Raw genomic sequence first — 144,179 nt, forward strand, 5'->3', positions numbered from 1 at the left:
TGTTACTGTACACATCTATTTCTACAGTTAGATGTACTGTTGATCCAACTAGCTTTTGTTTATGATATCAAATATCGCACTAAACTTTTGAAGTGGTCTTAGCTCACTATATATATCTAGGCCACATGCATAAGCAAAGAAAAGAATCACTCTACTAGTTGTGTTTTAAGGGAGTTGTATAACAGGATGCTATGTTCTCATTATGCATATCAGTTCATGTTGTTATCAGTGAAAGTACGTTATATACCTAAAATCGTGCAAAATTAGAAAGTGGGGCAATGAAGTAGCAGATTAGCATCTGAAGATAATGCGGCTTTATGTGCTAGAAAATGCCGTTAAGTCCCTATATTCCATGTCATTACCAACACAGGAATGTGGAAAGTAACTCCAAGGGCCCATCCTGTTTTGATTTCATGAATATTAGTCACGTTTTACTGAAGACGAGGACGCACAGCACACAAGTTATGTTGTTCCAACTGTTCACATATATATAGCTGGTTATATAGCTGGTTGTTATTAAAAGAGAGTGGGAGGTGTGTGTGCATGGTTTAAGAGTTTCGCCCACTGCATTGGTGTGTCACTTAGCTGATTAGTGTAATATTGAATGGCAGCATGGTTTAGGGCGAGCTTATCTGTGGCAGACTGAGGAGGAGACATGGCAAGGACTGCTGCTGAAATGAGTCACGCCAGAGATAAACGATGTCTGCTGTGTTTATGGTGTCAAAGGGCATTATGACAGATGAGATGTCAAAAATAGAATAGAGATTTTGCTGCCCCACAAACAAAGGCTGTAACTGAAAGAAAGATGAGGGCAGCCATAATAAAATCATTACAGACTTGACTGAAACTGCATGTTGGATATTAGATGACACGCAATGTTGGTTTTGGAAAAACTTCTCATTAAGCTTTGCAGACACAACAATACAGAAAAACATGCATTGCAGGTTCGAACACTGCTCAGCTCACGCCCCCATGTCTTAACCTGAATACATCCGTTTGTGTGAGCACTCACTTACAGACGTTTTTGACACAGATTCTGTGCAGCTTGGCATCAGTTTCACAATTTCCCAGACCGTTTTTCCCCCCGAGCTGAGCCACACTGTTTGTACTCTCATACACGCACACACAAGCATCTGTGCATGTACACCTACACACATCAGAAAGCTTATCTCCACCATCGGCTGTGAAATAGTGGGAGCCCCGGTCTGCTGCTTTCAGTTCAGAGCCACGACTGTGTACGAGAGAGAGAGAGAGCCTTTGTGATATCAGAGCCTGAGACAGAAAGAGCTGTCGAGAGTTTGCCAGGATTAATGGACATTAGCACATGAAGTCGTGAAGAAAGCAGGAAACGCCACAGGAAATGCCTCAGAGGGTGTGTAATGCTATCTCTGATCACTGCCCATGTGGCACCCGCATTATGTATGCTGATGTGGTGGGAAAATAGTGGGGGCTTTTGTACATTTGGCGCACCCGTGAGATGCTAAATATACCGAGATGTTTTAGAGAAAGTGATTGTATCGTTTCTGTCACAAGACACAGAGAGTGCCAGCAGAAATAACAGTCACAAAACTCAAGTGGAAAGACAATTTATATACACTGATTACATTTTCAACACAATTTGCTCAAAATCAAAGTTCAAAGTGTTTTATTGTCAAATGTAAAACAATTACAAGAGCAGTCTTTGCCGCTGAAAATCTATTGACTCAGGCTCCCTCTGACAATGCAGCTAAATATAAAAAAGAAAATCACAAGAATAGGAACACAAAGAGAACTGAAGACATAAAGTAATGCAAATAAAAGGGATAAATTAGAACACAAATACAATATGAAATAAAGTTATATAAATATTTGATAGCCCTAACCTGCAAAATGCCACTCAGATTAACATGTACTGACCAGTGATTCAAAATGACAACAAAGAGATTCAAAGAAACTACAGAAAAAGGAAAAACAACCACAAAGAGACACAAAATGACCAAAAAAGACACTAAATTACCTCAAAGAGACACAACACAACCACAAAGTATTATACAAAAACATGCATTATGACTTATACTAGCCTACGGTCTCCTATTTTTATAAGCTGAAACCATTTCCCTCAGTGGAAACAAAGCTTTTCTACTTTAATTTCACAGATAAGAAACAATAAATTATGAAGACAATAAAGCCTCAACTAAAATAGCATTTTAAGTCCTGTGTGTGATTTATCCTGGCTTCATATGAGCAGAGGAAATCTCTGCTCGTTGCTAGGCTAATTTATACAATGTAAAATGCCGTAAGCTTGTGCTAATCACGTTAGCATGTTGTATTTGTTCAGGAAACATGTTTAGTATAAGACAGTTGTTTTGTCGCTGCACCTTGTGAGTTGTAATGGAGCCAAATTTTGTGACGTTACCTTTGTTAAATGTTGCTGTTGTCCCTGGCTTCATATGAGTAGAGGAAACATCCACTAGCTGCTAGGCTAATTTATACAATGTAAAATGCCATAGGCTTGTGCTAGTAATGCTAGCATGTTATATTTGTGGGGAAAATGTGTCCAGCAAAAGATAAATGCTTTATTTGTGAATGCTGCGAGTTATAGTGAAGCTGATTTGTGTACTTGCGTTTGAAATTGTCTCTATTAAGCCATGTTTAATGTGTGTTTAATGTGTTTTTTAAATTAACTAAACTGTACAGCACTTCACAGAAACCCCACTGCCAACTAGTGTTGTGGAGGTGTAACTGCAGAGTGACACAGACACACCACCACACAAGTATAAATGTGTAGGCTACAGCATAGGCTCTGCATAGAGCTGACTCACAAGTATAAGTCCTGCTTAAACAACTAAGAAATGTGTGTGTGTGTGTGTAATAGTAATATACACAGTAATATGCAAAACGATAGGTATAAATAAATGTTTGATACTGGTTTAAACCATTTCATAGCTTATACAAAATATATAGACAACTGATATAGTAAAAGTAAATTATCATTATGCAAGAATATACAGCTGTTTATATTTTAATCTGAAATAATACTATTTAAATTTGAAAACCAGAAAAGAGAGCATTTATCAACTTTATATTACCCCATACAACTTTTTTCTCCAACATCAAAATTGTACATTCTTCTAGAGTGATTTTACTTTTAGCTTCTCCTAGCTTTATTTTTACAATACATTTACAAAATAGGAAGTCCATGTTGAAAAATGTTTGATATCTCCAGGTATGTGAGCCCAGTCTCGTCCCCCATGTGTATATTTCACACTCAATGAAACGGAGAGATGGCGAGCTGCTATCTAATCAGCACAGGAAGAAACTACGTGCATCTGTCATCTCTGTCATCAGGCTCGTACAGAATCCTCAGGAAACACGAGTTCACACTTTGTTATTCTTCTGGGTTCACTGAGTAACAATGAAACTTTTTTCTTTTTTAGCTCAGCCGTCGTGAGAGGATTAAATTTATCAAGGTGGATGTACGGGCAGCTGGTTGGAAGGTGCCAGCATGAACTGCATCTCATGATCAGATCATGTTTTATGAATTCACATTTTAATGTTCATCCTCCATGGGCCAATGATGCCCGCATGTACGCTATATACGCCAACAAGGGTACAACATTGGATGATAAATTTAAGGTCCCTGTGTAGGAATATGACAAGAGATGTTATGTAAGAGACATCAGTGTAAAAGGAGCACAGACCCGGAGCCACACAATCCTTTAGTGTTTGACCTTCAGTAGAGAACGTTTCTATTCATCATGTCTGGAGCCTCTGCCCTTTTCTTTTATTTTTAACATATTATTTGTTACATCACTACCTGGTGTCAGGTTGTCCGGAGATGATGATGTCATCTGGGTGACTGGCTGCAGTGAAAGGATGATCCTGGGAACTCCTTCACACATATCTTCTTGAACTTGACTCCAGATTCTGTTGTTCAGTCTATTCAATGAGTGAAATGAATCATCAAAAACTAATAAATGCTCGGCCTAAATGATGGTGAATGATTCAGACTTATCTGACACAAACAGCATGTTAGCACAAGAGGTGATTTCTTTCCTTTCTCAGTTTACAGCCTCCCACATTCACTTTGTATATTGTTGATATTGGCTTTATTTGCTCAGTGTTTGGGGTCCCACAGACTCAGACTACATTATGTGTACTACTACTACTACTACTACTACTACTACTAAGTACTCCAGGGTGTACCCGCCTCTTGCCCAATGTCAGCTGGGATAGGCTCCAGCCCTGGACAGGTCACCAGACTATCACAGGGCTGACACATAGAGACAGACAACCATTCACACTCACATTCACACCTACGGACAATTTAGAGTCACCAATTAAGCTGCATGTCTTTGGATTGTGGGAGGAAGCCGGAGTACCTGGAGAAAACCCACGCTGACACAGGGAGAACGTGCAATTTGCCGGGTAGCCCACTGAACATTTTCTGTTTCACAATGGAAATCAACTCATTCCAACTGGCATGTTTTTTTGGCACTATGAATGTTAATAACATACCAGAGTGCATTAAAAAAAAACACTAAAAATGATTAATGTATTTTTTTAAAAAAAACCAAAACAACCAGCGGAGGATTCCCTGGACCTCCCCCAAGTCCAGGCTATGTCCTCAAATCCTAGAAGGGCCCCTGCATACACCTGACCCAGTGGGGCTGCTGCAACTGGTTTTGTCTCTCCGCAAAGATCAGTATGGTATAATAAAGCCAAAAGCCGAAAGAATAATTAAAAAAATAAAATAAAATGAGTGAGGACAGCAAATTTTGAAGGTTGAAAACAGGCAATTTATTTATTTATAGACAAGATAAGATAAATATTATTAAAGTTTGTTTATTCAAAATTGCTGCAATCTGGGCTCACACATTTGATGATGGTGACAAAGTACAGAGAGCAGCGAGGAGTGGGTCTGACTCAGAGCCTGAGGTGACGCCTCGCAGACAGCCTGTCATTTAAAGCAGCCACAGCTTTAATTATGTGTAACTGTAAGCCTTAATGAAGCTTACGTTATATAAAACTTCATCCTCCGCACAGTTGTTAATAATGGGGAAATTAGTTAAGGAGACCAAAACTATTTTTGTACCAGACTGTAAACATGTTAGTCTCTACTGTAAAGTTGATTTTAATATGGGTGTCTATGAGGATTGACTTGCTTCTCTCCTTTCTCACTGTGGATCACTATACAGCAGCAGCAACACACACCCTGACCTCTGATCTCACATTATACCTTTCACGAGGATTTCACTTTGCACCTGGACCGGACATTTCTAAACCAGGTGCAACTTTACCACCACCTCCTGTGAGTGATATGTTTACATGTTCACTTTAACAAGTAAGTTAGACGTTAAGTCCCACTGGTGCCCCATCTCCTCTGTAGCCACCTCTGTACGACCCTGCAGCTCAGTTTCCCAGAAACCTGATACGCTGCTACCTACAAACCTTGACTTTAAATCCTCCCATCGTAACTCTGCATCGTCTTTCTTGTACTGTCATCTATTGTGTGTTGGTTGTGTTACATATCATATTTGAGTCTCATCCACCCAACTTCAACTGCAGGAAGGCGAGTGACAGGTGGGGGGTCTGTTGGAAGTGGGCGTCTGTTTTCTTCATCAAGAGAAGTCTAGGTCATCAAACCACAAGAGCCTCTGGCTCACCTCAGACAAACTTTGGTTTCATCTGCCACAAAGGGAGCGGTGTTTAACGAGCTTTAAACAAGGGCCATTATTATCAAGCTGCGAATGTGAGAACGTGTGTGAAATCTTTCAAACTGAAGACTTGGTGACAGTGCAAAGTTTTTTATTGCCTGTAAAAGTGTGCAATCTTATAAGTAGCGATTATGGCGAGTCTACGCAGTCAGAAAAAAATACTAGAAAACATCATAACACATCAGAGCAAAGACATGGTTTTAGGAGAAGACTTTAAAGGGTTCACTTACTTTTATTTGCCCAGGTTTTCAGATCATCTGCCTCACTCACAGCAATGAAAACGTGTTGAATCTGTAGAATTTCAAGTGAAAATTGCTTATAACAAGGTGTGTGAATACTCAGGGAGTGTCTATTTGCACCTGGGTGAGAGTAGTTACGCTGCAGGTTTCATTTACACTAGTCCCCACAACATATTGTTATGGATTCCACTATGTGCTGTGATTGGCTTGTACTCGTCACATTGACAAGCAGTATTAGGGCAAAGAGGTCATGGTCAGGGCTAGTACCAGCCAATCTCGGATATACTCTGAAAAAGTGGTACATTTATAAGAAAGAACTCACACATGTACTGCTATAAGATCAGGTGATTTAGTATAAATAGTGACACAGTCCACAGAGATAGAGGGATGTGAGGTGTGTGAGGGTATCACACAGTAGACTTGGGTTTTAGTCCTGTGAGGACCGTGTTCATTTTTAGACTTAGCTGACTTATTATTTTTAGTTTGTGTAATGTATGAAGTTGCTGAATGCACTCTGTGTACCTTAACTTTAGCAGAGTAGCTGAATAGACCCGTTTGTCCTAATGTCATTTCAACATTGCCATGACGCCCAGGAATATACATACACCAGGGGTGAATAGCCACATTGGTTATTCCACCATGGCTGCAAATAGCAATGTTGGCTGTGGCTCACTTTACCACCAAATAGCATCTGCCTTAATGTAATTTTACAATGCTATGAGCACAATAAAACATTTTCATTCTCCCACATTGTACTGGGATGGAGGCAGGAATGTCAGAGAAACTATCTGACTATCTGCTTGGATAAATACCACTGAAAGGTAGAACAGAAGATATGTTTCCTTTGCAATTTGAGTGAACTGAACCTTTAAGGTGTCACAATACACATGTAAAGTAGTGTATGTGTAGCTCAGTGGCGGCTGTTTGTCTTTCAAACAGGGGAAGCTGACTTTAAGTTTATATCATAAAATTTGTCATTGTAGCAAGGTAGTAACTTATAAAAGGAACATTTAATTGATTGAATTTACTGAACCACACTCATAGCTGCTTCAAAGGGAAACACATTTGGGGTTATACAGCTCTTATGTTTGTACATCATGTATGAATCCAGAGCCAGCAGGCAATTAGCTTAGCTTCGCATGAAGACTGACATCAAATAAGGGGAAAACACCTATTTGCAGTGGTGTAGTAATGGCTGATGATGTGGGTGTATCACTAGGTAGACTGGTAGGTTACAGAGGAGTATGAGGGTACAGAGTGGTCTGGAGATGACTCTGTAGGCCGACATGGAAGTTAGCATCCCATTGGGTCCCTCATCAAAAAGCCTGAGGTCACTTTGTTACTCAGGTGAAACTTGATGGCAGGAGAGGAATGATCCTGAACACGGAACAGACAGGGTATCAACATGGAAAAAAACACACAAGGAATAAAGTTACTTAGAATATCTTACATGGCTGTGAGGTTCTCTACCACTTCTAGCAGTGAGTGGTTGAAAAGCCGGAGAGGACATACTGCAACTTGATGAGATGAGCTGATGAGGCAGGTGAGTATGGTGAGCAAAGCAGGGAAACCAAGGAGGGGGACCAAGCTCACGCCACCACAAAGACAAATCTAAACACGGGAGGGAAGACAGACAGGAACACAGAGAAGGGGAAATACTAGGAAAAACACAGGTTACAGCAGATTTTGTCATTGGATTTTGGATTATTGCAGAAAATAAGCTCTGTGGCAAACAAACATTTAGGATATTTACACCTTTTGTTCAAAAAAATAGTCTCCACTTTACACAACTTCCATGGTTACTGAAGTCTACGTGCAATCACCAGAAGTGAAAGGTCAACGTTAGGCTACAAACTAACTACACTTTGGTCACATGACCTAATGTCACCACCGTAACAAGACTGTAAAGCTGTGTTTGTCCCAGCTCGGTGTGATGATGTTCTGTGGTCTCTTTTAGCCACTTATTAGCAACCACCTTTTATGACACACATAGTAGCTTCAAAGTTCATGAGTGGGGTATTTAATGCTGTATTTTATGCCGTAGAACAAAACATGAAAGTCTCTTAAGCTTGTGTTAACCACAGACCTTATTTCAGGTCAACCAAAAACCCATTCAAAAAATCCTTAGACTTTAAGACAAGTGCTAAAATGCTAAGTCATTTACAAGTTTTAGGACTCATTTGAGGGGCACTCCATTTCAGTGGCTTTTTGGCTGATAGGTGGGTATATTGAAATCTGCTAGAAAAAGAGATGGGTATACCTCATACACCTGCATATTAACCGTCACTAAATCACTGACTATTTGGCTGGGAGAAGTGGCTTTCCAAATTTGCCATTACCATGAGGTTGACGGAACCAAGACAGCTGTTTTACCACTTTCTTTATGCTAAGCTGGCTGCTGGTCAGCTCCATATTTAAACATGAGATTGGTGTTCATTGTCTCATCTAACTCTGGTTGAGAAACAGAATAAGAATATTTCCATTCGAGGTCCGACAGTCTAATAGATGCTCAGAGCAGCTGTGTTTCAACAGCTTTAGTTTGTCCATGCTCCAAGACACAACACCATGTTTGGAAAGTCTCAGTAAACCGGATGCATAACTGTGGTCAATTGCAAAAGGTCTCAGTGTCCTTTAGTGTTCTGCCAAACTGACAAAAGATCATCCGAACCAGGCTGGACCAGCTCGCAGGCTCCCAAGACAAAAGTTCTTGCTAGAATATTCTAAAAGGAGCCTGGATGTCAGCAGCAGGCTCTACTCCATCTCCCTCCCTACTTTATAGATAGCGGACAGATGGAACTAGGCTGTCGCTTTGCTAAAGTTAGCAATGCAATTAGTTCACACGCTAATTAGCTGTGAGAGGAGCAGAGGCGCACCAGATTTCCCCGGTGTCTCAAACCTGTTTCCCAGCCCTGAATAAGAGTAAATGAGGTCCTGGCAGCAGCAGCGGGAAATGTCCAAAAAGAAAAAGATGACATGAAAGGTTTATTGAAGAGTTTATGTACGTGTGGTTTAGTTATGGGACATGTTTTATTCTTCAATGCTGCATGACAGGGACAAACATTTCACATTGCCTCATCGGTGCTAATTGAGAACAAGTTTCTCCATTTTATAGAGCAGTGGTTTCCAACCACAGGAGGGCAGATCATCTCTCTAACCCCACACCCGCAGATTCTTTACATTTTTAAACTTGAAGTCGTCAGCCTCAACCATCACTGACCCAAGTGACATCACTTGAGGCAGTTTATCAGACAGTCTTTATACAGCTCTGTTTATATACGCAGTAGTAGTCCCCAGGGCCTGTCAACAAACTATGATGTAATGTTGGGAACTGCTGTTATAGAAGAGCAAACGGTTCATTTAATGTATTACAGTTTTTCTCAATTGCTAAGACATGCTTAATGAAAATGGGATCTCCTTGATCATCATCATCACCTTCTTAACACAGCGGAAGTCCTTTCTTGCAAATGTGTTGACACAGCTCAACTTAGTTTTTCTGTATTATACACACACAAAAAATGAAACTATGCACACAGTTCGCTCAGTGACGCTCATGTATCAACAGCAAAACTCCAGACTGATGAACTCAAAGCACAACTTGAACAACACACCTTGTTCACCTGATAAACACCAGCCTTCAAAATGACACATCCTAATTACCAATCGGTCTCGCTTACGCCTACTTTCAGTTTGTTGAAACTCTATTGGCAAAGCAGTCCAATCATGTGTCAGAGCATAGAGGAGGCCTCAGGTGACCTCTGCTGTGTTGGGGGGAAATGGAGCAGCATGGAAAACAGAGGAAGAGCTACCAAAATAAAAAATATTTACTTTGTAGTCAGTTTGGTCAGCTGAACAAACAAATGAATTGCTCTATTACCTTTTGTACTTGTGCGCTGATTTCGTCATAACAGAAAGACAGTCTCAACATTTTCTTAGTGTAGGGTTTCTAATTTTAGAAACAACACAGTTTTATACATTTGAATGTGTAAAATTCATTCATTCCTTTTCCGTAACTGCTTCTCCTGGTACAGGGTCGCGAACGTCTGTAGACTCTTCCATCTGACATTGGGCGAGAGGTGAGGTACACCCTGGACAGGTCACCAGACTATCACAGGGTGACTGCTACCATGGCCTCATGAAACCAGAACATATATAAACAATATCTCCATGGTAGAGTTCTAAAGCTCGGACATCCAGAGGGAGCTCGGAGTAGAGCCGCTGCTCCTTCGCGTCGAAAGGGGTCAGTTGAGGTGGTTCGGGCATCTGATCAGGATGCCTCCTGGGCGCCTCCCACAAGAGGTGTTTCAGGCACGTCCAACTGTTAGGAGGCCCCAGGGCAAACCCAGAACATGCTGCAGGCATTACATATCTCATCTGGCCTGGGAACGCCTCAGGGTCCCCCAGGAGGAGCTGGAAAGCGTTGCTGGGGAGAGGGACGTCTGGGGTGCCTTGCTCAGCCTGCTGCCCGCGCGACCCGGCCCTGGGTAAGCGGTTGAAAATGGATGGATGTTTTAAATTCATCACCCAAGTCTTTAATTTATGCTCTGTAAGAGATATTCATATGATAGCTTTGGTGGTAAGAATCAGTTTTGTGTTTACAGTTTTGAGATACCGAGCTGCAGTGTCAGGAAATGTGTTTAAATGCTTGGGAAAAACTGTAATTTTCTGTGAGTAGAGTATTTTGCAAACAAAATGTGTCATGTTGGACAGTAACTTTCAGTTTAGGCCTGTGTGTGTGAGCTGTTTTGAAAATGTTACTCCTGCATGGACAAATGTGTTCAAGCAACTGATGAAAATGTGTCGACACATTTGCCAGAGAAGGTGACGATGAAAAACAAGTGGATTCCAGTTTCATTAAGCGTGTCTTAGCAAACTGAAAACATCTTTCATACTTGTCTGTCTCTCTTTACTCAACCCAGCTTGGATAAAATGTGGTTTCACTTTGGAACGAGTCATTCCTGCGAAGGCCACATTCCCGTATGCTTGTATTTGTTAGTACTGCTGGTCAGGCGTAGCACTTCACTGGAAAGGAAAAATAGCGTCTGATGAGTGTTGCCTCAATCTGATTGTATGACCACATGTGTGTGAGTGTGTGCTGAGGTGAAACGGCGAGCCCAAGAATGTGGAAGGGGATATAAAACAATTAAAGCTCTGTTAAAGGAGCGCGGCGCTGGCAGGCATCGCACATCAGGTGCAACAGGGACCGCACAATGGAGCGCTCTGGGCTGGTGGGCAGATCAATGTCATGTGTATCGCTTATCATCAACGAGGCCAAATGCTTCACTTGACTGACACTCTGGACACATTAGACATTCATAATGGACACAAGTCACCAGAAGGTCAACTTGATGCAGCCCGCCTTAAATTACAAGCCTGTAATTTGAAAAGGATCCTCCTGGTTATCTCCCGCGGTCTTCGATCGGGGTCACTACTGTTTGCACTGATTTTTTCTGGCCTCCTCCACTGATCAGGTCACATGTTGAAGGACAGCTTTATAGGCCTTACTTATGTTAAAGCATCCCACCGATACAGCTGATACTGTAAGATAAGTCATCTCTAGTTTCTCTCAACATGTGCCAATAAAAACATAAATCTCACATTTTCCCTAATCTTGGGGTTTTCTTCAAAACAAATCAGAAAGGAAATATTTAAACATCCCGTCTGACTCAGGCACCTATAGTTTCGAGACGACACATTGCTGCTCCTCTGACAGTGAAGAAGAAATTCTCTGGCACCAAATGAAAGCGAGGGAGGTCTCGCTGGAACATTAGCTATTCATGCACTTGTATTCCCCTGGAGGGACGGGATCAGGAATCCCACCCATTTACGAGAAAAAGGCAACGTCTCAGGGAAACTGATCCAGATCTGAGGGCCCGGGGTGGAGCGCTGCTTAGCTGTTTTTCTTTCTTTTCCTTTAAGACTAAATCTTGCTTTTCTACATTGCTTTTCAACATTATCTCAAAAGGTATTGACTCTTTCTTTTGTGAGGATTTAACTGTTGCTCACAGTCAGAGTGAGTGGCATTTGAAAGAAACTGTGAAGGACAGTTTAAATCAAAATATTTCAAATATTCAAGGAAAAAAAGCTCCCTGTCTGAAGGTCAGCTTGTTTTTGTTACATCACTTTCCTCCACAAAACATTTCTCAGATTGCTTCACACTGCATCTTCATCATTCTTTAGATAGACAGGGAATACCAGCAAAAGTTGGTCCTTGATCCAAAACATGAGATGGTATGTGAAGGCCTACATATACAAGAGGCATGTCATAGCGGTGGTGTGTGTCCCTCATCAGGAATATGAGCACATAGATGGTGTTCTTGCACTATAAAGTGACTTATTGAGGTGCAGTCAGATGATGAAGATGCTAGTGAGGGTCAATGGTGTACATGATGCTTTTTCCCTCTGTTTTTATCATTCTAAATTTATTCATTTTTAAAATAATGTTACTATTTTTTAACATAAAATCTGTGATATCAGTTTTTATGGAAGCCCATTTGTGCCAGTGTGATGAAAATGATAATGAGGAATGTTCTCAAAATAATGATTTACTTATCTCAAAATAATGATTTACTAACCCCACTATAATGACATAGTATATCAATTTAATGAGAAAGAATACATAGTCATTTTGAGACACTAAATGAAGTTTTAGCACTAAATTCGGGAACAAAGACTACGCCTCAATCTCATCCATTTCCACACTTTTTAAGCACACCTGTTTCATTTCCCTCCCCTTTGATTCCGTTCTTACATCATTTCCCCCAAAACCCCTTTTCTTTTTTTTTCTTTTTGCTGTTGTCTCTCCCTTTTCTCACCAGGGGGTTCTATCCATAGTAGAACAGGTGAAGAGACAACCCCTGACTCTGTCTTAACTTCCCTGGTTCAGTTGCGCCCTCCTCCCTTCAGCCGACACTGGACCGCCATCAGATTCCACCCTCCAACTGTCTGCGACCCTAATTTCTCCCATCATCCCCCACTGCCTTCCCTGTCTCTACATCCCCTCAGCCCTCCATCTCTTCGACCCTCATCCCTCGACCTCATCCCCATCATCCATTATATGTAATTAAAGAATTGCAAACTATAACTGTATTGGTATAGTCTTTGTTAGTGAAGTTATTGTTTTGAGAAAGTTATGATTGTAATGACTTCCAGCAGTAGTTCCCAACATACTTTATTTTGAAGTACAGTGAATTTCCAGCACAGAACTTTTATTTTGAAGTGTCGTTTTTTGCTGTAGAGTGAGTGAATAACAGAAAGCTACCTAACAGAAGCACCAAACTAGCTCGATGACAAGCAAGTATGACGCTAAATATTTCAAACTGTGTGGACGTTGATCTAATGACTAGGGAGAAATCTGGACCCTGTGGCTGGACCAGTCGGGAACCGCTGACTTACAGGATCTTATTTCATTACACTGGTGGAAATAGGCTTCCATAGTTTGGTGTCTTATGTGTATGTGTACTATATCCACTTCTTTGCTGTTGTTTTTAAGCCCTGTTTACTTAAATTGGCAGTAGTTGATTTTTTGGCCACTTGGGGGCAGCACAACATACTGTCAACACAAACAGGCATATTATCACCTTATAAAGACAATATGAGGAACATATTGGCAAACTATTTTATATTTGTGCATCAAGCAGGCACAGAGCAAAATTAGTGTTTGTTTGCATTTGTGTTTCGAGCAACCTGGCAGTGAAACAAAACAGTAAAAAAAGAAGAAAAGAAGAATTAGCTGAAAGATGCTGAAATACTCCAAAGAGCTGAGGGGAACTGTAGAGTTGGGTGATAGTCATTGGGGGTCCATCAGTAGGAAGGACCCCTTTCACATTGCAGACATTGCAGATAGTAATTTGATACAGTTTTGACATAAATATTCTTATAAGTGCAGCTTTAACGTTTTTAATGCATTAAAGCAAAGGCAACAAACGTATCAACAACATTTTTAGTATTTTTTTTTTTTTTTAATTGTCTATAAAGACAATTAAAATACAAAAACATTTACCTCCTCAGGCTTATTTTTCCTCACGCCTTTCAGTCTCATGTAAACTGATTGACAAATGTCCACACAGCAGTTTAAAAGGAGAGTTAATGTGATTAAGGGAGCCTAATGTTCAATCAGAATTACAACACAGCTACCAACATGCGGAATATAGAAGTTCAGCATAAGTTCAACATATAGATTATCTTTTACCTGAGATGGACATGAAGATACTATATCTCAAATGAAAGTTTTCAGCCCCACCTGATCGTTTTATCTGTCACGCTGAGTCATGTCTGTGTTAATTTACGAAGCCCCAAATCACAGATTTGTCTTAAAGGGCTTCATGTTTCAGAGGACACTTCTGTTTGGGTTTCCTATATGTCTTTTCAAGCTGGTCTGTGTCTTCAGCCTTTACCAACATTTTTAAACCTACTCTTTATTACCCAACAGCTCAAACCACCCCATTTACCTCCTTCAACCACACACTGATCCACACATTTCCAGCCACTCCATCTTTAACTCCGCGTCCCAAGTATTGACAACAATGTCCCCGCGGCACCAGATTGAGAGCCATAAATCACTGGCACATGCACACCCAGGAGAGTCCATAAATAGTGTAACAGTTCTGAGGCTAAAGACATCGTGGTGAGCCTCCTGGTCCCCCAAGGGTCCAGAGGGGCTCAGGCAGCATGTGAGCCACTGGCCCATAACTCTCCCACTCTCTCAGCGACACAGAGTCTTTTTATGCTCTCATTTACTTGTGAGTAAATCATAGAGGGGAAACACTGTGCACGTTTTCTTCAGCTACGAGCAGTGATGATGGTGGGTTGCCTGGAAGCGTTCTGCAGAGACAAACCAGATGTCTGGGTGGAGACTGTGAGAGACAAAGAAAGACAGAGATTAGGAAGAAGACATGGACGGGAGGGTAACTTGAGACAAGTTATTTAAATTCGTAGGATTGTTTGGTTGAGTTTTGCCCCTCAGTTTGACGGACGAAGTTTTAGACAGCACCAAAGTTTAGAAACCCAAACCAATGACTGACATGTTACTATCTGCGCTACCTTGATTTGATAAACCTCAACCACCTGATGTTCAAATAAGCAAAAACAATCAGTAGGAAGTTTTATTTCAGACCAAACTTAACACATTTTCCATATATTTTCTTGTCTGTTCCTTGGTAATCAACGCACTGTAACACCAGTCAGATATAACCCGGCACATACAGATGCCAGAGCACGAGAATTGATACATGTAATCCCTTCACTATCATAAAAGGGGTCCGAGCATGCTCATAATCTGAGGGGTCAGGTGGTTGCTGCAAGTGTGTTTCTGTTAAACCCCTGTGAGTGAATCTATTTTCCGAGGCACCTATGACACTCATCTGGACCACAACAATGCCGCCTTTCTCCTCTCCGCCTCACGCTCGGCTGGCTCCTCTGAATACGACCCAGGGTGAAATAATCCATACCCCTGAACCCCCCACACAGCACTCGCATACATAGAAACACACACATGAATAAACATGTTGGCACGTAAATGGTCACGCGTGTTGGGGCTCATTGAAAAGTAAAGTCTCGCTTGTTGTGGAATTTACAAGCACACACCTGAGACTGAGCTTAAGCAAACACCTACATATGATGCACTATTCACACTGAGGAGCAAATAAAACAGGCAGACAACACACTTAACACATGGAGGAACTCTCAGCAAGAGCAAAAACAGAACTCAGAATAACAACACTGCCCTCATGTGGACACAATGAAGAAATACAAAGGCTTTACTGAGTCCATTTCTACTTCACACTTAAGCTCAATTCAATAGAGCTTAAGTTATCCCACAATTAACTCTTGTGCCAGAGAATGCTTCAGTTATGGTAACACCACATTATAAACGCATACACACAAACATACATACATACATATACATACAGACAGTACATAGACAAAAGTTACATGATCAAAGTAAACAAAAACTCTTGGCATACAAACAGATTTGAATCTATGGACCAATTTCTGTTTGTGTCTTCAGCTGTGAACATTTAAAGGTGACTATGTTTGGGCACTGATGAATTTAGTGTGTGAAATAATTCTGCAAGCATTATTCATCGGATTCAGTTGACCTTAGAAAGTCTGCACATGCCTTTGGGATGCAGGAATTACACAGATGCCGCCCCTTAACACTCACACAACTTAAGTTTCTCTCTGAATTGCTGATAATCAGCGCTCAGTGTGAAGTCTAAAATAGCAACATTACATAGGGAGTGAATGTAGTTGCTGAGGAGTGGGCAGGATCCATGCTTGACACACTATCTAATCTGCAGCCTGCATGTTGAAACATCCTGGATGCTCACAGCACATAACCACAGAAGCAAGTAAGTGATGAGTTCAATTTCTCATTTCATCCTTGTAAATAATTTTATTTGCTAAAATCTGTCTTTTTGTTCAGTCCTGTGTCTTTGTTATACTCAATGTTTCCTTGAACTTGCGCTGTTGTGTTGATTGTGTGTCTATCTGAAGCCTCTTAATGCCTCACTTTCTTCTACAGTTGTCATGTATTGTTATTTGTGTCAGTTTTGACGAGCTAAAGCTTTGATGAAGACATCCAAGAGTTAATGTTAATGTTATGCGGAGATACTGTAATAATCAACCTATTTTCACAAGAAAACAAAAGGTTGTTTCCTCTTATTACTTAAAAAGTTCACCAGAGATCAGGTGTCCCATGGCAGCATGCATAGATGGCGTCGTGATAACTGTTGCAACTGATTTAGGATGAAAATGTAGTAATACCCATTACTGATCAATGCATCCGACTGTATTTTATTCAAAGTTTAACACAGGCAGAAATTACTAGCTTGTTGTTAGAGAAAACGTTCAGATCAGTCCTCGTATTTAGAGAAGACTAGCCTTCCGGCAACAAAATTCATTTTCTTGCTATAAGTGATCTTGTTATCTCGAGAAATTAGCATTTTGTTTCATTGTGAATTACATAAATTAGCCCATTGTTAGAAGTAAATTAGATTTGTTATCTTGAAATAAACACAATTAAAAAAAAAATAACACATTACCTAGAGATAACAGTATTAAAAAATAATTGCAAACAGCACCATTTTTGGCTTCCGTACTTTTCCCTGTTTTACCTATAAAACTAATATAAGCTCCTCTGCCTTTCATGGTTTCTTTGCATTGATCTAAGATGCAACTAAACAACTGAGCTCTTGTTTTGTGTTGTTTTTAACTGTTAGCTTTCGGGGTGCTAAGGTCTAAAAATTTTTTTACAATACTTGATACTGTTGCAAGTATTTAACTGGTTCTCTGGGTGTTTTTATGGTTAATAATCCAAAGTCAGTGCCAAATGAATAACTAGTTAATGTTCTTCTGACACAGCTGATGTTTACATTGCTGTATTTACCTCTCAGTAGTGGCGTAATCTTCCCTCGACACTGGCCTCCCTGCAACAAGTTGGTCTGTTGTGATAAGAGACTGAAGGTGGTGAGGTCACCATTTAGAGTCCTTATCTTTACAGCCATTTAAAGGGCTGGTGCCTTTGCTGGCTCTTTAACTTGTTTTCAAACACGTGGAGTTTTTTCAGGACTTTGGTGTATTTCTCAGCTCTATGAGGTGACTGAAGGGAAAGATGTTGTAATATGCTTTTGGAAAATGCCGCTGTCAGATATATTAGAGAATATGCTCATCAATGTTATGACTTTTATCTTCTAAAATATAAAAGTAATGGACACCAAGAATTATAATGAGGTGCTGATCACTGGCAATAGACTTGATTAAAGGAAACAAGTGTCACACACTCTGGCTCCATATGCATTTATTTTATTATGATGATGTTTCCACCTTTGGGCCATTTTCAAGATATGTTTGTTGATCTTGAAGAAGGCCCAGGGGAAGAAACATCATCAAAATAAAAGCAATGCATATGGAGCCAGAGTGTGTGACACTTGTTTTCTACAATCATCACTTCTATCTTTTACAAAAAAGCTAACAAAACAAACAGTCAGTGGTATTATTTGAACATCAGTACAGTTTTATCAAATTCAGACAAAGGAGCCATGATGACATTTTCAACTGTGAAACATATTATATCCAAACACCTGAAACACAATAGATTTAATTCATGTAATTTAATATGTAAATATTATATGTATATATGTATATTATATAATATGTATAGGTTTGATGGCTTGTGAACTTACAATCTGACTTGTACTAACTTGTACTGTAAATTACTTAAAGGTTTGGTGTGTGCAATTTGTGGTGATCTAGATCTAGTGGTGAGGACTGAAGATTGCAATGAGCTAAAACTTCTCCCACTTAGAATTTCTTCAGTGTTCAGTGCTGTTTTTTACCAGGAGCCAAATTATCCACAGAAATCTCCTCCTCTCCAAAACAAACAGATCAGGTGATTAAAACTGGTTAAAACACTGAATAAAACAGTTTCACGTTATAAATCATTGTTTGTCCTATGCTGTTCAACATGTGTGAGACTGGCCGCTAGCCCAGCACCTACTAATGTGGGCTCATCTTTTATCTCTGATAACTTAAAATCCAGATATTCCGGAAGTTTTTACTATGAGCTGAATTATCTGCAGACGTCTCTTCCTCTCCAAAACAAACAGACCCTGTGATTTAAACCGATAAAACATTGAATAAAGCAGTTTCACATTAGTGTTGTTCCAACACTCTTGTCATAGAGGGGCTACTTACTGTGGTGGCCAATGCAAAAAAGCAGAAATGCAAATGGCACTATCTAGAGCCAGTGTTTGGTTTGTCCATTCTGGGCTACTGTAGAAACATGGTGATCTCCGTACACAAGGACCTGCTTCCTATTGTTATCTCTCTCTCGGTGACAGCTTAATTTTAGCTTTGCTTGTTATTAGCTGGGAACTAGCTTCTAGCACTCCGGACCACTCTGCAGAAGGAAGGACGGCGAGGCGTTTGGGTGCCATTCACTCACAATGGCTTTATTGCAGTCTTCATCACAAAACAATACACAAGGCCTTCTCATGAGGGTGAACAGTAGCCCTGAGCTTATCTAGACACTTAATTCTCCTGCTATCATCACTACCTGTGCATGCATCTTCACCATGACACCCCAAGAGAGCTACTTCCCTCCACAAGTACACGTCACACTCTCACACAGGTTATCCACAAGGCCGTCGCCCTTAAAGGGACAAAAGGGTGAGCTGGTAACACTATGCAGACATTAACAATTCATTTTAAAGTAACAACAACACAATGATTCTTATTTTCAGGTGCTTATACACTAAAGAAAACATACTGATTATATTATACTTCATTTCTGCCAATTTGTCCCCCTAAATCCTACACACTGAACTTTTAAATCTCAACATATTTCACATTTCACACATTTTTATTTTAACATTTGAAACGTTTTTCTTGTTTAGTTTCACAGTTGGACACATTTCTGTCTTAAAATGCTTCTTAACATAGTCCCATATGTTGCTGTATGATGTGTAGCTCTACTATTCCTTCTCGGTGAAGCATCCTGTACCAAATGAGCCATCAGAGGGCGTCATTTCACTATCGTCTTCCTCTAAAAGTCATTCCATATTGAGAATCCAGGGTAAATATTAGTATAAAACGGACACTCTCACACCCACCTTTTATTTTAAGGATTACCTAATTTACTTTCAAACATGTGTATGCTATTGATAGAAGAGTTTTAAATATGTAGGGTATACATAGCAGCACTGCGGAACAGTAGTGTTAAAATTACAGAACTGTGATAGATTTGGTTTGTGATGTAGTAAATAAAGATATATCTGTTTCACTGCTGCTGCGCTTTGCATCAGTTTTGTGTCCTCTAAATAGCCATGTCTTAAAACTGACTACTGTAATCACTCCACACATCAGTTTGGCCCAAACACACACAGTGAGACGTCCATTATCGGAGCAATACCTGCAGGAAAGGGAGGCAGACACACAGGGGGATAGGAGAGAACAGAAAAGAGATTATATTGTGCGTATGAGTGTGTGCATGTGAGTGTCAAGGCCACCCACAGATGAGTTCACGAGGACGAGGGGTTAATCTGTCTACTCAGACGGCCGTTGCAGTGAAAAGGCTGGGAGGAGGAAGAACCACATAATCTGATGTCCCGCCTGCCGCTCACTTGAGCCAGCAATAGTCTGGGCTGGGGAGGGTGTTGCTCAGCATAGCCTCCCTAAATGGATTACAGGACAGCACATGCCAGTGAAAGGGCACCTGGATGCACATACACAATCATGCATGCACACACACACTGTACATGCAGGTGCACAAGCAGAGGGGATTAGTTGGGAGTGCATTTTTCAACCTCTGCGAGGAGCTTAAAGTCATTACCAGCTGAGACAGACAAGAGGTGGTGGAGCTGCTCTGCATCTTTGACATTTCTCAACCTTTTCTCTCAGTGTTTGAATTCTTCCTACACTTTGACCTTCACTGGCTGCCAGCTAAATGATTCCCCTTTCTTCCAGATATCTGTTTCACTGAAGTCTGACTTGAGTATCAGGTGCCTGAGAGCTGCCAGAACAGGAGGATGGAGGCAAAGTCAAACCCAGAGTCCGAGGCCCAGGGCACGTCTCTGGACACATCGGGGTTCGAGGTAACCGCCGACCGGCTGGAGCAGCTGATGAAGAGCATGGAGGTACTGTTGTCGGATGTGGAGCAGCTGCGGGGACACTGCAGCCACCAGGCCACTGAGCTGATGCGTGCGGCGGTGGAGCTGAGGCAGCAGCAAGACGAGCTAAAGGAGGGTTACAGTGAGCTGTCCAGAGAGATGCAGCAGATCATGGATTCCGTGGACGACCTGTTCAGCACCAAGAGTGCCTTCGAAGCCAAAGAGAAGCAAGCACAGAAACTGAACCGGCAGCTCTGAGGGACAGAAAGTGACTGACGGACTTTGTTTCTCATCGAGGAGACAACTGTGAGGGGTGTGGTTTTGGATTTGGATGTGTGGGTCTGAATTTGGACGGGATGGGTTTGGAGGTGGGGTGATATGCTGGGGTTTGCTTTAATGAGATTCTAAATGGCATTATATAACATTTTTGTTGTACCTTGTACTTTTTAGGTCTATATCTGACAGCCACGGTCACTAAAAATAAGTTTGTATATTGCAGGAATCTGTATCAGTACACTTAGTCCATTAACTATATCACAATGCATACAGCCTCAAAAATAACCAGGAAGTTGAATCAACACTCTCTGTTGTAGTTTTAATAAAACGTGAACATTATGAACAAAGGTACAATTTGTTGCATTGCTTTCATACTAGATTGCTATGTGGTGCTTTATTAAATCATTAACAAGACCATACAGACCTGCGCTGCATATCAACAAATGATTTACTATAAGCCCTTTTACACTGCCTCTTCAAGATGGGAATTTCGGGCCATTAAGCCGCCAAGCTGCCTCGCCGATCTGTATAAACGGTTTAATCACGGAATGGAGGGATAAAGTTGTCTCGCCTTTAAGTCAGCATTGGAGGTATTAACAGCGCCAAAAAGACATCTGTATAAAAGGCATGGCCAGCAGGACGGTATCATGGGTGGCACGGATGTGATGTATTGCAACGTCTAATGTGTACCAGGAGATTTAAAAAATAGCAGGTAGCAGCCAGCAGACAACTCAAAGAAGTAGAACAGTGGCTGAAAATGTCTGCAATTTGGGAAACAATGAGGTCTGGGTGGTCCTTACCCTCAAAGCAGAGGACAAGATCAACAACCATATAACAGGGATGATAAATGCCATGTTAATGTCATTGTTATTGTTTATAAAGCGCTGCCTGGCGCATATGTTGTATGTCACAACATACAGTGACACAGTTGTGTTAAACGTCACACCAGTAATGCCTCTTTTGCTTAGGATAGGATGGATGGCACGGGTGTGACATTTTGACAATGTCTTATGCGTGCAACCCACCACGGGAGATTTAAAAAGCAGCTAGAAACAGTTAGCAGCTAACTCAAAGAAAAAGAACAGTGGCCAAAAATGTCTGCAAATTGGGATACAATGAGATTTGCCCTCCAATCAGAGGATGAAATCAGCCGCCATAAAACAGGGATGGTAAATGATTGTTATTGCCATGTCAGTGTCATTGTTATTGTTCAGAAAGCACTGCTGATGCACGTGTTATATGTCACACTACATGATGCTGATATGCAGTCTAAAATCATACACTAGAGCGATGCTGCCGTTGTTTGGTTCTGTATAAAAATGGCATAAATAAGGGGCTTTGTGGCGGCCCTATAGTACAATCTCTGCGTTAAAAGGGCTACTGCGTGTTCAAGGCGAGAATTTCCTGCTGGGGGACAGAGTTGTTTCGCCTTTAAGCTGGCATCAGAGGTAGTAACAGTGCCAAAACGACAGCTGTATATAAGGGAAAGCCAGCAGGATGGGTTCATGGATGGCACGGGTGTGACGTTTTGATGATGTCTTATTTGTGCAACCCACCAGCTATCAGCAGTTAGCAGCTAACTCAAAGAAGAAGAACAGCTGCCAAAAATGTCTGCTAAAATAAGGAGATTCAGGAGCTCCTTACCCTCTGAGCAGAGGACCAGATTAGCCAACATATAACAGGAATGGTAGATGATTGTTTTGACTTGTTATGCTATTGTTGTCAGCGGCTCTATAGCGTGATCCATATGTTAAATGGGCTCATGACTTCTGCTATCACCATTTCTTTTCCTTCCCACCCACTAACAAACATATACATCACAGCTATTATCTCCCTCTAACAAGGCATTCTGCGCTGACAGTTAAAGTATACATCCACACCAAAGTATACATTATACGTTGCTCTCGTCAGCCTTTATGGCTCCTGCAGCTTTTTCTCTGCTGAATTTATGGCACAGGAATGTTGCTCCTCACCGATGACTGCTAGTACATCTTCCATATTCTCTTCCCATCCACTCTTCCCTCCACTGTGGCTTCTCACTAAAATAAACCTAAATGGAGCCTTAAGGCAATGTTTACCTCCCAGAGGCTGTGTGCTGTGACTTACTGGTCTGTACTTAGTGGTTCTGGGACGTGTGAAGGGGACAATCAGTGGCCAGTGTCCTGAAAAAAATCAATCAGCGGGTAACATCAAGAGTTTTGACCCTCAATCATATTCTGGTGGGTTTCTTATGTAATATATATGCAACAATTCATAGGTGTGGATTCTGAAGGGGGTGCAAGGGACAAGTCCCCTTCAATCTTTAGAACATGTAGAACATTTTGTCCCCCTGATAAAAAAATGAAAGTAGCAGAGGACGTTTTTGGACATAAATAAAGAGGTTTACACCATAAATTGATGCAGAAAAAGCACAAATTGATGCAGAAAAAAATTAACCAGACGGCAGGATATTAAGTGTTTGATGCTCAAAATTTTCTGGTGCAGGACCCCTGAAACCCCCCGTTTCATATGTCCTCTCCAAAGTTGAAGCAAAGCCTACACCCTTCCAACTATTAAATGCTGCACATCAAAATATTCTCTTCCTTTTCTTCTGTGTTGGAACAATTATTTAAATCAGCTGCTGCAGAAAAGCGGATTTTTGTTTTTGATCATTTCTCTAACTAAAACCCACGAGTGCTAATGAGAGGACTCAACATAAAACTATAACATCAGTAGTCCCACAGCCCCGAGGGTCGTAAGTGGAAAAACCCCTGTTCCAAATCCAAGCTTATATTCAGCGTTAAAAAAAGAAGTCAACATTTTGTGGCTGAAACCTGACACTTTATGGGCTGTGGTGTTGGTGAGCAAAGAGGGTGAGGAGATAGAAAGCCAGGCGTCAGTGCCTACCTTCACTGCTGAGGTGCACATCCCTCTGGACTGCTGGTCGACCAGCTGGGAATTCACTTCAAGAAGGTAAGACGAATCTGATGATGATATTAGCTGTTTAATATCTGTTGCCTTGGCACATTAAATGCACGTGTGAAACATTAGCGAAGACATCACCAAGGATATCAAGAAATGTGGATACTGTTTGAAAAATATGTATTACTGCACTCATCATTCATAATAAATATAATAGTTGCATTTATTTTTTGTTATTTAGCTTCTATCCTCATCAGTAGTTCTGCAGTATCTTCTGGTGAAAATGAGCATCCTACAAGTTCTGGGTCTCCTGCAGCTGCTGGCTGTACCTACCTTCACTGTGAGTCTCTCTTTTACCAATACTAATAATACTGTACCATTTGAATGTCCATGTCAGTAATAAGTACGCAGGAAATTGCAAAGAACACAATGTCCTAAATATCTGCAGAAAAAAGCAACGTATGTTCTTTCTGACACATGTGTTTATGTCACACAGCGGGTTTATGCAAAGTGCATACTATAGGGGACTGTTTGTGGCTAAATGTTCCAGCATCTATATTTGGTGTCTCTAGCATGCTCTTAGTGTGTGTTAGTGGTTCGTGGTGGGCTCTGATATGGTGTGTCAGAGTACTATGTGTTCCAGAGGCTGAGCAAGAGGGAGTTTTACTGCTTTTTTGTTTTTTTTCAGCTGACACGTCCGACCGCTGACTACTGGGGAGAGTTTGGCGCCTATGGGCCCTGCAGCCGCACCTGTGGCACGGGAGTGGCTATGAGAACCAGGAAATGTATCACTTCGAGGTAAAGAAGCAGGGTGATAGGATTGTTAAATATTTTGAATTAGGGATTTGATTTTTAATAAAAGTAGCACAATAATTCTTATGTTTTAAATATATCTGTGCACAATAGACTCTATAAGGTGTGTTATCACTCTTATCATGACATAAATGTTTTTATTTACTAATATCAAAAAGCAATTGACAACCAACTATTACTCATGATATATTTAACAAAATAATTCAAAAATTAACTTTAAAATTAGGTTCTCCGTGAAGGTTTTTTAAATTAAATTAAATTAAATTAAATTAAGTTAAATTAAATTAAATTAAATTAAATTAAATTGAATTTAATTGAATTAAATTACATTTTTTGGTAGAGTTTGCCTCCTTATTAGAAATGGGTGTGCACAATATACTAATACAGTAAATTAAAAATTCTTTCATAACTTTTTGTACAGGCCCAGTTGAATACTGCATTCCAATAAAATGTATCACAAAATCCCATGGCACACCGGGATTTGCATCACGGCACACCGTTTGAGAACCAATGTTTTATATCATAATCAATCATCAATTATATTGCATTGCTTTTTTATTTTTAGTTACTACTTGACTCTATAGAAAACACCATAAGATGATGTTCAAAGTTATGTTCATGATCTGCATTTAAAAGTGTAAGACAAGACCAACACAGCCAAATGTACTTCACAATAAAGAGAAATATTTGGTTTGCAAGTACAGTAAATATCATTCTTTCCTCTCTCTTACAGGACAGACGGAGGACATAACTGCTTAGGGTCTTCCAAGTCCTTCCGTATCTGTAACACACAGGTAATTATCCTTAAACTTTATATATTTTAATTGCCTTTATATAAATTGCATCCACCCTCAACCTGCACTAGTGGTAAAAGATGCCAATAATCCAACACTGTGTCACTGCAGGAATGTCCGGCTGGATCCAGAGACTTCAGGGAGGAGCAGTGCTCCCAGTTTGACAGAGTAGACTTCCAGAGCAAACGCCAGACATGGGTGCCTTATTATGGAGGTATGGGACCTGTTATGCACTGTACATCTACACTACTCGAGTCTAAGTGGAGTAATACTTTCAGTTAATTCCTGGTGCTTAATTTAACCTCCTTAGATTTTCACTTACATTAAAAGTGTATGTACAAGATAGACATACATACTGTGATTGTCTTATTTTCCTGACTTCCTGTCTGTATTGTCCTATAGTATATAGAAAGCCCTGGTTCATAGCAGTCAAAACATATCAAAAGTTTGTGCAGATACCATTTAATCTATTCATTTATCTACTGTTTGTTCTGTAGCAACCAATCCATGTGAGCTGACCTGTGTCCCAAGAGGAGAGAACTTCTTCTACAGACACAGACCTGCAGTGGTGGATGGGACAAAGTGCTACGTGGGCCGCACTGATATCTGTGTGGATGGTGTCTGCAGGGTGGGAACACTATAATGACAGACTCTCAGAGCTCTTTATTTTCCTTAATCAGTCACTTTTGTTTATATTCACAAGTGCACAAGTATTGTAATTGAAAGTAGTTTATCTCTCTCCAGATACTGACCCAGGGAGACTTTATGGGCCTGGATGAAGACACTAATTCCGTACACGCTGCTGCCTCTGTTGCTGTCGCTCCCCACCCAAGAGAGACGCTCACATATGTCTACAAGACTGGTGTCTTTGGCCAGTGCTCTGCCTCCTGCAATGGAGGCATGCAGTACCGCACCGTGCAGTGTTGGGTTCAGGACCCAGCGAACCCCCGTGTGGTGGAAGAGACTTACTGCATCACCCAGCGCCTGCAGAGGCCACAGAGCCAGCAGGCCTGCAACATGCATGCGTGTGCTGGTTCTGCTGGTGCTGCTATTTCTTCTGCTCCTGCTGCTGAGTACAGCGTCTCCAGCTTCAGTGTGGTGTGTATCTTACAGTAGAGAACTTTACATTTTGACTCTTATACAGACAGACAATGACATATTGTCTCTGGCAAAGGAATAGGAAAAAGTTAAAGACCTAACAAAAACATACCTCTGGTGGAATTACAACATAAGTGTACCAATCAGTGTGCACTTTTGCTGCATTTGTGCACCGTCCATTGATTGATTTTATTTGATAAATTAAGAAACAGCACACAGATATGCATGAAGTACTAAAATTCAATGGGATATCACAATAAAGTCTCATGACTTATTTCCACTAATACACCTATAATGAAAATAAAATAAAATAAAACAAAATGAAATAAAATGAAATTAAAATAAAATAAAATAAAACAAAACAAAACAAAATAAATAAAATTAAATAAAATAGAATAAGATAAAATAAAGTAAGAATCATAAGTATTATACAGTCAAGAGAATAAAAAAAACAATCCAAAACTCACAGTGGTCCAAGACAGGACGTTTTACTATACTAACCCATTTTTGTCTGCTGTTTTTTAAAACTTGTCAGAGAATGGGCAGAGAAATGTCCTGCTACCTACTTTGCTTTTTAGAAGGGGGTTGTTTCAGGTTAGACGGACTGGCTCTTGTATTTAATCTATGAGTCCCAATTCCGAACATATTGAAAATACCCAGTAAAATAATTTTCACTAGGTATTTTATCATGGATGGATTACTGAACAGGCCTACAGGGCACAGGCCAAGGGGCACAAGGTGTCAGAGCCCACAAAAAGTGACAGAGAGCAAGTACAAAAAGATTAAAGATGACTACAAAGAGACACAAAACAGTAACAAAAACTGGCAACACAACCACAGACACAGAAAAATTTTGACATTGGGGAGCCCTCTGCATGTCTATGCTTAGGCCTTTTGTCTGATAATCCGCCCATGGTAGAAAGAAAAAGTAATAATATAGTCACTGAAACACTGAGGTTTATAGTCATTATTATAACATTTTGTTGTATCTAGTTTGACATGGGGACTACAAACTGTCTTGACTATGGTCCTGTATCTATGATCATTATGTTGAGGTATCAAAATTTATTTTGTCATGACATGATGTTTATTTTCTTGTGGGACTGACAAAAATCTTTGTCGCATGTGACGGTCAGTGCTCTGTGACTTGTGGGGAAGGCCAGCAGACGAGGGAGGTGACCTGCGTGGGTGCGAGAGGTGAACACCTGCCTGAGCGCGCCTGCAGTGGACTGGCAAGACCCGCTTCTGTCCAGACCTGCCGACGACCTGCCTGCCACACATACATCACCTGGCATGTGACTGACTACGGACTGGTGGGTGAAATGAAGCAAAAGGGGAGAAAAGTGTTTGACTAGGTGTCTCTCCTTATGTATTATTGACCCTGACCCTATTTATCCTGTCTTGTCTCTACAGTGCACTAGGAGCTGCGGTGGTGGTGTGAGGGAGAGGAGAGTGGGCTGCTTCGACACCGATCTGAACCCTTACCCAGAGGACCAGTGTGGCCCAGCTAGCAAACCCGTCTCTGTGGAGACATGCAACGCTCAGCCATGCCCCAGGGCACAATGTGAGCCTAAATCTGAACACACACTCTTTCAGTTTAATTGTCTGTGCTTGCTTGTATTTAACCAGTGTACTTTATGTCAGTGGTCCCAAGTGTGCAGGACCCCAGGGCACATGAAAACATCATAAGAGGATTTGTACCTCATGTTCCAGCAGACCCTTCAGGTATGTAGAGTGTGTGGAGGATGGTAAATGTTATTCTCTCTCTATGCATGGTTGAATGTACATATTATGTTCAGGTGAACGCATCCTCAGGCAGTAAAGAAAATGTGCAATTACGTTGTAATTGTTGCTGTCTAGACCTTGATTGCACTGCTTTCTCATCGTCTCCCTTTCACAAACCTAAAGCCCAGAGTGCTTCTTTTCCTGCCTCACCGCTGAAAGTCATATTTACATTCTAAAGAAAATATCCATCCAAACTTAACTGCAGCCAGATTTAATCTGGTACAGTGTGTTTGTTTGACCATGTCTGCGTCTGTGTTTACTTGCTTTATAGCTTCCAGGCCACAAACAAACATTGTATATGATCCCTATCCTGCTGCGGTCGGTCCTCACTGCACACAGTCATATTATGGCTGCTGTCCTGACGGCTACACCTCTGCCACGGGGCCCAGGAACGAGGGCTGCTACCAGAATGACTGTGTTCGCACCAGGTAATGCTGCTGCCTGGATCCAATTCTTGTAACCAATGTGACGTCAATGAAACTGATAAATAATGAACTGGCTCAATATAAAGTGTGTCCAACATAAAACAAAAACCTCTCTTCTTTAGGTTTGGCTGTTGTCTGGATGGGGTGACTCCAGCTCAAGGATTTGGAAGGATTGGATGTCCTGAGTTCCTGACAACTGTGGTAGGAATCACATCCACTTCTTGACTTTTTGCAGTTATCTCACAATGCAGATTCATTAAAGGGACACTCCACTGATTTTACAAGCCAAAGTTACTCTACTCTTCATGGAAGGTGCAACTCATCCTGTAAAAGTAGTTGTCTTTTTTGGCTGTGGAGAAGCTTTGGCAAGTCTGAGAAAATAACCTGATTGATATCATTATGACATCACTGAGGTTATCTTAGCTTTAAGTAACAAGCGGGAAATTATTCATTTAACCGTTTTTAAGTTTAAGCTGCGCATATTATATTCTGAACTAGTCAGCATGAAACTTGTCTTTGGACTGCTGCTTTATCTTAGTAACATTATGGCCCAGACACTCCAAACTGACATCAGAGTTCTAGTGGTGATGAAGGCTGACTGTTGCCGCCCCTCTTAATGCCTGTGTCTTGGTCAAAAAGTTGCACTGTGACTAACTAGCATGAATGCTCTGTGCCTGCATGAAAGGGAATTACTCAAGACTGCAACAGGTAGCAGTCTGTGTTCGTCATTCAAAAAGGGAAACTGGAAGACCGAAAGGAAGGATTCAAGAAGCTAGTTAGCCAGTTAGCACATTAACAACACACCCTGATTTTAAAAGAACAAAGGACATTTATCGTGCGTTAGTGAACAATAATGCAAACAATTCCGAACCATTTCTGCTAAAGAGCTCAATGGCTAAAGTGTGTTTCAGTCTCACTCCCTTTTGACTTCAGTTGTTTGTTTACCTTCCTCAATTCCATTTCTCTTCTTATCCACCGAGCCGAACTGCCAATCAGAGTGATTATATTCATTGACGAGCTCCGCTGTCTCTAACACTGATTCGACATGCTGAATCGCTGGAAGAAAAGCCAACAAGGGCAACAAGGGACACACCACAAAAACTAGGGTGACAAATGCTCACCGCCAGCCCAACGTCACCTTAATGTGTCAGGGCCCTTACTGTTACGTGTTAAAGGATGCTGGGGATTACTGTTAACGCTGACATCACTAGAAATGCCATTTGTACTAGTCTTTTCAGGCTCCATCAGTAGTCCATCATGTTTGCATGCCTTCAACTTTACATTATTGAAACTTGTCTGTGTATAGCAAGTGATGCTGCAACAGCAAAGGGGGCTCATATATAGAGGGAAAGAGAGTGTGCCAGGTGTGTTGTCCAGGGGGCTGATGCAGCGTTTCAGTCTGTCCTCCAGTGCTGAAATTTATTAGACATCACTATAGATGTGTGCAGGAGGCGAACAAACAAGTACAGGTGCAAAGGGCTTCATTTAAATATTTAAACAAAATGGTTTTAAAATCCAGAATATAACTTCTATAGAAAGATTTATTTATTTTTAGTTTTTTTTCTTGCTTTTTTGGTCTTTCTTTCTGTTATTTTTGCTGTTGCTGTTCTTTTAAGTTGTAATATTATGAGCTCCAGTACTGTAGGTGGCAGCATGCACCTTTAATGTTGGTCTGTAGCCTGCCAGTAAAACCAAAGAAGAGGAAGAAGAACGATAAACGTGCAGGAATTTCATTATAAGCATTATAAGCGCTTAACTTGTGGTAATCTGTGAAATTACTTGCAATCCTGCACAGAAATGTAGGCCCTGTTTAAGTACAAATTGAGAACAGACAGCCTGGGGGTGTCACGGGTCACAAAACTCAAATTAACCCTCTAAATAGTCCCTGTCATATACAGCATGTGAAATTTACTGGCCATACAGGATGATTTGCCATCTCTCTTCCTGTCCTTTAAGCAAAACCCACCACCTCCAGCCCCTCCATCCACCGGTGACGTATGCTCCTTGCCTCGTGACGAAGGCCCCTGTGATACCTGGAAGGTCCGCTTCTACTACGACTCAGGCACTAGCAAATGTACCGAGTTCTGGTATGGAAGCTGCCACGGCAATGCTAATAACTTCATGACCCTGGAGGCATGCCAGAGAGAGTGTGGGGGTGCAGTGAGGGAGACCTCACCTGCACCTCGCAGAGCGACCCCAAGGAGAGGGTCATCCAGCAGTGCTTCAAGGGCGAGGGCATAACCATGCTCCCCATTAATACCTCCAAATCAGTGCTATCTCTATGAAGCTAGCCACACATTGTACACGTAGTATTTACATACAGTATATAAAGTCACACACAGACGTGTATTGTAAAACTTACCACACCCTACCTTTCAGTTAAACATCAGAGTCTACATCATCTCGGTAGTCTCACGCTATAACTTACATGATTTCAGATTATGGTTCTGATTGTTACCTTTTAAATCTTTGGTATTTTATTTGTGATGCTCACTATATTCACTTATATAGTTTGCCTTTTAGATCAGGACTATAATAAAATGATGTCAGTGTGATTACCCATGTGAAATAATACACCTGATCAATAAATCCTCAGCTATCTGGTAACCTTGAAATAAAATGGCGTGGTTAATCTTTGTCTCCATCTGCTCTAGCAATGTTACCAAAAATGCATTTCACCTTAATTTGACAATCATTTGTATTAAACTATTGGTCTGTTTTAATAAACAAAACACAGTGGTGTGAGGTAACTCGCTGCATTTACTCAAGCAATGTAGTTAAATACAGTTAGAGGTGATAGTGTGCAAAAGATCCTTATTTTCTGTTAGGTCTATTTTACTTCTACATTATGCTTTTACTCCATTACATTTCATTGTTACTACAATAACAGTGATGTAATGGTAGTTGAGGAGGTGAGGATACTACTAGTAGACGGGTAGGTTACTGAGGAGGAGTGGGTGAGAATGGAATGTGGTCCATTGATGTCTATAATTAACATTCTGACTAATGCAATTTTGACTAGGAGAAATGCTATTATGGATATCTAAAATATAATTACAGATAGGAGTGTGGTTCGATTAAATGTCAAAAGGACTTGCCATAGTATGTCATCATAATGTCAATCATAATATGGTAATAACAATACATGTTGCAATATAAAACTGACAGAAGCCATTACGGTACATAACATGTTCTTTTACTTTTTTATTTCTGATAATCAACTTAGGTAAGATCTTAATAAAAGACTTTTATGGGATTGCCTCTTTTAATTAAGTACAAGCATATCATTTTTTTCAACCGCAGACAAAATGTTTCTATACATTACAAATAAGATTTGAGCCTGTATTTTTAAGGCCAGACTTTTATTTTGAAACCAAAACTTTATTTTGAAGGCACCTCACTTTACAACCGGAAGAGACTTTATTCACATCCCCCAAATATTTTCCCTCAAACGGCTAGCTGCACCGCAAGGGGAATTAAGTAGCAGTAAATATCGTTTTTTCGCAGCTTCGCATTCCCAGTAGATAGACAGGGTCTGCAGTCACCACCAACATGGTAAGAGCTTTTAGTTTGACGGTTCAAGCGGAAAAAACACGGTGTATTTGCTGTATTAGCTCCTGTTAATCCGTCGTAGCTAAGCTAACAAGCTAAGAGGCTAACGTGTACATTACGCTGTCAAAGGTGTATTTTGACCTACTTATCTGTTGCTACTGTGTCCTAGTTGTAATTTTTAGTCAGCTCTTCTCCGTTTGTTATCGTAAATATTATTAAAGTAATTTATACGGGACGTTTTTTTTGAAGATTAGCTTTTATGCTAGCGTTACAGTTAGTGAGCTGTTGCTAAATAACCATCTGTTTGAACACTTCAGGGAGAAGGTAACGCTACTCGTAATGTTTGCTGTATCAGGGTAAAACATGAAACTGTGCATCAGTAATTCAGGGGGTGTGGTGTAATATAACGAGCTGGCATTGTTGTTTGTATTTAACAATATTAATCATCTTTACAGTCGCACACAATTTTGCTTGTCCAGCCGACCAAGAGACCTGAGGGCCGCACATATGCTGACTATGAGTCAGTGAATGAATGTATGGAAGGTGAGTCTGCAGCTGTTTCTTAATAATTTTGACTAATAAATCACATTTTGTCTTTAGTTTTGGTGTACTGAGTGTAGTCAAAACCTTTATTCTGTTATTAGCATTATTACATTTTTATTTTACCTATATCCTTCAATGAAGCCACTGAAATAACTGAATTTGGCTTTAAGCATAGTGATGGCTCCCAGTTATCGTTTGGAGGGTAGGCTCATTTAATATCTTAAGCATAAAACATTATTTAAGACTATTTGCAGGTTACAATCTGCCTGAGACGTATATAAAAATAATCAGCTCATTTGTTCTTAGATTTATTTTAGGTGTATGTGTGGTGAATGTACAGTAGACTTTTTATTAATCCTTTGATATTCCTTTTTTGCTCCCCTTTTAGTGAAGTGTTATTTATTTTACAGTCTTTGCAGTGAACGCTATTACATTGTTGTGAATGCTGTGATATAGTCTAAATTAATGGTTCCCAACTAGTCCAGCCATGGGGTCCAGATTTCTCCTGTGTCAATAGTTTAAGGTCCACGCAGTTTAACACATTCAGCGTCATACTTGCATTTGGCCATGTCGTTGAGCTAGTTTGCTGTCTCTGTTAAGTAGCTGTCTGTCATTCCCTCACTCTATAGTAGGAAACGGCATCTCTATCGTACGTCAAAATAAAGGGGGATTTTACAGCCTTGACATGTATGTGAGTCACTTGCGATCCATTCAGAATGGACCTGTGACCCACTTTTGGACAGTGACCCACCAGTTGGGAACCACTGGTCTAAATTGTTTGTCATCTGTGCAATTTAGCTGTAGCTGTTTTTGTGCACACTTTTAGAAATGTTTTTGCTTTTACTCATGTCCCGTGCCTCTCTTCCAGGTGTATGCAAAATGTATGAAGAGCATCTTAAGAGGATGAATCCAAACAGCCCCTCTATCACGTATGACATAAGTCAGTTGTTTGACTTTATTGACGACTTGGCAGATCTGAGCTGTCTTGTGTAAGTATGAGTCAGCTGGTAAATACCTGTTGATTTGAATCATGTGATCGCCCTTGCATTGAATGTGTTGATCGCTTCCAGTAAACAGTATCATTACATTTTTATACAGGTACAGAGCTGACACTCAAACATACCAACCATACAACAAAGACTGGATCAAGGAGAAGATATATGTCCTGCTGCGGCGTCAGGCTCAGCAAGCATCAAAGTAAAGGCACCAGTGAGGAGTTGTCCCGCTACACACATTTTGAAGGAGTTTATGCTGCACTACATTTCCACAGTGTCTTGAAGATCTGTGTACGAGGACAACAATGTCAGTTTGGCGAGGAAAGGGTTTACATACTATAGTGTACATGGGGAAAGGAGGGGGTTTGAAAACTGGAGAAAATCAGATGTTTGGGGATTTATATAGAAATGGGGTTCATGCTCGGCAGCATACCTGTGTTTGTAATTTGTTACATTAAGATCAGAGTCACGCTACAAGGACTAACTTATTGATGGGGAGGGATCTGGAGGAATGCTGCACGGGTTTGACTTTTTTTTTTTTGGTTGGGTCAAATTTTTAGTTGTGTGCTCTCGGTTTCCCTAAACGTTACATGACATTTTTTATATACCTCCACTGCAGTTGGATTTGAATGTGCTGTGGATGTTTGAATGCAGGTGCTTTATTTTTGAATGAGATAAATGTCTGCAGACTAACCCATCATTTTTCATTGATTATTGTTATTGTTGTTACTATATCCCATCATGTGATGTGAAATGCTCTTTTTTGTAATTATTTTGTTTTACATAGAATCTGATTTCAGCTACCCCCGTTTCTGTTTTCTGTGATTTAAACAAAATAAACAGTTGTTTTCTGACTGGTCTCCACTCTTGAATATACAAGTGTTGTCACAGTGAGGACTAGATTTTCCTGCTTATTCAGTCTCAGTATTGAAACTGCTGGTTTACAAGGATCTACATTTGGATCCATGTATTTGTCAAACTGTTATTCTACCAGTTAAATATGGTGTAGAGTGGCTTGATGGTAAATGAAATGAAAGATAAATGGCAGAATGATGTTGGATGTTGCTGGAGCCCATTTGTGCTGATGACCCTAAGAAATTGAGTTTCTGTGCATGTTACTGTCTCTTTAAATGTGGCGGGCTGCCCTGTTGTTGCTGTGCTGGAAACCCCGTACTGACTCTGAAGGGACCCAAGATGGCTGAATACTCACGGGGGGACAGTTAGCAATTATCTGAGCAAGACGTCGGGAATGAATGGCAAATAGCACTATAATGTAAAGCGTAACCTTGGAGTAACTACACGACTGCAGTTTGTTGGTTTGCATAATTTTTGGGATGCATGAATACCAGTAAGGAGAGAGTGGTCTCTCCGCGGCCCCGAGCCAGAACATGGCGGAACACTTGGGGAAGAAATAGCAGCTAACGCTAGCTAGCTGTCGTATTATTGAGATACCATTGGAAACATTGGTCCGGGGTAAACACGGTGTCTGCGGTCCGCACGTTTGAAATAATGTTATCGGTGCACAGCTCTGGTCATTTCTCTTCAACGACTTTAACACTGAATATGTGGAGCGTAGGCAGTTAGCGTACTAGCTAGCGAGTTAACTCGTTAGGTTTTCTAGCTAACGCAACTGGCTAACGTTGCCCGCAAGCGTACAAACTGTACTAATAAGCAGGCAGATTGTTTTGAGGGGCAGAGATCGTAACATTGATGCTTATTCTGAATACTCCTCTCTCAGTTGTATGCTGGGGCTTCCCAATGTATTGTCAGCCCTTGTTTTGTCGATTAACACGTTAGCTAAAGTCATTGCCCTCCGCACTGTAAATTGTTAGCTTGCTACAATGGTCTGTAAGCTGATTTTGTGTGGCGCTTTGCCTACAACACTGGCGAGATAAGTTTTGAGGCAGCTTGTTAAAAAACTCAGATATTGTAGTTGTAACTGCATAATCGATAAGGGGAATCTTCCTGGGTACCCGTCCAGGTGTTCCGCTTTTAAGCTCCTTCAAAGACGTGTTAGCCTGGTTGACCCCTGACACTAGATAAGTTAGTGCTGCATTGTAGAAGTGATCAGGTGGAGAATAAAAGTGAACTGAAGTTGTGGCGTTACTAGGTGAAGTCCTGTAAAAGCCAAGAAGGTCCGGAAGGGGGAACTGGTTACAACTACCTGCCAGGATGACGGACACTCGTCGACGAGTCAAAGTCTATACCCTCAATGAGGACAGACAGTGGGATGACCGTGGGACCGGACACGTCTCCTCAGGCTATGTGGACCGTTTGAAAGGCACGTCTCTACTAGTGCGGGCAGAGAGTGATGGTGAGTAACCACCTAAGGCAGGAGGAATGACATATACCAACTTAGAGATGACTTGCAGTGTATTGTAGGTGCTCAGGTATTACTATATGTAAACAATACCTCACACACACTTATTTGTGTATGTAACCATTGCTTGTGTGTAGCATGACAGCCACTTATGGACCTCGTTTCCTGACAGGTTCCCTACTGTTGGAGTCCAAAATCAACCCAAACACAGCCTACCAGAAACAACAGGTCAGTACATAGCATGGTGCACTACACTCTTGAATATGTATTTATTTTAATTTCTCTGTGCTGATTGTAAGTTGGCTTTGTTTTTCTTTTGGAAAGGACACATTGATAGTATGGTCCGAGGCTGAAAATTATGATCTGGCACTCAGCTTCCAGGAGAAGGCTGGCTGTGATGAAATCTGGGAGAAAATATGCCAGGTAGCTGCACTTTTCTGTGTGTGGGTGTGTGTTTGTCTGTTCCATCTGTATACGCGTTTGATGTTGAGTGTGTTTGGGTCTTCCTGGCTGTAGTTTCTGTAGCTAGTCACATCCTTCATCAATCATATGTTTGTGTCGTTGTTTAGGTGCAGGGAAAGGACCCGTCTGTGGACATTACCCAGGATGTGGTGGACGAGTCCGAGGAGGAACGCTTTGACGACATGTCGTCGCCAGGTCTGGAGTTACCGCCATGTGAACTGAACCGCTTGGAAGACCTGGCTGAGCTGGTGGCCTCCTCACTCCCGTCTCCTCTGCGGCGTGAGAAACTGGCACTGGCTGTGGAGAATGAGGGCTACATTCGCAAACTCCTGGAACTCTTCCGTGTGTGTGAGGATTTGGAGAACAGAGAGGGACTGCACCACCTGTATGAAATAATTAAAGGCATCTTCCTGCTCAATCGTACTGCACTCTTTGAGGTTATGTTCTCCGAGGAGTGCATAATGGACGTCATTGGTTGTTTGGAGTTTGATCCAGCACTCCCGCAGCCACGGCGGCATCGGGAGTTTCTAACAAAGACAGCCCGCTTTAAGGAAGTGATCCCCATCTCTGATCCTGAACTGCGTCAGAAAATACACCAGACGTATCGGGTGCAGTATATTCAGGACATGGTGCTGCCCACGCCCTCTGTTTTTGAGGAAAACATGCTGTCCACCCTGCACTCCTTCATCTTCTTCAACAAGGTGGAGATTGTGGGCATGCTTCAGGTGAGAAAGGCAGACATGTATTTAAAGGTCTGCTGGTGAAAGGTATTCTTTATTGTTTTCAAATTACGTGTGTACACCACCTTTTCATTTTAAAAAGGTTTTCTCTTGCCAGAAGCAAAAGATAAAAATGTATATGTTGTACAAGGATTAGAAACACAGTCCTGCCATAGCTTCAAAAGGCACACATAAGAGAATACTTTTAAAAATAGTGTTTATGCAGTGAGGACTGGAAATTACAGTAATTGTAGGATAGTACAAAGGTTTTATTTTGGCTGATTGTGCTTTACCCAGTCTGAGTTTGTCTGCTAGTCTTTTATGGTCATGTGACCTTTGTGTTTTTGTACTGTGTCAACTCAGCAGTGTTTATGTATGGCTGTCTCCATAGAGATGGGGAAGTGTTGTGTAAATCAGTTATGCTGCGGTAGAGGAAAACTGAAACTGGCCCGCTGTTGACTGTGGTACACTGTGATATGTGGAGTTCTGGAGTCAAACACTACTGATATGGGCCTTTCCTTCCTCACTTACCCTGAGACAGTTTTTACATATGAACAGTGTTTTATTTATCTAAACAAGCACTTTATATACTGGATTGCAGATTTAATTAAACAGAACCGAGCTGTTGGTTTAAACAATCTTATGTAAGTAACCCTTCAGGAGAATCCACCAAAATTTTATGTGTTAGTTTTTGAAGACGTTTTTGCATGCCATAGATTTTTTAGTGCAATCTGCAATTGTTAGATTTAGAATAAAATTGTGCTGACAAAGGAATAAAAACATTGTCATATGATAACTTCAAAATCAGTCACTGGTAAATACGATGGTTGTCATGTTTGTTTCCTGTTTATTTGTATCTGACTCACACCATTGCAAACTAACAACAACTTTGCTATGATAGATAAAGTGGAGTGCACAATCGGCCCTGGATAATCTGGGTCAAGTGTGATTTTTCCATATCCTTACTTGTTCACCCTCTCTTTGATACTCACACCCTTTCATCTCCCCTCCTTCTTGACGTCAGGACGATGAGAAGTTCCTGACAGACCTCTTTGCACAGCTAACAGACGAGGCCACAGACGATGACAAAAGACACGAACTGGTATGCTAGACCTTTTATCAGAGATTATTTATCAAATATTGCCCTCATTTTTCTCCTTGTCCCTTGTTTCATTGAGCCCTTCTTTGTTTCTTCTTTATAGGTGAACTTCCTAAAAGAATTCTGTGCATTCTCACAAACGTTACAACCTCAAAACAGAGACGCCTTCTTCAAGACATTGTCAAACATGGGCATTCTACCTGCACTAGAGGTCATACTGGTGAGTGCAGCAACCTCAACATAAATCTGAATCAAGTCCATAGGGCAAGTTTATGCAGACAGTTTTATAGCTTCAAATTATTCAGTATAGCCCTAAATTAAAAATTGATTGAAGTGACTTCCCACTAGCAGAAAGATATGAAGCAAAACACAGGGTTCCCACGGTCATGGAATTACTAAAAAATCATTGGAAGTTTTGGAAAAGTCATGGAAATTAGTTGTGCATAATGAAATTGTTACAGTCAATTTATTGTCTGAAGCTGTTGACGTAATGTAGCTCTAATATGTGTCTGTGTGATATTTGTTAACCGTCACGTATGTTTCTTTATTTTCACCCTGTCTTCCACCTCTCCCTTCATGTATGCCAGTGAGCGGAAATTCTGTTTGAATCTGATGTTTGAAAAATGCTGGGCAAATAGGGCAAGAAAAAAAAATATTATGGGTCCTTTAAAAGTCATGGTTAAGTTTTAAAATTTTGTCCATGAAAATGTGTGGGAACCCTGAAGATGATATTAGTGTATTGACAGTATGTTGTTACAACTGTGCATCTATTCCACACAATGCAGTTTGGTTACCAGGGATTGCGCACACCATAATAACACCTTGTTGACTGTAACTGTGGTATTAAGTTACATTATGTTGTAACTGAGGAGCCAGTTTTATGATTTGTGTTTTTTTGTGTGCAGCTCTTGTTTGAAATGAATGACAAAAAGAGTGTAGAGTGTTAGTCTCAAGTTTAAGGTTATTTAAGTACTTCTCATTATGACCATGACACCGCATTTTTTATGAACAAGCAAATTAACTCGTAGTGCAATTAAACAAACCAAATATTAGTTTTGTCTGAACCTTGAGGCTTGCCAGACATTGAATATACATAGTTCAGCACACATACACACAAAACAATCAGGGCTGTTGCTGCAGGTTGTCATGTTATTATATAGTCTGAAGATGAAAGCGTAGAAAGGAGCATCTACTGGTTTTGAGTTTTGTCAAAGCTGATCTCCCCCCCCCCCCCCCCCCCCCCCCCAAGTCGTCTTGGATGTTTATTGAATTGGTGCATTTAATAATATCTGGTTGTATTACCTGTCCAGAGAGTACTATCTGAAGTCGGCTCTTGGCCACACTGCAATCCTGTTTCAGATGTGTACATTTAGAGGTGGCAAGGTCACATTCCTGATCAGTTATGTGTGCTTATAAATCTGACCAGAATGTAGATATTGCAGAAATCCCAAGCTCTACAGATGCAAAAGAAAAAGAATTATGGACCCTCTTACCGTTTTTTAAACGATGACAGACGTAAGTGTGTGCATGCAGTTTGGCAATAAAAGTATGGCAGAGTGCAATAGCTTGTCAAGCTATGCAAGGGACTTTGACAAATGATGAACAACTTCCAGATCCGTTTGCTATCATTGAGTGAGTAGAAGACATGAGCAAGTGACCAGATAATGACAGTATTCAGTGGCCAAATACACGTATTCGTTGGAGAAACCAAGCATAATAGAAGTCACTAGATGCATACGGCTACGGATACGGCCTAGCAAAAGACAGGACACAAGATCATTATGTATGAGGCTTGGATTATAGTTAAACCAGGAATCTACGTCCTAACGCAGCCTTGTAACATTACCTACATTATTGGTTTGCAAACTGGCATAGTTCAGAGCTCGATGATATAATTATGTAACCAAGAATTCTGCTTCTGTTTTACCGTAAGGTGAGAATTTTTGATTGTGTCCTCCGTCCAGTGGTAGTCAACTTGTTTTATAACTTGCAGCCGTAGACGCCGGTGTTTTGATCTAATGCATCTCTCTGTTAACTGGTGACTTTCAGCCAAATGCATCTGTGGTTGCTTGTTGTAACTTGCGCAAATGGTTGGTGTAGATAATATACACAGATGCGTATTTATTTAGAATGATTTTAAGGTAAAATTGAAGGTTTTTACAAGGACAGCTACATGTTCTGTTCATGTTTTCAACAGCTGCCAGTGCTATGAGCAGCAATAATGCATTTGACTGAGTCACCAGTTAATTTGATCATTTGTTAAACACCACACGCTGTTGCTCTGAAATGGTTGTGATCAAGTCCAAATTCTGTATAACGTGTGTCCGCTGTTTGAATACTGATTCTGAGAGTCGAACATGCAACAAGCAGAGACTTTGAATACTCATAACACTTTTAATTTAATGTTTAAAGCTTGCTAACATGCCTGGATGGCTGATGCAAAATGCTGTTTACGTTGCCAATATGCACGCACATATTTTTGATGACCTCGGCTGTAAAAGTGTCTATAAATAGACTGTGGTGTGTGTAGTGGTAGCGTGTATGTGGCGATAGGGAGTTCACATCCTCAAAGAAGGGAATGCTCATGTATTTTTTTAATTAATTCAAGGGTGATTTACTAATTAGTACGGCGATCAGGTCATGGATCAGTAGAGATCTCTCTGATTTGTCACGTGGACAGTTTGTGTCACCTGGTGAACACACAGAGGGCTGACTTGATTTACAGCTGATTCAGTTTTGACTCAAAGAGCTGAGTTTAGGACCTCTCAAAACACAAGCCAACAATTTATCAGAACACCCAAACGATACAAGTTCCTCGCAACTGTTATGGTTAGCGTGTTTACTCAGAAACTTGCCCTCACACCTCCTTCTCTGTCATGTTCAAGTGAACAGTTTTTGTTTTCACATTTCCAGTCACCAGATTTTTTTTGTTGATGGTTGGAGCAGTAACTTTACCAACACACCAGTGACTGCAGAAAACTGAGAAAGAATAATGGATCTGTTACAAGAGGACAGACTTTGTTCTTAGACAGAATGAACTAGCAGGTTTTTCTGCTCCTAGCCAGCCACTGAGCATGCAGTCCGTTATGGTCTTGTTTTTGTACCTTCCAGTGCGAACCACTGTCTGTTTTTATTCGGTTTTGTGAAGAGTTTAACCTTGGAATGCACAACACTAGCACTTGGGAGGAAAAAATGTCTGAACAATTAAAGTAGATTAAAGCATCAAGCAGTAGGCCGATCACAAACACATGCTCATATGTAGAGGAACATGTGTTACATGTGACATATGATTGTCCTTATGTCACATGTAGCATATGTACTCTCTGACACATACAGACATTTGTGAGAGTGATCGTCGCCTCCTCCGTTCCGTCTGTCAGCACACACACCTTTATGAGTAAACCAGGAAGAAAGGAAAACTAGTCAGTGTAGGTGAATTTAAATGCAGTTGGGGGTCCATTTGTTTTCATGTTGTATTTAAGCTGTATTTGAGTTTATTGATCCTTAAGAGGAAATTGTTATTCCACTGACAAATCTAATTTATGCCCATGAAACAGGGAATGGATGACGTTCAGGTGCGTGGGGCAGCCACAGATATCTTCTCTTATCTGGTGGAGTACAACCCCTCCATGGTACGAGAGTTCGTCATGCAGGAGTCTCAGCAGAATGATGATGTAAGTATATGAGCAAAGTCAATCAGAAATATCACAGAACAATACTCTTCATTTCACTACTCGGGAAGATATAAACAAGTATTGTGTTCCTAATGATTATCCATTGGCCTCCCAGGACATCCTCCTGATCAACCTGATCATAGAACACATGATCTGTGATACAGACCCAGAGCTAGGTGGAGCGGTGCAGCTGATGGGCCTGCTACGGACTCTGGTGGACCCTGAGAACATGCTGGCTACTGCAAATGTGAGTTTGTGTGCTACTCCTAAACATGACAGTTTGTATTGACAAAAACTTGATGTCACTAGATACGTAGATCAAGCTTGTTGAGTGGTAATTTTGAATGTTGCTGTTGTGAGGAGTAGAGGCATTCCTTGCTCAAATCAGTTAAGTCAAACTGAATCAAAGAAAAACACCTTCATTGTCCTTCAGTTTCCTTATAAAAGATGCAAGAGTAACAATACAGACTGAGTTCACCACTCTTTAGCCACCTTTAGGCTCATTACTACTCCCTTTATTTATGAAAACAGATACATCCATTACAAACCTGACCCACATACCTCCATGTGTCCTTATGGTGGCATAGATAAAGCAAAAAGATGGCATGAAACGGTGGCGGTTTCTGACAACAACAAACATGCAACAGTGCAGGACGTCGTGATTTTAAAGGAGGCAGCATTATAGAAGGCGGTGGACTGTGTGACCATTAAATGCATCGCAACACATGGATGGAGACCTCTTTTCACTATGACTGTGGTCTTAGTAAAAAGAGGTAGAGCGAGTTGTCCACTAATGGCAAGATTGGCGGACCAATTCTCAGCTCCTACAGTCCGCATGTTGACGTATCCTCGGGCAAGATACTGAACCCCAAATTGCTCCCAATGGCTGTTCAATCAGCGTATGAGTGGTGAGTGCGTGTGAATGGATACTGAGTAGCAGGTGGCACCGTGTATGGAAGCCTCGGCCACCAATGTGTGACTGTGTATGTGTGTGAATGGGTGAATGTGACATGTAGAGTTAAAGTGCAGTCCATTTACCATTCACTATGATTCTGTTTCAGTCTGTCCTGCCGTTTTTTTGTCTACGTCGTGTCCTACAGTCATATCTCCCTTGAAATATGCTACACTGCCCCCACGATTGCCGGTGGTATTACTCTGTTTTATCCATATCCATAAGCTTACAGAAAACCTGTAGACTATGAACAGAAGGCTCCGTCCGTGTCCGTATATGTGTCTTATGTTGAGCATTAAAGAGCCATTAGGCAGCACTGCAATGTTGAGGTTATTTTAAGGGAGCAAAGAGAGGTGGTGTTCTTAATATGGAAGTACCTCATTCATTTCTGTACATGCAAAACCCAAAAACGTGATCCATATGTGGATATAAGCTGTTAGAACAGAGCACAGATACAATAGTTATAGCAGAAAAAATGAAATGTCTGTACTGGATAGCTGGATTTTCCTCCTAGTGTTACTGAGAAGTTACTCTCCAGTCACTGAAAAAGTTGGTGGCAGGTTGGGCCAGAGCTTACCGTTGTTTTAAAGGGTAGCACATTGTAAAACATGTCATCGTAGTATATCAAAGTTGTGTTACTCAGTAAAAAAAAATATACTCTGTGTTTTTTCTCCTTCCAGAAAACAGAGAAGACAGAGTTCCTGAGCTTCTTCTACAAGCACTGTATGCACGTCCTCTCAGCTCCACTACTGGCCAACACCACAGAGGAAAAACCTAGCAAAGGTATTGCACACCTGCGAGTGTGTGTGTGTACATGTGTGTTGGTTTTGAAAATAAAACTGTGAGATCAATGCCATGAGTATTTTATGTCACTTAACACCTTACTACTTCTACCTAGATGATTTCCAAACATCCCAGTTGCTGGCCTTGATCCTGGAGCTGCTGACATTCTGCGTTGAGCACCACACCTATCACATAAAGAACTACATCATCAACAAGGACATTCTCAGGAGGGTACTGGTGCTCACTGCCTCTCAGCACGCCTTCCTGGCACTATGTGAGTGACATACAATCACTTAAATTCCTAGTGCCTGCCAACTCTTGACACTTTGCAACATGAAACTTAAGCCAAGTTTGAATATGAATTATTTTTTGAGCACAGAATTCATGTTTATCTGTCTGTGCCCAGGTGCCCTGCGCTTCATGCGGAGGATCATCGGTCTGAAGGATGAATTCTACAATCGCTACATCATGAGAAACTTTCTCTTCGAGCCTGTCATCAAGGCCTTCCTCAACAACGGCTCACGCTACAATCTCATGAACTCAGCCATCATTGAGATGTTCGAGTATGTCCGTGTGGTGAGTATTTATTTTGATATTCATCTGATCATGTCTACACTGCTTAGAAATTATGAGTTGATGTGAAAGGTTTCAGTTTCTGGATCAAATTTGAAGTGAAAACTTGCACATACAACATTTCATCAGTTCAATTTTAACTCGTTTGGTGTGTTCTCTCCTCTCTGTTTCTCTCTCCGGTCATTTTCTTCACACTCCTCCTCTGCTCTGCCTCTGTCCCAAACCCTCAACTACTCATCCCACCTTTCCAAACTCTTTCCCTCATTGTCCCCTACTACTCTTTCTGTACTTTCCTCTTTCTCTCTCCTCCCATTGCCCCTAGGAGGACGTGAAGTCTCTCACAGCTCATATAGTAGAAAACTACTGGAAAGCTCTGGAGGATGTCGACTACGTTCAGACGTTCAAGGGCCTGAAGCTGCGGTATGAGCAGCAGCGAGAGAGGCAAGACAACCCCAAACTGGATAGGTGAGAAAAGCAAGACTGCATTACTACTGCTACTACAACTATTAAATGAGTGATGCAATCCTTTGCCTGTGAGTGTGTCTCACACTAAATCAGGAGAACAATGTCAGTGTGACATTACAGTCAGATAACTCGCACTGATAAGCTGTTAAAATAAGCAATATATTGTTTATTGTGTGCATTATGTGCTTTTTGGAGTCAGGTGTTTTCTGCCAGTGCCTTTTTTTTTTTATATAGTTTTTTATCACCTGTTTGTGCTACAGTGACTGTTGTGACTTGCTGAGATTGCACAATGTACCACTATCTCTGACTCTGACTAAAGGACAGACAGTCAAATCAGAAAGTGAAACTGCGCAGAGCACGTCATTTATTTTGCTGCAACTTAAACTCAGCATACTTGCCAACACCAACAGGTGTTTCCTTTTTTAAAACTTTACTGTGATTTCCTGTGATTTTTTTTTTTTGTGTGTGTTGTTAATTAACTACTGCACACTGCAGTCACTCAGGAGCAGTTCATGCTTATTGTGTCGCCCTTTGTCATACCAGAGCAAGAGTTTTAACCCTTCATATGCTTGTGGTTTACAGTTGAAACACAAACTGCTGCACTATATCAAACCTCTGTTTAGTCACGTCATGTAAGACAACAGTGAGAGCAGACTGAATGAATGGTTTGTCCATACATGTGTGTAGATAACATGTACTCTTCGAAGTAACTCCTCCTTTAAACTGTCTAATAACAGTAGTTCCCAACTGATCCAGCCACGGGGTCTAGATTTCTCCATAGCCATTAGATCAAGGTCCACATTCAGTGTCAAACTTGTGGTCAGCCATGTCATCAAGCTAGTTTGCTGTCTCTGTCAAGTAGCTGTCAGTTAGTCACTCACTCTACAGCCAGAAACTGCACCTTAAAATGAAAGCACTGTGCCAGATGATTGTTCATAAAAATTGCTAAATGTAGAGCTAACAGATGGCCCCAGTGGTCATATTTGCTTCCTGAGACTTGCTCACAGAATTAATTGGACATTACCAAATGAAGCAATATGAGTTAAGAGTTGTCACCCCCATTAAGAGCAGAATGCTCTTTCGGGGGAAAGCTAGTTGAAGAAACAGACGTTATATATGAAAGTATGTATATTTTGGTTTTTGACGACTAAGTGGTGCATAATCCTCTCCAGCATGCGTTCCATCCTGAGGAACCACCGCTTCCGTCGTGACGCACGCACGCTGGAGGATGAAGAGGAGATGTGGTTCAACACCGATGAGGATGACCTCGAGGATGGCAAGGCTGTGGTTTCTCCCTCTGACAAGATGAAGAGTGAGGAAGACCTCATGGAACCAATAAGCAAGTTCATGGAGAGAAAGAAATGTAAGTACGGAAACACAGGGTTTTCCACACTTTTGGGTGAAAGTGTGCAGTTTGGAAGAAATGATATGCACTTTTATGATGGTTATATACGGGTGGAGTAGGGTTGCAACGATGTAAGGTTTACGATAACCATCTCAAAATATCATGGTTTCAGGGATCACAATATTGCAGAATTATTATTACTACCAGTCAGAATTAAACTTCAAGGAATTAAAATTAAATTTTATTACTATAATTGAAACTTCACACCATTTTTTAAAGGAAGTATGTATAAAAGTCTCCCCTTTCAAAATGACTCAATGTGAGATCCTTCACTCAGTTGCTTTTTTTTGCAATTCAATGGAGGGTTGTGGCCGTATATTCTGCACGGAGCCTCTAGAGAACGACTGAGGAGGAGTTGCTATCGGGAAAACCCTTGTACTTTTGCATTCCCTGGCGAGGGAAACCAAACAAAGTAATGAGGATGTGAATAAAGCCAAAGTTATATAAAATCAAACTGGGTACATTTCACAGGCAAAAAAGCAGATTTGTAACCATAACAACGTCATTAAATTGCCTCAATGTGCCAGGTTGCTGGCAGATTTTGTTGAAATCTGCAATTAGTCTAAATGCCATTTTGTTAGATTAACTTTTTACATTTTATATACCAGATACTTTGTGAAACATCACAGTTTTAGCGCTGTGTTTCATGCATTCATGATAAATGTTCAGTGCATATTGTCATTACATTTTGCTGATCAGTAAATCTACCTGCCCTGTTTACCTACATAAGTCCAGGCACTTAAAGTTGTTAGTCTGCATTTTAGAGATTCATTGCGGAAAACTGTAGCTGCTGTTGTTTAACATACAGGTTGGGTCTGTTCAAAATAGTGATTAGTGGAACAATCACTTTTTGGGTGAAACCCACAGTATATTTCTATAATAAGGGAAATGTTTCTTTGTTAAAGCATGTTGTGGTTATAGAAGATAAAGTTTGTTCACCTATATAATGGTATAAACACTGAAATTGGGGGAGAATGACCATTTCTTATCCACCTCTCCTCAGTGAAAGACACAGAAGACAAAGAAGTCCTGGGGAAGTCGAGCCTATCAGGCAGGCAGAACCCCAGCTTCAAGCTCTCCTTCTCCGGCTCCACTAAGACCAGCCTGTCCAGCCCTCCTTCATCTGCCTCATTGAACCCAGGTTCTCCAGGATCGCCAGGTTCTCCGGGCTCAGGGGCACGGAGTTCACCCTCCACCACAACTGTAACCACAAAGGTACCTGTCAGCATGCTAATGATTAAGGTGTGGGACAAAGTTTAAGAACAAAGCTGAAAATGATTTTGCACCATGTCTAGTCCGCATCAAACTAAAAGTAAAAAAGAATTTGTTGAAAATTGAGCTTTAACTATGAATCTTCACACTTAGACTGTCAGTTTTCACACAACTCCCACCATCCTTGTTGTGGATTACAAAGAATGGTCATCGCCACCAGCGTGCAGTTGGACTGTACAGATTTTGTACTTGTTAGCTTTATTTAGACAGGAGGGAGGGAGACTAAGAACAGTACATGAACAAATCCATGTGATTTACAAGTCAAGTTTTAAAAAGTGTTTAACAAAGTTTACATTACCATACAAAAAGAGCAAAGTTGACATGAAATGAGAATGATGAGCTAGGAAAAGAAACAACACTAACAAGTCTAGAGATGAGACAAAATCCCTTGATACAATTTGGGACAGTTTGGTGTTTTGGATGTTGAAATTTTTCCCAGAATTGATAGATTGAAAAGGCACGAAAGAACACTGTTTATTATAGTTACCCATCTCCTAAATTTGCAGGTAGTAGAGACGAAATTGGTGACCCATTTATGTGTTTTTTGTGCTGCCTGCTGATAGTGACAGTTAGCTGGTGACTTTCAGCTGAATGCGTCCATGGTTTCTTTTAGTAACTTTGAAATATGGTGAGTGTAGATCAGTGTTTGTCAAATGGGGATGTGGGTACCCCTCTAAGTACTTTTGAGTACAGCAGGGGGTGCCTAAGATTTTCTTTTTATGTTCATTTAAAAAACTTCAGTCACACGTAATCCTTAAAATAATTATACTGTAATAAGTTCAATAAAAAATTGTAAATCTAAGCTAATAAACCACATTGAAGTCCAAGCCCTTTTTTCTCACACAATTGTGTTTTCTATAAAGACACAGTTCAATGCAGCTACACTGTCGGCTTAGTGTTATTGCACGATGTCAAAGAATTGGTTTGCCATGAATTTTGTGATGGATTCTAAACATTTGAAATGTAGCATTTGGATGTTTTTTTGGTTTGTTAAAGTGTATTTTTCAGTAAATCAGACACTGATAAAGGCATTTTTTCCTACCAGAAGTGGTTTGTGCCGGTCAGAGGGCACATGGCTGAAAAAATATCTCAAATGAGAGTTTGAGAACTACTGATGTAGACAACAACGGATGAATATGTATTGAAAATTGATTAAAGCAAAAGAAAATTATGAGGACACCTAAATGTCCTGTTTGTGTTTTCAACAGCTACTGTCACAACCACAATGCGTTTAGCTGAGAGTCACTGGTTAAACCAAAACACCAGACACTATTGTGCGTGTTCTTCTTTGTGATGCAGACCAAAAATGTTTACTTTGTGGTCACTAGGTTGCCCAAGTTAGAGTGACTTATGTTATGTTTCACACTAACACCGCAGTTAGTTGAGATAGTTTATTCTGTGGAGCCACCGCAGCCCCTAGAACTACGCAGTTTTTCTTTTCCTTTTTTTCCCCTGAAATTGTAGTTTGTTACCACTGTTGGAGCAACTGAGAACTGCACAAGTTCTTCCTGAACTCCTTCACATTGTTGTGAAATGCAGTGTCACAGAAAGCTGAAAGAGTAACATTGGACACTTCAGTGCAGCTTGCATTTAAACACATGTTTAGACTAGGGAGATGGTATCACAGTAATGATGACTTGTTTACTTGCAGTGCCTCCCCAGATTTGTCTATAGCCTAGCAAGCCCAAAACAAGGTTTACCAGGTGGCCTGTAGTAGAGGAGTGCTTTGGGATTGCATTCCCGCAGGACCCAATAAAAATCTTGTTGGAGTGAGCTGTTTTAACTGTGTTGCGGGTGGGAGTGGGCTGTCAAAAAATAAACGGCAGGTCCCAGAATTGTTTAAATACAAAGGAAATTGGGAACACTACTCCTGATCAGTGCCTCAAAAATCTTGTAATGCGCCCTCTCTGTACGCCTGCATGACAGTATGCTGCATGTGTGTTGTCACAACCTAGCTTCTGATGTCATAGGCCCTATCGTAGCCTACTCCGTTGCTATTGTGGTGGCTGTAAAACAGTGTATAAATTGAGATGGGCTGCGATAAATGTATAATCTGTGCATATGTACGTGACCCCCACCGGGTAGGAGCAAGATTAATAAAACTGTCAGGAAGTCTCATTCATTGGTCAGGATTTTTAATGTGTGTCTCCTGTCTTCTTCAGGGAGGTTTAGTGGGACTGGTGGACTATCCCGACGATGACGAGGAGGAGGAGGAGGAAGAGGAGGAGGATGGGGAGAGTAAAGAGGACCCTCTGCCACCTTCGAAGAAGTCCAAACTGAGCTCCTAAAGAAGCTTCACTGTCTCAGCGTGTGCTCTGCTCGGACAGTTTCAGCGCATAGACTCAACGCAGGAATGATCAAACTTGTAAACAAATTGAATGAATGAGCGCCACCCCTCGCTGTCAGCGGGTGGCCCAACGAGGAGCAGACTGTGAAAGGATACGAAGCCTCCTCAGACTAGCCCACTTCATACAAGTGCCAATCAGGAAACCAGGAGTGAAGACCCGTCTGAAACGTGGAACAGACGCGTGAACGCTGGGGGAGAAAAGATCACACTGAGTAGATGGTCAGCAGACAGTAGGAGACAGTTTGGTTATTTAGCAACTGGAGGAAAAGACCACATACAAACACACATGTACACACAGACTGAAATCCCAGAGAGCTCGCAGGCTCGGACCATAACCCACTGCCCCCCGCCCCCACCCACTCAGGGAAGGACATCACAGCGGCCCAAACGGGTCGGCCAATTCAGACCCAGAACCACCACTCGCACCCCCACCCCCCCCTCCTCAGAATTCTCCTTCCTCCTTGTTTCTTTCTACTTCTTTTTCTCCTCTGCTCTTTCTCCCTCTCTTTGTCTGTTGCTTTTCTTCCCTTCTTTTTTTTTTTTTTTTTAAGTTAGTAAATAGGACCAGACGGGAGGCAGCATGTGGCAAAGAGCTGTCCTTGTTGTCGTTTGATGATGTCATCAGTGTCGTCGTTCCTCAGCGGATGTTTCTTTCTCTGAAGAGAAAAAAAAAAGCCAGCAGTTTCTTCATGATTTTCTTTTTGTTCTCTATTTGTCTCTCAATCTTTCTCCTGTTTTTTGTAAATGACAACAAAAAAGACCTGCCTTTAAATGTTCAGGACGTTTTCAGTCACACTTGAACAGGTTTTTTAAAGACCTCAGTAGGTGAGATAGTTTTACCCTTTTTGCCCTTTGAAACTGCAGATTTTTTGGAGAATTTGTAATCCCGTCTTGATTAAAGATTGAGTGGAATTCTAGATGTGATGAATTTTGTCATATCTTTTCTTTTTTTTTCCTTTTACATGAGTGTACACTTAGTTGTTCAGAATATTTGGGACCATTAAAATGATCTTTGCTGTAAGATGTCCTATCACCCTTTGTCCTTATAACTCAAGTGTTTGCTTGCTGCATTGTGCTGTTATTGATCAGTCTGGGTCTCCTGGGCACCGCAAGAGCTTGACTTTACACTTGTAGCACAGACAGTGACGTTGAGTTCCACAGACTGTATTGAACAAACATTTATACGCAACACTTGTGTTTTTGCTCCCATTTTTCACCGGTTTAAGTTAAAGGTCTCTGACTTTTTTATGCACACAGTAGATATACGTCTCTTAAATTGTGGTCACAGATTTGTTCAAATCCTGTGTTAGTATGCACTTCTCCTTTTCTAAGGTAATCCATCAAGTTGCTGATTAAACAGTGTCATTCCTCCACAGGTGTGCCTTGGGATGGTCACAAAGGTCACTCTAAAATGTGCAGTTTGATCACACAACACAATCCCACAGATACATATATATATATATATATATATATATATATAAGGACCGAATCATTACCCTGGAACTTGATGTTCATTTCACTACCATAAGCCGTCTCCAATGTCGTTACATGAATTTGGCAGAACATCCAACCAGCCTCACAACTGCGGACCACATATAACCACACCAGCTCAGGACCTCCACATCCAGATTGTCTGACACCTAAGATCTTCTGCACCATCTAAAGAGTAGTTAATCTGCATGCTCATTGTCCTCACTAGTGATTTGACCAGACAGCAGCTTGTCATCGTAACCGACTTGTGCGGTTGAGAGGTTTCTTGGATGTACTGCCAAATTCACAATTCACAGGCAACAGCTCTGGTGCACATAACTGCAGTAAGCATGCCAACTTTGGGACATCTGTGGCATTGTGTTGTGTGGTCATACTGTACATTTTTAGAGTGACCTTTAATGGTGACTGTCCCAAGGAACACCTGTGTAGTAATGAAACTGTTTAATCAGCATCTTAATATGCCACACCTGGCAGGTGGATGGATGGATTATCTTGAGAAGAGAGGTGCTCAAAACGTGGATTTAAACAACTTTGTGACCAAAATTTGAGAAGTATCTCTTGAGTACCTGAAAGAAATCTCAGATCTTTAACTTCAACCTGTGAAAAATGGGAGCCAAAACAAAAGTGCTGAGTATAACTTTTTGTTCAGTATATCATCGGACCACTTAACTACACTAATCCAACACTAAATTAATTTTGTTGAAGTTTTGTGGTCAAGTTTTGTTGCGCTAAGACAAACACCAGTGTGTCTGCGGGTCCTTAAAAAGTCTGTTGTTCTTTTTTTCTGAAGGAGTCAGGCTCTTCTGTTTAAAAGACCAAATTTCTAGAGTCACACATCTTTAAACCTACCTCTGGACCCAAAAGTGTGTCTTTTTACTTTGTACTTGCACTTTCCTGTTGGCAAAATGTAGATGAACCTAACCCTAACAAACATATTCCTACATGGAGCATACCACTGCATGAAACCACTTAAGAAAAGGATAATTTGTCCAACACTTAAATTTAATGCTTTTTAAGACCTCTTAAGGATAATTATAAGTGTCTGATACCTGTGAACACCTTAAACATGATTGGACTTTCAGGATTTATTTTTATATTGTGAAAATCAGACATTTACATTTACTTCTTTAGTTGCTGATATCTGCATGAGCCAGCAGGTGGCAGCCTAAGTCCATAAAAGAATTATCCAGCTGTTGCCTATCCTCACGGGTCATGTTGAGTAATTCGTACAGTCACTGTGTTTGGGATGGTGACATGTTGCACAGCCCAGGTAAACACTGTCTGAAAATGATCTGAGCATTTGATTCTATTGCCCATAGCTTTGGTTCAGTGTTTTCCTTACAGTACTATTATATAACAAGTCTTCCTACGCTGCTTTAGCAAAGACTGAAGGGCATCTTTTGATCAGTGGGGAATTTAAGTGGCAGACGTGTTACTTTCATCAGGATAAAGTGTTCAAGAAAAGGCACTGCATATGCTGCATTTCTATAAACTTAAATATAATGTTCAGGTTGACTGTTTAACCATAAGTTTAAAGTTTTCCAAACCAGTTAAGACCCAGGCCAAGACTGTGGTGATGTGAAGGTTATCTTACAAGTGTGCCCTTTATTTAGATCATTGTTGAAAGTTTTCGTCATTTGAGTTTGATGAATTTTACCTACATTTTTTTGGTCCTAATTACTGAAAGGTAGAGTCGACATACTCTCAGTACTGTAACTAAAGGAGTAAATCTAGTTTATGAAAGATGTCAGCACCTCCCAGCTTAAGTGGTCACCTCAGTGGGAGTTTGAGCACGCCTCAAAAACAAACAGCATCAAGGCCACCAAGGAGTCACTGTGCTGTCCCTCCAAGTGCATTGTGGCCTTCAAACGTTGCTTATTAATTAAATAAGCCGACAGAAGAGGATCACTCGGCGCCCAGCGTGTGGCGAGAGCCGTCACACAACGCCTATTAAGGCTCCCATTCACATGAAAGCCATCAACAGACAACGGCGGCTTTTCAGGAGCGGCCCTCCCCGCCAGCCTCTGTTTGCTCCTCAGCAGGAGTGTGGCAGAGTGTGTGTGTGATCTCCCTCTTTGCCACTGGAGAGGCCAGCCTGCTCCTGGTGCCAGCCGCTGCTCCACCAGAATGCCGGCTCCACTTCCAGTGCCAAGGCGCTCACCCGGCTCTGCCCGCCTGTATGTCTGCCAGACTGAAGAGTCCCCATCGGTGTCACTGCTGTCCAGCTTCCTGCTGGGGCCAATGAAAAGCCTCTTTGACAGCTCTCTTGATTGGCTCGGCTCCCTGAGCGTCCAGGCTGCCAGTTATCAACTGTCTCTGGATTGATCACATCAGTATATATCTGTGCAGATACTAACACTCATACAGCAGTGTGTGATGATGCAAACAATACTGCGCTGTGTTGTTTTCATCAGACACAGCCATAATTGCATATTGGAGGCAAGGTTGAAACTAGAAATTATCCTGCTGCCATCCTCCCCAACACACACACACACACACACACACACACACACCTCCAAATATTTCAGACTCTACCCTGACACCTCTGAGTGTTTTAAGCAGCAGTCACTTGTTTAAAGTGTTCCTAGGACGGACAATCGATTTTTATGTTGCGTAAGAAATAGTGAGCTATATTCTTTTGCAAAAGCCTTACCCTGCAAACAGCAGTTTACAAAAACAATCCTAACTCAAAAGTCTACTTCCTCGCTTGTTCTGGAGCTTTTGAGCTTTTCTTGAGCTCAGTCTGCTCCTGTGGTCTGCGAGTAACATTTCTAGTTTTGTACATTTTTACCACATCCTGTTTGAAAGATAAAAGTATACAAAGTTTGTAATGTCCAGTACCTAAAGGCTGCAGATTGCAACCAACTGAAACTTCTCCAGTGTGCCAAGTGCGCCGGAGAACTATGGTGACCTATGCCGTAAATGCAAAAATACAAACGGCCCTATTTAGATCAATGCGTAAACAGTGCATAGGATCCATGCTAAAAATGTAGGTACGAACAATAGCCACAAATGGCACGCGCCAAGAAATATTTACATCTCACCATCTGCGTCACCAATTTCCTGTCTCCAATATCTTAATAAGCATGGGTCAAAGTTTCTCCCATCAAGTCTGTTTTTATACATCACAACTTTTTTTATGGGAAGTGGTGTACGCCTCTTTCAGGCCTTGTTTTTTATGTACGCAGTGTTAATAAATGTCACCCAGTGTTTGGTTTGTCTATTCTGGGCTACTGTAGAAACAACATGGTGGACTCTGTGGAAGAGGACCTGCTCAGTGAATAGTTCATGATTGATCCAGTGGTTCCTAACTTTTTTGGCTTGTGGCCCCTTTCAAGAAAACCAATGTCCTGTTGTGGCTGTTGTCATGATTCACACATCTATGAGTTGTTAATTCATTCATTTTCTGTAACCGCTTATGCTCTTGAGGGTTACGGCCGGATAGGAGCCTATCCCAGCTGACACTGGGCGAGAGGCGGGGTACACCCTGGACAGGTCACCAGACTATCACAGGGCTGACACATAGAGACAGACAACCATTCACACTCACATTCACACCTACGGACAATTTAGAGTCACCAATTAACCTCTGCACAGAAGGGCTCCCCCACCCTGGGTTGAACCCCCCAACCTGGGTACGGTGGTATAGTGGTTAGCACTGTCGCCTCACAGCAAGAGTTGTTAATGTCACTAAGATTACTTTAATACTCATCTCTAAAGTTGTAAGCGGCGATTTAGCGCGGCAAAGCCGGGTGAAGCGTTCAGTCAGGTTGCTGGTGTAGATGGCCGTGCGTAGTGTCCTCTGGCTCACGCAGTCAGATCCACCCCTCTCTCCTCCACAGCTCCACCCTCTTGTCCAAATATTTGCATGTCTTGTGGCAAAAATCCAAGATGGCGATGGCCAAAATGCCAAACTCGAGGCTTCAAACTTGTCCACAAACCAATGGGCGACGTCATGGTGGCTATGTCCATTATTTTTACAGTCTATGGCCCCAAACAGCTTCCCCCCTTTCCCCCCCTCATGAGCGGCCCTGGTGTTAAGGCTTTTACTTGTAATAGAGTACTTTTACAAGGTTGTATTGGAACTTGTACTCATATTTAATTTTACTTAAATTTCATATACGGTGGTATTAAAAAGGTCTAAAGTCTTAAATGTAACTAAATTATATCTGTAGACATCCTTTAAGTAGCAACAATCAGATTTGTGTGTAGGATAGTCTCTAGGGGGCGGTAGAGACCACTTGTGGTGATAAACTGCAGCAGATAAGTGGAGGAAGAAATGACTCAATAGACCAGAAAGAAACTACCTGTCAATTAGATTCAATTGGTCGCAATCTTTTTGAGTTTAAGTGACTTTAAATGATTTAAGTAGCACTTAAATGACAAACAGTGATGTATTATTTAATCCCATATAATCCTGGTAACCAAGTCACAGGATGTGAAATAGGAAATGTGGCGCACATGCGGTCTTTAGCCCAGGTTGTGAAAACACCGGCACAAAGTGCGGCCTCATGTCTGCCCACCGGGCCTGGCGTCACGGCAGACAATGACCTGTGTTTCCCCGGCACAAAGTGCTCTCTGTGTCCGCCGGAGCTCCCCCGCTTTACTGGAGCTGATTGGCCGTGTTGAGCACAGCACGTCCGCCGCTGCGTGTGATTAATCACCGCGGTAAAACGCAGCAGCTCAGCGGCGTCCCTGAGGTGGAGAGAGGGCGGCGGGCCGACACTGACCCCCAGGCGGCCGGGACGCCCCGGGTCAGCATCCAGCATCCGTCCGTGGTGAATGAAAGAGAGGAGAGAAGCCATCATCCGTCACATCTGGATTACATTAAGGCAGAGGTGAGATAAAGTAGAGTCCACCACACTGTTTCAGGAGCTCTCCTTTTAGGTGGGTTACTGAACTCATGTCTGACACATAAATTCAGTCATATGAAGGCCCCCAACTGGCATCATGATATTTAATATATCCTAAATCTTATTGTGTAGAACCATAGGCCCATGAGTTCTCCTGGTGATCCAGACTGCTAGTAGGCACATCTCTTGGTTTGAAAGTAATGATGCTGGATGCTAAATAACAAGCCTAACTAAGGACTTTTAAACAGGACTGTCTGAACTGTCTTGAATTGAGAAGGCTTTATGTGTCCTCTCAAAGTGGATTTCCTCTTAAAGGTCCAGTGTGTAGGATTTAGGGCAGTGATACTCAACTTGTGACCCATGGGCCAAGTGTGGCCCCCAAACCATTACATTAATCCGCACAGCAAACACCCTGACAACCACCTACCTGCAAGAACATTTCGAAAAAGCAAAGCGTCCTTAAAGATAGGCTAGCTGATGCCATGACGGTAAAGGGCTGCGATGACGGGCAGGTGCTTCACTGAACTTTACTGACAGAAGTGCAGGCTAGCTTGGTGCCATGTAAAGATGATGATTGCTGGATAATATGTATGTTGATGTCCAATATCAAGTCTCTATTTGTGTCAAGACAATACATGTGTGCACTGGGGCCCGTCATAACTTCCTCACGCCACTGGCTAGCCTTATAAGTTGCTAATATTGTGTTGTGCAACTCTGGGTATTCAGACAACTCATTGTCTTTGTGCTGTTAATTGATAGACCAAAGCCAAGCGCCTACTGCCAGAAGTTCAACGCAGTGAACAGTGAGCGGCAACCGCTTCATACCCCTACTGTCATGTTCAAAACCGCCTCCCCTCTGCTGCCTTCCCCTCACTGAAATGACTGGAGTTTGCCAGTTACACTACAGCGGTGTAAAAACAGCTTCAGGTGCCAGAGTTAATAAAAAAGCATCAAAATAGAGCCTTTTTATCAAAACAAGTACCAGGGGAGGATCCCAGCAGATCCCCTGACAGACATCCAGACTAAGAACTGAATATCCTTAAATCTTTAAACACCCCTGCATACATGTGCAGGGGTGCCGACCGGCCCCTGACCTTCTGTCATTTCACAAAAGTGGCCCCAGGCAAAGCAAGATTTTTTTTTTAAAAAAATGCCAAAATTTCACCATTCATCACAGACAGAAACAGTAAAAACAGAAAACATAACTGGATTTTCAATTTTGTGACAGTCCATGAACACATAATGTGTGACGAACACTTCTGTCAGAAAAAAATAAACCACAATATCTGAGGTTAAAATCGCGATATTTCATCACGGCCACTTTATAAACTGTTTGCACCAACTAACCAGCATGCAAGACAAGAGTGGGGAAAAAAGAGGCTTTTTTCAACTCCAGGATTTCATCCTCAACTTTTAACTTTCAAACATCAAAAGGAAAGATTTAAAACTCTGATCTTCATCTCTTATCTTTGAGAAGGGTCAAAATAAAAAATGAAGTCATACCCCAGCCAGTCCCTTCCTCTGATAAGTAACAGTCCCTTAAACAAAAATCTTAGCTTGAAATTAGTAAAATAGTTCAACTTCATTCACACTACATGATCACAGTCTGAGTCTGGAACCTGATATTGTTACACAGAGGTACAACTGAACTGACACTGAGTAAACTTTTATTTTTTACTTTTGTTAAAGAGAATTACACCATAAATTGATGCAGAAAAGGCACAATTTGGTGCATGAAAATTCACCAGAATGCAGGAAATTGCGCAAAAATTTCTGGCGGTGGAACCAAACTCTGTTTCATAGGTGTCCTCCACCATTGTTGAATGAAAACCTATGCTCCTGCCTGTGGGACATTGTGATGGGAAAAAGGGAAAACAATGGGAAAGGAAAAATATGGATAATGAAAGTTCTGCTTGCAGCCATGTTTTTCCCTCTTAGATTGTCACACTTGAAGGATTTCTAGGGGGCTGAAAAGGTATCCAGTATTTCATCAAATTGGACAAAATAAATGAATACATTGTAAAACAAATGTAAATTTGTGCAACAGAAATGTGTTTTTACCTTCATTATCCCTTTAATCCTCTTGTGACCCCTCAGATTTATCTGTGGAGATGTGGGGAACCTCTCTGCACACATGCCCAGGCTCATAACTTGCATTCACTGCAGCTCAACACTTAAGTTCAGTGCAGATACAACTGTTCCTTAATGCTCCCCATAAACCAGCAGTAAGCCTGCGCTTCCTTTGTTTCTCGGTAGCAGGCCGCGGTCCCGTCATAACTCTTGTCGCTCTAAATCAAAGATAAATAATGAGCTTTCCCATGGCTGTGTCGGGAGTGGAAGAATTCAGGGCTGATCTGCCATCGCTAAATGTTAAGTGGTTGGTATTGTGCCTCAGCATGGGGCACAGGAAACATGGATGTGAATGTAAGAGCTCTTGGGCTGCGTGTTAAATGGAAATGTCACAGTGATAAAGGGCGCACCTTCCGCACCCAGGGGTGTGTGAGCGAGTGTGTGTGTGTGTGTGTGTGTGTGTGTGTGAGATGGGTCGGAAGTACACTCAGGAGGCGCGCAGTAAATCCACACCGTGAGCTGCAGATAGCTGGTTCACACACTGACTCTCGCACACACACACACACACTTGGATTTCTTCCTAGAAGCGGCGTACTTTCCATGAGTTTACATAACGTGGAGTCGCACATCGGGATCCAGCAGATAAAATCCCCAACCGTATAAATTTCAGCGCCTATTAAAAGCGCGTAAAACTCACACCGAATAAAATAAAACCAACTGGACCGGCCCTCTGGGCGCGTATAGCCGCCTGAGCTGGAGGTGTTGTTTGAAATGAGGCTGTGCAGCAGAGCGCTGGGAGACAGAATTGCTTCTGTGAGGGGGAAACGCAGACATCCAGCATGTAAAAATCACCCAGGGCAAGAAGGTGAATGAGCAAACCATGATGCCTGGGCTATTGAATTTACGTCACGTAATGTAGCATGAATGAAGCCCTTAAAGGTATCAGCTTCCAGTCAATAAACAGGGGAATCGGACCAATGGTTCAGCTGGAGTTGAACATGTGGGACCAGTCACACACACACACACACACACACACACGCACACGCACGCACACGCACGCAGCGCCCCGGTCAGGATACTACTGTGTACATTCAACTTAACAAATCAAACCTCTCGCTGTATGTTAATGTCTTGGCAGGCTCCGAGTTCTCGCCGGTAACACAAAACTAACCAAACAGAGCTTTTCCCCAAATACAGTAGCACTCAAAATGGTGTTTGACATTCACAATTTGTGTCCACTTTTGTTTCCACAGAGTGAATGCCTGTTTATAATCACAACTGTTTGATTTTCTTCCTCCATGCAGCCGTGCCTGATGGCTCCTGCTGCTGGAGTGTCTGAGGCTTTTGACGGTAGCTCTTGTGTCGTGTGGCGCTGGCGTCCCAGCCGTGCCAGGCGGCGTGTGTGGTCAACAGGCGGCTGGGAGGCTGTAGGAGATCGAGAGGGCCCGCGGGTCAAAGCCGAACCCCTCCTTCGGTTCAAGTCAGTGCCTCGCCATGTATCTGTTCAGTGTCTTTTATTCCTGCTCATCTTTATATCCCTGGCTGACCTTAAATAACTTCCACCGACTGTACGCATGTGCCTCTTTTATGATATTCTACATCCTGTGAGGACATATTATCAACCCCCCCCCCTCCACCCTCACACACTTACACCTCATCTCTCTCCCCTCCCTCCCCCATCCCTGTGGCCCAGGGGCATATGGTTTGGCTGGGCAAGAGATAAGAGAGATGTGTCAGCCTGTGGTACTGAACAAACACATCTTTCATTTCTCCCTTTCTTCTCTCTTCCCTTTGACTCCTCCTCCTCGCATTACTCCTTTCTCTTCTCCTCTTCTCCTCTCCCGAACTGCTCACCTCTTCCGTCTCCGTGACGTCTGGGTACAATTAGGAGCGCGAAGTCTTTCGTCTTGTCGCGAAGAGAGACGTTGTTATATTTGCGGGTGATGGAGAGGGGAGGGAGAGGGAGAGAATGGGCTTCAGATGCTCTCTAGGAGTGAAGACCAGGGGCTGGGGGGGTGGGGGGGGGAGCGATGAGGGGCTAAAGGAGAAGAGACAGATCTCCTCATCTTGAATGAAAGGCCCTCTTTCCTCTCCTTCCTCTCTGGTAGGGCACATCAGAGGCATGCGCTCCTCGCTTTATGGAGGGAAAAGTGGTTTCCACCAAAGTCTGCTTCCATTTATCTCTGGCCCGCTCGCCCGACTCCCCGCACACACACACACATCCGCACACGCTCACATTTGTGCGGCACATGCACGCTCATGCACATACTGTACACATGCTGGATTTGCTTTGATTCTTGATTGCTTTGGTTTCTGCGGTGGCTTGATCAGGTTACTGTTCAAACTGTGTGCCAAGCCAGTGTGTGTGTGTGTGTGTGTGTGTCTGTCTGAGCCCCTGTGTGAGTGTGTAGACGTGTGATGATGGTTCCTCAGCCAGTGGTGGGAATAACACAGTTTCAGCTTCTATTATTAGCTCTCTGTTCCACAGGCCTGATTCTTTCCCCCCTGTCTCCTGTCTGACACCAGCGTTTCATTATTATCTGGCTCCGGCACAGGACGGGCTACGCTATCGCAGTGTGCTACAGGGAGGACGGCCCCGCTTTCATTCCAACAAGGCTTTTTATAGGCTCCGCCACTCCTGCATACATTGTGTTACTTAGTCAGTGTGTCAAGGACTTGGGGTGTAATAGTTCCCAGAGCCAGGCGACACACTTACTTAGTCCTTCATTGTGTTGCTCAAACACTCGCGCCAGCGCACAGTTGGCAGACGCACCCTTGACCGGTCAGTATTCCAAGGGCGCAGTGCTGGCTGTGATCCTGGCGTATCACGCTTCAATCATTTGAACACAGTCACACATGCAAATGTAAATGCATACACACACATTTGCTCATAGCAGCCGGTCCACGACCCCCCACCTGACTGTCGGCAACACAAAGTGTCTTCCATTACAGATAAGTGCAGCAGTGATATTGACAGGGTCATGATGGACCATCGCTGCTTGACCTTTTGAGACCACTATCCATTTGACCAGCCAGATGGTCAGAGAGAGAGACGAAGAGAGTGTTGACCTCTTGTGGGCTCTTGTCAGTGAAAAAATGTGCAAAGACATGTTCTTTAAAACACATGCCAGTTACTGTAAGGCCCTGTCGACACAGATACTTCCATAAACTGATATAGTCTTCTACATTTTGGCCTCTTTTTCGCACAAGCAGAGTTTATGTCACGAAAACCAATTTTTTTAGAATGCCTTCTAAGGTGCAGATTTCAAACACTCAGAGAGCTCCTAACTTAGCCTAAAAACTTTGAGTAGGAGTCCTAGCTTAGGAGTGATTTAGGAAAGTTCTCAGAGCAACTCTGAGCAAGGCAGAAACAGAAACTTTTACCTTAGTGAGGAGGTGTGGTTGACCCCATTGCTAGGTATAATGCATTCTTTTAACAGATGTAATTGGTTGTCACAGACACACCCTTTTGTGAACCTGCAAGGTGTGGACACCCAGTGGAAATGAAATGAACTGCTGACTGTGAAAGAGTTGTCATTGTTAGTGTGATCACTCTGCTGATGGAAGGCTGGGACAGACCAAAGTCATCACTTCAAACATCTTAGTATTGGTGGGAAATGTGTGCATACCCCTAATGAAATCGACCACAAATATTCTCCCTGCACAAATTCATCTGTAGCATTTCATTTACTCACTGTCATCCAGCGTTTGGGCAATTTTTTTCTGATCCCTTTGTCTTTCCGCTATTTTCTCCTCTGCTTTAGGGACTCTTAAAGGGAAATTTTGGTTTATTTCAGCCTGTCTCCTATCGTACTAAATTTGTTTGTTAATAAAGTAAATAAACTTAACTTTCAAGTGACTAGTGACATAAAAATAATAGTTAGCATGTTAGCTGTTAGCCTAGATACAGCCAGGGTGCATAGTAGCGTCAGACCTGTTAAAACGTAAGTGAACGGGCAACCTTTAAGTGCAAAGTTAGTCCATTAAACAAGCTTTTTTCCCACAAAGACCGCCTCATATCGTTAGGATAAATGTCAGCGAACATATAGAAAACGACATGTAAACGTGTTGTCTTACCTTACCGGTGTGATGCCATGTTTGTTTACCATCTAGCTCTGCTTTCCAAAGCGCGGCCGAAATCTCGCGAGCTCTAGATAAAGCCCAGCTGGATACTAACGTTACTCCAGGTGGAGGTGTCTCGTCCTCGGTCACATCCAGACCTTGAAAATAAGGCTGCAACCGGTCCCATTCCTTGCAACAGAAGCATTCCTCTTCTGTGGGCACTGGGGCACAGCATTCACAGGTACACCACTGATCTCCAGAGCTACGCAGCCTTGCAGCAGCCATTCCTCCTCTCTCGTCCTCTACCTGTTGCGCCTCTCTCTCCTCCTCCTCCGCTCTTCAATTTCACGAAGCTCTTCATCAGTGTATTCTGGCTCAAAATAAGGGCGGCCATCAAACTCTGCAAAATCAAATTCCTCCTCCACAAAGTCGAAGTCTGGCAAAAAGTCAGCCATTATTCTATAAATCTTTCATAAAATAAATGAATGAACCTTTCAGGCTACTGTCCGGTTCTGCCTTCCAGCTGTTGCTGCTTGTTCTCATGAGATTTCAGGCACAGTATGAGATCGCTGCTTGTTCTCGAGATATTTCGGCCGCGCTTTGGAAAGCAGAGCTAGGTGGTAAACAAACATGGCAGCACACCGGTAAGGTAAGACAACACGTTTACATGTCGTTTTCTATATGTTCTCTGACATTTATCCTAACGATATGAGGCGGTCTTTGTGGAAAAAAAGCTTGTTTAGTGGACTAACTTTGCACTTGAAGTATGCCCGTTCACTTATGTTTTAACAGGTGGGACGCTACTATGCGCCCGGCTGTATCTAGGCTAACGGCTAACATGCTAACTATGATTTTTATGTCACTAGTCACTTGAAACAAATTTAGGACGATAGGAGACAGATTGAAATAAACTGAAATTTCCCTTCAAGCCTCCTAAAAGTCCTCCTCCCTACTTTTAACAGTAGGGCTGTGAATAACTTTTATCTTTACAAGCACTTAGTCTTAACTTAAAGGGGAAATTGTAGGAAAACATCACAAGTCTAGAATTCATCACTCGGAGCAACTCTTTATGAAGCTTTATGAATATGGCTCCAGGTTAGGATTTTGGGGAAATGATAATAGGCATGCCCATTCAATAGAAACCAACAATAGCAGACTACTGGTTTACTAACGTTCTGTTAGCACTGCTTGGTCTAATGTCTACTTTACACTTAAACTTAGTTTTGCTTCCGACTTCCCAGATGAACAAAGACATCTGTTGCACCCAGTGTTTTTGCTCCATCTCAGCGTCTGCAGTTTAAAGTCTCCCAGAAAGGACAGCTTCAGATAAGCCCTGTTCGAACCAGCAGATGGTGGGACACTTTCACATGTCCAGAGCATCACTCATATCTTTGAGTGAGCTCCTTCATCCTAAACTGAAAGGGAATCTGTGGTGTTGAGATCTCTAGTAGGCGTTCTAAAAAAGGTAGTGTTAGCTTGTATACTTTGCCACCTTTGTGACGAGGTAGACTGCAGCAGATGGCTGACGCCGGCAAGCTTTTAAAGTCGTTTTTGCGTTCTAGTGTGGACAGAGATATTTTGTAAAATGAAAGTTGTGTGGACAGAATTATTCTTTAAAATTGAGGGGGAAAATATCCATTAACAGAAATGTCTGTATAGCCTTCATGTAGACAGGGCCTAAAAGAACAGTAGAAATGTTGTGGGGGCTGTAGGAAGGGAACTGATGTACAGATCATCACAGTGAAAGCTCTTTTGTCTGCTGCTAAGGGGGGGGGGGGGGATAAATAAACACAATATCCAGGGTTGTATAAGACGTTAGCGCGACATAGCGAATGAGGGTCAGAGGCATTTCCTTGCTAATCACTAGTGTATATGTTTGTGTGTGAAAGTGTGCATGTGCAGTTATGTCCAGGGATGTTTTGATTGCATGCGAGTCGTACGGCTCTGAACAAAAATAAACTCCCAGTGAAAAGCGCCGAAATCGTACCGTAGCCCCTCTTTTCCCTTGTGTTTAATTTCCGACCTGAGACCAGGGAGATGTTGGTTTAGCAATGTTGTAGATGTGTCCCGCGAGCTACTGAAAGCCGACCTGGGACATGAGGACTGTGAGTACAGGGATCCTGTGTGACGGGTCCTTTGTGGTTTTTGACTCTGACCTTGGATCAGAGTAAGTTCAGAAGTTCAGACTGTGGAGTGTAAAAAAAATAAATAAATAAAAAAAATAAAAAAAACTACGAAAAGTCATGAATGTTGAAATATATTTTCATTATGTCTTTGAACTTCTTCAAGGATCTTTTTTTCTCATTATAAATCAGTCAGTGACTCATCCTGAAACGCTGTACATGGGATAACCTCTAAACGTGTCTCTTCCTGGTGGGACGTGTTTCTTTCTCTCACCCCCTCTTTCTGTAACACACACTGTCATGTAGAGGATGTGACCTGTTAGCTACGGTTTCCCTTAATCATTTCATCAGCCTCGATTTCGGGTGTGAATTTATGTGAAATAGTAGCAGGAATAACAGCAGGGAAGAATCCGTGGGGATCCGTATTTCCTCTTCCTGTTACAGTACCAAGCTTTTATTGTTCCAGCAGAAGCCAAAAAAGGAGGTGGTGATGGTGGTGTTGGGGTTCAGTTAAATCCTGGACCCGCTGGTCATGTCGCTCATGAGGTGCCGCAGCGTGAGGATCTGATGCCGGCTAATGGGCTGAAACGGCTCACTGTAAATGTCAGCGGCCTGCTGGGTGGTCATGTTTGTCAGGTGGGGTTATAAACCCAACTGGTGCTGAAAAGGTTTTGGGCCGGGTCCAGAAAAAAGTCCTTAGCTGGCCCTGGGACTCCTCCTGGAAAGATATGAAAAGATTTGGCAGGGCATTTGTACATTTTCTCGACTTCAGTGGTGGATTCAAGGCAGAATTTATTTGTAACTTGCTTGAAATCTCATAAATTCGACAACTTTTAATAGTATATAGCTATTATATATAGCTAGTAATAGCTGAATCTGGACTTGAATGTAACATGAAGCAAGAAAAAAGAACTTTAGCACGATCCCCATGTTGACCTGTTTCTGCTCGACAGGTCAGGAATGTTCGGCAAGTGTTTGCTAGCATGTGGCCAGAGGAAATGTACACTGTGTTTTATCTTGTCTGTGTGGTCTGTTTTCATACACATATACTTTCCTCGCTAATTGTTGTATCAATCTTATGTCATCTGTCCTCGAGTCTCAATCTTATCAGTGCTCCTACTCACCCTGCCCAAATACCACAACCTGCAGCCCCGCACCAGAGGGTCAGAGTTCACCTGTTTCTGATCTGACCCCTGCATGACCTTTCCTGATGTGACTGACCGCTCACACAAAAGAGCCCCAGTGGCCTGTGGACGCTGAGGTTCTGGGCCATCCGTTAGCCACAGCAGGGGCAGATAGGGGGAAAGGTTTCCGGGTCAGGGGTCAGTGAGATGCCACATGCTCGGTCGTCTGTCACATGGCTCGGCCCCCCTCTCGGATGACAGTGGATGGCTTTGAGAGACGAGCCCAGTCCCCCCCTCGCGGCCCACCACTTACGGGTGGATGCGAGTCATTCAGGCTATCAGTTCCCTCTGATGAGGGCGGCATGTGACTTAGGGGGCGATCCAAACTGGACAAAGTGTTTGGATGCCATGTGGTGGTAGAGCAGAGCAATAAAAACCAATGTGACTCGGCTCGGTGTTACTTGACTTTGTTATGAATGATCTCTTATCAAATATCATTTTATCCAGTGTGTTTATCTAGTGTTGTGTGTTTGATCAATTTCTGTCAAAATCCTTGAAGAATTTGATAATTTGTCGCCCAATGAAAAAAAGTCTGCATTTTTTTTTTAGAAGGAAAAGTATGATTCTAAAAATTCCAAACTGAATATCACAGATATCTCCTTCAGATCTGTTTTCCTGTTTCTGTCTTACACACACACACACACACACACACACACACAAAGACAGACACATATAGAGTGGAGGTGACCCGGTCCAGACGGGATATAGGGCTCAGTTCCATGGCAAAGCGCCGGTGTTACTGCTGAGGAGGTGAAATGTGAGCCAGCTCACTGTCCTGGATCGATGGACTCGCCTCTGCTGCTGTCCCAGGAGTCCGCTCGGTCTCTATCACTGTCACCACCCCCCGTCTCTCCCTCTTCCTCCCTCTCTACTTTCTCTGTCTCTTCCTATCTCCTCTCTTCTCTCCTTCGCTCATTCGCTTTTCTTCGATTTCATGCCCCTCCCTTTCTTTGTGTATGTACAGTATATCTCGTCCTATGTTGCCAAAGCAAGTGATTACACTACAAGTGATACAACACCAACACAAGCAAGTAAAATTAAACACACAGTATTAACAAGTAGAATTAAATCGATAGTTATTGATATGTCATAGCATATGTACATATACATGCTTACATTAAATTCTGCCTGTACACAGATATAACCTTATTCTGTCATTTTCTCCTCCACATCCTGCCCCGACCTCCTCTCTCCTTCCTTCCTCTCTTCTTCTTGCCTTTCTCTATTTTTTCCTCCGCCACTTTATTCTCGGTGTTCGTCTTTCTCTTCTATCGATCCACTGCGGATGCAACTGGTCTGTCTGCCTGCTGCTGAGGAGGAATGTGGCAGGGAGGGTTTTTTATTCATATGGATTCAACTAGCGTGTGTGTGTTTGTGTGTGTAGATGATGGCGAGTACACAAGAAGTTCACTGAGGAGGCAGGCTGCAACACAAACTGTAAATCTGGTTTGTGTGTATGTACTGTGCATCTTTCTGAGTGTGCATGTGTGTTTTAAGATGTAGTCATACGGAGCAAGAAAGAGGAGCGCCCAGATGACAGTGCAGGTTTTAGCAAACCCCCGGGTTAGGTCATTTGTAAGAGAAAACAAAGGCGACACAAGTCATGTGGTTTCGGCTATATGGCCAAACTGCTACCTTGTTTACAACCTGCATGATCATCTGACCACTCATGTGCCTCGACCCGTTGGTCTTTGTTGTAGTGACGCAGGCTGTTCTCATTCACTGTTTGTACTTATACCCATGCAACGTCACGCACTGTAACTCGTAAATAACCCACATAATGGTGAGTCAGGAGGCTGTGATCATGTGACGTATTCACTGCAGGCTGTTGTCTCTTAAATGACAGGAGCAAAGGAGTGACAGAGTTCACGTAGGGAGGTAGTTGGGAGTGGTGGTTAGGTCAAACAAACACAGGACTTTGACTCAGGAGGCCAAGTTTGTGTCTTATGTGAAAGTAAAAGTCAACTTTGAGTTGTTTTAAATTAATTATGGTGTGCCAAATAATTTCATTCACGATAATACAGGTATAATTTTTAATTCATTCATTAATTTATTTTCTGTAACCGCTTATCCTGTCGAAGGGGGGCTGGAGCCTATCCCAGCTGACATTGGGCGAGAGGCAGGGTTCACCCTGGACAGGTCACCAGACTATCACTGGGCTGACACATAGAGACAGACAACCATTCACACTCACATTTACACCTACGGTCAATTTAGAGTCACCAATTAACCTGCATGTTTTTGGATTGTGGGAGGAAGCTGGAGTACCTGGAGAAAACCCACACTGAGACAGGGAGAACATCATTATTCAACATCATTATTACAGACTCAAAAAGAGGAGCAGCCTCAGTAGTGTGGAATAAACTGTGGCGTCGTTAGGCCTGGACGTTCTTATTGTTTTATGAACAGCTCCGAACTTCTCAGACTCTTTAAGCAAGTTCCTGCTCAGAGGGAACACATTCAGCGGCTCCTCTGGAAGCAGTACAGCATCTCTCCATCTCCTCTCTCGTCTTGGTGTTGTCATTCGTCTTTAGTAATGTTAAGCTATGTGATGCTTGCGGCTTAACTAAAAACTATGTAAATGTGAATGTGTAGTAGTAACTGTATCATAACAGCCTGTCACAGGTTACAGTGTAAAAAAAATCAACTTCAGTCATTTAGGAGTTTGCTAAAAGAGAAGGAAATCACCTGTTGATTTATATATATGTGGATCCAAGGGTCCATTTTTTGTATTTGGGAGTAAATGTGTAATTTGTGGTAGATTTTATCTTGTTGAACTATTAATATTGTATTACCGAATCTAGCTACTCTTGTTGTAAAGAAATGAGAGATAATTTTTGTTTAGATTTTACAAAATTTTTGAAGTCAAGAATAACGTTACTGCAAAAATGCCCTGAAATATTGTAATATTAATATTATTTAGGGCTGTATCGCAATGGTAAACCAGTTGCACTATGCACTGTGGTATGAATATTGACAGGTTTCTTATCAGATATGGCATTATAACAATGCAGACAGATTAATGATATCACCTTTATTTTATTTATTTTCCAAAGGGAAATATTTTGCACATACGTCCATTAAAAACAAATGGTTTCAAGTTTTGGTCACAATAAAGGATTTGTTTGACAAAAAAAAAAACACTTTCATTTTCATTCCTTTAAGGGTAATTGTTGCTGATTTTAATAAAAATGATCACAGCCCTGATCCTAATACACCATGACTCATAAGTCTTTTTCTAAACCTACCCTAACTGTAAGGGGTACTATTCATAAGGTACCATACGAGTGTTTGTACAAGGACGATGTTGCCGAGCTCAAGCTGTTGCAGTACTTTGGTAAACACTATGGTATCAAAATCAATCAATAGATGCAATGGCCAAAACTATTAGAACTAGACTCTTGTAATAAACCAGAACTACTCTTTGAGATCAGGTTCACGTCGAGGTTAGACGAAGGGTTAGGGTTAGGCATGTCGTTGTGATTGTTAAGGTTAGGGGCTAGAGACTGCATCATGTCATTGACAGCTCCCAGAGGTACAGGAGTACAATCATGTGTGTGTAAGAGTGTGTGTGTGTGTAGCGATACGCGCAGCAACATTCCCTTCATTATCACTTGGGGAACACTTTGGCCCAGCGCAGCCATGACTGTGGCTCTGTGTTCTGAGTCCAATATAAAAAAAGAAGGAGAATTCCAGCCAGGAGGATTTTCCTGTAAACGTCGTCCTCTGGGTGAGAGCTATCAATCCGCCCGGAAACAAGGATCACATCCAGTCAAAACAGGCCCGTGTTTGGTTTCCACCACAGAACACGGCTGGACGCCAGTGGCGAGACCCTTACAGCGAGTGTGTGTGTGAGAAAGGGAAGGGGAGAACCTCTGGTCGTCTGAGTGAGACACAGGTGAATAGCAAACTCCTTGTATCTAATTTGTTAATTTGCCCGGAAGCAAAGAAAACCCTGACAACCTCGTGTTCTTAATGCCGTGAAGCTTTCATCTCTCAACACTGTAATTGCCTGCCAGTGCCAGTTGCTGGGCTGCACGAACACACGGAGGATGCCTGGTCTTCTCAACACATGTTACTGTGCTTTTGTAATGAGTTGAAAACTCCCATCTGTAGCTGACTCTCTGTTCTCCTTTCTTCTCTGGGTCAGAGAATGTAAGCCATTAATCATCACCTGGGTGTGTGACAGCCAGCTTTTGATTGGAGGTTTGATCCCGGCTCTTTGACAGCTTTCTCTCTCTGGCTGGCGTTGCTAGAGGGGTAAAGGCAGGGAGGCACGGTGGCGGGGGTGTTAGGGGGGTTGAACACACATCACAGGAAGCATAATTGGCCGTGAGTGTGCGCTTACTGGATCAGCAGCGAGCTCCCTGACTGAGCGGTGTGTGTCAGCCGACCTGGACCCCCTCCAAGCAGCCAGGGATATTTTTAATTTACCTCCGACATCAGGCCCCAGGAATGTCCCCCAACCCCGCCTCCTCCCCACCTATGGATACCATACTCCAGCCCCCTCTCCCTTTCATTCACTCTTGCTCTGCTTCCCATTATCTTTATTTGAAATGCAGATCTATATTGACTCATCAGAAACACATGTTAGTGACACACGTGCATATGTGCACATAGCACATACGTGGGCAACATACATGTGCACTTACGCACACAAATTCACTTACTTTGAGTTTGAAAGCCGATATGCCGGTTCACTGTAAAATAGGCCCAAGGTGCACTCCGGAAATACCTGGAAGTAGGAGCCAGGATGCATGTTGTTTTATCCTGCGCTGCCAGGTCACCAGAGTTCAGACTTTCTTCACGGGCGTACCTCGCTGATTGATCTGGATCGGAACGGAATGGCTCTGCCCTCAGGTACAGTAGATCGAGTTGGTTACTAATGCACAACCAGGTTGGCTCTAGTTGGACGCCTGCTGAAGGGGGCCCTGCTGATCAAGCACAGGCCTGCCCTGGCTTCTACCCCCGTCTGTACTTTGACGACAGCAACTGGATGTTATAATAGCTCCCTTGGTTTCATTTTTGCCACGTGACGTTTTTTTGGACTCTCAACAAAGCGACAGTACCGTGATGTAAACAGCCCCGTCTCAGTCCATACTAAGGCCCCAATACCACTACTTTTGAAATACTTGTTCTTGTAACAGGAAGTGTTTATCCCCCACTAATTATGCCCCCGGGAAACGGAGCTTCTCGGAACCATCTAGTTGCGCTCATACATAAACATTCAACTCAACTTAGAAATGCCTTGTTTAGACGCTGAAAGTTGCAGGGAGGTAGACTTCAGATCTAATACTTAGTGTACATGTTTGCACTCTGAGAAATATGATAATACAAGTGTTAATCTGACACTGTGTTGACAGGGCTGCCCTGTAAGGGGGAGGCTGAGAACATTTTGAGGATCAAAAGGTGAGGAAAGGCTTACATTTTCCTAGAATCCCACCGCCAAGGTTACAGGGAGGTGAGCTGTGGCAGGGTTCACTGCCAAGGTCTGGATGTGTGTGTGTGTGTATGTGTGTGTGTGTGTGCCCTCTGTCTTTATGAACGTCCACCTGAGGAGAGGCTGTTTCCGCTGTCACGGTAAATTCCTGTGCAGCTCTCACAGTGTCAGCCTCGGCAGTGAGCTGTCTTTGGGGTGGTCGCACTAAAGAGGCCCCCTGTTTCATAGCTCCTCAGGTCGCCCCCTGCCACGCCTGCCGAAAATAAAGAGCCTCTCTGTCTTTGTGCTCTGGAAACATCAGTGATATACTTCAGCTGAATTGCTTGTGTTTCAGCCGCCAACACGGACCTTGATCATAACTCTTAATGGGGGACACGTCTGTATGTGCAAAATAAAGATGTAGAGTTTGTTTTGAAGTCTTAAAATAAAGCTACACACTGCTAACGTGCATGTAGCTACATGCTAATGTCAGGGGCACATACAATCTTGGTTGCTAATAGGGATGCATGAAATGCAAAAGGCCTTTCCTTTGCCACTCCATTGACATTTTGAGATTTAGCACCAAATTTCAAAGGGCTAGCCATTTAGAGGTGGTGAAATTTTACTGTTTGTTTCATTTTCTGTTGGCTTTGCTGACAGACAGCTGGCTGGCTGCCTTACCATGCGGAAACATAGCGCCCACTGCCCACCCTCCAGTCTGTACTGGTCAGCTAACATTAGCCTTGGCCACTTTGCGCACCACCCGGGTCGCTCCTTTGGCAATTACTGATAATGCTGTCCTGGTAACTGCAAGGCGTTGCTGTGGTACATGGTGGCCCCTTTCCGGTCCCCCCTCAGGTAGCCTTGCTCACCAGACCTTTCTCAAGAAAAGAAAGGTCTGGCTGGGCCGACTCTCCCTTTAAGATTGGAAAAAAAAAATGCCCCGGCTGCTTGTACTTCTTTCAACCAGTCACAATCGTTCTGGGCGGTGCCGCAACGGTGCACTTGCAAAAATATTGCCGGGGGGAAACAGGTTTTGGTGTAACACGCCCACAAAAATATTGCCTAAAGGACATGAACCATGGCAGAAAAATGGCTACATCCCCGCAAGATCAAACACAGCAAAAGTTAGTAAAGGACGTGTTGAAAACGGTTGAAAACTGCTACACAACCGGAGGTGGTAGGGCGGGACTTCAGCGGGTGGTTCGTTCCGCCCAATGAGAGATCTATGCAGTGAACTTCCGCCCACTCAGACTACCCCTCAGGTAGCCACGGTGAGTAAACAGCTTCATTTCATTGACCTGCAAATCCCCTTTAGCATTGTTACACTACCCATGCTGACACTGCTAATAGGCCTGACAGAGTGAACAGTAGTGAATGATGCTAAATGGGGTTTTCGTCGTGAAAATTGAGCCTCTTAATCACTGGGGAGACCTGGAAGGAGAGATTGGCACAATTTTTTCAGAGCAACTCTATTGGGTTTGGATGCGTTAGTGGTGGTAAACGCCAAATAAGTGGCACCGCTAGCTCCCACCAGACCTGTCTTGTGCACATTGCAGTAAACAAAAAGAGTAGCAAAATTAACCTATAGAACAACATGGGTAACTGGTCAAATATATTGTCTGCGAATAACTGATTAGTGGTTAACCGTTTATATCCCTAGGTACTGATGTTGTAAATTTCTCCCCGGTTTTGGAACGTTGGGTTGCCACATTAAAAAGTGCCGCTATTCTTCCTTACAAACATTTACCTGGCTTCAATGACGGTGCACAGACGCAGGGATATTAAACACCTGGAAACACAGACCAATCAGAGCAGACTGGGCTTTTTTGGGAGGGGGGGCTTAAGGAGACAGGCGCTAAATGGAGATTTCTCACACAGGTGCTCCAGCACAGACAGTATGAGGAAAATAAAGTGCTTTCTGACCATTAAAACATGTAAACAAGTTCTAGTAGAAACCCAAAAAACAAGTATGACCTGAAAATGAGCGTAATAGGTCTCCTTTGATGCATTTTGTTTGTTTGTAATTTGCGGTGCAGTCTCCTCCTCCTCGCTATCAAGTTAAAAACCTTTTATCTTGATTATTTTATTGCTCATATCATGTGTCTGTTTAGTTCCAGGGTCAGACAGTGTTTCTTGTGGCATGATATTTATTTCTGTCATTTTGCTTACTACATCAGCATATTTCTTTTGTTTGCTTTTCTCTACATTTCCCCCAGATTTAGCTTTTTGTAGAGGGCAGATTTTTTGCAGTGTACCATCAAGGTGCCCTTGAACAAGGCACTTAACCACCAGCTGCTCGGAGTTGCTCAGCGGCCAATAAAAGAAGGCTGGTTGCGCTGGGCAGCTCCCAGTTGTCAATGCATGGAACTGTGGGAATGTGCTCAAGCGTGCCTCAATTACTTTCCATATAGATGAATACAGGATAAGCTTGATTGTCACATAATTTCAGCACAAGTACAAGATTTCATTCTGACTGCGCGCTCCGGTTTGTAGGCATTGTGCATCAGATTAGGGAGCGATAGTGATCTCCAGCCAATTAGGATTGAAGAAGCAGATAATTGGTGGTCTCCTTTTGTCACCGCGTTCATTATCCTAATCATGTCGGGTGGAGGAGCCACCAACATGCGTATGTGTGCAATAAGTGTTTTATTGTTTTTGTGAATTGGACTGTGGAGGGGGATTGAATGTGGTTGTGTGATGAGGGAGAGAGAGGGGGAGGTGGGGGGGGGGTGTTATCTAATAAGCTGATTTTTCCACCTGCAGATGTAACAAAGCCAGGCGAGTCACATGAGGGAGGGGTCTAGGTAAATTAATTTCCCATCGCTGTTTTTCTTTGTTTTTAACCCCTTGTATTTCTCATTCATGTTTACCGCACTTCCTCCTGTCCTCCCCTCTCTTACTCTCTCTCTCCTCAGCCCCCTCTTTTTATCCCTGCCTCCCTCTCACCTTCCCTGCTTTTCTCCCTCATCCTCTTTGTCCTATACATCAGTGAATGCAGTAATGCTATAGATGCATGACGTCACCCTGGCGGTTGCTCTCATTACTGTAATAGCCTGGCGCGCTCCGCTCTGCTCTGCACGGGGAGGGGAGGCCAGACGGATTTTCCTGCTGTAGTCTGCATAGGTAGTGGATCATCTCTCTCTTTGTCTGTCTCTCTCTTGTCTGTCTCACCCCCCAACTCTCTTTGTGCCTTTGTCTCGCAACCCTACCTTTCTTTGTTGCCCCGTTTCTGCCTTTGTCTCTTTTGTTTTCACTCTCACACTTCTTCTACTATCCTTTCATTTTTTTTCTCACCATTCCTCACTCTTACCCCCCCCCTCCCCCTCCTCTACCTCCTCTTCCCCACCACCTTGGTCTCTTAATCCCTCCATGCCTTGGCACACACACTCATCTCCCCTCTTCCTGTCTCTCACGGCAGTTAGTTGAGTGATGGAGCTTGCTCTTCGCCATATAGTGCACTAATAACAACGACCCCGCCGTCTTGATGTGCAGGATGTCTTCCGCCACTGGGACCCCACTGGGAGGTGTCAGTACCACTCTGTGATGGGGTGTGTGTGTATATGCGCATATGGTCTCCCATGCGTGTGTGTTTCATTGGTAATGTAATGTAAATATCAATCATGGGCAGAAGAGAAAATGGAAGATCAAAGCTGACTGGAGAATGGACCATTTTGTCTAAATGTGTCCGGCCCGCGATATCAATGATGAGCCTGAAGTGTTTAGAGACGGGGGGAAATCCTAAGAGGCCCCAATTCCTCAAATATGAAGTTAATAGATGGAGTTGATGAGTGTGTATGAGTGGCCGATGTGTGTGAGTGGACATGTGCTTCTGGTATTTTCAGGACTACAACACAGATTCTCATGCGCCCGTGAAGTTTCCCTGTGATATAGGAGATGGGGAGGAAAGCAATTGAAAAGAAAAATGTGAGTCGAGCCCCTCAACTCTCAACGGGGCAATGAGAGATGATGGGTGGTGACAATACACCCTTCAACGAAAAATGCGCTTCCTCTCCACCGGCCCTCCACCTCTTGTCCTCGGGCCCCCTCTCACAGCTGAGAACCTTCGGAGGCTCCAGGACCCCACCAGGCCGCCCTCCCTAAAAAACCTGCCTCAGCCATTGAGCCCCTCCGATGGGCCTCTGACCAGGAGCCACGGGAAAGCATAGGGAAACTGTAGAAGTCTTTTCGTATGATGTGGCCTGTAGAACGGTCTTGATATAAACCAAATGTGACAACAGCAAATTACCGCCAACGAAGGGCACAGCGGCCTGAGGGAAGCTATCACACAGTGGACAGCACAATGACTAGTACAAAGCTACTGTCCTGCTGCATTAGCTGTGTCTAATTTTTATTTCGCTTGCTCTCTCCATCTCTCCGTCTCCAGTCTCTCGGTCTTCTTTTGCCCTCGCTGCTGTCATTACCGCTGTCATGCTGAATGAAGCTGGAGGATGTCCGTTAGCCGGACGCGAGCGGACAAACTGTCAATTATTGATCTCACGTGTGAATTAATTTTCTATTCCATGCGAGCTCTTCCTAACTGAATGTTGGATTATGGTTTTGTTTTGCTCACGCCACGCTGAGACAATTGTTTGTCTGCTATTGATCACAAGCAGGCATAATCAATCCTTGTTGTCTTGCGGCTGCAGAAAAGACGAATGAGTAATTTGAGCATTGCAGGAGAACTGGCCAAGAAGCAGCCTGACCCCGTCTGCTCTTACATTACATATTGATTCCGTGTACCGATTAAGCACGAAGGCTGCTTCTGGCAGATTACCGTTTATGATGCCAGTTGCTTGTAATCTCACCAACTTGGCAGAGGTGCGGACCAGCCCTGGGTGGTCGCTGTGACAGTGTACTAAGGGTTATGTAACCCCCGCTGATGGAGTTGTGATTGGAGACTGATAAGGGCATGTGATCCCTGCAGAGGAATTAACGCACGCCTCACTTCATCCCTGATCCTGCTTCCACTCAACATAAAGCAAATTACTACTAACAATCTGCAGGCAGGCCGGCAGTGGCGGCGGCGGCCCAGGCTTTTTAGTGCAACAGGGACAATACCATTGTTCTCCAACTCCCTCCCTCCCTTACTCCCCCAACAAATTATAAGTACCCCACTGGGCTCGAAGGAGCCTGTCGGCCTCAATTCCACAAAACTTTACACATCTAAACCGTCTTCGTAGATGGCCGTGAAAAGAAAAATGTTTCCCCTTTTTTTGTCTTTACCCTTTTGTCCTCGCGGCCCTTGATTGTCTTCTAATTGATGGTGCTTTCAGGTTCATATTCATCACAGATTTTTCCCATGCTCCTGATGGGCTGTGCGCTGATTGGACGGACAGGGACTCTGGGAAGGTGCTGACACAAACAAACACAAAGACGACTTGACACCTGTGTGAGGAGTAACAAGATTTGAAAGCTGAAAACAAACAGATTCAAATTCCAGAGTCCAAGTAAGATTCACACACTCTGCGACATGGGAGTATGATTTTTATTTGACGCTTGCAAAGCTGTTAAAGAAGTATTTCATTGCCAGAATGATGGTCTTTCATAAAACTGTGCAGTAGAAAGACGCAGATACTTCTAAAATTGGTTCTATATGACCGAATACAACAGAGGAAAAGGGCTGTGGGCATTTACTTTTGCTCAAGAGGTAGAAAAATTACAACGACCAGAATGCAACGTGCGACACCAGACCAATAAACGCTCTCGCTCCTGCCATATGACGGCCAGAACAAACAATCTGGAATTACGTACATACAGAAATGAAGAAGTACGGTCTATAGTCCAAGCAACAGCCCTAGAGTCGGTGAAAAATTTGAGCTGAGAGATGAGCGGGTAGATCTGTTCGCTGGTAAGACTTCATTCACACATACTACCCACATTGTGATCACACAAAGCTGGTTGAAAATGGGCAAAGTATTCCATGACATAAATACAAAAAGGTACAAAGCCTCACTTGCCATGCCTATAGAAAGGTAAATAAAGCCATAGAAATGAGGGGATGTATGTATGCCACCTTCTGTTTCCTGAAGGTCACCTCAGCATTCAATATAGTGTGAGAGCAGGTGTGTGTGTGTGTGCAGGAGAGGGGGGTAGCATAAAGCAAAGTGGAGTGAGATAGAAATGAAGTGTAAGCACAAACAAAGGCAAACTAGACAGGAATGCATGAGCTCCGGGGTCAGGGCGAATACATTATTCCCATGCAGCATATTCAAGATTGAAATCTCCCGATGCTTTTATTCCTCATGATCTAATATGAGAACACTCAAACGACGACTTTGTGACTTTTGAGGAACGTTATTGACTTAAGAGAGGGCGCGTCATCTCCAGAGTGTCTGAGAGAGAACAAACTGTCACAGAGGAGCAGGAGGGAAAGCGTCCCCTGTGAACCCTACAGCGCAGCATTCAGCCTCCATCAGCGTCTTCCTCAGAGTTGTGTAAGAGCACCCTAACAGTGTTGGCGTGCCCTTGACTGTCACTCTCATCATCTCCATCACTCCTTAAAAATGGATATTGAGTGGGAAGCTGCCACGGAGAAACATGTTAATCTCACCACTTCAGCAATGTCTTTAAATAATGTGGGCCGCCTCGTCTGGGTCGCCTTGTGTTTTCCTAAGAGTCCCTTCGCACGCGATAAATTGTCCCCCTTTGAACTCGCGCTGGATGTAGAGAAACAATACGAATTTGAATGAATTTGCCTCGCAGTTGACTATTTGCATATCAATTTAACTAAGGATGCTCTCATCATATTTCAGCGATTAACGTATCTGGGAGCTACGTTCAACAAGATTAATTAAAGCCATTTATCTGCTAAAGGTCCTCGCTGTGCCTAAGGACATCACCATTTGTCTTTGTGATGATTACAGAAAGGAAAAGCTCACTAGTCTTCGCTGGAATGCCGTGTAAAGAAAGGAGAGGAGTCACCACATTTGGAGACAAAGGAGCTGTGGAAGAGCAAGTCTGCGTGTACGCGACTGAGAGATTTAAGGCGCCGACGCTGATGACATTCTGTACATCATCTCACCGAGTGCTTTATCCTCATGGAACCTGCTGTTGTTCACATCGCTCCCCTCTCCTCTCCTCTCCTCCTCTCCTCTCTCCCTCCCTTCTTTCTCTTGCATAATAGCTGCTGTGGCCGTGAGCTAGTAGCGGCAGCAATGAGCTCACAGCAGCTGACCCCGCCCACCCAGCCCCGGCTGGGCTCAGCCGTTACTGAAAAGCTGCCAGTATTTCATCATCCTCTGTGTCTCCCCTCCATGACCCCTGTTGCAGCTATACCCCCAGTCGCCTCAGGGTGGCAGCGCAGCCATGCATTTTTTTTTTCTCCCCCCAGCAGTCCAGACACATTGTCCTCGTTGACTCTGTGTGTGTGTGTGTGTCTAACGGCTGGCAGGAACACCAACCGCCTGGAGTCTGCAACACACTCTCCCTCTCACTGCCTTTCTCTCTACAACAGTCTGGCACTGGCTAACACCATTAGACACAAGGGAGAGAGGAGAGAGGAGAGTGAAGGAGGGAGGGAGGGGAAGGAGAGAGACTGCGGAGAAAAAAAAAAGGACAAAGAAAGAGGAGAGAGGGAAAATTTAATGCAGAGAGAAGGAGGAGGAGGTAATGTATAGAATGATGAAGTAAGTGCGAGAGATGGAGAGAGACACAATAGGATGCTCTGGGACCTTGAGGGATTTAGGAAAAGGATTTAAGAGAAGGAAAGGGAATGGGAAGAAGAGGAAAGACAAAGAAAAGGACAAATATAGAAAAACACAGACAAGAGACTGATAGAAAGACAAATGAGGTGACAACACAATAGGAAGGAAACAAGAGAAGAAGAGAAGGCTGCGATGCGCCTGAAATTAGGTGCTTTGTATTTATATATCTGGGCAAAATTCCTCTGCAATGCAGTGCAAGTAAATCTGCTAATCTCAGAACAGCTGGCCGTGGACGGGAGGGGGTACGGGTGTGTGTTTAGTTTGGGTTATGAAAACACACCCCCATGCCCAGGTATGTGTTTTAAGCATGTGTGTGAAGAAGAGGAGCCAGAGACTGGTCTGGGGTGGTGGCAGTGCATGTTGTAATGGGCGTAAAGGGGGCATAAGTGGATGTGTGAGGAGGAAGGAGAGGGGCTCTTAAGTCAGCACCTGTCGCGTGCTGGCCCGGGGGAGTTTAATATGTGTGTGTGTGTGGTGGGGAGACTTAGGGGAGGAGGTGGTGGTGGGGGGGGAGAGTAGGAGGAAAAAGTGCTGGAATGCAGCCCAGTCCCTTGGGGTTACCCCCCTCCAATGTCGCCCACCAGCCCCCTAATGATTCCTCATCTCTCTTATATAACCCTATGATCCCCTGCACTTGTCACAACGGCAGGCACGAGAGGAAGACACCGACAGATACACACAATGCACACGCCGCACAGTGCGGAAAGGTGTTGGGGAGGTATTGTTCGCAGGATGGAAGATGTTGGCCGATGTCCAGAGGAGGATTATATCACTTCCCTGTTGCTTTCTACTTCAATGCAGGGAAATCTAGTAGAGCCCCAACTGCGCCAGCGCTTCCCCTTCCTCTTGCTGGCACCTCCGTGCCGCCAGCTGCACATCAACTGGGGGATTCAGTGCTGGTTAGTAATAGAATATATTTACGTCCTGGGGAGTGTTTTTGCTGAGCACACATGCTCTTTCTCATCACTGTGATGTTTCACGTCTGTACAGTACTTAGACACACAGCTGTAGGTCACTGAGCAGCACAACTGGGCATTGTGAGGCTTGAAGGGATAGTTTGGGAGTTTTGAAGTGGGGTTGCATGAGGAACTTATTTATTGTCAGTGTAATACATACCTTAGGTGTCAATTGGCATGCCCCCAGTTTGGAGAAGCAGGCCGGAGTCAGACATGGAAGCTAAGTAATGCACTGCTGTGGATGGGGGTCAGCAACAAAATGTGTTTTAGACATCCAAAAAAGTTTGCCTTACAGAAATCTGTATCAATACAAGTGTACGCTATATTGAGAGTATTTTCAACACTTAACCTTTCCATCAGACTGCCTGAGAAGGAAGCCGTTAACACCTTCAGCTCCCCATCTCTGCTCTCGTCAAAGCCACCAGACTCCATTGAGAAAAACAGTTATTTGTTTGTCACTTTGGTGAATCCAGACTCACCCTTTGAAACACCAAAGTCATACAGTAACACAAACAAACTGACTTATCGAGACGGCGGTAGACCAGCAGCTCCTGTATTCAGCAATGTTAAACTACTGTTTTTCGCAATGGAGTCTGGCTTTGAAGAGAGCACTATAACAGCTTCATTTTCCAGATGGAAATCACTGTCTGACATTAAGCTAGAGCAGTAAAAATACTCTCAACATAGCGCACACTTAAACTCTCATCCACTAGATTGCTTAGCGTCCATGTCAGACTCCAGACTTCTTCTCCAACCCGGGGCATGCCGACTGACATCTTCTGTTTGTAATATACTGTCAATGGACAAGCACCCCATACAACCCCACTTGAAAAAATCTGAACTATCCCTTAAGTGCCTCGCTCAAGCACACCATCAGGACAAAGTGTTATTTCATTCAGCTAAGCTTTTTTTCCCTCGAACTGCTGTTAAACTCTTATTAAATGTCCATGTTCATATATCACTTTTATGCCCTGGAAGTGCTCGGTAATTTCGTGGCACTATAATGGCAATAAAACCATTTGATCCCAAAATGATACGTATCATTTTCAGACATTTAGCCCCCGTAAAGACTGGAGGATCCCCCAATAAAAAGCGTTAAAGTGAGCCGTCTGGACACTTTCCCTGCGCCGTGACCTACTGTTGTGACCTTTGACCTGCAGAGTGTACGCACAATGGGGTGCAATGAAACACCAGGGATATGGTAAAGTAGTGGAACTCCCCAAGGTCAATGACTTTATTGGCCGGGAGAGAGAGAGAGAAGGAGGGGTGAAGAGGAAAGGCAAAAAAGATGAGAGGACAAGGAAGTGGGAGCAGAGGTGGTGTTGGTTTAAAAAAAAAAAAAAAAAAAAAAAAAGGTTTTATCACACACCCTCACAGCCACTGTCTCACACACACACACTTGCAGACACACACACTAGCCTACTTCCCTACTGTTTTGGCCGTAGCGACAGAGTTGAGATCCCTGAAGTAATTATGAAATTTAATTACAATTCCTCGGGGAGCGATATGGAAATGAGTTCCCATGTTTCTGTGCCACCAGGCGGAGAGCGGCACAGCACAGTGGCGAGGTGAAAAATGCTGGGCCGTGACTGCTGGAAACACCCGGTGTCGTCATGACAGCTGAGGCATTACACGATGGGGTTGACACTGAACATGTGATGAAAGCACCCTGTCACCTGTGACAGCCGTGACAAGGTCTCTCACACTTCCAGTTTGTCTGCCCTGAAATAGTCATGGTGTGTGTGTGTGTGTTTCTTTTTTTTCCAAGTTCAAACACAGCCCCGCCTGTCAGTGGGAGTATTTGATCTGATAATGCGAGTAGTACAGAAGCTCCACTGAAGACTGAATGAAATTAAATGTAGTATAGATTACAAGCCCGTCTGATTGACCGAGATTCTTATGATGTGAAATCCACTGGGGTCGGAAATAGAAAACACCCAGACTGAACCGCGGTCAACAAGCCATTAATCCTGCCTGGCAAACACACAGATGTGCAGCGGACAACACAATCCAATCACGTCTCCGCGCCATGGAATGCGGTCAGATGCCATAACAATATACGGCATCAAAGCCTTGACGGTTGTAAGCTCCAAGGGGTTGAATAACCCCTCAGATTAGTGCTGTAAGTCATGGCAGCCACCCCTTGCTCAGAGACCCAGACGTCATAAATGTCCCCAGACACTGAGAGCCAGTGTCGGGCTTGGCCTCGCTGACCTCCTGGGTGGACGTCTCTGGGTGGTTAGATTTTTAGTTATCCGGCTCCCGAGGTTAGTCTTTGTTTGTGTCACGCCGGGTGTTTAAAGTGCACCGGGGGCTTTGTTTTAGATGCTGATTTCTGACTCCCAAGGCCGGGGAGGAGCTGTGTGAACAGGAGCAGCTGTGCATGGTGGGGCGAGGGGGTGTACCTATGGGTCGAACCTATCTACCAGGCTCCGCGACCTTAAAGAGCGGAGACGTCCTTGAGCAACACTAATCTATGACAGTGGATATAAGTCATTTTTTATCCTGAATCATTATTGATTTATGTAAATATTGCCCCAAATTGAGGCTTCCTGATGGCTCAGACAAACCTAGAACTAATCCCGTGTAATTACAGGGTTCTTCGGTTGTAGCTTTGTATCGTTCCGGTGTCTTCGCTGTGAATTGTCATTTAACTCATAAAATGAATGGGCACATGAAGAGGCACTTGAAGGGTGCAAACCTCTGCCAACACTGAGAAAGTTTGAGTTGATTTCTTGACATTTCTTCACATTCATTTTGTATTCTTGTAATTAAGGACCAAACATCATTACATGTGTGGTGGCTGCAATTCCACATCTGGATGTACATCAAATTCTCTCATCGGTCGAACACGCCTAGCTTGGCAGAAGGTCCGTCTTCTGATAGGTTTTTTAGATACCAGCTTAAAGCTTCCCTTCAGCTAGTGTTACTTCCTGTTTAATGGTTAACTTCTGAAACAGCATGGTGCTGTGGTTTGTAGTCAGATGTAGTAGTAGTTTGGAAAACAGTGCTATGGCACTATCAGACCACAGATGAATCAAGAATTAGCACAATACACTAACTCTCTCTAACTCACCCTCTTCATCACCCTTCCCCTGCTGCAGCTGTCGGCTGTTGTAGTGGCGAGGAGCCGTTTGTCGGCTGCTGCATATTGGCCACAGCGTGCCACAGAAAACATAGACATGTCTCAGAGGTACGCTGTTTGAAATACAGTTCTAGGATGTTTTGGACTCAGCCAGTGTTAATTCCGTTGAAAAAAATTACAACAAAAAATTTTCACCAACGACCTTTCTTCATTGACGAAAATGAGACGATGATGAGCTAAGAATAGATCTTGATCATAAAAACTAAGGCGAAATCTATGCTTCATTTTCATTGATGAGACGAGACATGACTAAAATGTTCGTGGCAGACTATTGGACATTGAAAGCCGTGTATGGCTGTGCTTGTAATTATCTTCCAATGCCTCATAAGTGACAGGCTGTAAAGTCCAGTAAATATTCTGCGCCAGGATATGATACAATACAGTATGATATGATACGATACGATATACTTTATTGTCTGCTTGCACAGAAATATGTGTTACGGCAGCAGGCCCCGATTGCAAGAACAAGAGGAAAAGAAACAAACAGATAATAACACCACAAAAACATGACAAAAATACACAAACAAACATGACACAAAAAGAAGTTCCATTAATGCTCTACTGTCTTTACGCGTGACTCTTGATTTTACTTTAGAATTGACTGGTGGACAAAAGATCTTTGAAGTCTAACTTTCTTAATCTGTGGTATAGCATATCTTCTGTGTGATGGTAACAGGGCTGTAACAGGGATGCTTCGCTAGCCAGCAAAAAACACTCACACCGGAGCAGCATCAGCTTTTGGTGAGTTTTCGAGAGCATAAATAGCGAGATGTTGAGCTTTTCAAATGATGATCAGTAAGTGTGTGCTTGTAAAACATCCCTTAACCCTGTCAAAGACTGCTGGAGAAATGATGGGACTTTTTTCTTGTCGCTACATGGAGATGTTGTTTGTGTTTGAGCTGAAAGTTGTGTGCTTCCCAGTGGCCGGCAGCAGTAAGAGAAACAAAACTAAGGCAGAGGAAACTAAAGAATGAAGTGAAGACCTTCAGTTAGCTAATGCAATGTCTGTTTTAGCAACAACCTTATTTTTTTTTAACTTTCAGTGCACTTTTTAAAAAGTATTTTGCAAAGTGTGGCTAGTCAACACGGTCAGGAAATGACTCAGAACGATATGAAATTTCATAAAATGCTGAACTACAGTGGAGAGGTGCTTTAAGGACAGACAGGCAGGCAAAGAAAAAAGAGATTGAGAGTGCCGGGCTACATTTTAATGTCTTTTTCAAATGTTTACAATAATCACTTCTGCTCCTGCTGCTTCTGTAGACGCTGGTTTCTGTCATCCTGGCAGCTGCTCTCTCTGAACCTGTCTGACCCAGACGCTTCGTCCGTGCTCCTTCACTGCTAACAACAGGTGTATGTTTTAACTCCGGACCACCCTATGGGGAGGAATACACTCAGAGAGAACACACACACACACACACACACACACACACACACACGCACGCACAAAAGAGGGCTCAGAGTAAAGTGCAGGCCAAAGAGTGGAGTTGCTGAATGAAGCAGGTTTAGATGAAAGAGGGTCTTTCTGACATCAGCGGCTGTTGAGCCTCTGCTGGCTGCTGCTGATGGGGTCGTGCCAACAGGGCAGATGCTGAGGCTCAGCCACCTGATACTGAGGAACGGGAAGGGAGAGGGGGAGAGGTGACAAGACAATAGAGGACAGGGAGTGATGGGAAACAATAATGTTCAGACAAGGAAAACCGGTAAAATGAGGTCTTTTTTATACCCGTCTCTCCTCTGCTCTGCCTCTTTATCTCACACATACACACACACACACACACACACACACACACACACACACACACACACTGCCTCACATTAGTTTAATCCTACCCATGAGCATGGGAGTCATGGTTGTGCTCCCAGGCAGGCGGTGCCTTATGTTGTGTGCTTCTAATCATATTACAGTCAGCTGTAAGCTGATGTTCTTGGCATGGTCCCTGCTGATATGCATGTTAGACGCAAACCTCAGCACTGCAGCAGCATCACTCTGCACCAAGATGATGCAAGGAGAAATGCCGGGGATTTTTGAATGTAAACAAATGCTGACGTGATGGTGCTGTTTTCTGTTACACTCCAAGAACTGCTGGTTCATGGTATTTTATTACAGCAGCTACAAGGAGCTTACAGCTTGTGTTAAATTGGTTAAATCAGATCTGGATTTGAGTCGCGTGTGCATTTGTTTTGGAAGGGAAAGAAAGAAAGACGCAGCTTACTTTTCATACTTTTTTTTTCTTATTTAAACACAGCTGTTAGCAGGATGCATAGCAAGGTCTTGTTATCTATCTATAAACCAAAGCAAAGATTCAACTGATAAAGTGCAGTGTCGGTTCATCAGGAAGCCTCAAGTTATACAGATCTGACTTAAGCTACTGCCTTTTCTTTTGATTACAGGAGCTTTCACAGGAACAATTTTTAAGAACTTTTCTTAGAATTCATCAACAGGAACTTGGCTCCAGCTTTGGCTTTTAGGACTGATGTTTCTAACCCCCCCAAAACTCCCTGCTATTGCGCTATATCCTTCTAATGGCCCACTAAATACTGAGGCAGAGTCTCTGAGCGTTAACTCTGGTCAAACACTGCTGCAACTTTCAAGGGCAGCAACGAACGTGTATACTATCATATATAACAGTCAACCTTTTTGGCATGTGACAAAGCAACTTGTGACCCCTTGTCTCTGGTTTGATATTTCTACTGGTTGAGATTTTCCCCTCGTTTCATCTGAATCATTTCCAGAGTGCAGAAGAAGAAAATTTAGCCAGTGATTAACAAGAAAATAGCAAAGATGATCAGGAGAGTAGAAGAGAGGAATGTGAAGCATGTGTTGGAAGATAAATCACTTGAGAGTTACCTCGCAACCCGTGTGGGAGTCCTGACCTCCACGTTCGGAGACACAGTGAAAAGCATGACATGCTCACATTTGAGAATCTGGAACCATAAAACGATCGGCAGCTTGGCCTGAAAAATTAAATGATCGGTTGTTACTGGTTGTGAATCGTCATAATTGGAATTACTGTACTTTGTGTTACTGTAACTTGAAGCATTCTCTGGCACAAGAATTTCCTTCGGCATAAATGAAATTCTATTGAATTTTTATTGAATTGAAAGAAAGTGTTTTTGACCTGTAAAGCAAGTTAACATGTTCCAGTAGAAACTCAGAACACAAGAACGAACCTTAAAATGAGCATAAGAAGTCCACTTTAAACAACTGTTCAGTATGTCAGTGGTTCAGATTGCCTAATCTTTGCCATCCTCCAGATGCAGTGGAAATGCAAACATAGCTGCACCTAAAGGAACTTCCCCATTGAGTTCCTGATTTTACTTCCTGGGACTATTTGCTTTTTTAGAACACAGAGAAGGTACAAGGATGTATACAAATGCACCAGTTGGAGCTTGCCAGTTGGAATCGTTGGACCAACTGAGATAATTTGAGCAGTGAAAGTGAAGCAAGGCCCCCTACTAACTTTGAGGGACTTTCTCAGGCACTTAATCTCCAGGTGATGCAGAAGTGCCCCTCAACGGTTGGCCATTGTGTTTGCCAAATAAACCCTTCCCTGGATAAACATTTGTGAAAGGAAAAGAAAAAACTATTAACACGTGTTCATCCCGTACGAGAATTAGCGTTAGGTTTATTAGAGTAGGGATAGAGAGATTATGGAGCAGCTGAAATGAAGAGCAGATAGATAAACTACAAACAAATCTTTAATCACGTTTAAAGAGCAGCGGAGGAAGGTCTGTGTTGACTTAGCAGCACATAGAGATCCCCTTGTTTGCTGCTCCTTAAGTGAAGTGGAACACGCCAGTTAAACTCTCTCAGATGGCCTGAGTGTTTTATAATGTTCAGCATAAGGCTCTCATCTGTTTCGTGCCCCACACAGTTGCATAGGCGTAATGTGCGCGCACACATGCGTGCACACAATAGTATTGATATGATCGTCTCAACCTACACAGCGTCTTTGATGGTCTGCGCGCGTCCTGTGCGTGATCCCCTCCGAGGGAGGAATTGAGGATGAGGCTTTCTGCACGTCACAAAGACCCTTGGAGTCGTTGCGGCGGGGCTGCCCAGGAGCTGTGCTGATTCACCGCTCCATCACCGCACACAAGGCATCAATCATCATCATCATCATCATCATCATCATCATCATCATCATCATCACCGCCACCTGACAAAGAGAGGAATTCTCACACACAGGAAGTCAGCTGAACTGCCGAACGGATGCAGCGTACATCAGGACCGCACACACACTTGGCATCTGCTCCCGGCTACTGCTATCGGTAGCCGGGAGCACACACACGGCGAAGTCCTCGGTCCCACATCTCGTCCTCTGTGACATCACACAGCACCATATGAGCTTGACTGACAGGCCGTCTGTTTGTTTTCCTCTTCAAGACCAAGTCCATTTCCTGTGCTCCCTTTGTTTTAGACCTAAGATTAAAAAAAGATCTCCCTTTTAAATGCTGTGTTTACATTGTGTGAGCGCTTTGAGGGAAAGCACAAAGCCGCCACACAGTGGGTGGATTATAAACTTGGACTGAGTTTCAAACAGACTGAATTTATAAACACAGAATTCCCCCACACTCAACTCGCGGGTCCCAGCCTGCTAGCGTATTACTGTGGATCAAACACAGGCGAGGCCTGTCCTTGCACTTTGATGCATTTATGTGTGTGTGTGTGTGTGTGTCTGCGCTTGCACCCTCTTTCAGTTTGCGTTCACACTTCCAAAGTGGCACAATGTCAGTCACTCTTTACCTGGTGTTATCCATCACAACACCTCGATGTGATGATGGCATCCTCGGCATCACCTTGGTGGTGCGATCTCTGGTTGCCATGTTGTACTGAGGCACGCGAGGGGGGACGACCTGGGATCTCCATGTCCTATCGAAGGCCTACAAGTGCCTGAATACCCATTATGTGCCAGCTGTTCAGAATTGCACTGTTGGCAAGGGTCCACACGGGCCCCAGCGCTGTGGCTTCCCCCCACCCTGGGCACGCTGCCAAGCCCTCCCGCATACTGCCTTCCTGACCCGGCCTACCACTACCTAACGGCACCCCACACCCAGGCCCACCCCTTACGCCTCAGCGCCCGACCCACATCATCCCCCAGAACTCTTCCACCCATTACCACCAACCCTCTGTTCCACATTCCTAGAGGGGCACTGGTTAAATCTAATCCCATAATAAGACACTCAGCTGTCCAGGAAAAGAAAGAGAACTTTCCTCTGGTAAACTCTAGACTTCCTTTTTTCTTTTTCCCCTCCCTTCTTTTCACCCCAAGTGGAGGCAAGATGACACTTTGGGCCCCCTTGGCCAGTTGCCTTTGTCTTTCTACGAGCTTGATTTATCCTTTCTTCCTTTCTCCCTCATTCCCTCTGTTTTTTTTTTTGTCAGTGGTATAAGATTGCCTCTGTGTAGGGTCCGAGTCCCCGAACAGACACATGGGAGGGCCACGTTTGCTGAAGGGCCACATGGCTCTGTTGTGCAAGACCATATACACACACACACATTCATTTTTACTCTGCCAACACAGATGCAAGCAATTTATACATTACATTGCCAAGTCCTTTAACATAGTTGTGTCTTGCCTGCAATTCGCTTGGCAGATGACATAGTTGGGACATCATTATCTGGAGTTAAAAGGTGAAATGTAGATTTCATAGGAATTTGTACCTTTCACCCAAATTAAAATAGCCTGATTTACATCCACTGTAGGTGAAAAAAGCTGAATACTGTAAAAATCCTGTTTGTTCACAGTATAGTAGACTGCAGTTCCTACAGTTAAAGGGGATTTATGCCTTCAAGTGAAGCAGTCGCTTAGAAAAAATGCACTGTTCATGGTTTTTGTGTTCCTTGTGTGACTTTGGCAATAACACAATTAGCTAATCAATGGGGAATAGCTCAAGGACAGAAAGACACTTACTCTACTGCCGAATGGACTTACAGACATACACTGTGTCTTTTTATTCCTTGATTACTATAATTAATCAGACTCAGGTAATAGTTTGGTAGAAGTAATCATTTCTAGCTGTAATCCTGTTGATAATTATCCCGACGAACATGCAGGTTTTGAAGGAGCATGCCACTGCAGGAATGTCCACTAGAGCTGTTGCCCTTGATTTGCGTGTTCATTTCGCAACCATAAGCCATTTCCAGTAGGGGTGGGAATCACCAGAGGATCCATGATATGATGCTATCACGATACTTAACTCATGATACAATATTATTGCAATTTTAAATATGTTGCGATAAAATACATTGTCATATAATGCAATTTATTACCTTTTTTTCCCACTGTAAATTATGTCCCTAAAGGAAAACTTTGTCAACATCTATTTTATTTTGTAAGATCAAGTTTTCAGTCTGTTCATCTCACTTAAGCCATTTTTTTGTGGCAGCAAAATGTATCTAGTGGACTGGAAAACTTGTTATTCTAGTAGGTTACCTAAAGTTCGTATTTGTCTTATTAATAATTTGTGTAATAAAAAATGATACTTAGCACTGTGTGGCGATACAAAATTGCCACACAAAAATATCGGAATATTATGTTGTAGCGATTTTTTCCCCCCACCCCTATTCTCCAATGTTGTGTCCAAGAATTTGGCAGTACATCCAACCAGCCTCACAATTGTAAAACCACACCAGCCCAGGACTTCCACACGTGAAGAATTTTCTGCACAAATTTTCAGGAACAGGAGCTGTCTGAGTGGAACTCATCTCAGTGGCTGGTCTTAGATCTTGCAGGTGAAGGAGCCTGCAATTCTGTCCTCTTTGGTCTTCCTCTCAAGTGTCTTCATAAACACCAGTTGGTCCAGAATTCAGCTCCCCGTGTCATTACCAGAACACCCTCCATTGATCATATCATTCCTGTTCTCCAGCAGCTTTACTGGCTTCCTGTTAAATATCCCATCGGTTTCAAGATTTGGCTTCCCACCTTTAAGGCTCGTCATAATCAAGCTCCTTCTTAACTGTCTTAACTCTTTCATATCTACACACCGTCCGATACTCTAAGATCCTCTTCTGCAATCCAACTCACTTCACCATCTGCCCACTTGACTACCATGGGTTCTAAAGCTGTTCTGCCCCCCACCTCTGAAACTTTCTCCCCCATGACATTTGCAATATTGACTCCCTTTCCACTTTCAGATACCGCCACCTTTTCAAGCTGGCATAATCGGTCAGATTTAATGGTGACACACACATTGAGACTTGCACTGATGATGATTTTATACCTAACATTTATAATTACATTTTTTTCTCTAGTCATTTTATTAAGTTGTATTGTATATTATGGAATTGTTTGACTCTATGATCTATGGATACAGTGCTGCTTGTTTTATTATTATTGTTGTAGAAGTCCTGAGCCAGCTCACTAGACCGGTTGGATGTACTGCCAAATTCTTGGAAATTACCTTGCACACGGCTCATGGTATTGAAATGAACATTTATTTAAGGGCAACAGCTCTGGACATTTCTGCAGTCACTATGGCAATGACGCAATCCCCCAATACTTGCGTCATCAGTGGCATTGTGTTGTGATTAAACAGAGCATTTTAGAGTGTCTTTTATTGTGACACTTTTCAGTTGGATGGATTATGTGGCAAAGTGCTCACTGACCTGGATTTAAAGTAATTTGTGAGCAGAATTTTAGAGACTAAATCCTTTTTTGAGCATTAAAATGTATCAGATCTTTTATTTCAGCTAATTAAAAATGGGAGCAAAACCAAAAGTGCTGCGTTTATGTTTTTGTTCAGTGTGGTAACAAGGGTCGAGTATCTAACCTTTGTAATTTTTTTTGTTGTCTACCGAAATGTGTCTCTATCAAAACTTCCAGATATAACAAGCTGGCGTGGACTATCTGCTTACATTCATCATATTGCTTGCTTATTTTTCTCATCATATATTTACTGATTTAAACCATAATTTAACTGGTCTCATTTCCTGCTCGTGTTTAGGCACCATTTAAAATTTGAGAACTTTGCGTTCTTTGGCTAAATGGAAGACAAAGATTTTTGTTGAAATATTTAACTAGATAAATATTACATATAAAAACATCACTTTGCATCTGGTGCGCTGGTCACGACACCCAGTGAAATGAGATGATGTGTTTACATGCCTGGATAAATCCAACGATTGAACAAACATCTGAACGAGTTAATCAGGTTATGCTTACATCGATTATTAGTTAATGTGATTAAAAAGATAAGGCTATTTCCGAGTGTTGTGAGAGTGTTATCTTAATCTGATTGTAATTAAATTATTGTGCATTTACTGTAAATGCTGGTGGGGACTTAGGATTCTTAGAGCGTACAGCGAATGTTTAAAAGGCTCTTAACCTGTATGAAGACGTTTTTTTCGCCGGGGTGTCTCTGTATTTGTAATTATTAGGTCAGTGTGTGAAGAGGAGCAGAGCTGGAGCTGAGGTGTGTGTGTGTTTGTATGCATGTGGCTGGGTAAAGAGGAGTGTGTCCAGGGTTGAGGGTGTCTGTGTGGAAATCACTAAACTGGGTTATCAGCTTTTAAGAGCCTGGGAAACTGGAATGGACTGAGATACACAGAAGAGCGATAAAGACAAAGGGGTACAGAAAGGGAGAGAAGAGACAAAGACGTATTAGTCGTGAACTCTATTTTTCGTCTGTCTGGGGTAGAGAGATAAATCTTTTAGACAACTTTTAGATTTCTGTATTATATTTGGATCAAACACAAGCGTTATTCTCCCAAAGTTTGTCTCCTTGCCCGACACTTTTGTCTCCTCTGTTGCTAGAATCACCTCACGTTCCTCTGTCTCTTGTTTCTGCCGCAGTGTTTACCCTGCCTGTTTATTCCGGTGAAACGAAGAATGATTTAAGGCAGGGGGAGGGTAACGTTGCATGTGGTCATTGGTGGGGAAAAACCAAAACAACAGATGGACTGCGTAGTGTCTTTAACCCAGATTCTACCTCCCTAATCCTGCCTTCACTGCAAGAATGTCCACATTGCATGCTGAACCTAACACGTCAAGTGACCATTCGGATTTGAACCTGGCTGAGCCGGGGATAAAAAGGTGGTTGAGTAATGAGTGTTGTGTCTCACCCTGGGGCACGATAGGATGTTCATGTCAAGGCTGAGTTGCTGATTACTCTGGAGGTAATCAGGAAGATGTTATTTTGGTGTTAACAAGCTTGCTACCATTTTGAATAATAATGTAATCGGGCAGTGTGTGCCAGTGACGGTAGATTGGATGACTCATTTAAGGTGAGCATTTGGAGAGTTGAGGGAGCCAGACAGTCAGCTGTCAGGGGCTTGAGAGGCGTGATGGGTTAGCGTCTGTCAGCTGATTTAGCGGAGGCAGGTTCGCGTCAGTCAGCTGATGGGGTTAGGATTGGGCGGGGGGTTTTGTTGTGGGTGTGTTGGCTGAATCAGTCAGCTGGCGTAACATCATTAGTCGACCTTATAAAACCAGGTCAGTGGTAGGATTACTAAACCAAGCCTTGTTACACACCCGCCTCCTCCCCAGTAGTCTACCAACACCTCTACGTAATCACCACTTCTTTTTTAATCCTTAATTTATTAGCGCTGCACTCCTTCCCACCGTAGTGCTCAACACTCCGCCTGGTTTTGCTTACTTCTGCTTCAGCCACTTCTCCTGCTTCTCCTCCTTCTCCTCCTTGACCCCCAGCCCTCCTCTCCAGCATCCTGCTCCCCCAGCATGCTTGATTTCATTCTTTGCCCTTTAATTCCCCCCCTCCTTTATATTCCATCTTTTCCCTCCTGCTCCCTACCGTCTCCGCCACATTTAGGCTGATCAAGGTCGGAGAGAACATGTCGAGGCTTTCTAGGTCAGGTCAGAGGTCTTGCTGGGTGCAAGGCATTGCGCTGTAAATTAGTTGATTAGAAATCCCCAATTACATGCCTCTAATCTGTCTCAGGGTGCCAGTCTCCAGCTTAAGTTGTCGCGCCAGCTGCCCCGAGCACGGGAGAGAATGAGCTGGAGAAGAAATGCAAGGGTTTTAGGGAGTTCAGGGGTGATCTAAAGGTTGAGGTATACTTAGAAAAAGTTGCTGTAAACACAGTAGTGTATGGTGTGCATTCTTGAGAATTTGGAACCTGGGTTTTTCCTCATAGAGAATTATGAGACAGCCACCTCTGTCAAATTTTGATAATGGAAATTTTCATAATGGAAAACAGTATTCTCTAACAGGCAATGCACTTGGTTGGTTATTGTCTTTGGTAACTGCAATTGTGACCTGATGTTTCGGCCAGTCTGGCGGCGCTATCGTAATCGGCCCAGTGCACCTGGAAAGCAGCAAGGTGGGGGCCAGCCCGGTGTGCCAACGTGTTTCCACTGGTAAGGTCACCACAACAAAAACATTACTACAGAAAACAAACTTCCTTTTCCCTGCTGTTTGATAATAGTTGTATATCGACAGTTGGAGTTTGTAAATGCTGTTGCAAAGGGTTTGGACTTGGGATTTGTGATGGCTACTCCATGCACCTCTATATGTGTCTAAATGTCTTGTACTGAGACTACGACATTCACAGCAATGACTGTACATAAAGATCTTTATTATACAGTCTATGGTCTACTTTGGTGAAATGTGAGGGAATACATTTTTTTTTATCAACTATCAATTATCAGGTACAAAATTCAATCAGGCATCTGTAAAATATGTTATTAGTTCAGTCATATCTCACTTAAGACCCTTAGGCTCCTTTATGCTCAACGTTAGATACAGAGATGTAGATGGATGGAGTCTTCTATTCGTACTCTAAATTCACGGCTTGTTTCCACTTACATATGTGACAGGTGTCCATAGATCCATAAATATATGGATGATACCTCTAGTGTCCAACGCAAGGAAGTGCATTTCTTTAGGGATGGATAGAAACCTTATAGAAACTACCTGTAGCCGAGGGGGAGAGGGAAAATTTGTCGTTTTTCGTCATCTAGTAGTTGGAATAGGCGCTTGGAACATTACCAGGACAGAAACAGGACCTGCCAGGTATGTAGCATATTTTGTGAAATATTAAATTAAAAAGATGTATGAAAGGCTGAACGCATCATTATGTCAATCTGACTGTATATAATGTATAACCATATTTTAGCAGAATTACGTTACTCAGATTCACAGTGTGTTCAAACTAGATGAACAAGTTCTTCTTAATCACATAAACTCACTTGACAATGAATACAGGCAACTGAATTGAAGGAAATAGCCTGTTAGCTAGTTAGCAGCCTGTTCGCTAAGCTAGCACACTGTCAGTCTGTCAGAAAAAGGAAAAGGTAAAATTTTTAACTCGAGGTAAATTCTGGAACAAAACATTACGGAGGGATGGAGTTTCGCAGGCACATCGGATATAATGGAGATTCCCATAGGAATGATTGGACTTCCAGTTGCCTCGTCTCGTAAACGAGGCCTCATTTCGTCTGTATTTGTGCACGTTTTCTGAAAGCTTATATATACGGACGAAACGGAGCAGTACCACAGGAGATCATGGAGGCCGTGTAGCATAGTTCAAGTGAGATACGACCATGGGAGACGATGAAGAAATTTAACTAACGGCAGAATGGAACGAATTGGTAACACAATGAAAAGAATTCTCCGTCCACATGTCGGGATGTAACGTTATGTTGCCACACAGATCACTGCTGTCTACAACGCTGCCTCCATTTAAAGGTACAATATCATGACCTCCTCCACTGTCTCCTTGTTTGTTGTTACGTGAAACTTTTGACTGTAGCACCATCTGTTGGCTGTATCTATGACAACAAAGGATGCATGGAAGTTATGAGGGCAGTGACGTTCACTACGACGTATCTGAAACTGATGTATCTATTTTCGTATGTAAAGGGAGTATAAATAAACCTTAGGAGAGGATTACTTAAAAAACTTTTTTTAAAATAATTTTTAAAGAATAATTCAAAAACAGGAGCAGATCTACAATTGTGTAAATAATATTATTTAACATTTTTTTAATTATCAAAAATTATATTTCAAAATTTTTATTTAAAATTATTTAACAAGATATTAAGTATATTATTATATTAAAACTCAAGGTCCTGTGAGATGCTACTTCAGTACACAAACAACTATTACTGTCCCCCCAGAAAAAAACTAAAATATGTTGTATGTAAAAAGTGTTTCCTTGAGTCAGGTGAAGCCCTGCTTAATGGGATGGGCTTGTTTAGTGCAATCTGATGTAAGATGATTTTGTTAATTGCGTTCTGCAGTGTTAAACATTTGATTAGCACCTTCCAGACACAGATTAGTCTCAGCATGGTTCACTGAGTTACAGCTCAATACTGTTGACTCCCTTACGACGGCGTAATGATATTATTGGTGTTAGTGCACAATTAGTAGTGAGAAATTGCCCCCTGTATTGAGTTTTTCTCCACCTGACGGCATCACGGCAGCTCAGTATTTATCCTCCTAGACAGTCAATGATGGCTGGTCAGCGCTTCTGTTGATTCTACCTGGAATCAATACAATAACAGGGCTGATGCTGCAGAATGGGAGCCAGACAAGGATCAATGAGTCTGTAATGGGATCAGAACCAGCTGTTTGCTACATAGCCTTCCAAGGTTACAGCTCTCACGCAGGGGTGTGATCTGACCAAATCGGCTCGTCTTTGAGACGTTTGTCATCAATCAGATCAAATTTTTTCAAAGGTTATAAAGTTTAAAGAGAGTCAAAATGGTAATATGAGTGTTTGATTTTAGAGGGTTGGATTTCTGGAGTATAAAGGATGAAATTCTCATCCAGACTCCTCCCAGTCGATGTCCTCAGAGGACCATGAGAAATAAGAAAAGACAGCAGAGGGAACAAAAGCTCCAAGGAGACCTGTTGATGCATTATAACCTTAATTCCCCCAGTCGGCTAATGATGCGTTAAACACAAAGCTTTACTGGGAGTGGTGTTAATGCCCGATTGGGTAATCAATGAGAAAAAGAAGGTAGTTCTTTGATGCGAGGAGGAACTCGAGGGGAGGTCTGTGCCCGTGGAATTGAGCCGTGACAGAGGTCATGGGCAAACGATCTAGCGGATGGGCAAAAGAAGCCAGCTGAATCAGCAGGGGTTACGACCAGTAGATGTGAGGTCAAGGGTCAAGGCCTTGTCCAGTGGCCCTCTGGTCTTCAGACAGCCGTAAACTGTCTCGTTCATTAGCAGAGTGTCAATGGCGACCTATTATGGCAGTGATCAGCGAAGTGTCAGTCTGTGTCAGTCTTAAATGTTTTGACATTCTCGTGTAATGAAGGAATTTAATAGTGCTGAAGTGATTAATCAGTTAGGTAGTTTCACCATCATATCAATAGTCAAGCAAAAAAGCCGAACATCCTGTGGTTCGAGCTTCTCGTCTAATGTTGTAAATTGACTTTCACTGGTTTTGGCCGGTTGGGCGGACAAGAGAACCCATTTGAAAATGTCAGCATGTTTTGTCACACAACAAAATGTAACAAAAATGTAAACAAGCGTGGTTTGAGATAACTTCGACCTCCATGCCAAAATTCAGCCCCCTAGGGCAAAAACTGTGGCTGTCTAAGGGTGGGGAAACTGTGGTCTGACAAACGGAAAGAGTGAGCTATAGAGCTGCTGGTCATAGCTAAAAATCCGTTTTGGATAATGTGTTTCTAATTTTGTAACACTGCTAGTGGTACCTGTACCTGTAAAATTAGACATCTGCCTTTAGATGTATAGTGTATAATCCCTTGGAGCCATGAACAGAACCTTTGTTGCTTCCAATGGAGAAAATGGCTGTCATTGTTGGGATACCAGTACTGAAACAATTAGTCACTTAATCAATTAGTTGATCATCCAAACAGCATTTTTAACAATTAATTAGTCAGCTAAGTCATTTATTAAGCAGGAATGCCAAACATTCACTGGTCGGAGCTTCTCATATCTGAGGATTTGCTGTTTTCTTCTGTTTTGTATTATTGTAAATTTAATATCGTTGGCTTTGGATTGTTGGTTGGACATTGTTGATTGTTGGTTAGACAAAAAAACAATTGTCAATTGAAATTGTCAGATTGGATTCTGGATAATTGTGATGGACATTTTTTAGACATTGAATCCATTACCTTAGAAAAATAATTGACAGATTAATCAAGAATGGGATAAAACATTTAATAGAATTAGCACATTTTTAAAAAAAAATCTGTATGGGATCAGGTGTCACTGCTTGTAGCACCACTATAGCCATGTTTCCATCAGCCTGTTTAGATGTGCATCTAGAAGTATCGCATCGGAAAATTATGATGGAAACGCCAAAATTCAAATTAAAATCCCCTGATTCGCACAAACTAAAATATGCTCGCTTTAGCCGGGTTTTGGTTGATTAGAAAAAATGTTGATTCGTAAAATGGGGAATGGAAACAGTTATGTTCGAATTAAGTCTGACATAGCACACCTCTCTCCATGCTGATATCCACACTGCCAACTGCCAGAAAACGTAGAAGAAGAAGAATACGAGACTTGTTTTGTTTCGGTTCTGCGGAAAACTCTTTTAATGTGCATTTCCCAATGATTCAAATCACTTTTGGATGGAAACCTAGCTAATGATGTCAGCGTTACCTGTACATGCTGCACACCTTTCTTTAAAAGTTAGTTTCAATCAGTAATTTTGGGGAGTGCTGTGGCTCAGGGGATAGAGCAGATCATCCACTATTGGCGGTTCATTTCCCTGGGTTGTCCGTCAATCTGTCCACCCATCCGTCTGTCTGTCCCACTCTCATGAACGTGATGTCTCAGGAAGGCCTTCATTTCTTCAAATTTGGAGGAAACATCCACTTGGACTCAACAATGAACTGATTAAATTTTGATGGTCAAAGGTCAACGTCACTGTGACCTTGCGTTCATCTCATTCTCATGAATGTGATATCTCAAGAGGGCCTTGTGGAAGTTTCCTCAATTTGGCACAAACGTCAGCTCTGATTCAAGAATGGCCTGATTAGAACTTCATGGTTGAAGGTCAATGGTAAAGGTCACTGTGACCTCACAAAACCAACTAAAAACTTAAGAATTTATGCACTAATTATGACACGATTTCACACAAATGTCCAATAAAGTGACATTTTATATCCACAAGGTGTTCTGCGAAAACACTTTCTGGCCATGACTCAGTTTCATAACTCAGGAACAGAAGTGGAGACATTTGGTCAGATACTGAATTGGTGACACTAATCTTCAGTGCCCACCTTAAAACTGTGCTGATTGTACAGATCTTCTGTGCTGCCGGGGGGGGGAAGACATGTGTGAAGCATCCATTTTTCCACAGACATGGATGTAAACTGTAAGTGCAGCTCGACTGGTGGAGGAACCTTTCAATATTTTTCCTCCAATGGAGAACAACAGTAGTCAGATAAGTCATTTATTAAGCAGAAATGCCCAACATTTGCTGGCTCCAGCTTTGCAAATGTGAGCAGTTGCTGATTTTCCTGCATTTTTTTAATTGTAAATTGAGGTTTTGGATTGTTGATAGGACAAAAAAAGCATTTTCAAGGCTGTGGGAAACTGTGATGGATAGTTTTACAATTTCTATTTATTGTTAGACTGAATTTTTAATCAGCTAATTGAAAATGTAATCAACGGATGAATCATTACTGAAACGAATCGTTGGCTTCTGTCGTAGCGGATTGTGTTTGTATATGTTTTTGTTTAATAAAGCGGCATGTGAATCAGCTGCGCTTTGATGTGGCTGCACTGTCGGCAACAGCTCGATGTTTGTTCTCTTGTTATGTGTATTTGTTGCTCTGTAAAACACTTTGTAACGGACCCAGTGTTGTTAATACAGCTTTAAAAATTAATGACTTGACTTCATCTGATAAAAATCTGTGGATAATGAAAGAGAGGGCAGGAAATATTTGCACAGAAATTCAATTTGGCTGCAAATAAACCGAGGGCTCTCCGAGCAGTGAGGGCTGTCTGCTGTGTGGGAAAACATGATCTCCGCTGATGACACTAATTAAATCAAACACCTGAATACCTGCTCAGCACCGGGACTCCACACTGTCAATACAGAGCTCTGCCCGTCTCTCAATCTATCATTACTTTCCCTTTCTTCCCAGCTCTGTTTGAACATGTCTCATCTCAAACACAGCTAATGAAATGTGATGTATAGAAATCGACACGACGGCTCAAGACCAAATGAGATTTTGCTTTGAGGCTCTGTGTTATGTTTTTTTAGCTCGAGGCATCAGATCAGCATTGACGGGCAAACCTGAGTCACAAACCACAAGTGACGAAATGTGGAGAGAGGGTGAGTGAGAAAACAAGCAGCAGAGGGAGAGAGCGAGCGACAGGAAGGAGAGAAAAAGAGTGAGAAACAGAAGTGTGGGCGTTTTTATTGGTGTCATGAGAGGAGAAATCAATAAAAGAGGTGAAAAAAGCCTCCTGGTTTTAAGAGCCCCATCACCGCGGCAATTAAAGGGGCCTTCAAAGAGTCGGTCTAATCAGCGGTTAAATAAAGATAGGCGCAGGCGGCGCTTTGGATGGCCCCGCTCCTGTAATCTAACACCTACTGCCCTGCACTCCGTGGCCCCTTGCACTCGATGTGTGTGTCTGTGCATACTTGTGTGTTTATGTGTCTTTCCTCCACTCGCACACATGTTGGCGTACTGAGTGCCCGGACGCGTTTCTGACAGCTTGTATGTAGTTAACAGACTCTTAAAAAGCAGATTAGCCAGTTTAAGCTTCCTCTCCGCGTCCTTCTCTGTCAGTCTCTCTCGTGTCTGACCTCTGTCTAAACCTAAGTGAGACAAAGCAGATATGTATGCTCAGCTTATATATTGCAGTTATAGCGAGGCAGTCTACCCTCTGTACCCGTGACCCTTCCGCTTACCTGCCGTCTTATCTGCTGCGCCATAGACTCATTCATCATGTGTGTAAGTTCTCACCGTGATAAGGTGCCGGCCGGTGAGTCAATACTCCAGCCTTGAGTCTGTCTTCGCGAGCCTCTCCCTGCTTAAAGAGGCACTGTGTGGACAGAGCAGATACCAGGCTGAGCAATGAGTTTGCTTTAGGCACACAGAGGCCGAGATAGACAGGTGAAAAAGGCCCTTTTACACAATGTCATTGCATGTCATTCTGCCGTGGTAAAGTTTACAGGGCGGGTTGCTTTAGGTCGACCTTGGTATGTGTTGCATTGGTGGACATTCAGATGTTAAATGCAGATGAGGGTGGGTGTTGAAGCACACAGATGTAGCATTCGTCAGTTCCATGTACCGTGGTAGCAAACCTTTTAAATATTTGGACCAGCCCTGCACTTGTTGATTTTCTAGTTAATGAATTCTCCATGGACGGTTGAAAAAATTGTTGCAATACTCCATGGGTTCTTCTTCTTTCTTGTTAAACCTGCCGCCGACGTTACCCATAATGCACTTTGGCCACTGATGTTTTTATCAGAGACTCAGGTGTGTTATTCTAGTAGCCATACTTAACAAGAGCTGGCTCAAAGTTCAGTTCACACAGATTTAAATGATGTTTATAGTTCATGAATTGAACGTTGAACTAAGTTTACAGTCACATCAAATAAATTTATTTATATTCAAATCTTCCATTCTTTTAAATAAAATAAAATTTTGCGGTCATCATTTACTCGCAGATATTTCCCAAGACTGGTTGATGTTCAGACTTTTTTTCCAGACCCAGTGGGTACAATATTCATGAAAATTTGTTGGAACTTGTACTTTTGTCCATAAAACCGTCTTCAACAGTACAGGTAGCTGCATTCTTTGAATTGCCAGTTGCACTAGCCACACAGAGGTGTTATGTCGAAGTTTGTGAAAGGTTTGGTTTAGATTTTGGTAGAGTCGAACACCTATGAACGAGGAAACAGTCTTTGACACAATTCAATTCACTTCAGTTTTATTTATATAGCCCAATATCATACATCACAGTTTGCCTTTTCAACATACGTCCTGTCCTTGGACCCTCACAGCGGAGGAAGGAAAAACTCCTCTAAAAAAAACCTTTAACGGGGGAAAAAAAAGGGAAGAGACATCACCAATATGCCAGGTGCCCCGTAAAACACTGCATCAGTGTCGTTAACTGTTGCGAGAGTCATTAGTTGAAATACAAGTGCATTCATGCACAGTGCTGGTGTTAGCGGCTGATGTAGCCCTAAGCTGCTAGCATCAAAGAGAGATGAGGAGCTACAGAGCTCTGGTGAGATCACTTCTTTCTACCTACACATCCTCAGGTTTTTAAAATTTTCAAACTTGTAGTCTGGAGCCCCAACCAGTGGTGTCTCAAGGTACATTACTCGAGGCAAATCAGACTTTGCGCAGCTCCATCTTGAGCCACAGAAGGCTTTATACATCACTGTCGTACTTCCCTTGGACATGTAAACTTTACGTGTAATCTGTGGAGTTCCGCTTAAACAGTCACAAGGTGCAAGTTTTCTCTAGTGAAACGTATCTAACTACACATGGAGTGTATGGCAGCTATAGAGATTTCCAACCAGCAGTGTTGATTGAGATATTTCATATACTTCTTTTGTTGAGATGTTGTGGATTGAAATGACCACCACCAAACAGGTGCTCGGGAATGAGTGCATGCTGCAACAGCGTCGCTCTGGCGTTTGACCGTGCCTGCAATGCATGTACATTGAAAACAATCATTTTGAGGGCGCAAAAAATAAAGCATGTTCACGGCCCTTAACATCACCGACATATATATATTGTCATGTGTCTGGTTTTGGATATGGCACAGTAATGACCATTTACGTGCACATCACATTTGTTATTTCCTGGTGAGGACCTGTTTTAATGCAATACAGTGATGTAATATATTGCATCTAATGTAGTTGCTCACTACACAGATAGCTTTTTTACAAAATAGTGTTTTACTCTGACTCAAGTTGTTAATTTAGTTGGTACTTTTACTTCAACTTAAGTCAATATAATTACCCACCACTGCTCATATCTAATACAATGTAAAAAAGTAGTTTTGATGAGGAATTTACGAGGATTCAGATTTTGCAAGTGGATTTGATAGGATGCAATCAAAGTCCAACCCTACAAACACACACACACACACACTGACAACCATCCTGCTGTACACACCTGTGGTTGTGTTCTATGATACTTGCACTCTGTCACTCCGATGTTCCCCAAATCCTTCTTCCCTCCTCCCCATTAACCCCTGACACCTTGCCCCTCCCGGCACATCCCCGTGGTTAAGCCGGCATTATCAGCAGGCTCATTAGGACAGCATTAGTGTCAGAGATGGACACAGTGATATGGCTCCACAGCTGGATCAGGGAAGCCAGAGAAGACCCCAAGCCGTTTTTTTTTTAATCCACTCTCCAGCCTCTCGGTCTCTTCATGCTATTGTTTAGGGATGCCTCAGTTCTGACACCGGAGGTCAGAGGTCACTCGTCCACAGGAGCCATCCCGCTCCTTCTCCCTGATGCACTGTCACTATGATTCACCACTCACACGGGTTCCTGTCACTCGGCCCCGACACAGCCGTCACTCACACCCACATGCATGTGAGTATGCAGAACCACGCTTGCGGGCAGACGCATACTTTTATCGCTGGCAGCTCCTCGGGCCCTCATCTACTTATAAGTCACAGCATTCGAGATGATGCACAAAAACCTCCAACAGTATCTGAGACTTTTCCTTAACAAGCATAGTAATCCAGTATTTATTGGAGAATGGGTTTTATTTGACTGTGCATGTACAAAAAGGCAAACACTCTCTCACACTTCTGTCTTCCCATTAGTTCTCAGGTTCAGTCTTTGGGTCTGTGGGTCAGCAGGTTACAGTCATAATATCGGTTTGACACATAATCGTAGATTTGTCAGAAGCGGATCTTCAAGGTTACTAAAAGATGAAGGAAGTCATGTATCTAAAATATTTCCTGTATTTTGTTGATATAATTATCCAGGTGATCTTACTGTGCTTTTGGTAGATTAGGTAGATTTGGACAGGAAAGGCAGCAACACAACAAACACACTTTAATCTGCATGTCAAACTAAATTACAAGCCTAAAACTACATAATGTGAGCGCTAAACACATAGTTTAGATGAAATCAGTCCTCAGGTTCAACATTTAGTTAACTCTGTTGCTTAAGTCATAATATCTGCCTGATCAAAGTCGAATGAACGCTTTCCTACCACCAGCCATTTAGTCTTGAATCTGCCTGTCCCGGTTTACATCCAGTGCAGACGTTGGTGTCAGCGCAGGAAGTATTGTGTCCTATATGTAGGAATTTGGGAAGTGAGGGTGTGAAGGTCAGCGTGGTGGATCAGGGCTCAACAGTAAGGAGTGCCTAATTGCCTGGGGCAAGTAAGATGGCAAGTAAATCTAGCAACTCAGGGTAGAAAAGACTTTAAACATTTTTTTTTTCTGGAGGTGATGATGGAAGCAGCTAAGGAGTGAGCCATTTTGCTTTTTCCACATCTCTGTTGAGAGTTACACAATACCAGTCAGGCACTCGTGAGAGATGGCGGCTAAAGACCAAGTTAAAGAGCTGAGGTGTAAGCAAGCATTTCAGTTGTCTTGCAAAATAAAAGGGTTTATTTGGTTGGCGTTAGAGGATACAGGCAAAACACAAGGTCGTTTTTCATGACAGTTTCCTTTCCTTAGCCTTTGATGTTAGTTTGATCACTGCTAATAGTTTAAAGAAAAGGTATTTGCACATCCAACTGTCTCAGATGCAGGTGCATTGGAAAATATCACTTGAGTCTTTAGCCCCTTTTACACTGCCAGATTTTCCGCGATTGTTGGGCTGTTTTGCCGGCAAACTGTGAGCGTTTAGACACACAGAGCCAGATTGGTGAGTTGATCCAAGGTGCCCAATTTTCCACCTCGTAGGGTAGTCATATTGTTGGAACCCTTTTAGTTTAAACAGACCGAGGCAGCCTTCCGCAACGGGAGGGGCTGTTGAAGACTTGTGGGAGGAGCTGTTGATGACGCCACATGTGCGACCCACTGGTGGTGGATAAACAGGAAACAGCTGATAGCAGGAATTAGCGAGCAGCTAGTAGCAAGAGGGAAACACAAACCTGACAGACACTGTAAAGATGAGTAACTGGGGAGACATTGAATTGTGCGCCTTCCTTGCCCTCACAAACGAAGAGGCCATTAACCATCAGATGATGGGAGCGGTGAGGAACGGGCCGACTTATGAGAGAATTGCCGAAGGACTGAACAGCCGCGGCTTCCCTCGGAGTACGTCACTGTTTACGTCACACACTGAGCTACACATTTTGTTACTTGCTCACGCCCCCCATTGCCCTGAAAAAGACACATTCTGTATAAACAAAAGTAGGCAGGCGGCATTTTGCTGCGCTCCCTGATTTTGTTTTTATACTGCCAATGCTGAAAAAAGACTGATTGGACTTTCCTGCAAATTTGCACAATTCCTGTCAAAAAAGGGCTTTTGAAGAGAAAATCCTGTACACTGCTCTCGTTCAGCTTTACAATAATGTTTCGGTCCTACTTGACCTTTGGCAAGAGTGTTGACGAAGGTCCAAGAGGACCGAAACGTTAGTGTTACTAATAAATTTAAAAAAAAAACAAAGTTTAGGGAAGGTAAAAATTGACTTTGGGTAAGTAGATTTCTGACCTACTTGCCCATCCAGCAATCGAAAATGAAGCGTAAACATTGAACCCTATGAATGGACGTGTAACACATCATTTTGCATCAGCACATGCTAATCTGTGCTCACCTTCTCTCTTTAAGTTAAGATCCCGACGTTTAGGAGGTTTTTACTGGGTGCCAAAATTATCCGCAGAGGTCTCTTCCTGTCGAAACCAAATGGGCCTAGTGATTTAAAGTGATAAAAACACTGAATAAAGCAGTCTCATGTTTAAAAAATGGTGTTTTTCAGACATTCTTGGACAGAGGGACTGCAAACAATGGATGCGAAAATGTGAATGGTCCTAAGTAAAACCAGTGTTTGGTTTGTCCTTTCTGGGCTACTGTAGAAACAGGGCGGTGGACATGAGTATCTCTGTATACAAGCACCCACTCCCTATGTAGATATAAACCACTCATTCTAAGGAAACAACAACAACAATTTATTGTCACATGAATATACACGAAAGAAAACATACTTATTATATTCCTTTTTTTGCCAATATATCCCCTAAATCCTACATAGTGGACCTTTAACTATAGTTGCCATGCTCAGATATTGTCAAAAAAGTCTAGAAGATGAACATTGGGTGGTAAAAACAGTCAGTCACTGGGTTTTGCATAATTTTCCAGAATGAACATTCTTTTCCGATAGGGTTAGATTTATTTGGTACTGTACAAAAATTGTTAGGTGGGCAGGGGAGTCAAAAACAGAGGAACCAGGATGTCAGATTTCTTTTCATTGAAGCGCTGGCAGTGTGACTCTTTGGTTCTCAGGTTATTTCAGCTTCTCCTTGTGAGATTTTTGAGAAAAATCAAATAGTTACATTAAAAATGTCTCTGTCTGAAATAAGAGACTGGCTGTGTTTCCACCATTTGGTTGTTTTTGCCACAAAGAATTGTTTTGACATGTTGTGAGAGGGCTATGATTTATAATTAAGGCATCACCAGAGACGTAAAAGTCACAGTCAAAACATGCCACAATACTTAAAGGCCAGATCAGGTTCGCCGTGTTAGCATCTTTTCCACGTGAAGCAGGAGGAGAGTGTCGCACTCCCAGATAGAGACCCAGCAGCCTTGGCCCTGTGACCCAGATAGCACCACTTAGGAAACCACTGCCCACATTCCCATCGCCAGCAAATGGCTCCTTCCCCTAATCATTAACACACAAATGGACTGTGTGTGTGTTTGTGTGTGTGAGAGTCTGCGTGGCGATGTGTGTGTTTGTTGTGTACTTTGCGCTCGACACAAAGCTGCGATAGACATAAAAAGCTGAGACCCACTTAGAGAACAGGTTTAAATATAGAAGCACGAGTTACTCGCAGCCAGAGAGACTTTACCCCCCCCCACCACCACTCGCTCTGTGTGTGTGTGTGTGTGTGTGTGTGTGTGTACAATATGCACTTGTGTGCTTAAGAACGGATGTTTGAATGGGGTGTGTTTATCTATTAAAAAAGAAACCAGTAGACATTTGTTTGATTGTTGCTGTGTGTGTGTGTGTGTGTGTGTGTGTGTATGTGAGGGAGAGAGAGAGTTTTGAGCTGTGTTTCCAAGAACCTGCTCAAACTCAGCTCCCTCTTCTTGTGTTTATGTCTCATAAAAGTATAAGAACACAAAAGGAGATGTCAGAAGTCTCACTCTGTGATTTTTCTCCCCGGCCCCTTGAGGCCGTTCATTTAAAAAAAAAGTGTAAAAGAAAGAAAGATTGAGGGGAAAGAAAAAAGAATACGGAGCAGGTGAGGAGATGAAAAGCAAGCAAAGGCCCGACTCAAGAGTATCGGGTGTTCAGGTGTGTATACGTGGAGATCAGAGGTGAGAGGATGTGTGTGCGAGAGTGAGTGCGAGAGGGTCTCACGCGTCGTAGCAGGAGTGATTGGCTTCACCTCTGTCAGGTGACTGGTGTCCCAAGCAACGACCCACCTCAGGGGGGGGATCTGATAGGCTGCTCGGGCCCTGAGGTGACAGGTACGGGTCAAAGTTCAGAGCATGGTGGACTCAGGGGTCTTATGTGGAGCAAAGAGAAGGGTTCAACAACACCGATGAGCTGAACTGCTCTGCCTTTAAACAGTCACATCTTCCCAAAGACCTGCACAGAAAAGCTACGATAAAATCCTTAAAATATATATATTTTTTTTTAATGAAAATAAATGTTTGTTTTAAGAATATCTGATGCTAAATAACATCAGCCAGCAATGATTAAACCATTACAATTGCTTTGAATATGTGGTCCTCTGAAATTTGAAATACAAACACAGTATTAAGAATAGAGATATCAGTTTTGATTAATTTAAGCGGTAACTAAGTAGTTAATTTATAAGAAAGAAATGCAAATAACGTAAAATACAAGAGGCCTTTCCTTTTGGTTTTGGCGCTCCAGTTAGCTTTAATGCTACATCTCAAAGTGTTATCCATGTAGAGGTGGTTAAATTTTAATACTTTGTATTGTAAACATCTTGTCTTCAATTTTCTCTTGGCTTTAATGTAACACAGTCAGCTAGCCGCATTAACATGCGGAAACAAAGCACTCATTGCCCACCCTCCATTTTCCACTGGTTAGCTAACGTTAGCCTTGGCCGCACTGCACTGTACACTTCCCAGGTCAGGTGGAGGCTAGCTAGGGGCTCTTCTCATTAGCGTTTAAAGCTAGTGACACTGTCCTAGTGGTGGGACATGGTGGCCACCCTGTGGTTGCCACGGTAAGAAAGTGGTTCATTTTGAGCTGCAATACGCCTTTTAGCATTGTTGATTATGTTAGCACCTGTAGCCCTGCTGACAGTGCTAACAGTGCTAACAGAACTAACAGTGATAACTTAGTGAACAATGCTAAAGGGGGTTAGCTGTACCCAAAATAGCGACCGGGGGGAGACTGGAGGGTGCAGCATTACCGGCAAAGATACCCGGTAAGGACGATGTTACCAGTAGCAATTGCCGAATGAGCAGCTAGCTAGCTCCCTTCAAACTGGTGTGGCGTGCAGTGCAGTAAACTGCAGAGCAGCAAAACTAACCTATAGACCGATACGCGTAACCATAACAAATATTCTCGGTAGTTGACATCCCTAGTAAGAAACATAAATTGATAAAAACAGATGTTCATAGATACAGTGATGGATGAAGAACCTGAAAGCCGTGCTTGAGTGAAAGTACAGATATCTGACCAGAAAATGACTTTGGTAGAAGTTAAAGTCACCTATTAGAATAATACTTAAGTCTTAAAGTGTCTGATTTTTACTGTACTTAAATATGACATGTAACTTTTGTATATTAAATGTACTTAAGTATAGAACAAGTAGTAGGTATAGTACAAGTATAAGTAAGCCTTCCAATTTTATTCAACGAATGAAAATGTTAAGGACATAAAAATAGATACTGAAGTAACTTTTTTATAAGTAACTACACATTTTATTTAGGAAATGTATTGGAGTAAAATGAAAGATGACAGAAATATAAAAACTCTAGTAAAGCACAGATACTCCAAGTAATACTTAAGTATTATTACTTCATTACTTTACACCACTGCATAAATACAACAAAATAAAGGAAATTAAAAGAAATAGGAACAAAAAGTACAGTGCAACATCAACCAGCTGACTATCAGCCTGTTTGAATAACTGAAATGATTTTTCATCGCTTTTTAAATCATAAATGCCCCATTTTGTAAAAGAACTCTTGGTATGTCGTGTCCTCATGTCCCTTTTTTCTAACACTTCCTTAACCTCAGAACAGAAGGGGAGAAGCAGGGAGCGGTGGCATTGGTCTGATTATGAGAATGAATGAATAACTTCCTGCCGCTGGTGGAGAGGGTGGGTGTGTGAGTGTGTTTGTTATCTAGCCCGGGTGTTTTTATCAGGATCAAACAGCAGCTCGGGCATTAGCTACAGAGGACTGTGCTCTTTTATCTGCACTGGCGGGGATAATAATTCTGTTCATGCTGAAAGTAGGAGCAATAGAGGGAGGACGTGTTCAAGGAAAAACTGTTAAGGCAGGGGATTTGGCAAAGGGATTTCACCCACATAAGTCTCACGCAACACATCCAAATCACTTGAAAACATAACACGAACTGTCTTCTTCCTATGCTCCACTCAGCAGCCATCACAGGAAGAGGAGAGGACCTGTCTGTCAAAGCTTTCCAAAGAGTTGAACCAAGTCGCCTTCCAGTCCCAAACTTTCTTTCCATCAGGGTACCACCGCCTTGAACATTTCCCGAACCTCTAGTGATTTTCCATTGTATGCTATTGTAGTGAATAGACTGAGGTGCGGTTGTTCCAGAATAAGTGCCAACAAGTCATCCCTGATGAATATGTTTGTTCTCAATTTAAATGAAGCTTCCCTTTGGGGTTGGTATCAGACTGTGCGAGTGCCCCCAAAGGAAGGGCAGTCACTATCCTGGATAGGAGGCATTGTCCCAACAGTGGTCTTTAGGAAGGGAGAGCGTGACACATCGGTTTTCCCCGCACTGATACTCTTGAACTTTGGCATTCGAAACATCAACATTCAGTTTTCAAGCCCGCTTCTATAACCAGCAGAGTGACAGATGTAGACAGCTGTTTCCCAAACTGTTTCCAAAGTACTAATTGGGTTTTGTTATCCATTTAAAGGTAGTGTGTCTGCTAGTTTAAAGGAACAGTTTGGCACTTTGGGAAACACCCTTATTTGCTGGCTGGGGAGAGTTTGATGACAGGATTGATGCCACCATCATAAAGAGGTAAACGGTAAAATAGAAAGCCACCTAAATTCGCCTTCGCTAATTAACGTGATATCTCTGCTGTGTAACCCATACAGAAATTGAAGAGACTCCAGAATGTTACTGGTCCCAGCCAAGAAATAGTCTGACACATAACCCCCACTTAAAAGGTGAAGTGCTGTTTTTGCCCTTTGGTTGTTGTACAGAGTAAATAAAAAAAGATACACCATGTTAATTAAATTTTCTCTTTTTTAAGAGTTTTTCTTGGGGCTTTTTGGCTTTAATCGATAGGACACTATTAAGTGTGAAAGGGGAGAGTGAGACAGGGGATGACACATAGCAAAGGGCCACAGGCTGGAGTAAAAACTCATGGCTGCTGCAGCAAGGACATTGCCTTTGTACATGGGAAGCCTGCTCGACCCACTGATATACTGGGTGCCCACAACATGTTAATTAGTGAGGTTTAGCGGTGCTGATATATGGATTTTGTTACCATCGGACAAAGCCAATCTGTTCTCATTTCCAAGTCATCAAATACTGACAGATTGTCTTGCCCCCTCGGCATCTGACACTGAAGCACACAGCAACCTTTAGCATCTGTATGCGACACACAGTGGCCTCCTGGGTCAACACATAACATATGGTTAATGTTGTGAACTGGTTGTGGTTTAGGCAACAGAACTACTTGGATAGATTTAGACAAAAGATCATCTTGTTACTGGGTTATTGTTAGACGTAATGTGGAGTTACAGGGTTGTAATCAACCAAAGAAAATCTTGGTCGACTGAAATTCTACCTACTCTTCAACCGATCAGTTGGTCGATGGGGAAAGATTCTGCATGTTATCTCTAGAGTAACTAAATCACCACAGTGCACTGAGTGCACTCTACCTGGTAGCGTTGTGTGTCCACCATGGTGATTCTTTCTTCCTGCTGCGCCAATAAGAGCTCTGATGTGATTGCATCCCTCTCAGAAGCTTTGTAATCCAGCCTTGAACTGCAGTGTCTATTTGGAGACTTGGTAAAATGAATTTATAATGATAAATCCGACACTGAATTTCTTGGCACTGAGTTGAAAAAGCCGTCCAATCACAGTGGAGAGGGAGTGGGACAAACACGACAAAGACCAACCGTCACAGAGTACATCAACAACAACAACTGGCATTTTTCAGCTTGGAAAGAAATGCATTGGTGGACACATGGCTTTATCAAAGTAACACCAGTGTCTGTCTGATCAATTAGAATTTGGTCAGACAAAAGCATATTGACCAACCAATTGACCAACCGACAAGAAGGTTGCAGCCCCTGTAAATACGGTCAAATCCGGTCAAATTTAACAAACTTGAACTTTGGTTTTGTGAGAGATAAAACAGCGTTCTCCTGGGTGAAAGTCCTGAGTTTGTTTGAGTCGTCTATCATCCCTACTGCCTCCTTAGCAGATTTTGTTGCTCTTGGCGTCTAATATTGCTGCAGATGGGTTTACATTGGAGTTAGTTGAAAGCCCGGGGCGTCTCATACAGGTGCTAAAGGCAGCCTCTGGCATCAGACAGTGAGGGGTGTGACAAAGTGTCAGTATTTGATGATCTGAGAGTGAGGCAGGGGTGACAGAGCCAGGGTAGCTGTTTTCCCTGTTTCCAGTCTTTTCGTTAAGCTAGGCTAAAGTGGTTGTTGTCAGTAATTGTATCTAATGGACAGCTATGAGTGGTATTCATCTTCTTATCTAACTCTGCCAGAGAGTGAATAAACGTATTTCCCAGAATTTCAAACTATTCCTTAAAGTATGAAGACAAACCTGAGAAAAGCCATGTTCAATGCTTCAAGCATGTTGATATCTCTAAATTTATTAAGTCTCATCTCCTCTCGAGGATCTATTAGTCTCCGGTGGATTCACGGTTTCAGGGGACTTCCGCTCTCAGCTGAGGGTGGCCTCGCTCTACACCTAAGTCGGCTGAGAGATCATTTAGAGCCAGACACAGAGCAGGTATGGATTAACATAATCCACCTAAATCAACTCTCTGGATGACAGCCAGACACTGAACAGCATGTGCATGCAGTACACCTACATATACATACTTACCCCCCCATCTCTCAGGTCAAACAAGAAAGTCTTTGACATGATAATTACATGAAGTGTCTCCACACTTATAAGGAACACAATAAATCATCCTCTTTGCTCTTTTAATAGACGAACACACCTGCATATTCCTGAAAGTTGCGCACCACCTTGGGCAAGCACAGTCTACAGAAACACACCCAGTAATTTGGTAATATTGCCCCAATTGATGATCGAGTATTTAATGAGTGCACGGGAAGACGTACCCACGGTGTATATTTTCATTGCATATTAAATCATTGCGCTCCCACCCTGACAGTGTCTTTGAACTGTCAGGGAGCAGACATTTTCTCGCCAGATATATGGATTTTTTACCCAACCCCCTTAATTTTAGTACAACACAATGCAGAGTGAGGGACAGGGAGGGGGCGATGAGGAGCGGGGGTCTGCCGTTTGATGTGTTCTTACCCTATCCAAAGTAAAATATCCCTCTACCTTTGATGTGTTACCTTAAAACCCTTCCCCCCCTCCTCTCTGTTCCCTCGCAGGGAGCAGAGATGATCATGCACACACGTGCTTGGTTTTTGGCCAGGTATACATACAGTAGATGATGGTGTGTGTGTGTTTAGGTGCATGTGTTTGCCCTTATGTGCACATGTCATGGTGTGTGTGTGCATGCAGCCAATGAGGTCGCGCTGCTTGTCAGGATCCTTTTTTTCAAGCCATGGTACAACAGGGATTGGACAGGCTTTGGGAGATTTAATCGCTCTGGGAGTTTGAGTGAGCAAGAGGAAATACCCTTAACAAGCAGAGTCAAAGTGTGATTAGCATTCATTTTTTCCTCAAGTCTGTTAGTTTATGTGTACGCCGGCCTGTTCTGGTGACTCACATCCCTGAAGTAATGACACATTATCCCTCAACACACACAGTAAGCCCCCGCTACTTTACAGCCATGATCAAAAGCAGTAGTCATACATGTTGTTTCATCACTCTCATCCACTAACTAAGCCCGATCATTGCTTTTATGATTGATCTCAAACTTTAAATCCAAGTTATTGCATCTATGATAGATCCTACAGCTATGTTGGCGAGCGCCCTGCTCCTGGCTTTCATGACAAATTCACAATTCTCCTTTGACGAACCGTCAACCTCAGGCCCAGTGGTTCGGTTTATGATGAACTCCTAACCTTGAGCCAGCCGCGTGGCCTTAACGAGGGTTCTGCCAGTCCCGTCCGGCAGTAATATAGTTCCCCCCTGCCCTCCCCAGTTGGACACTAACGAGACGCCGCACACTGACCTCTGCAGCGGCTCAAATTAGATGTAAATTGTGCCTGATTTTTACGGGGGTCCCTAACGCGATCCAGATCCCCACGCCACCGCGGCCAGCGGGTCAACGGCGTGAGAACGTCTCGCTCCCTAACGACATTTGGAGTGGTCGATGAGAGGGGTCGCGGGTAATGGTGACCTCACTGGCCTACACTTCACTTCCTTCTAATTAGAGCGCTGGGCCGGATCAAAGGAGCCAACCGCATCGCAGCGGGAGGGCTACTGAAGAAGGAGGGAGGGTAGTAAAGACGAAGAGGAGGAGGAGGAAGACGAGGGGGCAAGAGGAGAAGCCTTTTCTATAAGGAATGGGGTGCAGTGAGGATGGGGGAGATTTTTTTTTGTTCATTAGTCCTGGAGGTCAGAGGGGCACTCAACCTGCGTGCAGCCGTATGGTCCCTCTTCTATAGGTGGCAGGAGTGCCTTAAAGAGGAGCGACTAATAGAGAGGTAGTGGAGGGGAGAGATGTGTTTGTGTGAGAGTAGAGAGGGAGCACAGAGAGGTGTAGGGTTAAGCACGGGAGAGAATAAAGCATTATTTCATGGCCTTTCAGGAGAGCCATGCACCTCGGCGCTGTCTGCCGGCCTGCTCTGTGTCTGGCCACAGCTGCGGAGACGGACCCAGACGCACAGGAAGTGGAGCATTTAGCACTTCCTCCCTCGTGGATGTGTGTGGCTGGAGTCTCAGACATATGGACAAATGGAAAGTGGATGTACACACAAACACACACACAGCTCATTCATCTCTCGTGGAAGCCGCGGACACACAAGACCGTCGCACAATAACAAGCGCCAGATTACATCTGTTTCCACGGTTACTAATGAGAGTGCAAGCAGGCTGGATTAGAATATATAATTGAAGGTATCCAATTTCCTGGGAATCATTTCTGTTGTAAAGTTAAATTTCTGTATTTTGTCTCAAAGGAGTATAAAAACAAAAAAGAATAGATACATTTATTATCATGAAAATGTGTGTTTAAAATGCAGTACACTCAACTTCGTAAGTTGAGACAGAAATTTTTTTATGTTTTTGGTCTGAATGCCCGCTAAAGTTGTCATGTTTACTTCCATATTTAGAGCAGCACTTGGCCTGAATTAATAAATTAATAGATCATTTTTATTTTTTCCTTAACCCATCCCTTATGGGTTTCTTTGGAAACAAACAAAAAATTCTGTATCTCCACCAACACTTTATAGACCGTTTCAAAATTGATAACATAAACTATTTTCAATGGCAACCTATGTGAATGACATCAGCTGACAGGAGGTAAACATGGGCTCAAGCTGTTGCCTAGTGTCAAAGTCACACCGCAAGATAAGCTTTTCCCAGTCCTACCAGTCCGTTTCAGCATCCTATGATGTACTTCACTGGGTTAATACTAGCTGGAAGATATGAATATTGCCTAGTTGTGGATAGAAGCTTTTTCCTATACATATGAAGACGCAAAATCAACTGCTAAACATTTGCAGGATGTCATTCCAAGGTGGGGACTTCCAGAAAATTGTCGCTGGTTAATGGCCTTACCACAAACTGGTCTAATGGTCATTGTTTAATCTTCACCTTACTTTCAAACTAGCAATGTGAATCCAGGAGAACCTTCTATAGACCAAATTGCAATGTTTGTTTTATAGTAACTTAAATTCAATTTAAAAGAACTTTATTTATCCTAAATGAAATCCTTGTGCCAGAGAATGCTTCAAATTACAGTACTTACTAAATACAGTAACTGCAGCTTTAATGATTTACAACCAGACAACCAGTGGGTTCCCCAGGTCAGGGTCAAGCTCTGGGCCCAGGTTTAGGTCAAAGTACCACGCTCCATTGACATAAATAGTAATTTTGATTTTCAGAACGGGAGTAGCAGTAAAAGCACTGAGTGCTTCACATGAAAATAGAATGAACATGAAACAGAACTAATTCATAGAATCAAATAAGATTTTAAAAGAGTTGCAGCAGCGTGAAGCGTAAATAGAAAGTAAAAGCGTAAAAATAAGGAGTGACAGACTTGTGTCAGGAAGTCAGAGCTAGTTAAAGGCTAAAGTGAACAGATACGTTTTCACCTTTCTTTTAAAAATATTTAGCGAGCTAGCTTCCCAGATATCTATAGGTAGTATGTTCCATAGCTTTGGGACGTCATTGTCAAAGGCTGCATCCTAGATCTTCTTCCAGCTGTTGCTGGGAACCTCCAATAAACCAGCAGCAGATGATCGCAGTGGTCTTGGAGCCAAATAGTTATAACACAATGCATATGAAAAAAAACACATATTTGCCTCATGTAAGAAGTAAAGGTTTGTTTTTATTTTTTGAAGCTGCTGCTCTTGATAAAAAGATCTCCTCTGCCTGTAAGATATAGATAAGGCCAAAAAAGTCCACCATCAATGATTCATTCTTGATAGATGGGGAGTTAAGTTTGGTCCATCAGTGTGGTATGCAACACATGGTTATGAAAACTGACCTGAAATGGCACAAAGAGCCAAAAATCCTAGTCTTTTTAAGCTAAATCTGACTTAATTGATTAATTAATCATTATGCGGATTGCTGTTGTTGTTCCATTTTTTTTTTTAAGTATGGAAAAAAAATGTGTGGGTGAAAACATTTGCGTGCTGTTGAAGGGTTCTGTGGAACACTGTGTTCCTTCACATGTATGGATCATGTAAGTGCGAGAACACTATGTTCTCTGGAGTCAGGTTTCAAGACGGAGACCTAAAATGCACTCTGCTGTTATGAATGTGTGGCATGCTAAGGGTTGCTGCTGTTGCTCCTGTGTTGCTCTTGCATGATAATTAGTCTGAATTTTTTACAGTGTACAAGACCAATTTCAACAACTTAATGACTCGGTCTGAATAAAGGAACATGTTCCAATACTGTTGTTATAAAACCGAATCATTTATTATTGTAAACTATGTGTTTGGAACGCAGAAAGCTTTCAACGGTAATTTTCCAGTGATCTACTATCTAAACTCAGTTAAATCCAGTGGTTTTGTCCAGAAGCTGGTCAAAACAAAGGATATCACTCCAATGTGGTGCTGACCTCTCCTGTGTGCGCTCATAAACGTGCTGTGGACGGGGAGATTGGGAATTTCATATGCTGGGAGCTATATGTAGGGATCAGCGAACAGTGAAACTGCAGCCTGGGAAGTTCACGGTGCTTTGATGGTGCCAGAATTCCAGGAGCCTCCTGTAATCGCGGGATGAGGCTGTGTCATCCCTGTCACTCACCTGGATTTATCAGCAGGAAATCTGGAAATGAGACGGCATTCCTGCCCCCTTCAGGAACTCGGGCAGGTCGAGCGGCAGACAAAGAGGGCCACAGTCACAGATGAGATGTGATTTGACACTGTGCAGACTGCCATCTCACGCTTTGTCAGAATATATCGTCTTTCAAGATGTGTTTAGTGTGTTCCTAACCATACAGAGGGAGTTTTGTTAAAATAAACCTCTCGTAGATCGCAGTGATTAAAAACCTGTTTGTAAAAGTCAAAAAGCCTCTTCAGGCGGCCCCGTGTACACCCCTCGGGGCGAACCAGTGAACTATGTACAGCCCCCTGCTATTGATGTTGACATGTTCACTGACCTAGTCTATCAACACACACACACACACACACACACACACACATATACATACACGCATAATTGGTCTACCCTTTCTGTGCTAACTGGCGCTGATATCATCTGTGTCGTCTGATACGCTCTGATCCGACCCCAGTGTGTGCCTCGGCTGCCCTCTGGTCCTCCATGTACCCATCAGAGCACAAGACCCCCAGTGGGCTCGCTGACCCTGAGATGAGCTTCTCTCTCAGGACCCTGCAGGGCTAGAAAGCACTTCTTTCATTTATGGGATGTACGAGCCACACAGCCACAAATCACTGTGTTGCCAGTTTGTGTGAATACAACGTTTAATTTCACAGACAAAGAGCTGCATTCAGAGAGGTCAACATTTATGAATGATGCCCAGAGGCTAGGTATTTTTTTAATGTGTCCTTATAAAGAACCACTGGAAACATTTAAAACCGTTTACACTATGTGCTATTCATACATAACTCTGGCTCATGACGGATAATTTAAATTATAACATGTCAGAGAATAGTAAATATGGCCCTTTACAGGTTCTCACAGTCCAACGTGACTTCTTGTTTTGTCCGACCAACAGCCCAAAACACAAATATATTCAATTTACGACAATATGAAACAACAAAAGGCAACAGATCCTCACATTTGAGAAGCTGGGACCAGAGGATTTTGGCATTTTTGCTTAAAAGATGACCATAACCATCAATTATCAAAATGGTCGCAGTTTAATTTTCTGTTGATTGACAGATTGATTAATCAGCTAATGGTTTCTGCTCTAGATCACAGTGTCTCTCTGTAACATATTGATTTTCTGAATATATGAATACAATATGTAGTGCTGTTTGCAGTCTAACATTCACTGTTTCAAGCTTTTCTGATATGACAATTCTAAAATCATCACATTTTCGGTCATTGGTCAAACAAAAAAAGCAATTTATAGACGTCAACTTTAGCTCGGTGAAATTGTGATGAGCATTTTGAACCATTTCTTGACATTTAATAAACTATTGATCAGGGTTATAGTCATGAAATTCCTGGAAAAGTTATGAAATTAGAAAATCTGTCTTCCAGGCCTGGAAATGATTTGGTATTACCAGAATGTTCTGGAAAAGTTTAGACACGTCTGCAAAACAAATATTTGTTTAACAAGAAATAAATCCATACAAACTTGTCGCAATATAATCCAGTCATCTGCATTGACATAGGTTTTCTATCCCCCAAGAAGGGGCGTGGCCTTGATGATTTGCGACATACCTATACTTTCTGGTCTGTCCTACTGGCACATGCATCTAGTTTCCGGCAGGAATGTCAAACGAGCGAGTAAAATTAGCAAGTGCTAGGAGTTTGCATCTGCAAATGCCTGTGAAGTGCATGTTTAATACTGTATCACTATCTACCCTTTTTCTACTTGAGTGAAGTCATGGAAATGAGGTAAAATATTATGAAAAGTTTCGGATGCTCATTGGTAAAAATGTGTTTCTGGCCTTGAAAAATCTTAGAAAGTATTTGAAACATTTTCTCTTGCCTGTTCCTGGTTTGAGCCCAGCGTGGGTTTCCTCCAGGTACTCCGGCTTCCTCCCACAGTCCAAAGACATGCAGGTTGATAGGTGACTCTAAATTGCCCATAGGTGTGAATGTGAGTGTGAATGGTTGTCTGTCTCTATGTGTCAGCCCTGTGATAGTCTGGTGACCTGTCCAGGGTGTACCCCGCCTCTCGCCCAATGTCAGCTGGGGTAGGCTCCAGCCCCCCACGACCCCTAGCAGGATGAACAGCTACAGAAAAAATGTATCTCTTAGACACTAATGTCAGTTAATAAATGCTTTCTATCTGATTGCAATGATTTTGTTTGTTTTTTTATTTTAGTGTGCATGATCAGTCAGGTGTAACACTGTCACTACTGCAAGCCAAGAAGCTGATGATGTATACAATTAAGACACGACTGCTACTCAGTCACAACATTGTGCCCTGAACTTTGACCCTCTTGCTCATATATCCGTCGTAAAACAATGAAGTATGCAATTTGAAACACAGTACATCTTACATGGATCTTGGAGACACAACAAAACGCCATTCGCCAAGCTTGCCAGAGATGGAGTGCGACTCAGAGAACTCACTTATTAATTTGCAGTGTATGTAGTGTTAACTTTTAAGTCCGAACTCTGTTCATTGTAGAGTGTAACATGTAGTATTATATTCACAACAGTAAATTCACCCATGCATTTTTCTGTCATTGTTATTATTTACATAGTCAGGTCCTTTTGTTGTTGATTGTTGTTATTGATTATCTTCATGATTATTTTTGCGGCTTTGTCAGCTGTCAGTGAGGTGTCAGTGTGCTGTCGTGTGTCTGTGGCTCAGTCGATGTGATGCATCTTCAGCTGTGCAGAGGATTGTGGGTCAGAATGGACAGAAAAGCATGCTGGCTTGCATACTGCGAAATGCGATCGCATGCAGGGGAACATCCTGGTATTTTTGGCTTACTGCATTTGACATAATATGTATTTGGACATAATAAATCTTTCTGGCATAGTGTGGTAGCATGAGTATTGGAAGGCACTGTAAATTGTATACCATGTGGTATTTTCAGGAGGATTTACTGACCCGGAGTGCATGATGACATCTCATTTATTTTTTCAAGCCATGGCAGATGAGTGACAGATGCTTCTATAAACATGCGCACTGTACTGCTGCTGCAACATACACACTCGTGACAACTCGCATGGAGTCAGTCAGAAAACGCAGTTTCAAACATGCCAGCTATCCACACCAGCTCATCATGGTAACAATTATTGGGGTAATCAATCGGCCAAATTATAGACCAATAACTGAGGCCTTATTGTCTGAGGGCGAAGACAGCGGCCTTCTTTTCTGCTGTCCGACCCGAATGCATCATTTTGGGCTTGACCCCTTCCAACCCTTGAACCCCTCCGCTCTCTTCTCCACCCCTAATACCTTCCTGTCTCCATTATCGAGCTGTTGAGGTCACGCTGTGTAAAGGTTAGGGTTCAGGGGTCACGCTGGCACTCAGGCGGGCGCCAAAAATAGGTGCCGTGTGATTTTAACCACGGAAGAGCTGGGAGCTACGGCCCGACAGCCAGTAAGTTATGTGTCCACGTCATTAACCTCCTTTACGCAGAGCTTAGCGTGCGCTCCTTCACGCCCACACGCATACATTGTGCTACTGTATATTGACTACACCAACTGTATAGATGCTGTTTGACCCAAATACCAAGTTCATTGTTCGCAACACAAAAGCAAACTAACTGGAAGAAAACAGTTCTTTAAACTAGCCCACAGGAATCCAGTGATAATAGCTGGGAGGAGAGGTGGCCAGGCTGTTAAAACGCTGGTAAAACCCTTGAGGTTGGCTGGAGCGGGGGGCTCTGGCTCCGTATACGGGGCTCTCTGACGGATGTTGGCTGGCTCGGGCGCAGGCATCAGCCACGGTGCTATAACACTGCCATGTAAATCAAAGATGCTCTGTTAGCACTGCAGGATAAATCAATCACATCCCTGCCACCACAGTCTGCAAGAGCTGAATGGGCCTGCATCGTGGGCTGCATTCCCAAACAGTGTCTCACCTGAGCTGCGGTGGCAATGTGACTGTTATGGCTCCTCTCTTCCTCTTCTTCTCTGTTAACACGCACACTTGGCACCCACGCTCTGAGATACGTCTCTCTCCAAGTAGCTGCAACACGAGAATACTTCTTAAGGCTCTTGTGAATAGGGCAAGACGATGTACCTCATTAACTGACACGCAGGTGACAAATGGTGCGCTGCGTTGTAAGTGTGCTACCTGGAAGCTAAGAGGAAATAGTTTACCTCACAAGTCTGGTTATGCATGCTTAAGATTCCCTGCATGTGCTTTGGGAGTGTGTCTAAAAAGTCCTTATCTGCATTGAAACAGAAAGCACAGCAGAGCAAAGGGCACACATAAGAAAGGGAGGAAGTAGAATATCCAAAGTCAATGAGTTGGCAAGCGTGAGAGGTTTTGTTTTCTGTGCCTTTTATGACTTGTGAATGCACAAATATGTGCTTGCGTGTTGCAGTGAAACCTTGGCACCATGGTTTTATTTGTTCTCAGTTTTGTGTTGTTTTGTGTTTGCTGGGTTGATGACAGGTTTTGTGGGATTAGGCCTCAGTTGCTTTCCTCATGAGTTTTCAGGTATTGATTTTCATTCCAAACGAGCAACATCAGCTATGAATATTTCAACGTCTTAAACCACAAAATGAGGGAAAGAAGAAAAAGCGTATTTGACATTTCCCTCGAAAGGAAGAAAAATGCTAATAAATCACACCTGTGCGAGGTCCTCTTCCTCTTCTAAAGGATGTAGCCGCCCGTATGTGCTGCTATAAAGATTCCTGCCTCCTGACCCGGAAAGGCAGGTCTGTAATAAGAACCATCAAATCATGTGATTGATCACCCAACGCCGCTGAGAGGAGAGAATGCAACAGGCTGGATGGGCCGGTGCTTGCCAACGCCGAGGATGGTATGTGGGTGTGTGTGAGAAAAAAGTGAAGACGAGACAGAGAGAGCAAAAGAGGGAGAGAGACTTGTTTAATAGGGAGGACTGGGGGCACATGGTTTTTTTTTCTTCTTTCAAGAGAGAGATGACAGATGGAAAGAGAAGCTTAGAAAAAGAAGTGGGAAAAAAAAGAGGCTACAGAAGCTGACTCAAGGGGAGGAGAAGGTCTGATGAGCCGAAATGAGAGGGATCAGCGTCTGAGACCCCATTAACCTGCAGCCAGGTGTAAATCACACATCAGGCTGCTAGTCTCGGCCTCACTTTCTGCCAAGGGACCTTGTTTGTTCCTCTGACCTACTGATTACTGTTTCCCAACTACTGTGTCTCAGCAGTTAAAGTCTGAGTGAGGTGACATTGACATGACGGATGCCCTGCGAGCACAATGAGCTGAGAGGATCGGAAGGAGGGAGGAGAGGGAGGGAGGGAGGGAGTGGGGGAGTTGAGCAGTTATTCATATTCCACTTTGCATACCTGTTGTCACATTTAAGTCTTTACAGCTCAGTTTTCTCAAAGCGGCTCGAGACAAGTGGCTGCACATGTACCTGAGTGGGTGGAAGCATGCTGTCGAGTGTACTCTGTGTGAAGTTTGCGTCTGGTTGTGTGTGTCGTCTATATGAACAAGAATCACTTGACGAGTGAAAATGTGTGAGTTCCCCCACCAAACAGCCAAGAAGCTGTGATATGCCGGTGTCATAATCCCCCCTAATCCGATTAGTTTCATGTATAAACTCTGTCCTGCAGGCGATGAGGGATGAGGAGACGCACACACACATAAACTCTCTCCAAGACCTTGTCACACCTGGAGGTTCCAACTTCCAGTCGTCACACTCGGCTGAACGGAAGTCTGGTTCCTGATAAGGATCGCGGGTCTCCGGGATCGGGGTTCAACAGAGACACTCGGGAAGAGAAAAGACAGATAGAGAGAGAGAGAGTGAAAAAATAGAGAGTGAAGCTGTGGGAAAGCAGCGGCGGCTAAATGTGCGGTTGGTATGTATGTATTCCTAGGTGGGTGGGTGGGTGGAGGGTGTGCGCTTGGATGGGGCGGGTGACAGAATGATGATGGGGGCAGATCAGAGCCCAAAGCTGTTTTTTTAAGGTGGGAAGAGTTGATTGATTAACGGTTTGAAGCCCCCGGGGAAACCTGGGTTGAACTTCCTGTCCTTTTCTCACGTGTTGCCTCAAACTGTAGAAAATTTCGCGTCCTCCTCCTACAGAAAAAAAGACAGTTAACAATATGTAGGTCTGAAACTTCACTAGAGCGTGATATTTACATTGAACAATATGTTTTGCATGTACTTATGTCGACCTAACTGACTTCAGGGCAGCAGTGGGAATATGTAAGTGTTTAAAAATAGATTTTTTTTGCATGCATTTAAAAAGTTCTGCACTCTCTGTTGAGACACAAACACCTCTTTGCAACAAACCTTAAAACCACCGTATGTTGAAATCATATTTTCACTCACACCCTGCAACTGTAACTCATGTTGCCGCTTTACCCCGAGGATGCACAGGCAGCAAAAAAGGTGCGTTGTAAAAATGTTTATGCAATAAGTAAAAAACCTAAAGGAACAATAGGGTGTTTGTGAGCAACTTGCGGAGCAGCACGGATAAAGAGGCGTAGAGAGGAGAAAGAAAGAGTGGTTTGAGCAGAAGTTGTTGTGCAAGTTAAGAAGGAATGCAAAGTGTTTGAAAAGATATTAGACGGAGCTGGCAGAACATTCTCTGTGTTTGGCTGTGAAGCGCTGCTGCGAACGCCAAGCCTCGTTCCTCCGGCAGGGCCCAGTACTACAACTGAACAGACTGCGGCGTAACACACACAGACGGCGTGCACACACACAGCACACGCACACACATTGCCCAAGGGGCTGTTAACAGACTGCGTGGCGAGATAGGGACTGGGGAATTTAGTCACTGTGTGAAATTGGTTTCATTAGATTGCGATTGGCAGATTATATAACAACAGTTGCATGAGCCTTGTGACAAATGAGTTTTTCTCATTTGATTGTATCTCATCAGCATCATAAGTCTGTCAGAGAAGATGATGTGGTAACGAAAACAATCAGAAATGTGTTGTAAAATGTGTTTTCTGGGATTTTCCTAAACAAACTAAAACCCAAATGTAATCTAGTCGTTGGCTTAGTTGTGCGTAAGATATTTTGCATGGCAGGTAACCATAGCAACAGTACTGCTTGATGCTCACTGGTGAAACAGGCCTACTGTATCTGCACATTTAGGGTAAGTGACCATGTTGTAAACGCCATATGCACTCTTAGGGCTGAATCCCAGTACACCACTTTGCCCTTACCCCTTCGCTTTACATGTTCACATTGAGCATCAACCTCCGAGGCTGAAAAATGAAGCCAATGCGAAATGCCAAAAACTGCAGTTCCTTGAATGGCCACTTGAGGCTGGCTCCAGAAGTGAGTCAATCCCCACTGAGCACCAGGGTAGAATGTCCTACTTTACAGCAGAAATAAACATGTTCTTTTTTTTTTTTTTTTTTACTTATACAACTTATACAAACATAAAAACATATAGATCAATATAACAACATGGATCAAACCCCCACCCCTAAAAAGAAAGAAAGGAAAAAAAAAAAAGGTCAGCACACAAAGTTAATACACAAGACTACATGGTGTAACCTATGTAGTTTAAGTATGGCTTCCAGATTTTCAAAAAGGTGTTGTATTGGTTCCTGAGACTATATTTGATTTTTTTCAGATTTCCAGGATACTGCAGTGCTCTTCTTGGCCACACAAAGAGCAATTTCCATTAATTTAAGTTGCGCATTATTTAGAGAACCACGGATACTTCTAAAGTTCCCCAACAGACAAAGTTCAGGGTCCAGTGGAACGTTAGCCCCTGTGATCCTGGTTAAAGTGGAGCAGATGTCATGCCAGAAAGGCCTCACTTCTGTACACAGCCAGGTGCAAAAAGGAACCAATTTCAATAGTACATCTGAAGCACATTTCTGAGGAATTATTAAATGAATGTAATTTTTCTGGGGTAATGTATAATTGGTGGAGAATATTATAATTAATCAATCTACATCGGGCGTTAATAGTGGCTGTTCCGACATAGATCTGTCCAAAATTGTTCGTCACTTGTAATGTTAAGATCTGATTCCCATTTCGTTCTGGATTTATGCAGACCTGGTTCTGGGACTTTCGAAATAAACATGTTTACAACATGATACAAAAAACAGTTTTGGTCTCTATCGCAAATTTCAACATTCATGACAACTGTACGCTGTGTATTCAAGGGCTGGGCTGCTTGACAGGCTGTCTGTGAGGTGTCACCACAGTCCATGAGTCAGATCCATCCCTTCCCTCTCGTCTAAAAGTGATCACTTCTGGCTACAAATAACCAAGATGGCCGCAAAAAATCTACAAACCAACGGGTGACGTTACAGTGGCTACATCCATTACGTGATACACTTTATGGTTCCTGTCTAGGGGTAGGGCATCCTGATTCTTGTTGGGATGGAGGCGTAGGATGTTGGCGTTGTCCTAAGTGTTGGGACGGCATGGCCGTCCATCTGTTTCTGTGTGGACGAGAGGCCCAAATGTTGAGGAAAAACAACTGTAGACAGGGCTTTAGGTGAAGTCCAGCAGTGAAGTTGCTGGACTTGTTATCGTTCCCCTACTATCAGTGCAGACTGGCAGGGTAGGAGCACGGGTTGCTAATGTTAACCTACAGAGCACCACGATTGGCCTGGTAATGAAGCACTCTTTTTTTTTTTGATGACTTGTTTGATCGATTGATGGCGTGAAACTTTGTGAAGGTAAATGGCAAATGTCTTAGTGATATTACCTGTACTGCCATCGTTGCCTCTGTTGAGTAAATGCCATCTAAGACTACTAAAGATGTATCTGGGTCATTTCATAGGGGAACATTTCAACCACTACCTCTTGTTTCCGAGGGGCAAAGAGGCACTTTGAAACAAGGTGTGGGGGTAAAAATAAGAAACGGATTGGGCCTAAGTGTCCTTGTATAGAAATTCATGGACAATCATGCACGTTATGCCGTCCTTTGGCTGATCCCTTGTGTTTTCAGTATCAGGACACCTTGTGTAATATTGTTTGCACATACTCCCACTCAGCTGCTAGTATCACTGCCTCAATCACTACTACTGCTGCTATACCTCTACTCACACTTCTACCACTACTTCTGCCACAATCGCTTCCACTACGACTATTACTACAGCTTCTTTGACCGCTGCTGCTGTTATTGTTGCCTCTGCTATGTCATCAATATTTCAGACATTCAGAGTCTGTGCTCAAGGACGCAGGGATTGTTCCAGCATCATACGGAGGATGAAAAAAGGTCACAGGTATGAGAGTTGAAAGGAGACACAGATGAATAAAATCTATTTCTATATGCATTTTACTGACCTCTGAGCAGGGGCACAGTGTTGAAGTAAAGGCGCTAGTGATGCATGTTAAACTGGTCACTCACCGAACGACACGGGGAGCCTCTGGACCACAGAATGTCCCGACACAGCGCTTTTCATTTTCCATGCATCGCAGAGAGAGAAAGCACAGAGGCTGACGAGGGCAAACACAAACACACACACACACACACACACACACACACACACAGTGGCACTTAGGCCCTGGAAATCTGCTGACATGTCTGCTTCAACCAGGCGGCGCTCAGTCTGTGGTGCTGCCAAGCGGTTCAGCTGTGACAACGCCGGTAATGACACTCCTCACCCAAGGGTGAGCAGAGGACAGAACCAGGCTCACAAGCGGTGGTTTATAGTTGTAAGGAGGATAGGAAAATATAATTAATCACAGAGCTGTCCACTGAAAAGATTGCATTGTCTATACATGAACCCAAAGTGCGTAAAAATGCCAGTTTAGAAGGTCACATCTTGTTTTTTGACTACGGCATATTTTTCACTTTCTCTTATTCGCCTCCCTTGGCACTTTGCATATTTTAAATACATAAAATATGCTCTTTCTAAGCACTGACATGGGCTTGGCAGCATTTTATTGCTGACACACCTTCTGAGCTTCTAGACTGGAAATCAGACATCAGCCTTTTTGCTCTTGAGTTGTTTGGGCTGAGAAGGGGAAAGTGGGTCAGGCTGAAACACCCCTGGGGAAGCAGAGGATGGATGGAGGGGTACAGGCGTGTATGTGTGTATGTGTACGATGGGGGGTGGGAGATGGGAGATGGGATGAGAGTGGAGTAGAAAACAGGAGTCAGGGAGACTCAGGAGGATGCTGTCGTCTGACTAAACTCTTGAACCCCCCACTCATGCCCTAAAATCACCCTGCGTGTTTGTTGGGTCTGTTTTTCTGTCTGCTAACCTACCTCACAGGACACACACGGTGCCATAAATCATTTTTACTGTTTATTATAGCTGCAACTAGTGATTATCTTTATCAGTGCTTAATTTGATGATCATATACTTGAATTAATTGCTATTTTTTGGTATAAAATGTCAGAAAATATTGAAAAATATCTATCAAAATTTCCAAGGGTCCACGCACACGTTTTCAAATGTGATGTTTTGTCTGACTTACACTCCAAAACCGTAAGATTTTCAGAGGAGCAGCACATCACAGATAAGGAGAGGATCTTAAGCATTTTTGCTTTAAAAATAGCTGAAACAATTAATCGATTATCATGATGATTGCTGATTACTTTTCTCTGGATCAGGTCATGGATTATTGGACTTCTTTTTGCAGCTATATTTCTCATAATGGTGCCAATTAGATACTTAAAGGTTCAGTATATAATTCTGGAGAAAGATGACTCATTGTTCAGCATATGACATATTGGATATAGCCACATAGATGTCACCTTTTGTTTTATGGATTCCTGTTTTGAAGCCTCAAATTTGGCATTTGGCTGTCGCTGTCTTGTCTTTTTTGGAGTCAGAAGTGACCATGTTTGGATGAAAGGGTGGAGCTGTGGATGATCAAGAGACGATTGGACTCATTCACTCACAGACATAAGGTCATGCCTTTAATTTTTATAACTTTAAGCCTTAATAAAATTTAAACAGGTGGGTTGAATAAAAATTTCCCCCAAGCACAGTTGTCACAAATGTGGAAATTAATTATAGAGACCAAATCTGTTTGTACCAGGCTGTACCTTGCCGATTTTCAACCAGCTTCGTATCACAACCGTGTGGGTGTAATGTGTAAATGAACTGTGGTAAACTCCCCTTCATCTAACCAGTGCCTAAATATCCCTCCTTGCCCCTTGGTGGAGTTTTGCTGGCTCTCGGGCTGTTGCTGGAACTACAAACTGTACTTCCGCATTTTCATATTGGCCGTCATCCATGCCTCTGCCGCGGACATAAAGAGTAGTCCCTCACTCTCTCAAACTCTCACAAATATGTCATGGTTATGTTACTACACTGCTATTTCTCGCCTACAGTGTTTTTAGAATCATATTGTAGTGCCCTGTTTTGCTGTAATAGCAAGTATGTGAACAGGAAGTAGGTGCCATACTGTTTCCTGCACAGTGAAAATGGGGGCTGAAAAAAACTGAGATCAAACAGTAAAACTAAGCAGCGCTAATCAAATATAAACCAAGATTCTGTTACCGAGTTGCCTATACATGACTTCAATGGAACTACAACAAACTACAACGGGTTGCACGCCTCATGTTATTGTTGAGATCAACTGACTTGAGCTAGCTAGCTAACGTTAGCCAACTAACCTGTGATGAAATGCCTGCCACAGACGTAGATGTAGTGACTGGCTGGATCCCACAGCTTTCCGTCTTTACCCTGCCGTTTGATGGCTGTGAGCCACAGATTTCCTCTTTCCCCATTCTGCACTCTATCCGGGAGCAAAGAAATAGCAATTCTGTTTTGTTTTTTTTATTGTTTGCTGTGCAGTGAACAACGCAGCAACTTTTCAGCATCATGAACTCCTAGCCGCGACTAGCGTCTCTTCTGGGTCGAGTTCAAAACTTTCACCTAAAAGGGGGCGTGGCCGTTGTGACGGCAGTGAGTGACGTTGCGTTGAAGTCATGTATTTCAAACAGGCGCTACATCACTTACCAGCGGTAGTGTATATTGGTCTGGTGTGGCATAGTGCATTCTGGTAGCTGTAGTTTTTCTCCCTCCTGAGCAAAACCGTCCTTTTTCTTTGTTTTCTCTGGTTCTATAGCACCAATTACAAAAGTATTTGCATTTTTCTACTCATAGACATCCTACTTTCATTTAAACACCATCTTTGTGAAATTCTTCTTAACCATAGGGGTTTATGGGGATTGACCTGCTGTTGAGATCAGCCTCAAATTTCCATTTGAGGAGCTGCTTCTTTATTGACTTTATTTTTCAGTCCAGGAAGTGGCTGCTTGATGTTGAGTCTCATTCCCAGGTCATCAAATATCGGCAACTTTGGGATGTTGGTCAGACCGAACCACCAACCCAAGGCATCAGTATTTGACGACCTGGAAATGAGACTCTAAGATTATATACTGCCCCTGTAAAGATAAGCTATGCAGGATTTTCCCAAAAACAATGTATAGACTCATACAGAGGTAACCTCTCACAATCATCATTTATGACCCACTAGAAGTGTGTGTTGGGGTATTTATCTGCAGAGACTCTGCCCCCTGCCTGCATTTTCTTATTTTCTGTGCTCTGGACTTATGGTCGTGTACCCACACAGCACTCAGGTGAAGTTAGGGGGTTAAAAAAAGGTAGTGACCAGGTGCTAGAGCAGAAACAGCAGGCATCCAACAGACACAGCATCATAAAAAAAGCAAATATAGTGAAGCGATACTCCAAACAAGAGAGAATCTGGGGTTGGCTTTTATTTTCACTTTTGCTGGCAAGCATGTTTGCAAACAGTAACTGACAATCCTGCGTAGTATACCTTTAAGTACACTGATATTTTACATGTTTTCCTACAAAGCCGATCCATACGTTTAACAGAAGGAGCCAAAGCTCTCAAACTGTGCCTAGATTAAAGTCTCAGATAAGGTACATCTTGAATTATATCTGAAACTGTTTGCTCTGATGTGATATTTCATGCCAGTTTTCTGTATAGTTTTCTACACAGGCACATTTTAGCCAGTGGAAAACAGGTGTAAGAGTTTGATACCCAGCCCTGCCCTTCACATTAGATCCTTTTGTGTCCTGGCCCATGCTTGACTTACCCCCGAGGAGATCTGACAAAAAGTGGGCACAGCAGAGAAAACAGAGAGGAAAGTGAGGGTGAGAGGTGCAGACAGAGGGAAGAATGAAATAGTAATGAGAGGAGATGGGCAGGGGCAGGCCACGACTGAGCATCACCCTCTTTACTCTCTTCCTCACCCCCCGCTGTGTTAATGTCCCGCCTTGTCTCATCTCATCCCCCCTGTCTCCCTCCATCCTCTCATCTCCCAAATCTCCAACCTCCTGTACCGTGAGCAAGTTTCTCCCTGGTTTTAACTTCTCCTTGTTTGTGTCCTCGACAGCAGGGGAGAGGCAGCCGGGAGGGGTGAGAGACATCGAGAGAAACGTGCGAGAGAAGGAACACTTTCTTCCAGTCGGTTGTATAAAGCCATCAGTGTCCCTGTTAAGCCCTGCCATTCCCTCCGCCGTCTGTCCTCCTCACCCTCTGTCTAGTTATCAAAGTGTTTATTCAGCCTGGCATTGTTTCCTCTCTCCTCATTTTCAGAGAGAAACTCAGAGAGCAGAGTGTGATTCACTGCATTCACCAGAGGACAGAGGGAGCAACCGAAAATGAAAAGACATTTCAGGGGTGGAGGGTTGGGGGGGGGGAGGCGGAGGCACCCCCTGCTTCATACACACCAGTCAGTGGGAGGGTATGAAGGCTTCCATGCCAGTGAGAGGTGGTGGTGAGGTGGTGCAGGAATGGAAAGAAGGGCCTCTCTGGACCGTGCCCCCGCTGATTGAGATGTACCCCACACAGGCATGCCCCACTTCGGGGTGGATCTGCGGCGCAAACACCCCCTTTAGCCGCCGGGGCGCGCCAGTCCGAGTCAAGAGCCTGCTGGGAAGCAGCGTGTGGGGGGATGAACTTGACGTGCCGCTGGACGGAGTCTAAAGGATCCCGCGGGCGGGAGGGGGATGAGGCGGGCGCGGGGATGGGGACGGGGTACCGCTCTGTGCCAGGGTTGCCCGGGTTACGGGCAGAAGGAAGAGGCATGATATTCTCTCACTGTTTTGGAGGAGGTTTTTTTTGTGTGTGCTGTTTTGTGTGCGCTACTGTCTGGTTGTGTGTCGCTGCGCCGCTGTGGGGATGCTCCGATCCCTGCCGCTCTGGTGTCTTCACCGCTGCCCTTTGATGATTAACACACACATACACACACATACAGTACACATAGTTTCATGGATACACACACAGATACATGATGCATAAAGAGTATAAAAGTCTCCCACACTGCTTTGGTGTCTACGCCGCGTTCCTTTGATGCTATTGGACAGACACACACTCAGATTACTCTGTAAGTTGCTCAGTAATGTCTGGCAATTGGTCCTATTCAGTTGCTTTTATGATTGGCTAATCACAATAGTTTGAGAAATTACTGTCGAGCCGACAGATTGATTGTACGCGCAGTGAGGTGCAGTGTGTGAGTGATTATGTGGGTCTGGTTTGTATTAGGGCTCTGTCGAGGGATATAAGGCGGTTACTGTACTATGAGCTACTGAGGTGTTCTGGTATCCATTTGGAGGAATCAGGACTGATGACTGAACTGTACAGAGAGACGGGGCTCACCCAGATAACTACTGCTCGTCCCTGATCAAACAAACCACCAGCAGAGACCTCTGTCATGCTCCCTCTCACTCTATTATCTTCCTTTTCTTCTCTCTGTTTCTTCTCTCTCCATCTCCGTCTCCTTTCGGATCCTTTTACTTTCTGCCCCTTTTTTCCCTTACATTTACTTTATTCCTCTCCCTCACTCCTATTTAATTGCCACCTGCCACTCGCAATCAGCGTTATTCAGATACCCGGAATTTCCAGTGTCATAGGCATCGGGTCGGGGGAGATAAAGAGAAAGGGAGGAGATGATGAGAGGAGAAATGATCCGTGATTCATCAGGAGCTAAAGAGAAAGAGGAAGTGCCTTTTTTTTCTCCCCCCCCCTCCTGTCTTTAAAGGCAGCAAAAATGATTCAAGTGGAACTTTAAAAGAGGCGTTCAGGCTCCCAGGTGGAAATGTTATACCTGTGCGCAGATCTAGAGTGACACAAGAAGGGATGAGGGGGATCAAAGGCGGTCTGGCGGTAGAGGAGGCCAGACAATCACCCTAAAACAGATAATTGGCCAGTGTGGGATTTATAATGGAGCTGTCAAAGGGCTCCCTTTTCACAGCACAATGGTGTTCGTGTGTGTGTGTGCGCACATGCTACGTGTATGTGGACGGACAGGCTTTTAACATCGGGAGTAAAGGTCGGTGTTAGGGTCCCTACGTGCCTCTGGGGAACGTTTAGACGTCTGTAAAGGCAGGAAGACGAGGGAGGAAAGACAAATAGAAGAGGGGAGTTGGCAACTATTAAGATCATTTGGCTTGTGTGTTGAATGTTCTGCAAGATTGTGATGTGAGGTTGGTTTACTTTGAATGACATGTTTTTAGAGCAGCAGAGAAAATAATGTTTGGAAGTAACTATAGCTTAAAGCTGTAGCTGGTAACTGTTATGAAGATATAACTTTTTTTTATAATTGCTGAAACTGCCACTATATTCATACTGCACTAAATGAGGCAGATACATTTCTTCTGCCTTGTAGCCCTTGTAAAGGCATGTCAACGAAAGGCATGTCAACAAAAACAACCAATCAGAGCTGGGGAGTCTCTAATGCAGTCATATCACATCAGTGCTCGTAAACTGTCAAACTAGGCAGCGCTGCTCAAATGCGAATCAAGATTCTGTGACTGCATTGCTCATTTCTGGCCTCAGATGTTTCAGAAACATATTTTAGTACACTGTTTAGCTGTAAAATGAGAAAGTTGGTCCAGCTGGTGTGCGGTGCATAGTACTTCACTTGACTGTATCCAACATGGCAGCCGGACCAATGATAGATTTCATTATAAATTATCTGTTCTGTGATTAAAAAATCTAAATTTAAAGGAGTACTTCACCCACAAAATGATGATTCTAGGGTGCTTTGAGACATATGCTGTGCATGTACTTCTGTACTTACACTTAATATTTTGAGTGCATAAGTACATTCTCACTGAGAAGTATGGAAAAATGCAGGGCACTATGAGTGCCCGGATGGTGTACTCAAAATGCTCAAGAAGTTGAGTGTGGAACTATGGACACTTCTCGCCCTCAATGGTCGCCATCTTGGCTACATAGCGGAAGAGGAGGGACCACTTTTCAAATTAGAAATTGCGGCCGAGGACTGTGCGACCGTGAACGTCGCTGCATTGTACAAATACATGTGTTTTTTGCACTAAGCACCACTATACTGTTCTCAGGTATAGGCAAGCAGTATGTTTATTGGGTTAATTTAGCAGTCTGTAATGATTTGGTACCACCAACGATAACGCGAATGCTAATGCTAGTTTGCTAACTAGCTAATTTGCGGTCGTCATTTCCAGTGAGTGCACAACGGCCATGTTTGGTTTGAGACAACACTACCCAGTCGAAATTCGCGCACTATGCCAATAAGTACATAGTGCACATAGTATACTGCATGGAAGTGTACTAATGGAAGTATGTGATTTGAGACACACCACTAGAGTTGTCTTGCTTTGGTCTGAATCAGGGACTTATTTTGTTACAAAGTTGCATGACTGCCTAGAGTTGGTTTGTGTTCTCACGGCAGCATTTACAAGCGGACCAGATAAAATGCCTTGTGTGAGAAAGCTGCTCTTGATTGGTCAGAATTTCCATGTGGGAAAAATCCAGGAAGTAAACAAAACGTTGAGGAAGAGTACACTTGCAAGATAAATGTGACACTTTCTAATGTCACAATGGAGGGACAACTACGCAGGTTGATTTTAGCGCTGGTCATCGTGGACTATATTGCTGTCATTGTTCATTTTAGTCAAACCATACAGTTTGAAAACGAGGCGCGGCTCCAACTAGAAAACAATGTTTTGATGCATTGGATGTGCTGAATGTGCATATTAAGGCAGTACAGGAGGAGGTGCACATTAATAATCCTCCAGGACTGTAACATGCTCATGTTTAACACAAACATTGGGTGCGGTTACATGATGGCTTCTCATTCAGAATTAAATAAATCTGAATGAAATAATTAGGAATTAAAGTTTTTCCAGGTAGTTTACATGAGAAATATTCATTCCGAATGAGGGTTTACATGGGAGATCAGTTTAATCGCCTTTATTCGGGTCCGCGCAAGGTTTGGGGCAGGGAAGGTTTCTGATTGGATAGGGGGCGGGGAGGATGTTACGTGTTTACGTTTACCAGAAGAAAACACTGCAGTCCTCGCTCCGGATAACAACATGCTTGACGGCGCCATTCTTAGTGCCTTTTTCGGGTTTGTTTATATTCTTGAAGCAGCAGTACGACAACAACCTTGTTCTGCTAATGCTTTGTCTGTTGAGGAGGAGAAGAGAGGTAGAAGGTCGAAGAAGGGAGATAGAAGACCGTGCTGTGGCGTATGGAAACCAGTGAGTGCAAAGAGTCCCACTGCCCAATCTCAGCCCGTTGCTATGCGCGCTATATATGTCATCGCGCCAGAAGGGCAAGGAAACGAGCATGCGCAGAAAGACCGGAATGAACTTAAAGTGGAATGAGTATATACATGCACACAAAATTCTTTCATTTGGAATGACAAACGGAATAAACCACCGCCTTTAATCGGATTTAATTTTCAATCGGAATGACTGTTTACATGACCACTTTCATTCGGAATGGCCTTTCATTCCGAATGAAAGTGGAATTAAACTGTCCATGTAAACGTACTGAATGTGTCATGTGACTGCAGTTGGTTCAGATCGAGGTCGGAACATGTTCTCACCACAAACGAACCGCACCAGAGTTCGTAACCAAACAGAGACCGCCTCTTCAAGAAGGTCTCAGTGCGGTTGTTTTGGTGTGCATCTGAGAGTGATTGCTGTGTTCACACCAGCGCAAACGAACTGCACTTAGGGGGCAAACGAACTTGAGTTTGATTAAACCGAACCAAACAGGGCAGGTGTGAAAGCACCCTTAAATACTAAGGCTTTGGTAACAGTGCACGTGTTTGGTAAGTACTTAGCACATGTCTGGATAAATGGACTTGGATTACACTGCACAAGTTGTGTGAGAGTTTGTGAATGGATGTTTTGATGTAGTTTTGCTGTTGTTAAACGCAGACTGCTACGACTTTGGTTCATCAGGAATGTTCAGTGTTTTTGGTTTCTTCATTTACCGTTGAGGCGTGCGAGAAAAACAGTTTTCTTCACGAACTCATGTAACATGGGGTCAGTAATTGAAATGATCAGTTTGTGGGTGAAGTGGTTCTTTAAGGTTCACTTACTTCACTTATTCCTGAGGCTTTCAGACTTATCCCATGGCCTTCCTCAGCAGGTAGGCTGTAGGATCCAGTCCACATTGTTTTCTCCAACCAAAAGTCTAAAACCTGAAAATATTCAGTTTACAGTGTCAACAAAACTGTAATAAAACACCAAAACCTCATATTTTAGAAGCTTAAGCCGATAAAGGTTTGACATTTTCGCTTCCTAAATGACTTTTATATTGATTTTCATTCTGTTGATTGAAGAGCCAATCAATCAACTAACGATTTCAGCCCGAAAAATAATATTTTGCTTCGGTGTTGAAATAATTAACTCAAATGTACCTGAATCAATTAGAGTCCACGGGTTTAATGAAGATTGAGTGAGGAGAGGAGAGGAGAGGAGAGGAGAGGAGAGGAGAGGAGAGGAGAGGAGAGGAGATTGACGGTCCTAATCCCTCCTTGGTGGCCTGGCTTCCCTTCAACACAACAGGTCCCATAATTACCCCCTCTCCTCTGGCAGCTCACACTCACAGCTCTAGCAGCAGGGAACTGGCTAAGACTCTTCATCCTTACACACACACACACACACACACACACACACACACACACTCGTGGTGTTGGATCTGTCTTGAGCTGGTGACACGCAGCTAGAAGGACAGACAGAGGGGGACAGTGTAGTCGCTGTGACGCTCGTCCAAAATCTTTAAGAAAATCATTTGGCTGGCAGAAGGTGTAGTCAAGAGGCTGCCGGGGTCGACAGTATTTATTTTTCTGTCTCCTCCGGTCTGTCGGTCTCTCGCTGCCTGTGTGTGTGTGTGTGTGTGTGTGTGTGCCGCTCACCTAATTAACACAGTCACACAGCCAAGAGTGTGTTCGGCGGGAAAATGATAACGGACACACTGTGGGTATGACTGGTATGACTGTGGGTATGAGTGTGTATGAGAGCAGCACAGTGTGTTTACAGGATGTGTGTGTGCTTTTGATAGGAGTCCCATATTAAAATATAGGCACATACTCTCACAAGATTGTCTTTTTCCTTACATATGAAAGTACACCACTACACATCTGACACATTTTTATGCGTCTTTACCTTTTATTTTCACACTTTTTATGGCCTTTTTTCTACGGTTTGCAATCAGAGAGGAGAGCTATAGGACCTTTGCAGCATAACTCATCCTTTGTGTTTCACGATAAAGCTTTGAATCTTGAATGAATGTTTCGTTTGCATTCAAAGGATACAGTCTGGGAAAGTTTTCCCCAGTTTGCACATTAGACCATGGATTCATTTTGATGAAATATTAAGACAATCTAAGGTGAAAGAATACACTCTTGAATCGAGGTTTTTCAAGAAGTGGTGTCAGTAGTTTGATACAATACAAACATATTATCTATATTAGTAACCTTGGCATTGTATATATTTGGATTGGAACTTTTTCGCATCCCACTGTTATTTACAGTAGTTTTGTATTGTTGCACTCTTTGCATCTGCACTCCTTCCTTCCCATTGTATTGCAACTGCTGCACAGCACTTTGTCTCAGGATAAATATTATCTTAAAGGGAAACACCAGCTAGATTTAAAATTCCAATATATAGGAAGTTCAATCAATATTTGTGAACCTGAGCTACTCTCTCTCAAAGCCAGAAACCAGAGAAGTAAGTCTTAAACTTGTGATGTCATTCGGTATGATGTCTGGTGCTGCTCCATTGACAATGAATGAAGACTGATTTTGTGAACCCACATTATGTTTGTTTTCTACGGAAGCGTATTGCATTCACTTGACAAATAAAAAAGCCCTGTTTTTCTGAGTATTTTTTCCTGTTTTTTTCAGAGTAATTTATTTATTTTTCCGTTTTTTGGTGTAATTTTTTCCCTGTTTTTCTGAGTAATATTTTCAGTTTTTCTGAGTAATTTTTTCAGTTTTTCGTGGTAATTTTTTTCTGTTATTCGGGGTAATTTTTTTTCCTGAACGAGGAGACGAGATACTTCAAAATCTCGTGAGAAGCTCCCACCTGGCACCTGCAAGTGACCGGTGCCTGCGTAAAGTCGACAAACTAATGATAACACCATCTATATGACTTAAAGACAAGAGTATCTCCCAGTGTCTCAAACCCAAAACAAAGTAAAACTGGATTAAACTAAACAAGCGGGTCATGTTTCCTTCCATTATATCGAGCTCTCAAGAAAGGAATGAAAGTGTCTGTTCTATTACTCTCTTAACTCAGAAAAAAATTACTCCAAAAAACAGAAAAAATTACACCAAAAAACAAACATGAAAAACAGAAACAAAATTACTGCGAAAAACAGAAAAAAATACACCTAAAAACAGAAAAATAAAAAAAATTACTCCGAAAAACAGAAAAAATTACTCAGTAAAACAGATTTTTCTTTATTTGTCAAGTGAATGCAATACACTTCCGTAGTTTTCTTTTTTATTCCTAAATGAGTTTTTTCTGTTGTAGTGATGTCAGTTCAGAAACAGAAAATGTACCTATATTCACACAACATTCCCCTGGCTGCTCTGTGTCATCTATAGAACACCTTTTACTATTCAGTGTCTATGGAGCAGCTCCAGACTTTACACCCTATGACATCACCAATTTGAGTTTTAGCACTCTGGTTTTTGGATTTGGGGGAGAGTTGTTTATTTTACTAATATTTTTGGACTGTCTTAGACCATAGGAATAACATGTAAGAATTGTGAAAATTGGCGTGGTTCCCCTTTAAGTCTCTGGAATGACCTGTTTTACTGACAGTCTGACTAAAGCGTTTACTTACAAGATTTGTCACCACTTGTAATAAATCACTTTATTTTGCATACTTTTTTTGTTCGTATCTAGGCTTTCACAATATTATCAATATCATTTTTTGCACTTCATTTTTAAAGAACGAAAAAAATATAGAAATGAAGATGATGTGATTTTGTTTTTGCTTCTTTTTTTTTTTTTCTTTGTCAAAAATGCAGCTCCAGTGATTTGGATATTGCACTTGGCTGTATTGAAGTTTTGATAGTATTTTGATTAACTGTGCAGCCTTACCCTAACAGCCACATGTCTTAAATTCAATGTTACAAAAACAAGGCCTTAAAAGTCATTAAATAATCTTACATTTGAATTTGTGAGCTCTTTAGTACAAACATTTTATATAATTCCATTTATCCATTTCTACATTTCTTGTTGTGAAAATGAGTGAAGCCTTTCTATGTAAACGTCCATAATACTGTCATTTTACTTCATACCTTCACTTACCTTTTGGCAAAATGTAGACTGACATAACTCAGGCTAATAACCATTTGCCTACATGACACTTACCTCTGCACTGACCACATGTTTGCAAGTGATGCTGAAATAAGTGAAACATGATTTGTCCAAAAATCTGTCCTTAAGTTGGTTAAAATGTGTCTTGAACAGGTCTTAAAAACCATTAGATTTAGATCAACTGTCTGATACCTGTAGACACCCTGACTTAGTGTATCATATTTTGAAAGAACATGTTCTGCGGCGCCTTGGTAGCTTACTGTGTAAAGTGTGTACCACTGAGGCTGAGTCCTTACCGCTACAACCTGGGTTTGAGTCTGGTCCTGGGCCCTTTGCTGCAGGTCCTCCCTTCTCTCTCCCCTTTCACATCTGTCTCTGTCTCACAATAAAGTGTGAAAAATGCCAAAGAATATCTTAAACATGCTCTGAAAATGTGTGCAGTTTCTCTGCTGCTCTCCTCCTGAAAAAAGTTTCTGAATAAATGCACCGTGAGACATTTTAAAATGTGTAACTTTCATACAGGAAATGTGAGAGGCAGTGAGTCACATCATTATCTAAGTACTGCTTTTACTTTGTTGATTTGTCTGTTATTTATGTGACCAGGCTGAATCAATTGTCTGGCAGCAGAACATGAGCTGGTGTGATGCAGTCTGGCTGTGGGAGGCTTCTCAGAGTCAACATAGACTAATGGCACTATGATAAAACCTGCTGTGAGATGTTTTAAACTTTATCTTAAATGCCAAGTCATAATAGTGACTTCTTTCCACTTCCTGCAACAAAATCTAAAAACTTAGTAAAACTACATTTTGTACAAATTCTTCCCTGTGTGTTCTGGAGTCGAGCTTAATCCTGCTGTAAGTGCCTTTGTAACAGAGAGAGATGTGATCTGACAGAAGCCCAAGGGGAAGCTGTATAAAATGTATTTAAATTGTGTTTAAATTTCATGTTATAATTTAACTCTAATTCTCTAATTACATTTGAATTAGCTATTTATTGGATTAAGTCTAGACGCAGCTAATTATGTCACACATTTCTATGGAATTATGTGCTTTTGTTCAATTACCTCAAATTCTCCCCGTCACTGTCACTTCCAGCCCTGCCTGACACCATTGTGTTGTGACGACACCATCGCAACCATTTCAACACCAAATTTTTAATTAAATCTTCAGCATTTGTTCCCAAGCTTACCTCTCTATGTTAATCATGCTGTTTTTTTTATTTTCTGAATAAAGACTGACTCATTACAGAGAGATAAAGTGCCCTGTGGAATGCACAGAGGTGCACCTTCTCCATGTTTTCATGTTTAATGAACCGACCATAAAGGACTGCTCGGGACATTAATAATAGATTAGGACCGTCTGGGTCTTGGTAGCTGCTAAATAGCTTCTGAACATGATGTGATGACATATCCCTGAATCAATAAAGAACTTTGCGCTTCAGCCCTCGCTGATGTTTCAGCCTCGGGATTGTGGATCCTTCAGTGCTCGGAATTGATTTTCTGCATCTTATTCTATTCATTCATCATGGTAAACCTGACCACTGATCGCATACGTTCTTCTGTGCAGCTGCAGCCATACTGTATTCCACACAGGCATATTGATGTCTATATGTGTATATGAGTCCCCACGGTATTGCACTGTTGCAACTCCTCCCACACATTCTCACTGTATGTGGGGTCCCTTTCACTTGTTATACCCTTCATCTGTTTTCTGCTGTTCAAATGTCTTCTCTTGTTTAAACGTTCTGACAGTAGAATAAATAATTGCTGTCAGACAACCTGAAAACTGTTAAAGTTGCAAAAAACATCCTTAATTGTTTGTTAAGAGTTAAACACTCAAAAAAATTAGCTTCATCAGAGCTGTGTGGGTGTTCAGACTTGATTGACAGTTGTCCTCATGGCAACAACATCACAACTGTCATCAGAGTCCAAATCTGATATGGCTGACTTCTGATTGGTGCACAGAAAGATGTGACATCACCTTTTTTTGAATAGAGGCCTGCCCACTTCAAACCAGAGAGAGAAGAACTGATAAAACACCAATATACAAATCTGTCATGAGGAAATAGGTTTTCAGGGCCTTTAATTCCCCTGAAAACTTGGTCTACAATGTTTTTTATTTCTCTATAGCACTGATATTCTGGATTTAAATAGGCAACAATTGGTGTTAAAGTTGGTAAAAAGGATTGGCGATGGTCTCATTGGCAACATAAGAAAATGTGAACCAACAGCTTTTATTAGATTCTGGGGCCGGTTGCACAAAGCACCTTAAGTTAAGATTTTCTGGAAAGTCCAAGTCAAGGACTCCTTGTGATCAAATTTTACTTAGTTTCTTTGCAAAATATTAATAATAAATCAAATATACATAGCTGCATCTCACACATATGTGTCCATATGTTTTCCCCTTCCCTCCCCTTCCCATCTGGCTTAGGATGACCTGTGATGGAACAAGAGAAGGAATGAATAAATAAATAAATAACAACAACAGTAATAATGATAAATACATGCAACAATAAAAAAGACCAAAAAAAAACCCCAGAATAACCACAAAAAAACAACAACATACATATCCCTATGAAGAACAGTTACATTAACACATTCACATATCACCACATTCAGTATCGTGAACCACAGACTAACGACCAACCTGCTCTTTCCTGACCTTCTCCATTGCCTTGGCCGCAGCTTCGATTACATTTACCGTGGCCCTATTTGACCGGGCAATAAAGAGTTCCAGAGATATTACGTCATACAGTAGGGTCGGATAAGACAGTAATGTGGAGTGTGTGTGGAGAAAAGATATGACATTACATATAAAAATAAATAATAGTTATTAAAATAATAATCAAAATAATAATTGTAAAACCCCAACACATGAAAAAATAAATGATAATAATAATGCAGTAAAACAATAATACAAAGTTTATGCACACAATTAGGACCAGGTGCAGAACACTATCCTCAAATTAGTTTGCGTCCTTTCTCTAGGCGGTACATTTTTAAGGCATCTTCAATGTCACCATTTTTTTTTTTTTTTTTTTTTTTTTTACAAATTTCAAAAGCATTTCCCAAATATCATCAGAAGCCCTTTTTGTCACTATATAGGTGAATTTTTCAAGAGCCAAACTCTTTGTGAAATCCTTCAACCAATGGCCAAGACAGGAGCAACACACATTCTTCCAGCAGAGCGCAATTGAGCGCCTCGCCTGTAGCAAACATAATTCAGCCATTGTTTCCTCTTTCCTAGGCAGGATAAATTCAATACCATATTTAATACCTCAGGGTAAAGCTGACATTGAGGGCATACAAGTTCAATCTTTATTAAAAATAAACATAGCAAGGCTATAACATGACAATGACGGATTCTCCGTTCATGGTTAGTGGCGGAGAACAGCTGAATGACTGTAGTCAGCATTAACAATAAGAGAGACGAACAAGTGCAGCTGGTGCCGTTGTCTCGATACTGTTGGAAATGAGTATTGAAACCGTTCCAAAAACTGATAAGTATCAATCAGTTGATATCTCTGACGACATTATTGGTTAAAATAATCTGAATAATTGTTCCAACTTTGGCAGAAAAAAAGTTTGTCCCTGCTTCCTTAAAGTCAAGCTGACTGATAAAATAGGTTTCCTTATTTAGTTATTTTGATTTTAATTTTGAATGTGTCATTTTAAATAAAATTTAATTGAGATTTGAATTCTCACTTTCAGCTATATATTCATTCCATCTCAGTTTGGGCGTTTCCTGCTATTGATGAGATTGTTATGTAATGTCTCATTTGCATATCAAGGCGAATAGCTGACATTTTTTGCAGGGAGTGAAGCCAACCAAATCAAATCCATCTCTCAAGCGAAGGCGAGGGTTGAGGTTAGGGGTTAAGATGAGTGTCAGTGTGTGGGGGGGTCCAGGAATGCCTGTTTAGACACAATAAACATACAGAACAGTAATCTGTAGATATCTGACCTAACTGACGGACGCACATGTGCAAACGTTGCTGCTACAGCTTCATATTGTCCCACATTTTTCATGTCAGTTGTGAATCAGATCTGTCAAGACCCAGCAGAGCGCTCTCACCCTCATCACCGTCGCTCTGTAACTCAGTTACTTCTGGATAAGATAACCATCCTTGGTTACGCAGCCAGTCCTCCCCTCCCTCGTCCCACCCACCTCAACCAACCATGACCCCCCCATGGGGGTCATACAATGACTGTCATGCATATCATTATTGGTGGGGGCCCTCCTTCCCCTCTGGGGGTCCGCTCATTGACCTCCTGACAAAGGATGAAAGTGTCCCGTCCGGGGGAGGGGGTTGGCCGGGCCGACGTTGGGGTGAAGAGCTCTGCGTCCTCCTCCGGGTCGGGATAAGACCCAGCAGGGCTTTCTTCACGCTAATAGGCACGACCCCTGAACCCCACACAAAGAGCATCACTTCAGGAGCCATGGGCACTCAGTGTGGGAGAGCAAGGAGGAACCAATAGGAGCAGGCTGGGGGCTCCGGGCTCCTTTGAGAGAGTCGGACCACTGACTTTACAGAGGAAAGAAACAAGAGAGCAGGAGGGAGGAAAAAAAGGACCAGGAGAGAGAGAAAGGAGATAAGGGGAAGATTTTGTGTTTTTGTTTAGGGGAAAGGGCTTGTTGCAAAAGTTCAAAGGGCTCCTCCTTTAGTGCAAGGTTCTCCTTTTCCTGCTTTTCTTCTCCCACTCCTTCTGTCTCTTAATGGCTGAAGGTGGAGGGATTATTGTGCCTTTCAGATGCCTGCTTAATTACTTGTTGCTGGTGTGTGTTGTAAGTGTCCACAGTGGGGTTACAGTATCTCCAATTGTGTGCATGTATCTATGTATAGACATGCACATGCTTTGTGATTATAAATCCAGTGTGCTGTTAATCAAGTTTATTTTAAAGGGACATTAGACAGAAAAACAGTCACTGAGCTTTTTGGGGAAAAAATAACCTTGATCCCAAAAGAAGCTGGGACACTGTGTAAAACATAAATAAAAATGCAACGCCCTGCAAAATCCGGTATTCAATTAAATACAGTACAAAGACAAGATGTTTAATGTTCAAACTGATAACCTTTGTTTTTTTTAGAAATATAAACTCATTCTGAATTTGATACCAGCAACCTGTTGCTAAAACGTTGGGACAGAGGCATGTTTACCACTGTGTGACATCACCTTTTCTTTCAACAACACTCAGTAAGTGTTTTGGAACTGAGGAAACCAATTGTTGAAGTTTTGAAAGTGAAATTATTCCCTATCTTTGCTTGATACAGAACTTCTGTTCCTCAACAGTCTGGTGTCTCCGTTGTGGTATTTTGTGCTTCATAATGGGCCACAGATTTGCAATGGGAGTCAGTACCTCAATTCTTTTACTATGAAGCCACGTTGTTGTTAGACGTGCAGAATGTGGCTTTGCATTGTCTTGCTGGAATAAGCAGGGATGCCACTGAAAAAGACGTTGTCTGGATGGTAGCATATGTTGCTCCAAAACCTGTCTGTACCTTTCAGCATTCATGGTGGCTTCACAGATGTGCAAGTTACCCCTGATGCCAATGGCACTAACACACCCTCATACCATCTCAGATGCTGGCTTTGAACTAGTAGCAACCTGGATGGTCCTTTTCTTCCTTAGCCCAGAGGACACGACGTCCATGATTTCCCTCACCCCATCCTTACTTGTGAGCGACTGAGCCTTTCCATGTATGGGTTTCATTTTGCATTGGAGTCTTAACTTGCATTTGTAGATGCGGCAACAAACTGTGCTTACCGACAATGGTTTTCCAAAGTGTTCCCAAACCCATAGTCACGTTGGTTTTCAATGTAGTGCAGTCTGAGGGGTCGAAGGTAATTTGCTCTCATTACTGGTTTTTTGCCCGTGCCCCTTACATGCAGAGGGTTCTCTGGATTCTTTGAATTATTTTAATGACATAGTGGATTGTAGATGGTGAAATCCCTAAGTTTCTTGTAATTGTTCTCAAACTGTTGGACTGTTTGCTGACACACGTTTTCACAAAGTGGTGATGCTTGCCTCATCCTTGCTTGTGATCGACTGAGCCTTTCATACCCAATCATAATACGATCAACTGTTACTGATTAACCAGCCTTATTTCAGGTGTTTATTGAGCATTCCACAATTTTACCAGTTTTCTGTTGCTCTTGTCCCAACTTTAGTCTGTCAGTGTTTTTTTTTTTTCGATAAAATGCACCTCACAAAGCCCCGAAAGCACATTGTTGTCTTCAAAATGCTTGTTTTATCTGACCACCAGTCCAAAATTAAAGAATATTCAAATGCATTCATATAAAAAAGAAAAGCAGCAAATCTGGACATTTAAGACTCTGGAACCAGCAAATGTTTGGCATTTTTGTTTGATAAATGTTTTAAATGATTAATCAGTTATAGGGCTGTAATGTTTTGTGAATTTGTGCCAAACCATCAAGGTCCGGAGGTCAGGGTCTGGTGCACGTTAGAGTGTACTTGCATTGATGCACGTAACGTGGAACCAAAGTTCACAAGCATTAGTTCCCCCTGTAAACATTTAGCTCTACCCAGCAGCAGGTGCTGAGGTTAGCACAACAAGCAGATTGGTGTGCAAGTCAGTCACACTATATAGTGAGCTCAAATAAAACAGCCTGTGGGATCCCGGTCAGCTAAGACAGTAACAGAGAGACACTAGTGTATAAGACGAGGAGTATGCGTCAGTGTTGCACCACCATTGTAGGGTCTAGGAATTAAAACACATTTAATATCTTAACGTACATTTAACGGTAACACCCAGATGTGCCGCTCACCAAGATGAAGAAAAAAACAAACCAGAGCCGAATTTCTTATCCTTGCTGCTTTCAATAAGCCTTTACTGCAAAAGTTATTGCACTTTATCTGTTTTAATTTCATAGCATAAGAGATGCTTTTCAGTTTTATAGTCTGTTGTGACCTGTTGCCTTTTTGAAAAGTGTTTTGTCAGTGTTAAGTGTAATACAGAAGTGTTTGAAATATTTTCTATTTTCATGATGAAAA

At 42.6% G+C, this 144,179-nt stretch overlaps 4 protein-coding genes across 5 annotated transcripts; all 4 read left to right on the forward strand.

Annotated features, from left to right (window-relative positions):
- Positions 1–16,128: 16,128 nt before the first annotated feature.
- On the forward strand, positions 16,129–21,171 carry LOC144466534 (uncharacterized). Its single transcript, XM_078173859.1, has 2 exons — positions 16,129–16,284; positions 20,399–21,171. The coding sequence occupies exon 2, from the start codon at positions 20,461–20,463 to the stop codon at positions 20,797–20,799; it is 339 nt and encodes a 112-aa protein (XP_078029985.1). The 5' UTR covers positions 16,129–16,284; positions 20,399–20,460; the 3' UTR covers positions 20,800–21,171.
- A 2,385-nt stretch (positions 21,172–23,556) lies between these two features.
- paplnb (papilin b, proteoglycan-like sulfated glycoprotein) lies at positions 23,557–31,889 on the forward strand. The gene is made up of 13 exons (XM_033649228.2): positions 23,557–23,769; positions 23,960–24,058; positions 24,407–24,516; positions 25,265–25,325; positions 25,437–25,539; positions 25,823–25,953; positions 26,070–26,423; positions 27,560–27,736; positions 27,837–27,987; positions 28,068–28,148; positions 28,480–28,636; positions 28,756–28,834; positions 30,590–31,889. Exons 2-13 carry the CDS (start codon positions 24,002–24,004, stop codon positions 30,872–30,874), a joined length of 1,746 nt encoding a protein of 581 aa, XP_033505119.1. The 5' UTR covers positions 23,557–23,769; positions 23,960–24,001; the 3' UTR covers positions 30,875–31,889.
- Positions 31,890–32,028: 139 nt separating this feature from the next.
- Positions 32,029–34,577, forward strand: erh (ERH mRNA splicing and mitosis factor). The gene is made up of 4 exons (XM_033648233.2): positions 32,029–32,188; positions 32,641–32,728; positions 33,597–33,717; positions 33,827–34,577. The coding sequence occupies exons 1-4, from the start codon at positions 32,186–32,188 to the stop codon at positions 33,927–33,929; spliced, it is 315 nt and encodes a 104-aa protein (XP_033504124.1). The 5' UTR covers positions 32,029–32,185; the 3' UTR covers positions 33,930–34,577.
- Positions 34,578–34,879: 302 nt separating this feature from the next.
- smek1 (SMEK homolog 1, suppressor of mek1 (Dictyostelium)) lies at positions 34,880–50,711 on the forward strand. 2 transcript variants are annotated; one of them, XM_033648871.2, is made up of 15 exons: positions 34,880–36,037; positions 36,216–36,271; positions 36,368–36,466; positions 36,613–37,230; positions 38,249–38,326; positions 38,427–38,543; positions 41,881–41,997; positions 42,113–42,244; positions 43,630–43,732; positions 43,848–44,006; positions 44,139–44,308; positions 44,628–44,770; positions 45,943–46,133; positions 47,179–47,390; positions 49,610–50,711. In XM_033648871.2, the coding sequence occupies exons 1-15, from the start codon at positions 35,896–35,898 to the stop codon at positions 49,733–49,735; spliced, it is 2,463 nt and encodes an 820-aa protein (XP_033504762.1). In that variant the 5' UTR covers positions 34,880–35,895; the 3' UTR covers positions 49,736–50,711. The 2 variants fall into 2 exon arrangements, with proteins under 2 accessions (XP_033504762.1, XP_033504763.1); XM_033648872.2 differs by having other exon boundaries at positions 44,631–44,770.
- Positions 50,712–144,179: the final 93,468 nt, after the last annotated feature.

Source organism: Epinephelus lanceolatus, chromosome 13 (genome assembly GCF_041903045.1).
Source record: "Epinephelus lanceolatus isolate andai-2023 chromosome 13, ASM4190304v1, whole genome shotgun sequence".
Taxonomy (NCBI): Eukaryota; Metazoa; Chordata; class Actinopteri; order Perciformes; family Serranidae; genus Epinephelus; species Epinephelus lanceolatus.

Excerpts from the sequence above, each read along its gene's own strand:
- LOC144466534 (XM_078173859.1), top strand. The coding sequence starts at position 20,461 with ATGGAGGCAAAGTCAAACCCAGAGTCCGAGGCCCAGGGCACGTCTCTG.
- paplnb (XM_033649228.2), top strand. The coding sequence starts at position 24,002 with ATGAGCATCCTACAAGTTCTGGGTCTCCTGCAGCTGCTGGCTGTACCT. Across the intron at positions 25,326-25,436 it reads TCCGTATCTGTAACACACAG|GAATGTCCGGCTGGATCCAG; the intron begins GTAATTATCCTT and ends GTGTCACTGCAG. Across the intron at positions 28,149-28,479 it reads TGTTCCAGCAGACCCTTCAG|CTTCCAGGCCACAAACAAAC; the intron begins GTATGTAGAGTG and ends CTTGCTTTATAG.
- erh (XM_033648233.2), top strand. Across the intron at positions 32,729-33,596 it reads AGTGAATGAATGTATGGAAG|GTGTATGCAAAATGTATGAA; the intron begins GTGAGTCTGCAG and ends CCTCTCTTCCAG. Across the intron at positions 33,718-33,826 it reads GCAGATCTGAGCTGTCTTGT|GTACAGAGCTGACACTCAAA; the intron begins GTAAGTATGAGT and ends ATTTTTATACAG.
- smek1 (XM_033648871.2), top strand. The coding sequence starts at position 35,896 with ATGACGGACACTCGTCGACGAGTCAAAGTCTATACCCTCAATGAGGAC. Across the intron at positions 36,272-36,367 it reads CAGCCTACCAGAAACAACAG|GACACATTGATAGTATGGTC; the intron begins GTCAGTACATAG and ends TCTTTTGGAAAG. Across the intron at positions 37,231-38,248 it reads AGATTGTGGGCATGCTTCAG|GACGATGAGAAGTTCCTGAC; the intron begins GTGAGAAAGGCA and ends TCTTGACGTCAG.